Consider the following 140882-nt stretch of genomic DNA (forward strand, 5'->3'; position numbering starts at 1 on the left):
GATGGCTGGTGAGACTGGTGGAAGACCAGTGTGTACTTGGTTATGACACCAGGTGTGTTCCTCTGTGTGTGTGTGTTGTGTGACTATGAGAATCAGGCATATGTCATGAAATTTGTTAACTTTATGGCAGCATTACATGATAAATATAGAGGAAAAAAGCTGAAATACAGCAAGTGTGTGTATGTATGTGTATATAAATATAATAGTTAAGTCAAAATAAGTAGTTGCGAAATAGAATTTTTTTAGTGTTCATTGACTCAATGACCATTGGGACTCGGATGGCAGAGGGGAAGAAGCTGAGTGAGTGCGTTCAGGCTCCTGTTCCTCCCTCCCGACTGTGACAATGAGAGGAGGGCATGTCCTGGGTGATGGGGGTCCTGAATGATGAACGTCTTTCTGAGACACCGCTCCTTGAAGATGTCTTGAGGCTGGTACCCACGATTCTGCAACCAGCTTCGATCCTGTGCGGTTTTTAGTTGACAATCCAAATCTCCTCGGGCTCCTGACACAACATAGCTGTCCTGCCTTTATAGCTGCATCAATACACTGTGTCCTCAGAGAGAGCTTGAAATCGCTCACTCGCCCCAATTCTGACCCCTCTATGAGGGTTGGTTTGTGTTCCCTCGTCTTACCCTTCCTCAAGTCAACAATCAGCTGTTTGGTCTTTCCCTTCTGTCCGTGATTGAGTGTTGCATGAATGCATAATGTGTGTTGGCTTGCGTTCGTGGCTGTGTGTATGGTCTGTGTATGATGCTTTACTACTGTGCATTTGTCTGCTTAACGCAAGCTGGGTGTAAATGCGCATCCGTGTGTGTTTGATAAACACGAGAAATCTGAAGATACTGGAAATCCAATGTGTGGTCCTCGGCCCAAAGCGTCACACCTGTTTCCTCTTTTCCACAGATGCAGCCTGGCCCGCTGCGTTCCTCTGGCAGTCTTGTGTGTTTGATTCTGACTAACTCTGTTCAAGTGTGAGGGATGTGTCCATCTTCATGTACACCTGTCAGTCTCCAACTTTTAATGCCTATGTCACAAGATGCATGGATGACTGTATGTGATAACAGTGATCACGAGCACACACCTGGGTGATTCCGTGGTCACGATGTGCATGAACTGAGACAGTGTATCAGCGTTGGAACATCAAATGGCGCTGCGCAGGCCCATAGATCCATCACGACTCCAAATTGATCCAAATCCCTTACACACGCTAAAAGATCGGGCTTTTCTGTTTGGAAGGCAGGAGGATGGGAGGCGACGGTGGAGGTGTGCAAGGTGATAAAAGGCGCAGAGCGAGTGGATAGCCAGAGATTTCTCCAGGGTAGAAAGGACTGACACCAAAGGACATGCGTTTTAAGTCAGGGGTTCCCAACCCGGGGGTCCCGGTTAATGGTAAGGGTCCAAGGTTAGCGATTGGAGGAATGCGTGGGGCATTCTGTATGTTTGATTCTGCCTAACTCTGTGTTCGAGTCTGAGATGCATCTCGACCAAAGGAGGTGCGAGGTGCTCCTTCCCTCCGCAAGCCTGCAGGTCACCCTTGGGCAAGGTGTACCACCTGCTTTGCCCCCCCCCCCCCCCGATCGGGGTCACGTGAAGCCATAGAGCAGGTGGTGCAGATCACAAGTCCTGGTTACGCGGCCACTGGCGCCAGGCAGACAATCTCTGAAGAGTATTGATCATGGCCGGGGTCACCCGTCTGGTAAAGACACTACCCAGAAGAGGGCAATGGCAAACCACTTCTGTAGAAAAATTGGCCAGGACCAATCGTGGTCAAAAGACCATGAATACCCACGTCAGACGACCCAGCATGTGGTGAGTGAGCAGTGCACGGCAATAGAGTCTGATACATTAGGACTATCTGAGATAGATGGACGGAAGGTGTTACACAGTAGCGCAGTGGTCAGCACAATGCTTTACCAGTGACCACGCTGCCTGTGAGAAGAGTTTATACGTTCTCCCCATGACCACGTGGGTTTCCTCCGGGTGCTCTGGTTTCCTCCCACAGTCCAAAGATGTACAGGTTAGCAGGTTAATTGGTCATTGTGAATTGTCCTGTGATTAGGCGAGGGTTAAATTGGGGGATTGCTGGGCTTACCTCAATAGGTAAGTATGTTGAGCAATATGGGAGGGTTGGGGTAGACCGAGCTTAGAGCAGAGTACAGGTTGGCACAGCATTGTGGACCGAAGAGCCTGTACTGTGTGTGTGTGTGTGAGACAGCCTCTATGAGAATGGCTGAAGGTCGTGTGTGCAAGACCTCAAGAAATCGTGCAAGGAAGGTGTGAGGGGGTCAGGCTGCAACAGTGCGAAATAGACTCGCGTTTCAGAATGCACAGCAGGACTGCGCCAGAGCGAGACAGATTGTGAGTGTGTGAGAGATTGAGTCTGTGCAAGGGATGTGCACGCTATAGATTGTGTCAGAGAGCCAGAGTGTGTTCTCCGAAGTGACGACAGTTGATACTGAGCGGAGATGGTTTAGAGAAACGGGCGAATCAGGAAGGATCAGCAGCCATCTGTCACCAAGAAATGTGCATCTGTCACAGCAGAGAGTTTAATGTTTCCCAGAGAGATCTGATGTACTCAATCTGCTCAAAACAATAACAGATCTCACCGGGCTCTGACACAGTGAAGTTCCCTCCACACCATCAAATCACATACGACTGGGATCAGGCACAGAGAGAATCTCCCTCTACTCCTTCCCATCACACACTCCCGGATCAGACACAGAGTGAAGCTCCCTCCACACCGTCCCATCACACACTCCCGGGGTCAGACACAGAGTGAATCTCCCACCACACCGTCCCATCACACACTCCCGGGGTCAGACACAGAGTGAATCTCCCCCCACACCGTCCCATCACACACTCCTGGGGTCAGAAACAGAGTGAAACTCCCTCTACACTGTCCCATCACACACTCCCGGGGTCAGACACATTGTGAAGCTCCCTCCACACCGTCCCATCACACACTCCCGGGGTCAGATACAGAGTGAAACCCCTCCACACCGTCCCATCACACACTGCCGGGGTCAGACACAGAGTGAAGCTCCCTCCACACCATCCCATCACACACTCCCAGGGTCAGACACAGAGTGAAGCTCCCTCCACACCGTCCCATCACACACTCCCGGGGTCAGACACAGCGTGAAGCCTCCTCTCTCCCAACCATAGCCCTTTTGCGTTCTAGTTCCCCACCACTAGCTCACCACTTTTCTGTATTCTTGCCCCACCATGACTCCTCCCCCTGACACACACACTCACACTCTCCTCTCCCCTCTCTCATAGTCTCTCTGTCCCAATCACTGACTCCCTCTAACAATAGACAGTAGGGGCAGGAGTAGGCCGTTCGGCCCTTCTAGCCAGCACCGCCATTCACTGTGATCTTGGCTGATCATACCCAATCAGTACCCCGTTCCTGCCCTCTCCCCATATCCCTTGACCCCGCTATCTATAAGAGATCTATCTAACTCTCTCTTGAATGCATCCAGAGACTTGGCCTCCACTGCCTTCTGGGGCAGAGCATTTCACTCTCTGGGTGAAAAAGTTTTTCCACATTTCTGTTCTAAATGGCCTACCCCTTATTCTTAAACTGTGGCCTCTAGTTCTGGACTCACCCATCAGCGGGAACATGCTTCCTGCCTCCAGCGTGTCCAATCCCTTAATAATCTTATATGTTTCAATCAGATCCCCTCTCATCCTTCTAAATTCCAGTGTATACAAGCCCAGTCGCTCCAATCTTTCAACATATGACAGTCCCGCCATTCCGGGAATTAACCTTGTGAACCTGCACTGCACTCCCTCAATAGCAAGAATGTCCTTCCTCAAATTTGGAGACCAAAACTGCACACAATACTCCAGGTGGGGTCTCACCAGGGCCCTGTACAACTGCAGAAGGATGTAGAAGCTCCTACACTCAATTCCCCTTGTTATAAAAGCCAGCATGCCATTAGCTTTCTTCACTGCCTGCTGTACTTGCATGCTTGCTTTTATTGACTGATCTACAAGAACACCTAGATCTCGTTGTACTTTCCCTTTTCCTAACTTGACTCCATTTAGATAGTAACCTGCCTTCCTGTTCTTGCCACCAAAGTGGATAACCTCACATTTATCCACATTAAACTGCATCTGCAATACATTTGCCCACTCACCCAACCTGTCCAAGTCACCCTGCATTCTCATAACATCCTCCCGATATTTCACACTGCCACCCAGCTTTGTGTCATCGGCAAATTTGCTAATGTTACTTTTAATCCCTTCATCTAAATCACTTATGTATACTGTAAACAGCTGCAGTCCCAGCACTGAACCTTGCGGTACCCCACCGGTCACAGCCTGCCATTCCAAAAGGGACCCGTTAATCGCTACTCTTTGTTTCCTATCAGCCAGCCAATTTTCAATCCATGTCAGTACTCTGCCCCCAATACCATGTGCCCTAATTTTGCCCACTAATCTCCTATGTGGGACTTTATCAAAAGCTTTCTGGAAGTCCAGGTACACTACATCCATTGACTCTCCCTTGTCCATTTTCATAGTTACATCCTCAAAAAACTCCAGAAGATGTCAAGCATGATTTTCCCTTCATAAATCCATGCTGACTCGGACTGATCCTTCTACTGCTAACCAAATGTGTCGTAATTTCCTCTTTTATAGTTGACTCCAGCATCTTTCCCACCACTGACGTCAGGCTAACCGGTCTATAATTCCCTGTTTTCTCTCTCCCTCCTTTCTTGAAAAGTGGGACAACATTAGCCACCCTCCAATCAGCGGGAACTGTTCCTGAATCTATAGAACATTGGAAAATGATTACCAATGCGTCCACGATTTCTAGAGCCACCCTGGGATGCAGACTCAGGTCCCAGGGACTTATCAGCCTTCAGACTCAACAGTCTATCCAACACCGTTTCTTGCCTAATATAAATTTCCTTCAGTTCATCCTTAACCCTAGTTCCTTTGGCCACTGTTACATCTGGGAGATTGTTTGTGTCTTCCCTAGTGAAGACAGATCCAAAGTACCTGTTCAACTCGTCTGCCATTTCCTTGTTCCCCAAAATAAATTCACCCATTTCTGTCTTCAATGGCCCAATTTTGGTCTTAACTATTTTTTTGCTATTCACATACCTAAAGAATCTTTTACTATCCTCCTTTATATTCTTGGCTAGTTTATCTTCGTACCTCATTTTTTCTTGGCATATTGCCTTTTTTGTTATCTTCTGTTGCTCTTTAAAAGCTTCCCAGTCCTTTGGTTTCCCACTCATCTTTGCTATGTTATACTTCTTCTCTTTTATTTTTATACTGCCCTTTCCTTCCCTTGTCAGCCACGGCCGCCCCTTACTCCCCTTAGGATCTTTCTTCCTCTTTGGAATGAACCGATCCTGCACCTTCTGTATTATTCCCAGAAATACCTGCCATTGTTGTTCCACTGTCTTCCCTGCTGGGGTATTGTTCCATTGAACTTTGGCCAGCTCCTCCCTCATAGCTCCATAGCTCCCTTTGTTCAACTGTAATACTGACACATCCGATTTTCCCTTCTCCTTCTCAAATTGTAGGTTAAAACATATCATATTATGGTCACTACCTCCTAATGGTTCCTTTACCTCCAGGTCCCTGATCAAATCCGGTTCATTGCACAGCACTAAATCCAGAATTGCCTTCTCCCTGGTAGGCACACACTCCCCACCCCCCACCCCCTCGCTCGGTCCCTGATAATCTTCCCCCTCTCTCTGTCTCCGTCTCTGTCCCTCTCTCTCTGTATCCTTCTCTTTTTCTTTCTGGCTCTTTTTTCTCTCTCTGTCCCTCTGCCTCTGTGCATGTCATTCACCCTCTCTGCTCTGTCACTCTGGATGTCTGTGTCTCTCCTCCTCTGTCTCCTTCTCTCTCTGTCTCTGTGTGTCTGTCTCTCTATGTCTCTGTGTCTCTCCCCCTCTGTCTCTGTATCTCTGTCTCCTCTTTCTGTCTCTGTGTGTCTCTCTGTTTCTCTCTCTCCCTCTCTCTGTCTCTCTGTGTCTCTGTCTCTCTCTGTCTCTGTCTCCCTCTCTGTCTCTGTCTCTGTGTGTGTCTCTCTCTCTCTGTCTCTCTCTCTGTCTGTCTCTCTCTCCCTCTCTGTCTCACTGTGTGTGTCTCTCTCTCTGTGTCTCTGTCTCTCTCTCCCTCTCTCTCTCTGTCTCTATGTCTCTGTGTCTCTCCCCTGTCTCTGTATCTCTGTCTCCTTCTCTTTCTGTCTCTCTGTGTCTCTGTCTCTCTCCCTCTCTGTCTCTGTGTGTCTGTCTGTCTCTCTCTGTCTCTCTCCCTCTTTCTCTGTCTCTGTGTGTGTGTCTCTCTCTCTCTCTCTCTCTCTCTGTGTCTCTGTCTCTCTGTGTCTCTGTCTCTCTCTCTGTCTCTCTCCCTCTCTCTCTCTGTCTCTGTCTCTGTGTCTCTCCCCCTCTGTCTCTATATCTCTGTCTCCTTCTCTTTCTGTCTCTGTGTGTCCGTCTCTGTTTCTCTCTCTCCCTCTCTCTGTCTCTCTGTGTCTCTGTCTCTCTGAATGTCTCTCTCCCTCTTTCTCTCTCTGTGTGTCTTTCTCTCTCTCTCTCTCTCTCTCTCTCTCTCTCTGTGTCTGTCTCTCTGTCTCTGTCTCTCTCTCTCTCTCTCTCTCTCTCTCTCTCTCTCTCTCTCTCTCTCTCTCTCTCTCTCTCTCTCTCTCTCTCTGTCTCTCTGTGTCTCTGTCCCTCGCTCTCTCTCTCATCACATCCTCCACATCCACCTTCCTCCACCAGACAAGCTGTTTCACATCGCACAGAGCGCTCCCTGCCCCACATTTCTGCACAGTTCTGATAATCTCACAGCAAAATCAGGTACGCGGAGCGTGTGGCTGTGTGCGCGGGAGGAGGGGGGATGATGAAACCCACCAGATCCTGACCGAGGACAGGCTCAGCCCCTGGATTGAACTCTGCTTCCTCAAAGCCTCCGGAATTTGGCTCGCCAGAAATTCGGGAAATTAGGCGAACGCTTCGGTGAGACTGGCGGCGTTGTGAAGCTGAGCTGGAGGGGCGAACTCCCAAACTCTCAGGTGTCGATGAGGGGTTAGAGTTGCTTTTCTGGGGGGTTGCTGGCGGGACGTCCGGCTGAAGAAAAGCAGTGTACCCCACCTCCCCAGCCCTGTCATTCTGCCCCCTCCCCCCTCCCAGAGCACAGCCGGGAATCACGGTGGGGGTGGATGTCCTGTTCATGCAGGGAGGGAGGAGGTGGGAGAGGAAGGGGGCAGAGAGAGAGAGGGAGGAGAGGAGCAGATGATAGTAGAGAAAAGAGGGGAGGAGAGAGGGGGGAAAGGGGTAGTGAGATGTGGAGAGAAGGGAAGAGGGGAGGGAGTGCAAGTTGTCATCAGTCCTAATGCCTTTCCCCACCCCCTCTCCCCACACCCTCTCTCTCCCTTTTCTCTCTCTCTCTCCCTCCCCTCTTTCTCCCCACACCCTCCACCCCACCTCTCTCTCCCCACACTCTCCTCTCTCTCTCTCTTCCTACACCCCACCTCTCTCCACCCACCTCTCTCCCCACACCCCCTCACTCTCCCTACCCACCCCTCTCTCTCCACCCCATCTCTCTCCCCACACTCTCCCTACACCCCTTCTCTCTCCCCACACCCCCTCTCTCTCCACCCCACCTCTCTCCCCACCTACCCCTCTTTCTCCACCCCACCTCTCTCCCCACCTACCCCTCTTTCTCCACCCCACCTCACACCCCCTCTCTCTCCACACTCTCCCTACACCACCTCTCTCTCCACACCCCCTCTCTCCTCCCCACCTCTCTCTCCCCACACCCCCTCTCTCTCCCCACACCCCCTCTCTCTCCACCCCACCTCTCTCCCCACCTACCCTTTCTCCACCCCACCTCACACCCCCTCTCTCTCCACCCCCTCTCTCCCCACCCACCCCTCTCTCCACCCCCTCTCTCTCTCCACCCCCTCTCTCTCCACCCCCTCTCCCCTCCCTCCCTCTCTCCCCTCCCTCTATCTCTCACCAGACAGGCCAACCATGACCTTCAGCTGCTTGACCCTTCACCCTGGACGCTCCTACAACTCCCTGACCGACATCACCGACAAGTACAACATCGGGCAGCAGCTGCGAGCGTGAGTGTGACCCCTCACCCCTCACACTGACCCCTCCACTCTCACCCTCACCTCCTCATCTCATTGTGACCCCTCACCCCTCACACTGACCCCTCCACTCTCACCCTCACCTCCTCATCTCATTGTGACCCCTCACCCCTCACACTGACCCCTCCACTCTCACCCTCACCTCCTCATCTCATTGTGACCCCTCACCCCTCACACTGACCCCCACTCTCATCCTCACCTCCTCATCTCATTGTGACCCCTCACCCCTCACACTGACCCCTCCACTCTCACCCTCACCTCCTCATCTCATTGTGACCCCTCACCCCTCACACTGACCCCCACTCTCACCCTCACCTCCTCATCTCATTGTGACCTCTCACCCCTCACACTGACCACTCCACTCTCACCCTCACCTCCTCATCTCATTGTGACCCCTCACCCCTCACACTGACCCCTCCACTCTCACCCTCACTCCTCATCTCATTGTGACCCCTCACCCCTCACACTGACCCCTCCACTCTCACCCTCACCTCCTCATCTCATTGTGACCCCTCACCCCTCACACTGACCCCTCCACTCTCACCCTCACCTCCTCATCTCATTGTGACCCCTCACCCCTCACACTGACCCCCACTCTCATCCTCACCTCCTCATCTCATTGTGACCCCTCACCCCTCACACTGACCCCTCCACTCTCACCCTCACCTCCTCATCTCATTGTGACCCCTCACCCCTCACACTGACCCCCACTCTCACCCTCACCTTCTCATCTCATTGTGACCTCTCACCCCTCACACTGACCCCTCCACTCTCACCCTCACCTCCTCATCTCATTGTGACCCCTCACCCCTCACACTGACCCCTCCACTCTCACCCTCACTCCTCATCTCATTGTGACCCCTCACCCCTCACACTGACCCCTCCACTCTCATCCTCACCTCCTCATCTCATTGTGACCCCTCACCCCTCACACTGACCCCTCCACTCTCACCCTCACTCCTCATCTCATTGTGACCCCTCACCCCTCACACTGACCCCTCCACTCTCACCCTCACCTCCTCATCTCATTGTGACCCCTCACCCCTCACACTGACCCCTCCACTCTCATCCTCACCTCCTCATCTCATTGTGACCCCTCACCCCTCACACTGACCCCTCCACTCTCACCCTCACCTCCTCATCTCATTGTGACCTCTCACCCCTCACACTGTCCCCTCCACTCTCACCCTCACCTCCTCATCTCATTGTGACCTCTCACCCCTCACACTGACCCCTCCACTCTCACCCTCACCTCCTCATCTCATTGTGACCACTCATCCCTCACACTGACCCCTCCACTCTCACCCTCACCTCCTCATCTCATTGTGACCACTCATCCCTCACACTGACCCCTCCACTCTCATCCTCACCTCCTCATCTCATTGTGACCCCTCACCCCTCACACTGACCCCTCCACTCTCACCCTCACCTCCTCATCTCATTGTGACCACTCATCCCTCACACTGACCCCTCCACTCTCATCCTCACCTCCTCATCTCATTGTGACCACTCATCCCTCACACTGACCCCTCCACTCTCACCCTCACCTCCTCATCTCATTGTGACCACTCATCCCTCACACTGACCCCTCCACTCTCATCCTCAGCTCCTCATCTCATTGTGACCACTCATCCCTCACACTGACCCCTCCACTCTCATCCTCACCTCCTCATCTCATTGTGACCCCTCACCCCTCACACTGACCCCTCCACTCTCATCCTCACCTCCTCATCTCATTGTGACCACTCATCCCTCACCCCGACCCATTCACCTTGCACTCTGACCCCTCGACTCTTCACCTCGACTGTTCACCTCTCACCATTATCCGTAAGCCCCTGATTCTCCACCATGACTTCCCTCCGCAGCCTGTCACTCCCCTGGTGTAACTGTGAGTATGCGTCAGTCATCGTGACGACCCTGTTTGTGGGGACTGTGTGTGAGTCTGAGTGTCCATGTCCACTTATATGTCAGTGTCTGTGTCCGTGACTGTATGTGTGTGTCTTTGTGTGTTTCTCTGTGTGTGTCTGTGCCCGTATGTACATGTCTGTGTCTGAGTCCGTGCTGCCCGGTTCTGCTCACTACAACCGTCTACCCCACCCCCCACAGGAAGGAGTTCTGTGAGATATGCCTGGCCAAGGAGAGAGCCACGGACAAACTCTTCACCTGTAAGAAGTTCCGGAAAAGAGATGGCCGCAGAGTGAGGAGGGCAGCGAAGAACGAGATCGGCATCCTGAAGATGTGTGTGGGGAGATCCTGATTCTGTGTGATGGGACAGTGCGGCGGGAGCTTCACTCTGTGTCTGACCCCGGGAGTGTGTGATGGGACACAGTGGAGGGAGCTTCACTCTGTGTCTGACCCCGGGAGTGTGTGATGGGACGGTGTGGAGGGAGATTCACTCTGTGTCTGACCCCGGGAGTGTGTGATGGGACACAGTGGAGGGAGCTTCACTCTGTGTCTGACCCCGGGAGTGTGTGATGGGACGGTGTGGAGGGAGATTCACTCTGTGTCTGACCCCGGGAGTGTGTGATGGGACGGTGTGGAGGGAGATTCACTCTGTGTCTGACCCCGGGAGTGTGTGATGGGACGGTGTGGCGGGAGCTTCACCCTGTGTCTGACCCCGGGAGTGTGTGATGGGACGGTGTGGAGGGAGCTTCACCCTGTGTCTGACCCCGGGAGTGTGTGATGGGACGGTGTGGAGGGAGCTTCACCCTGTGTCTGACCCCGGGAGTGTGTGATGGGACGGTGTGAAGGGAGCTTCACCCTGTGTCTGACCCCGGGAGTGTGTGATGGGACGGTGTGGAGGGAGCTTCACCCTGTGTCTGACCCCGGGAGTGTGTGATGGGACGGTGTGGAGGGAGCTTCACTCTGTGTCTGACCCTGGGAGTGTGTGATGGGATGGTGTGGAGGGAGATTCACTCTGTGTCTGACCCCGGGAGTGTGTGATGGGACGGTGTGGCGGGAGCTTCACCCTGTGTCTGACCCCGGGAGTGTGTGATGGGACACAGTGGAGGGAGCTTCACTCTGTGTCTGACCCCGGGAGTGTGTGATGGGACGGTGTGGAGGGAGATTCACTCTGTGTCTGACCCCGGGAGTGTGTGATGGGACACAGTGGAGGGAGCTTCACTCTGTGTCTGACCCCGGGAGTGTGTGATGGGACGGTGTGGAGGGAGATTCACTCTGTGTCTGACCCCGGGAGTGTGTGATGGGACGGTGTGGAGGGAGATTCACTCTGTGTCTGACCCCGGGAGTGTGTGATGGGACGGTGTGGCGGGAGCTTCACCCTGTGTCTGACCCCGGGAGTGTGTGATGGGACGGTGTGGAGGGAGCTTCACCCTGTGTCTGACCCCGGGAGTGTGTGATGGGACGGTGTGGAGGGAGCTTCACCCTGTGTCTGACCCCGGGAGTGTGTGATGGGACGGTGTGAAGGGAGCTTCACCCTGTGTCTGACCCCGGGAGTGTGTGATGGGACGGTGTGGAGGGAGCTTCACCCTGTGTCTGACCCCGGGAGTGTGTGATGGGACGGTGTGGAGGGAGCTTCACTCTGTGTCTGACCCTGGGAGTGTGTGATGGGATGGTGTGGAGGGAGATTCACTCTGTGTCTGACCCCGGGAGTGTGTGATGGGACGGTGTGGCGGGAGCTTCACCCTGTGTCTGACCCCGGGAGTGTGTGATGGGACGGTGTGGAGGGAGCTTCACCCTGTGTCTGACCCCGGGAGTGTGTGATGGGACGGTGTGGAGGGAGCTTCACCCTGTGTCTGACCCCGGGAGTGTGTGATGGGACGGTGTGGAGGGAGCTTCACCCTGTGTCTGACCCCGGGAGTGTGTGATGGGACGGTGTGGAGGGAGCTTCACCCTGTGTCTGACCCCAGGAGTGTGTGATGGGACACAGTGGAGGGAGCTTCACTCTGTGTCTGACCCTGGGAGTGTGTGATGGGATGGTGTGGAGGGAGATTCACTCTGTGTCTGACCCCGGGAGTGTGTGATGGGACGGTGTGGAGGGAGCTTCACTCTGTCTGACCCCGGGAGTGTGTGATGGGATGGTGTGGAGGGAGATTCACTCTGTGTCTGACCCCAGGAGTGTGTGATTGGACGGTGTGGAGGGAGTTTCATTCTGTGTGTGACCCCGGGAGTGTGTGATTGGACGGTGTGGAGGGAGTTTCATTCTGTGTGTGACCCCAGGAGTGTGTGATTGGACGGTGTGGAGGGAGTTTCATTCTGTGTGTGACCCCGGGAGTGTGTGATGGGACGGTGTGGAGGGAGCTTCACCCTGTGTCTGACCCCGGGAGTGTGTGATGGGACGGTGTGGAGGGAGCTTCACCCTGTGTCTGACCCCGGGAGTGTGTGATGGGACGGTGTGGAGGGAGCTTCACCCTGTGTCTGACCCCGGGAGTGTGTGATGGGACGGTGTGGAGGGAGCTTCACCCTGTGTCTGACCCCGGGAGTGTGTGATGGGACACAGTGGAGGGAGCTTCACTCTGTGTCTGACCCTGGGAGTGTGTGATGGGATGGTGTGGAGGGAGATTCACTCTGTGTCTGACCCCGGGAGTGTGTGATTGGACGGTGTGGAGGGAGTTTCATTCTGTCTGACCCCGGGAGTGTGTGATGGGACGGTGTGGAGGGAGATTCACTCTGTGTCTGACCCCAGGAGTGAGTGATTGGACTGTGTTGAGGGAGTTTCACTCTGTGTCTGACCCTGGGAGTGTGTGATGGGATAGAGTGGAGGGAGCTTCACCCTGTGTCTGACCCTGGGAGTGTGTGATGGGACGGTGTGGACGGAGCTTCACTCGGTGTCTGACCCCGGGAGTGTGTGATGGGACGGTGTGGAGGGAGATTCACTCTGTGTCTGACGTCGGGAGTGTGTGATGGGTCGGTGTGGAGGGAGATTCACTCTGTGTCTGACGTCGGGAGTGTGTGATGGGTCGGTGTGGAGGGAGCTTCACTCTGTGTCTGACCCCGGGAGTGTGTGATGGGCCGGTGTGGAGGGAGATTCACTCTGTGTCTGACCCCGGGAGTGTGTGATGGGCCGGTGTGGAGGGAGATTCACTCGGTGTCTGACTAGAGGAGTGTGTGATGGGCCGGTGTGGAGGGAGATTCACTCGGTGTCTGACTAGAGGAGTGTGTGATGGGACAGTGTGGAGGGAGATTCACTCTGTGTCTGACCCCGGGAGTGTGTGAAGGGACAGTGTGGAGGGAGCTTCACTCTGTGTCTGACCCCGGGAGTGTGTGAACGGACGGTGTGGAGTTTCATTCTGTGTGTGACCCCGGGAGTATGTGATGGGACAGTGTGGAGGGAGCTTCACTCTGTGTCTGACCCCGGGAGTGTGTGATGGGACAGAGTGGAGGGAGCTTCACTCTGTCTGACCCCGGGTGTGTGTGATGGAACGGTGCGGAGGGAGATTCACTCTGTGTCTGACCCCGGGAGTGTGTGATGGGACAGTGTGGAGGGAGATTCACTCTGTGTCTGACCCCGGGTGTGTGTGATGGGACGGTGTGGAGGGAGCTTCACTCTGTGTCTGACCCCGGGTGTGTGTGATGGGACGGTGTGGAGGGAGATTCACTCTGTGTCTGTCCCCGGGAGTGTGTGATGGGACGGTGTGGAGGGAGCTTCACTCTGTCTGACCCCGGGAGTGTGTGATGGGATGGTGTGGAGGGAGATTCACTCTGTGTCTGACCCCAGGAGTGTGTGATTGGACGGTGTGGAGGGAGTTTCATTCTGTGTGTGACCCCGGGAGTGTGTGATTGGACGGTGTGGAGGGAGTTTCATTCTGTGTGTGACCCCGGGAGTGTGTGATGGGACGGTGTGGAGGGAGATTCACTCTGTGTCTGACCCCAGGAGTGTGTGATTGGACGGTGTTGAGGGAGTTTCACTCTGTGTCTGACCCTGGGAGTGTGTGATGGGATAGAGTGGAGGGAGCTTCACCCTGTGTCTGACCCTGGGAGTGTGTGATGGGACGGTGTGGACGGAGCTTCACTCGGTGTCTGACCCCGGGAGTGTGTGATGGGACGGTGTGGAGGGAGATTCACTCTGTGTCTGACGTCGGGAGTGTGTGATGGGTCGGTGTGGAGGGAGATTCACTCTGTGTCTGACGTCGGGAGTGTGTGATGGGTCGGTGTGGAGGGAGCTTCACTCTGTGTCTGACCCCGGGAGTGTGTGATGGGCCGGTGTGGAGGGAGATTCACTCTGTGTCTGACCCCGGGAGTGTGTGATGGGCCGGTGTGGAGGGAGATTCACTCGGTGTCTGACTAGAGGAGTGTGTGATGGGCCGGTGTGGAGGGAGATTCACTCGGTGTCTGACTAGAGGAGTGTGTGATGGGACAGTGTGGAGGGAGATTCACTCTGTGTCTGACCCCGGGAGTGTGTGAAGGGACAGTGTGGAGGGAGCTTCACTCTGTGTCTGACCCCGGGAGTGTGTGAACGGACGGTGTGGAGTTTCATTCTGTGTGTGACCCCGGGAGTATGTGATGGGACGGTGTGGAGGGAGCTTCACTCTGTGTCTGACCCCGGGAGTGTGTGATGGGACAGAGTGGAGGGAGCTTCACTCTGTCTGACCCCGGGTGTGTGTGATGGAACGGTGCGGAGGGAGATTCACTCTGTGTCTGACCCCGGGAGTGTGTGATGGGACAGTGTGGAGGGAGATTCACTCTGTGTCTGACCCCGGGTGTGTGTGATGGGACGGTGTGGAGGGAGCTTCACTCTGTGTCTGACCCCGGGTGTGTGTGATGGGACGGTGTGGAGGGAGATTCACTCTGTGTCTGTCCCCGGGAGTGTGTGATGGGACGGTGTGGAGGGAGCTTCACTCTGTCTGACCCCGGGAGTGTGTGATGGGATGGTGTGGAGGGAGATTCACTCTGTGTCTGACGTCGGGAGTGTGTGATGGGTCGGTGTGGAGGGAGCTTCACTCTGTGTCTGACCCCGGGAGTGTGTGATGGGACGGTGTGGAGGGAGCTTCACTCTGTCTGACCCCGGGAGTGTGTGATGGGATGGTGTGGAGGGAGATTCACTCTGTGTCTGACCCCAGGAGTGTGTGATTGGACGGTGTGGAGGGAGTTTCATTCTGTGTGTGACCCCGGGAGTGTGTGATTGGACGGTGTGGAGGGAGTTTCATTCTGTGTGTGACCCCAGGAGTGTGTGATTGGACGGTGTGGAGGGAGTTTCATTCTGTGTGTGACCCCGGGAGTGTGTGATGGGACGGTGTGGAGGGAGCTTCACCCTGTGTCTGACCCCGGGAGTGTGTGATGGGACGGTGTGGAGGGAGCTTCACCCTGTGTCTGACCCCGGGAGTGTGTGATGGGACGGTGTGGAGGGAGCTTCACCCTGTGTCTGACCCCGGGAGTGTGTGATGGGTCGGTGTGGAGGTAGCTTCACTCTGTGTCTGACCCCGGGAGTGTGTGATGGGCCGGTGTGGAGGGAGATTCACTCGGTGTCTGACTAGAGGAGTGTGTGATGGGCCGGTGTGGAGGGAGATTCACTCGGTGTCTGACTAGAGGAGTGTGTGATGGGACAGTGTGGAGGGAGATTCACTCTGTGTCTGACCCCGGGAGTGTGTGAAGGGACAGTGTGGAGGGAGCTTCACTCTGTGTCTGACCCCGGGAGTGTGTGAACGGACGGTGTGGAGTTTCATTCTGTGTGTGACCCCGGGAGTATGTGATGGGACGGTGTGGAGGGAGCTTCACTCTGTGTCTGACCCCGGGAGTGTGTGATGGGACAGAGTGGAGGGAGCTTCACTCTGTCTGACCCCGGGTGTGTGTGATGGAACGGTGCGGAGGGAGATTCACTCTGTGTCTGACCCCGGGAGTGTGTGATGGGACAGTGTGGAGGGAGATTCACTCTGTGTCTGACCCCGGGTGTGTGTGATGGGACGGTGTGGAGGGAGCTTCACTCTGTGTCTGACCCCGGGTGTGTGTGATGGGACGGTGTGGAGGGAGCTTCACTCTGTGTCTGACCCCGGGTGTGTGTGATGGGACGGTGTGGAGGGAGCTTCACTCTGTGTCTGACCCTGGGAGTGTGTGATGGGATGGTGTGGAGGGAGATTCACTCTGTGTCTGACCCCGGGAGTGTGTGATGGGACGGTGTGGCGGGAGCTTCACCCTGTGTCTGACCCCGGGAGTGTGTGATGGGACGGTGTGGAGGGAGCTTCACTCTGTGTCTGACCCCGGGAGTGTGTGATGGGACGGTGTGGAGGGAGCTTCACCCTGTGTCTGACCCCGGGAGTGTGTGATGGGACGGTGTGGAGGGAGCTTCACCCTGTGTCTGACCCCGGGAGTGTGTGATGGGACGGTGTGGAAGGAGCTTCACCCTGTGTCTGACCCCGGGAGTGTGTGATGGGACGGTGTGGAGGGAGCTTCACCCTGTGTCTGACCCCGGGAGTGTGTGATGGGACGGTGTGGAGGGAGCTTCACCCTGTGTCTGACCCCGGGAGTGTGTGATGGGACACAGTGGAGGGAGCTTCACTCTGTGTCTGACCCTGGGAGTGTGTGATGGGATGGTGTGGAGGGAGATTCACTCTGTGTCTGACCCCGGGAGTGTGTGATGGGACGGTGTGGAGGGAGCTTCACTCTGTCTGACCCCGGGAGTGTGTGATGGGATGGTGTGGAGGGAGATTCACTCTGTGTCTGACCCCAGGAGTGTGTGATTGGACGGTGTGGAGGGAGTTTCATTCTGTGTGTGACCCCGGGAGTGTGTGATTGGACGGTGTGGAGGGAGTTTCATTCTGTGTGTGACCCCAGGAGTGTGTGATTGGACGGTGTGGAGGGAGTTTCATTCTGTGTGTGACCCCGGGAGTGTGTGATGGGACGGTGTGGAGGGAGCTTCACCCTGTGTCTGACCCCGGGAGTGTGTGATGGGACGGTGTGGAGGGAGCTTCACCCTGTGTCTGACCCCGGGAGTGTGTGATGGGACGGTGTGGAGGGAGCTTCACCCTGTGTCTGACCCCGGGAGTGTGTGATGGGACGGTGTGGAGGGAGCTTCACCCTGTGTCTGACCCCGGGAGTGTGTGATGGGACGGTGTGGAGGGAGCTTCACCCTGTGTCTGACCCCGGGAGTGTGTGATGGGACACAGTGGAGGGAGCTTCACTCTGTGTCTGACCCTGGGAGTGTGTGATGGGATGGTGTGGAGGGAGATTCACTCTGTGTCTGACCCCGGGAGTGTGTGATGGGACGGTGTGGAGGGAGCTTCACTCTGTCTGACCCCGGGAGTGTGTGATGGGATGGTGTGGAGGGAGATTCACTCTGTGTCTGACCCCAGGAGTGTGTGATTGGACGGTGTGGAGGGAGTTTCATTCTGTGTGTGACCCCGGGAGTGTGTGATTGGACGGTGTGGAGGGAGTTTCATTCTGTGTGTGACCCCGGGAGTGTGTGATGGGACGGTGTGGAGGGAGATTCACTCTGTGTCTGACCCCAGGAGTGTGTGATTGGACGGTGTTGAGGGAGTTTCACTCTGTGTCTGACCCTGGGAGTGTGTGATGGGATAGAGTGGAGGGAGCTTCACCCTGTGTCTGACCCTGGGAGTGTGTGATGGGACGGTGTGGACGGAGCTTCACTCGGTGTCTGACCCCGGGAGTGTGTGATGGGACGGTGTGGAGGGAGATTCACTCTGTGTCTGACGTCGGGAGTGTGTGATGGGTCGGTGTGGAGGGAGATTCACTCTGTGTCTGACGTCGGGAGTGTGTGATGGGTCGGTGTGGAGGGAGCTTCACTCTGTGTCTGACCCCGGGAGTGTGTGATGGGCCGGTGTGGAGGGAGATTCACTCTGTGTCTGACCCCGGGAGTGTGTGATGGGCCGGTGTGGAGGGAGATTCACTCGGTGTCTGACTAGAGGAGTGTGTGATGGGCCGGTGTGGAGGGAGATTCACTCGGTGTCTGACTAGAGGAGTGTGTGATGGGACAGTGTGGAGGGAGATTCACTCTGTGTCTGACCCCGGGAGTGTGTGAAGGGACAGTGTGGAGGGAGCTTCACTCTGTGTCTGACCCCGGGAGTGTGTGAACGGACGGTGTGGAGTTTCATTCTGTGTGTGACCCCGGGAGTATGTGATGGGACGGTGTGGAGGGAGCTTCACTCTGTGTCTGACCCCGGGAGTGTGTGATGGGACAGAGTGGAGGGAGCTTCACTCTGTCTGACCCCGGGTGTGTGTGATGGAACGGTGCGGAGGGAGATTCACTCTGTGTCTGACCCCGGGAGTGTGTGATGGGACAGTGTGGAGGGAGATTCACTCTGTGTCTGACCCCGGGTGTGTGTGATGGGACGGTGTGGAGGGAGCTTCACTCTGTGTCTGACCCCGGGTGTGTGTGATGGGACGGTGTGGAGGGAGATTCACTCTGTGTCTGTCCCCGGGAGTGTGTGATGGGACGGTGTGGAGGGAGCTTCACTCTGTCTGACCCCGGGAGTGTGTGATGGGATGGTGTGGAGGGAGATTCACTCTGTGTCTGACCCCAGGAGTGTGTGATTGGACGGTGTGGAGGGAGTTTCATTCTGTGTGTGACCCCGGGAGTGTGTGATTGGACGGTGTGGAGGGAGTTTCATTCTGTGTGTGACCCCGGGAGTGTGTGATGGGACGGTGTGGAGGGAGATTCACTCTGTGTCTGACCCCAGGAGTGTGTGATTGGACGGTGTTGAGGGAGTTTCACTCTGTGTCTGACCCTGGGAGTGTGTGATGGGACGGTGTGGACGGAGCTTCACTCGGTGTCTGACCCCGGGAGTGTGTGATGGGACGGTGTGGAGGGAGATTCACTCTGTGTCTGACGTCGGGAGTGTGTGATGGGTCGGTGTGGAGGGAGATTCACTCTGTGTCTGACGTCGGGAGTGTGTGATGGGTCGGTGTGGAGGGAGCTTCACTCTGTGTCTGACCCCGGGAGTGTGTGATGGGCCGGTGTGGAGGGAGATTCACTCTGTGTCTGACCCCGGGAGTGTGTGATGGGCCGGTGTGGAGGGAGATTCACTCGGTGTCTGACTAGAGGAGTGTGTGATGGGCCGGTGTGGAGGGAGATTCACTCGGTGTCTGACTAGAGGAGTGTGTGATGGGACAGTGTGGAGGGAGATTCACTCTGTGTCTGACCCTGGGAGTGTGTGAAGGGACAGTGTGGAGGGAGCTTCACTCTGTGTCTGACCCCGGGAGTGTGTGAACGGACGGTGTGGAGTTTCACTCTGTGTCTGACGTCGGGAGTGTGTGATGGGACGGTGTGGAGGGAACTTCACTCTGTGTCTGACCCCGGGAGTGTGTGATGGGACGGTGTGGAGGGAGCTTCACTCTGTCTGACCCCGGGAGTGTGTGATGGGATGGTGTGGAGGGAGATTCACTCTGTGTCTGACCCCAGGAGTGTGTGATTGGACGGTGTGGAGGGAGTTTCATTCTGTGTGTGACCCCGGGAGTGTGTGATTGGACGGTGTGGAGGGAGTTTCATTCTGTGTGTGACCCCAGGAGTGTGTGATGGGATGCTGTGGAGGGAGATTCACTCTGTGTCTGTCCCCGGGAGTGTGTGATGGGACAGTGTGGAGGGAGATTCACTCTGTGTCTGACCCCGGGTGTGTGTGATGGGACGGTGTGGAGGGAGCTTCACTCTGTGTCTGACCCCGGGAGTGTGTGATGGGACGGTGTGGAGGGAGCTTCACTCAGTGTCTGACCCCGGGAGTGTGTGATGGGACACAGTGGAGGGAGATTCACTCTGTGTCTGACGTCGGGAGTGTGTGATGGGTCGGTGTGGGGGGAGATTCACTCTGTGTCTGACCCCGGGAGTGAGTGATGGGACAGTGTGGAGGGAGATTTACTCTGTGTCTGAGCCCGGGATTGTGTGATAGGACGGTGTGGAGGGAGTTTTACTGTGTCTGACCCCGGGAGTGTGTGATGGGACAGTGTGGAGGGAGCTTCACTCTGTGTCTGACCCCGGGAGTGAGTGATGGGACGGTGTGGAGGGAGATTCACTCTGTGTCTGACCCCGGGAGTGTGTGATGGGACAGTGTGGAGGGACAAGGCTCTGAACAGGAATGGTTAACCCCTTCATGGTCACATCCCTTCCAGAGTGAAGCACCCTAATGTCCTGCAGCTCATCGATACGTTTCAGACCCGGGACGAGTATTTCATCATCCAGGAACTGTGAGTTCAAAAGTAATGCCCTCCTCCCCCCCTCTGCACACCTCTGCCCTCCTCCTCCACCGGGACCACAGCCCTGCAGACCCCTCCCATTCTCATACCTATCCAAGCCTCTCTTTAAGTTTGAAATCGAGCCCGTGTGCCGCTCTTTCCACACTCGCTGAGTGAAGGTGTGCCCCCTCCACCCCTAACCCCTGACCTCCCGTTCTCGCCTCAGCCAGACTCCGCCGACTTCTTGATTCATCAGGGTGTCAACGTTTACCAGGATGAGGCAGGAGAGTGGGGTCGAGACGGGAAATAAATCAGCCAGGATCGAACGGTGGGGCAGAATGGCATTACTTTGCTCATGAGGATCCACAGGGTCTCTGCCGTGGGAGTAGGCAGAACGAGTCAGCAGAGAATAGATGGGTCCGAAGGTGCTTGTTTCTGTGCTGTCGTAATCTCCGATTCTCATTCTGTAAGGCTGGCCATGAACTTGTGTCAGACACACTCCCTTGCCGTCTCCAAGCCCTAACTGTGGACGCACCGCCCGCTCCCCCCCCACCGGTACCCGCCACACCTCGCGTGATCTGGCGATTCCCCCATGATCCTCCCCTTTTTACCAACACACAGAGCCACCGGGGGTGACCTCTTCGACTGGATCCTGGAGCAGGGCTCCTACACGGAGAGGCACGCCAGTGACGTTATCCGGCAGCTCCTGGAGATCGTGTCATACCTACACGGATTACGGATTGTTCACAGGAACATCAAGGTGAGATTATTCACTGTCCGGGTATCTGTATCCAACAGTGATGATCTGTACACTGATCGGTGTCTCTCAGTCCCTCTCTCAGGCGGAGATCTGTACACTGACCGGTGTCTCTCAGTCCCTCTCTCTCAGAGGGAGATCTGTACACTGATCGGTGTCTCTCAGTCCCTCTCTCTCAGGGGGAGATCTGTACACTGACCGGTGTCTCTCAGTCCCTCTCTCTCAGGGGGAGATCTGTACACTGATCGGTGTCTCTCAGTCCCTCTCTCTCAGGGAGAGATCTGTACACTGACCGGTGTCTCTCAGTCCCTCTCTCTCAGGGGGAGATCTGTACACTGACCGGTGTCTCTCAGTCCCTCTCTCTCAGGGGGAGATCTGTACACTGACCGGTGTCTCTCAGTCCCTCTCTCAGGGGGAGATCTGTACACTGACCGTTGTCTCTCAGTCCCTCTCTCTCCGGGGAGATCTGTACACTATCTGGTGTCTCTCAGTCCCTCTCTCTCAGAGGGAGATCTGTACACTGATCGGTGTCTCTCAGTCCCTCTCTCTCAGGCGGAGATCTGTACACTGACCGGTGTCTCTCAGTCCCTCTCTCAGGGGGAGATCTGTACACTGACCGTTGTCTCTCAGTCCCTCTCTCAGAGGGAGATCTGTACACTGATTGGTGTCTCTCAGTCCCTCTCTCTCCGGGGAGATCTGTACACTATCTGGTGTCTCTCAGTCCCTCTCTCTCAGGCGGAGATCTTTACACTGACCGGTGTCTCTCAGTCCCTCTCTCTCAGGGGAGATCTTTACACTGACCTGTGTCTCTCAGTCTCTCTCTAAGGGGGGTGGGGGGAGATCTGTACACTGTCCGGTGTCTCTCAGAGGGAGATCTGTACACTGATCGGTGTCTCTCAGTCCCTCTCTCTCAGGCGGAGATCTTTACACTGACCTGTGTCTCTCAGTCTCTCTCTAAGGGGGGTGGGGGGAGATCTGTACACTGTCCGGTGTCTCTCAGTCCCTCTCTCTCCGGGGAGATCTGTACACTATCTGGTGTCTCTCAGTCCCTCTCTCTCAGAGGGAGATCTGTACACTGATCGGTGTCTCTCAGTCCCTCTCTCTCAGGCGGAGATCTGTACACTGACCGGTGTCTCTCAGGGGGAGATCTGTACACTGACCGGTGTCTCTCAGTCCCTCTCTCTCAGGGGAGATCTTTACACTGACCGGTGTCTCTCAGTCCCTCTCTCTCAGGGGAGATCTTTACACTGACCTGTGTCTCTCAGTCTCTCTCTAAGGGGGGTGGGGGGAGATCTGTACCCTGACCGGTGTCTCTCAGTCCCTCTCTCTCAGGCGGAGATCTGTACACTGACCGGTGTCTCTCAGTCCCTCTCTCTCAGGGGAGATCTTTACACTGACCGGTGTCTCTCAGTCCCTCTCTCTCAGGGGAGATCTTTACACTGACCTGTGTCTCTCAGTCTCTCTCTAAGGGGGGTGGGGGGAGATCTGTACACTGTCCGGTGTCTCTCAGTCCCTCTCTCTCTGGGTGAGATATGTACACTGACCGGTGTCTCTCAGTCCCTCCCTCTCAGAGGGAGACCTGTACACTGTCCGGTGTCTCTCAGGGGGAGAGCTGTATCCTGGTCTGTCCCATCTCCCTGGGGGGTGTGAATATATTATTACTCTGACAGGCGTCCGGTGTGGTTGAACGAGGGCCGATAATCTTCTCTCTGTTCCAGCTGGAGAATGTGATGTATCACAGCACCAAGAACCCGTCGAAGGTTGTGATCGGTGACTTCCACCTCGCCTGCTTCGAGAGCAGCTCTCTCACTGACCCGTGTGGGACCCCGGAGTACCTGGGTGGGTGGATCTTGTGTAGGGGAGGCACCCACACTCACACTCTGTCCCTCTCTCTGTCTCACTCAGATTCTCACTATCTCTCACTCAGTCTCACTCTCTCTCTCTGTCTCTTTGTTACTCCCACTCTCTCTCTTTCTCACTCTCTGTCACTCTCTTTCTCACTTTCTCACTCTCACTCTCTCTGTCTGTTACTCTGTCACTCTGTCTCTCTCACTTTGTCAGTCTCTCACTCTCACTTGTCTCTCTCTCACTTCATCACTCTCTCTCTCTGTCTGACTCTCACTCTCACACTCTCTCTGTCTCTCTCTCACTCTCTCTCACTCTCACTCACTCTGTCTCTCTCTCACTCTCTCACACTCTCTCTCTCACTCACTCTCTCTCACTCTCTCACTCACTCTCACTCTCTCACTCTCTTTCTTTTACTTTCTGTCTGTTACTCTTTGTCTCTCTCTCTCACTTTGTCACTCTCACTTCGTCACTCTCTCTCTGACTCTCTCTCACTCTCACTCTCTCTCACTCTCTCTCTCTCTCTCACTCACTCTCACTCTCTCACTCTCACTCTCTCACTCTTTCTTTTACTCTCTGTCTGTTACTCTTTGTCTCTCTCTCTCTCACTTTGTCACTCTCACTTCGTCACTCTCTCTCTGACTCTCTCTCACTCTCACTCTCTCTTACTCTCTCTCTCTCTCTCTCTCTTTCTGTGTCTGTTACTCTGTCACTCTGTCTCTCTCACTGTCAGTCTCTCACTCTCACTTGTCTCTCTCTCACCGTCACTCTCTCTGTCTGACTCTCACTCTCACTCACTCTCTCTGTCTCTCTCTCACTCACTCTCTCTGTCTCTCTCTCACTCTCACTCTCTGTCACTCTCACTCACTCTCTCTGTCTCACTCTCACTCTCTCTCACTCTCTTACTCACTCTCTGTCTCTCTCTCACTCTCACTCACTCTCTCTGTCTCTCACTCTCTCTCTCTCTCTCTCTCTCTCTCACTCACACTCTCACTCTCTCACTCTCTTTCTCTTACTCTCTGTCTGTTACTCTTACTCTGTCTCTCTCACTTTGTCACTCTCACTTCGTCACTCTCTCTCTGACTCTCTCACTCTCACTCTCTCTGTCTCTCACTCTCTCTCTCTCTCTCTCTCAGTCACTCTCACTCTCACACAATAGGTTTCAAAGGTACATTTAATGTCAGGGAAATGTGTACAATATATATCATGAAATTCTTTTTCTTCGCAAACACCCACAAAAACAGAGGAGACCCAAAGAATGAATGAAGGTTAAACGTTAGAACCCCAAAGCCCCCCAGCTCCCCCTCCCACACACAGTCAGCAGGAAGGCATTAACCACTCCCCACCCCTACCAGCGCAAAAGCATCGGCACCCCCCACCAAGCACGCAAGCGTGCAGCAGAACATCAGTAAAGTCGCAGACTTGCAGCAGCCCAAAGACGACTCGTTCACCCGGGAATTGGTCATACCACAGGCTCTCTCTCTCCATGATAGAGGAAAAGGATGTGTCCCCTTTTCACAGCGAGAGGGGAGACTTAACATACCGCTGGCTGATTTATGATGCGTCGCTTTTTCCGAGCTCTGTACCAAGAGAGTCGGCATCTGAAAGGCTCTGGGCAAACCCCCGGCAGCTAAACCGCTGCTCCCGATGTTCCGTCTCCTCCCGCGACGCCTCGGCCTGGAAGCAGCCCGTCTCCGGAGCTGCGCGCCCTGCTCCCGCGAGGAACTGGAGTCGGAGTGTAACTCCAGGCCAGGGTCTTCCAAAGAACCTAGAAAAGGAAAAGAGAGGTTTTCAAAGTTAGAAATAGAGCTGTTTCCCAACATACCAGCAAAGGAGTCGCCCTTTAGCCCCACCTTGACTTCGCTCACACTTGCTCATGCACAATCTCTCACACACGGACATAATCTCTCACAGATTGCACTCTCCACCTGTCAACAGCATCACAAACATCTGTTCATACATACAATCTCGGGTGCAGTCTCTCTCAACACAAACACTCCCACAGTTACAATCAACACAGGGTCACAGTCGACACAGCAGACACAGTCACAATTGATACAGGCAGACACACAGATACAACCAACACAGGCAATCACACACAGTGTTACAGTCTATACAGGCAGACACACAGATACAACCAACACAGGCAATCACACACAGTGTTACAGTTGATACAGGCAGACACACAGAAACAACCAACACAGGCAATCACACACAGTGTTACAGTCGATACAGGCAGACACACAGATACAACCAACACAGGCAATCACACACAGTGTTACAGTCGATACAGGCAGACACACAGATACAACCAACACAGGCAATCACACACAGTGTTACAGTTGATACAGGCAGACACACAGATACAACCAACACAGGCAATCACACACAGTGTTACAGTCGATACAGGCAGACACACAGATATAATTGACACAGGCAGTCACACATAGTCACAGTCGAAACAGGCAGACGCACAGCCACACACTGCACGAACAGGCTGAGCAGGAATGCCTGAGTCTGGCATGAGAGCCCAGACCCCCAGGACTCCTGCCTGTGTTGTGTGGGAGAGGGTTCTGCTCCCTTCAGGAGCAACATCAGGAAGTAACTGCCCCCGTTACCACCCTGCGTCCCCCCCCAACCCACCCACCTCGCCCACCAACCCAGAAAGTTCACCATTCTCAAACCCAGGCTAACCTCCGTTTGCCTCCTTCCCCCGCGCTGACAGCTCCAGAGGTGGTGGCGCGTCAGCGGTACGGACGTCCCGTGGACTGCTGGGCAGTGGGCGTCATCATGTACATCCTGTGAGTATGTGGTTCAAGAGATCTCCGTTTTCCTGCCCTCTTCTCAATGAGGGTGCACCGACATCAAGGGGGGGCAACAGCGGGTGGGGTGAGCGACTCATTTCCTGACATGCCGAGGATGTACCTCCCCCTGCACACAGGGACAGTCTCTGCTTGCCCTGGGTGGGGTTGGTCGATGCATTCCACATCCGCCACATTACCTCTCAACCAATCTACGTGTCAGGAGTGAAACTGGACATTCCCCATTGACCTGAGTGGAGTAAGTCCGTGCATTCCACATCCTCCACATTACCTCTCCCCGATCTACAGGTCAGGAGTGAAACTGGACATTCCCCATTGACCCGGGTGGAGTAAGTCCGTGCATTCCACATCCGCCACATTACCTCTCCCCGATCTACAGGTCAGGAGTGAAACTGGACATTCCCCATTGACCCGGGTGGAGTAAGTCCGTGCATTCCACATCCTCCGCATTACCTCTCCCCGATCTACAGGTCAGGAGTGAAACTGGACATTCCCCATTGACCCGGGTGGAGTAAGTCCGTGCATTCCACATCCTCCGCATTACCTCTCCCCGATCTACAGGTCAGGAGTGAAACTGGACATTCCCCATTGACCCGGGTGGAGTAAGTCCGTGCATTCCACATCCTCCGCATTACCTCTCCCCGATCTACAGGTCAGGAGTGAAACCGGACATTTCCCATTGACCCGGGTGGAGTAAGTCCGTGCATTCCACATCCTCCGCATTACCTCTCCCCGATCTACAGGTCAGGAGTGAAACTGGACATTCCCCATTGACCCGGGTGGAGTAAGTCCGTGCATTCCACATCCTCCGCATTACCTCTCCCCGATCTACAGGTCAGGAGTGAAACTGGACATTCCCCATTGACCCGGGTGGAGTAAGTCCGTGCATTCCACATCCTCCGCATTACCTCTCCCCGATCTACAGGTCAGGAGTGAAACCGGACATTTCCCATTGACCCGGGTGGAGTAAGTCCGTGCATTCCACATCCTCCGCATTACCTCTCCCCGATCTACAGGTCAGGAGTGAAACTGGACATTCCCCATTGACCCGGGTGGAGTAAGTCCGTGCATTCCACATCCTCCGCATTACCTCTCCCCGATCTACAGGTCAGGAGTGAAACCGGACCTTATCCCCTTGCTGCCTCCCACAATTTTCTGTGGGCACTCGCTCCTCACCCTGCCTCTCTCAGCTCAGAGTTCCCTGCTCACTGTCCCTCCCACAGCACAGCAGTCCCTCACTGCCCCCATCCGCACTACTGAGGGACTGAGGGACGGGGTGTGTAATGAGGAAGTCCTGTTTATTGCCCCACTCCTCCCGTGGCTCCAGGCTGTCCGGGAACCCTCCCTTTTATGACGATTTGGACGACGAGGAGCACGACCGGGCGATATTCCGCAAGATCCTGGACGGAGACTTCGACTTTGATGCGCCGTACTGGGAGGACATTTCGGCAGCCGGTGAGAGAGAGGGGCGGGAGGACGCCGCGGTCGACCTCGGGGCGCACAGGCGGCGAGGGGTGGGCGGAGTCGGGGAAGCGGTGGGGCATGGGCACCTGTCAGTGGGAGGGGCTTACAACAAGAGGGGTGAGGAGGGAGGGAGGGAGGAGGGTGGTCTCTCTCTGTGTCTCCTCATTAACCCTCCAACGATCGGCCTTTCAGCCAAGGAACTGGTGTGCCAGCTGATGGAGGTGGACCAGGAGGTGAGGATCACTGCCACTCAGGCCCTGGACCACAACTGGTGAGTGTCTGCGGTGTCTGAACGTCGTCTTCCCCTCCCTCTCTCCGTACATCTGTCTGTGTTGGTCACGGCCTCTCTTCCTCCCCCTCCAACCCCATCACTCACTCACTCACACCCTCCCTCTCCCTCTCTCCGTACATCTGTCTGTGTTGGTCACGGCCTCTCTTCCTCCCCCTCCATCCCCCTCACTCACTCACTCACACCCTCCCTCACCCAGTCTACCCTCCCCCTCCCACCCTATCCCCCTCCATCCCCATCACTCACTCACTCACACCCTCCCTCTCCCTCTCTCCGTACATCTGTCTGTGTTGGTCACGGCCTCTCTTCCTCCCCCTCCATCCCCTTCACTCACTCACTCACACCCTCCCTCACCCAGTCTACCCTCCCCCTCCCACCCTATCCCCCTCCATCCCCATCACTCACTCACTCACACCCTCCCTCTCCCTCTCTCCGTACATCTGTCTGTGTTGGTGACGGCCTCTCTTCCTCCCCCTCCATCCCCTTCCCTCACTCACTCACACCCTCCCTCTCCCTCTCTCCGTACATCTGTCTGTGTTGGTCACGGCCTCTCTTCCTCCCCCTCCATCCCCATCACTCACTCACTCACACCCTCCCTCTCCCTCTCTCCGTACATCTGTCTGTGTTGGTCACGGCCTCTCTTCCTCCCCCTCCATCCCCCTCACTCACTCACTCACACCCTCCCTCTCCCTCTCTCCGTACATCTGTCTGTGTTGGTCACGGCCTCTCTTCCTCCCCCTCCATCCCCATCACTCACTCACTCACACCCTCCCTCTCCCTCTCTCCGTACATCTGTCTGTGTTGGTCACGGCCTCTCTTCCTCCCCCTCCATCCCCTTCCCTCACTCACTCACACCCTCCCTCTCCCTCTCTCCGTACATCTGTCTGTGTTGGTCACGGCCTCTCTTCCTCCCCCTCCATCCCCTTCACTCACTCACTCACACCCTCCCTCACCCAGTCTACCCTCCCCCTCCCACCCTATCCCCCTCCATCCCCATCACTCACTCACTCACACCCTCCCTCTCCCTCTCTCCGTACATCTGTCTGAATTGGTCACGGCCTCTCTTCCTCCCCCTCCATCCCCTTCACTCACTCACTCACACCCTCCCTCACCCAGTCTACCCTCCCCCTCCCACCCTATCCCCCTCCATCCCCATCACTCACTCACTCACACCCTCCCTCTCCCTCTCTCCGTACATCTGTCTGTGTTGGTCACGGCCTCTCTTCCTCCCCCTCCATCCCCTTCCCTCACTCACTCACACCCTCCCTCTCCCTCTCTCCGTACATCTGTCTGTGTTGGTCACGGCCTCTCTTCCTCCCCCTCCATCCCCCTCACTCACTCACTCACACCCTCCCTCTCCCTCTCTCCGTACATCTGTCTGTGTTGGTCACGGCCTCTCTTCCTCCCCCTCCATCCCCCTCACTCACTCACTCACACCCTCCCTCTCCCTCTCTCCGTACATCTGTCTGTGTTGGTCACGGCCTCTCTTCCTCCCCCTCCATCCCCTTCCCTCACTCACTCACACCCTCCCTCTCCCTCTCTCCGTACATCTGTCTGTGTTGGTGACGGCCTCTCTTCCTCCCCCTCCATCCCCCTCACTCACTCACTCACACCCTCCCTCTCCCTCTCTCCGTACATCTGTCTGTGTTGGTGACGGCCTCTCTTCCTCCCCCTCCATCCCCTTCACTCACTCACTCACACCCTCCCTCACCCAGTCTACCCTCCCCCTCCCACCCTATCCCCCTCCATCCCCATCACTCACTCACTCACACCCTCCCTCTCCCTCTCTCCGTACATCTGTCTGTGTTGGTCACGGCCTCTCTTCCTCCCCCTCCAACCCCATCACTCACTCACTCACACCCTCCCTCACCCAGTCTACCCTCCCCCTCCCACCCTATCCCCCTCCATCCCCATCACTCACTCACTCACACCCTCCCTCTCCCTCTCTCCGTACATCTGTCTGTGTTGGTCACGGCCTCTCTTCCTCCCCCTCCATCCCCATCACTCACTCACTCACACCCTCCCTCTCCCTCTCTCCGTACATCTGTCTGTGTTGGTCACGGCCTCTCTTCCTCCCCCTCCATCCCCATCACTCACTCACTCACACCCTCCCTCTCCCTCTCTCCGTACATCTGTCTGTGTTGGTCACGGCCTCTCTTCCTCCCCCTCCATCCCCTTCCCTCACTCACTCACACCCTCCCTCTCCCTCTCTCCGTACATCTGTCTGTGTTGGTCACGGCCTCTCTTCCTCCCCCTCCATCCCCCTCACTCACTCACTCACACCCTCCCTCTCCCTCTCTCCGTACATCTGTCTGTGTTGGTGACGGCCTCTCTTCCTCCCCCTCCATCCCCTTCACTCACTCACTCACACCCTCCCTCACCCAGTCTACCCTCCCCCTCCCACCCTATCCCCCTCCATCCCCATCACTCACTCACTCACACCCTCCCTCTCCCTCTCTCCGTACATCTGTCTGTGTTGGTGACGGCCTCTCTTCCTCCCCCTCCAACCCCATCACTCACTCACTCACACCCTCCCTCACCCAGTCTACCCTCCCCCTCCCACCCTATCCCCCTCCATCCCCATCACTCACTCACTCACACCCTCCCTCTCCCTCTCTCCGTACATCTGTCTGTGTTGGTGACGGCCTCTCTTCCTCCCCCTCCATCCCCTTCACTCACTCACTCACACCCTCCCTCTCCCTCTCTCCGTACATCTGTCTGAATTGGTCACGGCCTCTCTTCCTCCCCCTCCATCCCCATCACTCACTCACTCACACCCTCCCTCTCCCAGTCTACCCTCCCCCTCCCACCCTATCCCCATCACTCACTCACTCACACCCTCCCTCTCCCTCTCTCCGTACATCTGTCTGTGTTGGTCACGGCCTCTCTTCCTCCCCCTCCATCCCCCTCACTCACTCACTCACTCACACCCTCCCTCTCCCTCTCTCCGTACATCTGTCTGTGTTGGTGACGGCCTCTCTTCCTCCCCTCCATCCCCATCACTCACTCACTCACACCCTCCCTCTCCCTCTCTCCGTACATCTGTCTGTGTTGGTGACGGCCACTCTTCCTCCCCCTCCATCCCCTTCACTCACTCACTCACAGCCTCCCTCACCCAGTCTACCCTCCCCCTCCCACCCTATCCCCCTCCATCCCCATCACTCACTCACTCACAGCCTCCCTCACCCAGTCTACCCTCCCCCTCCCACCCTATCCCCCTCCATCCCCTTCACTCACTCACTCACACCCTCCCTCTCCCTCTCTCCGTACATCTGTCTGTGTTGGTGACGGCCTCTCTTCCTCCCCCTCCAACCCCATCACTCACTCACTCACACCCTCCCTCACCCAGTCTACCCTCCCCCTCCCACCCTATCCCCCTCCATCCCCATCACTCACTCACTCACACCCTCCCTCTCCCTCTCTCCGTACATCTGTCTGAATTGGTCACGGCTTCTCTTCCTCCCCCTCCATCCCCTTCACTCACTCACTCACACCCTCCCTCTCCCTCTCTCTGTACATCTGTCTGAATTGGTCACAGCCTCTCTTCCTCCCCCTCCAACCCCATCACTCACTCACTCACACCCTCCCTCTCCCTCTCTCCGTACATCTGTCTGAATTGGTCACGGCTTCTCTTCCTCCCCCTCCATCCCCTTCACTCACTCACTCACACCCTCCCTCTCCCTCTCTCCGTACATCTGTCTGAATTGGTCACGGCTTCTCTTCCTCCCCCTCCATCCCCTTCACTCACTCACTCACACCCTCCCTCTCCCTCTCTCCGTACATCTGTCTGAATTGGTCACAGCCTCTCTTCCTCCCCCTCCAACCCCATCACTCACTCACTCACACCCTCCCTCTCCCTCTCTCCGTACATCTGTCTGAATTGGTCACGGCTTCTCTTCCTCCCCCTCCATCCCCTTCACTCACTCACTCACACCCTCCCTCTCCCTCTCTCCGTACATCTGTCTGAATTGGTCACAGCCTCTCTTCCTCCCCCTCCAACCCCATCACTCACTCACTCACACCCTCCCTCTCCCTCTCTCCGTACATCTGTCTGAATTGGTCACGGCTTCTCTTCCTCCCCCTCCATCCCCTTCACTCACTCACTCACACCCTCCCTCTCCCTCTCTCCGTACATCTGTCTGAATTGGTCACGGCCTCTCTTCCTCCCCCTCCAACCCCATCACTCACTCGCACCCTCCCTCTCTCCCCTTCCTCTTCCACCCTATCCCCTTCACTCACTCACTCACACCCTCCCTCTCCCTCTCTCCGTACATCTGTCTGAATTGGTCACGGCCTCTCTTCCTCCCCCTCCATCCCCCTCACTCACTCACTCACACCCTCCCTCACCCAGTCTACCCTCCCCCTCCCACCCTATCCCCCTCCATCCCCATCACTCACTCACTCACACCCTCCCTCTCCCTCTCTCCGTACATCTGTCTGAATTGGTCACGGCTTCTCTTCCTCCCCCTCCATCCCCTTCACTCACTCACTCACACCCTCCCTCTCCCTCTCTCCGTACATCTGTCTGAATTGGTCACAGCCTCTCTTCCTCCCCCTCCAACCCCATCACTCACTCACTCACACCCTCCCTCTCCCTCTCTCCGTACATCTGTCTGAATTGGTCACGGCTTCTCTTCCTCCCCCTCCATCCCCTTCACTCACTCACTCACACCCTCCCTCTCCCTCTCTCCGTACATCTGTCTGAATTGGTCACGGCCTCTCTTCCTCCCCCTCCAACCCCATCACTCACTCGCACCCTCCCTCTCTCCCCTTCCTCTTCCACCCTATCCCCTTCACTCACTCACTCACACCCTCCCTCTCCCTCTCTCCGTACATCTGTCTGAATTGGTCACGGCCTCTCTTCCTCCCCCTCCATCCCCCTCACTCACTCACTCACACCCTCCCTCACCCAGTCTACCCTCCCCCTCCCACCCTATCCCCCTCCATCCCCATCACTCACTCACTCACACCCTCCCACTCTCCCCTCCCTCTTCCACCCTATCCCCTTCATTCACTCACACACACCCTCCCTCTCTCCCTCCCTGCCCTCTCCATCCCTCTCTCTCTCTCTCTCTCACACACACACACACACACACACACACACACACACCCCACCCTCCTCTCCCCCCTGCCCCTTCACCTTCCACTCCCTCTCCCCCTCCCTTTTACCCAGGTTGGCAATGCCTAATATGAGAAGGCATAATTTTAAGGAGACTGGAAGGAAGTATGAGGGGGAGATGTTAAAGGTAGGCTTTTACAGAGAGAGTGCCGGCTCTGTGTAACACACTGAAATCAGAGTATTATCTGAACGGTGGCCGATTAGGAAAAGGGGAGATGCAACGAGACCTGGGTGTCATTGTACACCAGCCATTGAAGGTGGGCATGCGGGTACAGCAGGCAGTGAAAAAAGCAAATGGTATGTTGGCACTCATAGTAAAAGGATTTGAGTACAGGAGCAGGGAGGTGTGCAGTTTTGGTCCCCTAATCTGAGGAAAGCCATTCTTGCGATGCGCTCTGTGCCGCGCTCCAGCCCAGATCGGCTCACTCCGATGGGTCGAACCTCACACTCCCCCGCACCGACTCCCGTCCCATTTGCTCGGTCCGACCCCATCTCCATCCCGAACAGGCCTGGACCTCGCCCTGAACTCCCCTCACTCTGTACAGCACCCGCACAGCTCAGCCCTCGCCTCCTCATTGCTTCCAGTGACAGCTCACCACAAAGCCCCGCGGGGGAAGTGTTATTAATAATCAAAGTTCCTGCTTTATGAACTGCCAGTCAGTTGTCACCCAAGCTTAGTAGCGACGCCTTACACCGGAAGGCACGACGAGGGTAAAGCGGAGGGAGGGGATAAATTGATCTTCGGAGTAGGTTAAAGGGTCAGCATAGCGCCATGGGCCGAAGGGCCTGTACCGTTCTGTGTTCTTGCTGTTGCAGGATCGCTGGGAACGCAGCTCTGGAGAAGAACCTGCAGCTCGGCGTCTGCACCCAAATTAAGAAAAACTTCGCCAAAGCCAAGTGGAAGGTCCGTATCAGCTGGTGGGTGGGGGACCCATCGTTCTCACCTGCTCAGTGCCCCAGATCACAGGCCCCGGCGGGCCGAGTCAAAGGTCGGCCCGACCCTTCGCTCCCTCAAAGCCCTCCATTGCTCTATCATTCCCATGCCTCGTCCTCCACCCTCAGCAGGTGGTTGTACACACCGATCCACGTGCGCGAACGAAAGTCCACATCTGACATTCACCACTGTAATTTCCTCCAGTCACCCGAACACTACGCCCCCGTCGTCCCCACCGCCGACCTTAGTCCCGGGCGGAATTGGTACTCGGGCTGGCATGTGGAAGGGAAAGGTTCGGAGGGGTAAGGACCAAGCCCAGATGGGACATCAGGATCAGCATGGGCTGAAGGGCCAGCATCCTCACTGCCGGGTGAAATGCCCATTTCCCTCCGTAGGTGCAGCCCCAGCCGGCAGTTCCTCCATCACTCCAGATCAACAGCATCTTCATTCTCTGTTGTGCCAGATTGCGCCATTGCTGCCTCCTGCTGGGGAGGTGGCATACTGCAGTTAACCTACTTCTTCACTCTCCCACCTCTTTCTTTTTTGGCCCTGGCGTTCTCAATTTGTGATGACAATTTTTTTTTGTGTGTGTTTATGATAAATTTTAGTAACAGTAGCTGAGACATCAGAAACTACAGATGCTGGGGTCCAGAGTAAAGAGCAAGCTGTCAGAGGAACACAGCAGGTTGAGCAGCTCCTGTGCACGGTGAGGGACAGTAGTCCTGCTCCCTCTCCTCTGCAGAGGCTGTTTGACCCACGGAGTTCCTGCAGCAGTTTGTTCTTTACTGTACACTTGCAATGATGTCTGGGATACAACCTGTGTTAAACACATGTCACGGGGGAGTGTGTGATGGGACGGTGGCGAGGGAGTTTCACTCTGTGTCTGACCCCAGCAGTGTGTGATGGGACGGTGTGGGGGGAGCTTCACTCTGTGTCTGACCCCGGGAGTGTGTGATGGGACGGTGTGGATGGAGATTCACTCTGTGTCTGACACCGGGAGTGTGTGATGTGACGGTGTGGAGGGAGTTTCACTCTGTGTCTGACCCCGGGAGGGTGTGATGGGACGGTGTGGATGGAGATTCACTCTGTGTCTGACCCCGGCAGTGTGTGATGAGACGGTGTGGAGGGAGATTCACTCTGTGTCTGACCCCGGCAGTGTGTGATGGGACGGTGTGGACGGAGATTCACTCTGTGTCTGACCCCGGGAGTGTGTGATGGGACGGTGTGGATGGAGATTCACTCTGTGTCTGACACCGGGAGTGTGTGATGTGACGGTGTGGAGGGAGTTTCACTCTGTGTCTGACCCCGGGAGGGTGTGATGGGACGGTGTGGATGGAGATTCACTCTGTGTCTGACCCCGGCAGTGTGTGATGAGACGGTGTGGAGGGAGATTCACTCTGTGTCTGACCCCGGCAGTGTGTGATGGGACGGTGTGGACGGAGATTCACTCTGTGTCTGACCCCGGCAGTGTGTGATGGGACGGTGTGGAGGGAGATTCACTCTGTGTCTGACCCCAGGAGTGTGTGATGGGACGGTGTGAAGGGAGATTCACTCTGTGTCTGACCCCAGGAGTGTGTGATGGGACGGTGTGGAGGGAGATTCACTCTGTGTCTGACCCCGGGAGTGTGCGATGGGACGGTGTGGAGGGAGATTCACTCTGTGTCTGACCCCAGGAGTGTGTGATGGGACGGTGTGGAGGGAGATTCACTCTGTGTCTGACCCCGGGAGTGTGTGATGGGACGGTGTGGCGGGAGTTTCCCTCTGTGTCTGACCCCGGGAGTGTGTGATGGGACGGTGTGGAGGGAGATTCACTCTGTGTCTGACCCCGGGAGTGTGCGATGGGACGGTGTGGAGGGAGATTCACTCTGTGTCTGACCCCAGGAGTGTGTGATGGGACGGTGTGGAGGGAGATTCACTCTGTGTCTGACCCCGGGAGTGTGTGATGGGACGGTGTGGCGGGAGTTTCCCTCTGTGTCTGACCCCGGGAGTGTGTGATGGGACGGTGGCGAGGGAGTTTCACTCTGTGTCTGACCCCGGCAGTGTGTGATGGGATGGTGTGAAGGGAGATTCACTCTGTGTCTGACCCCGGGAGTGTGTGATGGGACGGTGTGGACGGAGATTCACTCTGTGTCTGACCCCGGCAGTGTGTGATGGGACGGTGGAGGGAGATTCATTCTGTGTCTGACCCCGGGAGTGTGTGATGGGACTGTGTGGAGGGAGCTCACTCTGTGTCTGACCCCGGGAGTGTGTGATGGGACGTTGTGGAGGGAGATTCACTCTGTGTCTGACCCCGGGAGTGTGTGATGGGACAGTGTGGAGGGAGCTTCACTCTGTGTCTGACCCCAGGAGTGTGTGATGGGACGGTGTGGAGGGAGATTCACTCTGTGTCTGACCCCGGCAGCGTGTGATGGGACGTTGTGGAGGGAGATTCACTCTGTGTCTGACCCCGGGAGTGTGTGATGGGACAGTGTGGAGGGAGCTTCACTCTGTGTCTGACCCCAGGAGTGTGTGATGGGACGGTGTGGAGGGAGATTCACTCTGTGTCTGACCCCGGGAGTGTGCGATGGGACGGTGTGGAGGGAGATTCACTCTGTGTCTGACCCCAGGAGTGTGTGATGGGACTGTGTGGAGGGAGATTCACTCTGTGTCTGACCCCGGGAGTGTGTGATGGGACGGTGTGGCGGGAGTTTCCCTCTGTGTCTGACCCCGGGAGTGTGTGATGGGACGGTGTGGAGGGTGCTTCACTCTGTGTCTGACCCTGGGAGTGTGTGATGGGACAGTGTGGAGGGAGCTTCACTCTGTGTCTGACCCCGGGAGTGTGTGATGGGACGGTGTGGAGGGGGTTTCACTCTGTGTCTGACCCCGGGAGGGTGTGATGGGACGGTGTGGACGGAGATTCATTCTGTGTCTGACCCCGGGAGTGTGTGATGGGACGGTGTGGAGGGAGATTCACTCTGTGTCTGACCCCGGGAGTGTGTGATGGGATGGAGTACAGGGAAATTCACTCTGTGTCTGACCCCGGGAGTGTGTGATGGGATGGAGTACAGGGAAATTCACTCTGTGTCTGACCCTGGGAGTGTGTGATGGGAAGGTGTGGAGGGAGTTTCACTCTGTGTCTGACCCCGGGAGTGTGTGATGGGACGGTGTGGAGGGAGCTTCACTCAGTGTCTGACCCCGGGAGTGTGTGATGGGACGGAGTGGAGGGAGATTCACTCTGTGTCTGACCCCGGGAGTGTGTGATGGGATGGAGTACAGGGAAATTCACTCTGTGTCTGACCCCGGGAGTGTGTGATGGGACGGTGTGGAGGGAGTTTCACTCTGTGTCTGACCCCGGGAGTGAGTGATGGGACGGTGTGGAGGGAGCTTCACTCAGTGTCTGACCCCGGGAGTGTGTGATGGGACGGAGTGGAGGGAGATTCACTCTGTGTCTGACCCCGGGAGTGTGTGATGGGATGGAGTACAGGGAAATTCACTCTGTGTCTGACCCCGGGAGTGTGTGATGGGACGGTGTGGAGGGAGTTTCACTCTGTGTCTGACCCCGGGAGTGAGTGATGGGACGGTGTGGAGGGAGCTTCACTCAGTGTCTGACCCCGGGAGTGTGTGATGGGACGGAGTGGAGGGAGATTCACTCTGTGTCTGACCCCGGGAGTGTGTGATGGGATGGAGTACAGGGAAATTCACTCTGTGTTTGTCTCCCGTACAGAAGGCAATCCGTGCCACCACGATGATGCACCGTCTTCGAACTGCAGAGCAGAACCACCCGTCTGGCAGAGACTCTCCCCACCGGGACCCAGAGCAGGTCGACCAAGGGGTGCAGGGGACTCTGCAGACTCCCTCGCCCCCACCCTCACTGCAAGAACAGGGAGATCCCACACAGAGGGCAGACACTCAAGCAGAAAGGACGGTGCAAGGCGACTGAGCACCTGCGCAGGACAGGTTGGGTGGGGCAGGTGTAGTGAGAGAGTCAGGGCAAGGGAAGAGAGGGGTGGGCGTGTTAGTGGGGAGAGGGAGGGACAGGGGTTAGGAGGAAGAACGAGTTCGGGGAAGGAGAAAGTGAGGGAAGAGAGGATGAGAGTTAGGGTAAGGGAAGAGGTTGTGGGAAGGGGAGAGAGAGAGGAGAGGGGGTAAGAGTGTTTGTGGAAGGGGAAAGAGTGGGAGGAGATAAAGTTAGGGCAGTGGTTCCCAAAACTTTGAGGGTAAATGTCCTCTTGGCTCCGAGACCTCCCCAGCGTCCCTTCCCCCTTTCCAGCCAGAAAATAGACATCATAAAGAATTTTGAATCCCGGTGCACAGACAGAAGAAAAATGGGGAACGCAAATTCAAAGCAGCAACAAATAATTGCAAGAATTGTTGAAATCTATTTAAAGCAGAAATAAAATTCTATCTTTATTTAATTACAGTAAAAACAATTCTGGTGTGTACATTGGTCACCTACCTATTCACTCCTCCATTGGTGTTTCACACTTCAAAGAATTGGATGGGCTTGGTGCAGAGATCCCAGCTTCTCAGCGCCAGGGTGAACGTCACCCAAAGGTGAAATGTTAACGGGGAACGTGAGGGGAAACTTCTTCACTCAGAGGGTGGTGAGAGGGTGGAACGAGCTGCCGGCGCATGTCAGCCCGATTTCAATGTTTAAGGGAAGTTTGGATAGGTACCTGGATGGGAGTGGGATGGAGGTCGATGGGAGTAGGCTTGGCACGGACTAGATGGGCCAAACGGCCTGTTTCTCTGCTATGACTCTGAGTCCCAGATTCCCAAGTTCAGTAATTTGCAGTCTGTGTCATTGCTTTAGGAGACTGCACTGAAATCGGGCTCCACTAAATTTGACGTTGGAAAGACTATAAAGAACACCTCGACCCTTTTCCACAATGGAGAATAGTGTTCGGAGATTTATTTCGGGCAACCAAAAGTTTCGATATGATTCTTTTGAGCTTCGGCTTTTGAAATGAGATCAGTTCTTCCTCCACCCTTTTAGTTAATTCCTCATCACAAGTGTTCAGCAATGGATTAATTACCCAGTCTGGCACTTGGATTGAGAGAAGATCGTGAAATCTCTCGGACATGTTTTTATGCAGCTCAGCCAGACGGACATCGTATACCCGAAGATCACAATTTATAAATCTGTCTTCCAACTCGGAGAGGCTCGTAAGCTGGAAAAGGTTGGGACAGCCAACGTTGCACTTAACTCAAAGTTCGAAGTAAAATTTATTATCAAAGTTCATATATGTTTGGATATACAACCCCAAGGTTCATCTTTTGTGGGTGTACACAGCAAATCTATAGAATAGGAACTATAAAATGAAAGATCAAGTAAAGTGAGGAAGACAACAAACGTTGTAAATGTAAATAAACGGCAATAAATATCGAGAACGTGGGATGATCAAGAGTCCCTGAAAGTGGGATCAGTGGTTGTGGAGGCATCTCAATGGACGGGGCAAGCGAGTCCTGAAGAAGGATCTCTGCCCAAATATCGACTATCTATTCATTTCCATAGATGCTGCCTGACCTGCAGAGTTCCTATAATGGTTTCTGTGGGTTGATTTGATTACAGTTATCCCCTTTTATTTAAGAGCCTGATGGTGTTCTTGAACCTGGTGGTGTGAGTCCTGAGGGTCTTGTACCTTCTACCTGATGTCAGCAGTGGGATGACTTGGGTTAACTAAAAGCCTGGAGATGGCTGATTGGAGTTTGATAAGATTCACCTCACTGGTTTCATTAGACTTTGCAAATAATACCATCCTTACACAACCGGAGAAGAATGGTGTTCAGCATTGAACACCACCGTTCCACCCAGGCTCGACAAGAAGCTCAGAGACCTCGGCCTTCACCCTGTCCGATGTAGCTGGATCCTGGACTTCCCATCAGATCACCAGCAGGTGGTAAGAGTGGGCTCCCTCACCTCCACCCTCTGACTCTCAACCCAGGAGCCCCTCAGGGCTGTGTACTGAGTCCCTTCCTTTACTCCCTGTATACCCATGACTGTATCGCCACCCACAGCTCCAATCTGCTAATTAAATTTGCCCACAACGTGGCATTGATTGGCCTAATCTCAGCAATATGGAAGTGGCCTACAGGGAGGAAGCCATCTCTCTGATACAGCCGTGTCAGGAAAACAACCCCTTCATCAACGTCACAAAAACAAAGGAGCTGGTTGTGGATTACAGGAGGAATGGAGACGGGCTGACCCGTATTGACATCAATGGTGGAGAGGGTAAACTGCTTCAAGTTCCTCGTCAACCACATCACTGAGGACCTCACGTGGTCCGTACACACCAGCCGTGCGGTGAAAAAGGCACAACAGCGCCTCTTTCACCTCAGACGGTTCAGCAAGTTTGGTCTGGGCCCCCAAATCCCGAGAACTTTCTCCAGGGGCACAACTGAGAGCATCCCGACCGGCTGCATCACTGCCTGGTACGGGAGCTGTTCCTCCCTCAATCGCAGGACTCTGCAGAGAGTGGTGCGGACAGCCCAGCGCATCTGTAGTTCTGAACTTCCCACTGTTCAGGACACTTACAGGGACAAGTGTGTAAAAAGGGCCCGAAGGATCATTGGGGACCCGAGTCACCCCAACCACAATCTATTCCAGCTGCTCCCATCCGGGAAACGGTACCGCAGCATAAAAGCCAGGACCAACAGGCTCCAGGACAGCTTCTCCCACCAGGCCGTCAGACTGATGAACTCACACTGATTTGAGTGTACTCTATGTTACATTGACTGTTCTATTTATTATAAATTACTATGATTCCACACCACGTTTAGACAGAGACATAACAAAGGTTTTTACTCCCCATGCCTGTGAATGATGTAAGAAATACATCAATTCAATTCAAATAAGCAATGTTATGCCTAATATTCTTCAGTTGATTATTGAATGAAGCCTTCAGCTCTTTAAAGAACTTTATCACAGTTTGCAAAAATGCACAAAAGGCACTTTTGCCTTTGACAGCTATCTGACTTCCATGTGCAACAGCGAGCGTCCAACTGTTCGTCGTCCTCAACCTAAAAGCAGTTGAGAACTGGGACTTGATGTTATTCACCACTGTGATAACAGTATTTAGTGATTTGTGCAGCTGATCACTTAGGGTTTTTTTAGTCGAGATGATGTCTGTGAATTACGTGAGTCTGGAAATTAGGTTCGGTGCATCTTTTCTCAAGGAAGTAATGATGCACGCGGTGGTGTCCTGTCATTGATGGTGCCCCCTCTGTTGCACAGAATGTTGGTGAGCAGAACGTCCCTCTCTTTGCAAACCAGCTCGACAACCTGAATATTGATCCCTCATTCTGTTTCTGATCCCATTGCAAATAACAATTCCAAGAAGCAAAGATTTGTCAGCTGGTAAAGTTGACTCATCCAAGAGCACAGCAAATTCTGTTGTCCTAAGCACGTTGCACAACGCATCTGCCTTGTTCTCCGACATTTCATCTGTTCGTCTTTGGACAGAGCTGTCACTGAGTGGAATTGCTTTAATTACATGGTCTGGTACTCCCTTACCACTGGCAGAATCGGTTCTTCCCCAGTCATACGGGGCCTTCCAGATTTAGCAATGAGCAATGACACGTTGACTGAAGCACGCAAGCCATCGCTGTTTTGTTGTGAAGTGCTAGCAAACATGTTTTGAAGTGTTTTCCGTTTCTGGAAAGCTTTGAAAACGACTGAAAATAAGCCAAGTTCTTGTTGCTTTGCCAGAGCGAATTCTCTTCAAAAGTTCAATGGTTTCATTGCCTCATTTGGAAAAAAAAACCTTTTCATACATCAGACACATTGGCTGATGCTGGCATAATCTAGGTACACCACAGCAGATTCGATGGACTAAAAGGCCAAATTCTACACCTACACCTTATGGTCTCGTGGTCTTTTCTCTTTGGTCTACCTCGGCCATTTTCAATGTGCATCAACCACCACAGTCAATTGCCGATTGCTTAAGTTCGGCCAAAAGTGATGCAATCAATAAAGGGGAAAGTTACGACCTCATCAAAGCTGACTCTCTGCCTGAAGGTACGTATCTCGTTTGGGCCGTGAGCTAGAGAAACGGACAGATTCCGAACTTTACTCCATTGAAAAGCACACCCTAATTCACAGGAATTGTGTGATTAGAATATGGGAACTGTACTGACACTACTGCTGTAGCGAATGACAACGACGCGCAGATCAGGCCCAGAGATAATGTGATTTCTGCAGTCCACATTTCTCGTGATCTGCCCAATACAGAAATGTCACATGGCTTTTCAACAAATATAATGCATTTTGAGCTAAGTCTAGGAGAGCAGGGCTAGCAAAAATGATTACATGGTCATTGTCATTAATTATGAGGCACGCTTAAGTAATTCATTTCTTAATATGTCTTTAATCCCCTTACTGCCCTATTTGCAAATAAACAACCCCCCCCCAAACCAGCGATCCCCTTTATCTTTTTTTCATCCGTTACCTGCCATGTTGTATGACGTGGGTGATCACAGTCTTTCAATCACCATGATTGTTTTTGGCAAATTTTTCTACAGAAGTGGTTTGCCATTGCCCTCTTCTGGGCAGTGTCTTTACAAGACAGGTGACCCCGGCCATGATCAATACTCTTCAGAGATTGTCTGCCTGGTGTCAGTGGTCACATCACCAGGGCTTGTGATCTGCACCGGCTGCTCGTACGACCACCCACCACCTTCTCCCACGGCTTCTTTTACCCTGATCGGGGGTGGGGGGGGGCTAAGCAGGTGCTACACCTTGCCCAAGGGTGACCTGCAGGCTAGGGGAGGGAAGGGGCACCTCACACCTCCTTTGGTAGAGATGTATCTCCACCCTGTTACCCACTTTATCTTTACTGCTCCCTTAGAACTTTCACCAGAACCACTGAGTTTGGAGTAGAAACATAGAAAACCTACAGCATAATGGTCAGTACCTTAGAAACGACCTCCGGTTACCCACAGCCCTCTATTTTTCTAAGCTTGTACCTATCCAGGAGTCTCTTAAACGACCCTATCGTTTCTGCCCCCACCACCATCGTCGGCAGCCCATTCCACGCACTCACCACTCTGTGTGTAAAAAACTTTCCCCTGACATCTCTGTACCTATCTCCAAGCATCTTAAACCTGTGTCCTCTAGTACTCGCCATTTCAGCCCTGGGAAAAGCCTCTGACTATCCAATGCCTCTCATCACCTTGTACACCTCCATCAGGTCACCTCTCACCCTCCGTCACTCCAAGGAGAAAAGGCCGAGTTCACTCAACCTATTCTCAGACAGCACGCTCCCCAATCCAGGCAACATCCTTGTAAATCTCCTCTGCACCCTTTCAATGGCTTCCACATCCTTCCTGTAGTGAGGCAACCAGAACTGAGCACACTACTCCGTGGGGTCTGACCAGGGTCCGATATAGCTGTAACATTACCTCTCGGCTCCTAAACTCAATCCCATGATTGATGAAGGCCAATACACCATACACCTTCTTAACCACAGAGTCAACCTGCACAGCTGTTTTGAGTGTCCTATGGACTCGGACCCCAAGATCCCTCTGATCCTCCACACTGCCAAGAGTCTTACCATTAATACTATATTCTGCCATCATATTTGATCTACCGAAATGAACCACCTCACACTTATCTGCGTTGAACTCCATCTGCCACTTCTCAGCCCAGTTTTGCATCCTATTAATGTCCCACTGTAACCTCTGACAGCCCTCCACATTATCCACAACACATCCAACCTTTGTGTCATCAGCAAAATTACTAACCCATCCCTCCACCTCCTCATCCAGGTCATTTGTAAAAATCACGGAGAGTAGGGGTCCCAGAACAGATCTCTGAGGCACCCCACTGCTGTGAACCTCCATGTAGGTCTACAACCACTCTTTGCCTTCTGTGAGCAAGCCAGTTCTGGATCCACAAAGCAATGTCCTCTTGCATCCCATGCCTCCTTAATTTCTCAATAAGCCTTGCATGGGGGACCTTATCAAATGCCTTGCTGAAATCCATATACACTACATCTACTGCTCTTCCTTCATCAATGTGTTTAGTCAGATCCTCAAAAAATTCAATCAGGCTCGTAAGGCACAACCTGCCTTTGAAAAAGCCATGCTGACTACTCCTAATCATATTATGCCTCTCCAAATCTTCATAAAACCTGCCTTTCAGGATCTTCTCCATCAACTTACCAACCACTGAAGTAAGACTCACTGGTCTATAATTTCTTGAGCTATCTCTACATCCTTTCTTGAATAAAGGAACAACATCCACAGCCCTCCAATCCTCCGGAACCTCTCTTGTCCCCATTGATGATGCAACGACCATCGCCAGAGGCTCAGCAATCTCCTTCCTCGCCTCCCACAGTAGCCTGGGGTACATTTCATCCGGTCCCGGTGACTTATCCAACGTGATGCTTTCCAGGAGCTTCAGCACATCCTCTTTCTTAATATCTACATGCTCAAGCTTTTCAGTCTGCTGCAAGTCATCACTACAATCACCAAGATCCTTTTCCATAGTGAATACTGAAGCATTCATTAAGTACCTACGATATCTCCTCCAGTTCCTCTGTCACACTTGATTGGTCCTATTCTCTCACGTCTTATCCTCTTGCTCATCATGTACGTAGAATGCCTTGGGGTTTTCCTTAATCCTGTCCACCAAGGCCTTCTCATGGCCCTTTTTAGCTCTCCTAATTTCTTTCTTAAGTTCATAGAAACATAGAAAATAGGTGCAGGAGTAGGCCATTCGGCCCTTCGAGCCTGCACCGCCATTCAGTGTGATCATGGCTGATCATCCAACTCAGAACCCTGTACCTGCTTTCTCTCCATACCCCCTGATCCCTTTAGCCACAAGGGCCATATCTAACTTCCTCTTAAATATAGCCAATGAACCGGCCTCAACTGTTTCCTGTGGCAGAGAATTCCACAGATTCACCACTCTCTGTGTGAAGAAGTTTTTCCTCATCTCAGTCCTAAAAGGCTTCCCCATTATCCTTATACTGTGACCCCTCGTTCTGGACTTCCCCAACATTGGAAACAATCTTCCTGCATCTAGCCTGTCCAATCCCTTTAGAATTTTATACGTTTCAACAAGATCCCCCCTCAATCTTCTAAATTCCAGTGAGTATAAGCCTAGTCGATCCAGTCTTTCTTCATATGAAAGTCCTGCCATCCCAGGAATCAATCTTCTCTGTACTCCCTCTATGGCAAGAATGTCTTTCCTCAAATTAGGGGACCAAAACTGCACACAATATTCTAGGTGCGGTCTCACAAAGGCCTTGTACAACTGCAGTAGAACCTCCCTGCTCCTGTACTCAAATCCTTTTACTATGAATGCCAACATACCATTTGCCTTTTTCACTGCCTGCTGTACCTGCATGCCCACCTTCAATGACTGGTGTACAATGACACCCAGGTCTCGTTGCATCTCCCCTTTTCCTAATCGGCCACCGTTCAGATAATAATCTGTTTTCCTGTTCTTGCAACCAAAGTGGATAACCTCACATTTATCCACATTAAATTGCATCTGCCATGAATTTGCCCACTCACCTAACCTATCCAAGTCACCCTGCATCCTCTTAGCATCCTCCTCACAGCTAACACCACTGCCCAGCTTCGTGTCATCCGCAAACTTGGAGATGCTGCATTTAATTCCCTTGTCTAAATCATTAATATATATTGTAAACAACTGGGGTCCCAGCACCGAGCCTTGCGGTACCCCACTAGTCACTGCCTGCCATTCTGAAAAGGTCCCATTTACTCCCACTCTTTGCTTCCTGTCTGCCAACCAATTCTCTATCCACATCAATACCATACCCCCAATACCGTGTGCTTTAAGTTTGCACACTAATCTCCTGTGTGGGACCTTGTCAAAAGCCTTTTGAAAATCTAAATATACCACATCCACTGGCTCTCCCCTATCCACTCTACTAGTCGCATCTTCAAAAAATTCTATAAGATTCGTCAGACATGATTTTCCTTTCACAAATCCATGCTGACTTTGTCCAACGATTTCACTTCTTTCCAAATGTGCTGTTATCACATCTTTGATAATTGACTCTAGCATTTTCCCCACCATCGATGTCAGACTAACCGGTCTATAATTCCCTGGTTTCTCTCTCCCTCCTTTTTTAAAAAGTGGGGTTACATTAGCCACCCTGCAATCCTCAGGAACTAATCCAGAATCTAAGGAGTTTTGAAAAATTATCACTAATGCATCCACTATTTCTTGGGCTACTTCCTTAAGCACTCTGGGATGCAGACCATCTAGCCCTGGGGATTTATCTGCCTTTAATCTCTTCAATTTACCTAACACCACTTCCCTACTAACATGTATTTCCCTCAGTTCCTCCATCTCACTAGACCCTCGGTCCCTTACTATTTCTGGAAGATTATTTATGTCCTCCTTAGTGAAGATAGAACCAAAGTAGTTATTCAATTGGTCTGCCATATCTTTGTTCCCTATGATCAATTCACCTGTTTCTGACTGTAAGGGACCTACATTTGTCTTGACCAATCTTTTCCTTTTCACGTATCTATAAAAGCTTTTACAGTCAGTTTTTATGTTCCCTGCCAGCTTTCTCTCATAATCTTTTTTCCCTTTCCTAATCAAGCCCTTTGTCCTCCTCTGCTGGTCTCTGAATTTCTCCCAGTCCTCAGGTGTGCCGCTTTTTTTGGCTAATTTGTATGTTTCTTCTTTGGACTTGATACTATCCCTAATTTCCCTTGTCAGCCACGGGTGCACTACCTTCCCTGGTTTATTCTTTTGCCAAACTGGGATGAACAATTGTTCTATTTGATCTATGCGATCTTTAAATGCTTGCCATTGCATATCCACCGTCAACCCTTTAAGTATCATTTGCCAGTCTATCTTAGCTAATTAACGTCTCATACCTTCGAAGTTACCCTTCTTTAAGTTCAGAATCTTTGTTTCTGAATTAACTATGTCACTCTCCATCTTAATGAAGAATTCCACCATATTATGGTCTCTCTTACCCAAGGGGCTTCGCACGACAAGATTGCTAACTAACCCTTCCTCATTGCTCAATACCCAATCTAGAATGGCCTGCTCTCTAGTTGGTTCCTCGACATGGTGTTTCAGAAAACCATCCCGCATACATTCCAAGAAATCCTCTTCCTCAGCGCCCTTACCAACTTGGTTCACCCAATCTATATGTAGATTGAAGCCACCTATTATAACTACTGTTCCTTTATTGCACACATTTCTAATTTCCTGTTTAATGCCATCCCTAACCTCACTACTACTGTTAGGTGGCCTGTACACAACTCCCACTAGCGTCTTCTGCCCCTTAGTGTTATGCAGCTCTACCCATATCAATTCCACATCCTCCAGGCTAATGTCCTTCCTTTCTATTGCGTTAATCTCCTCACTAACCAGCAATGCTACCCCACCTCCTTTTCTTTCCTGTCTATCCCTCCTGAATATTGAATATCTCTGGATGTTGAGCTCCCATCCTTGGTCACCCTGGAGCCATGTCTCTGTGATCCTAACTATATCATATTCATTAATAACTATCTGCACATTCAATTCATCCACCTTGTTACAAATGCTCCTCGCAGTGACACACAAAGCCTTCAGGCTTGTTTATACAGCACTCTTAGTCCTTATACAATTATGTTGAAAAGTGGCCCTTTTTACCCTGGATTTGCCTGCCTGCCACTTTTACTTTTCACCTTACTACTTTTTGCTTCTACCCTCATTTTACACCCCTCTGTCTCTGTGCACTTGTTCCCATCCCCCTGCCACATTAGTTTAAAGCCTCCTGACCAGCAGTAGCAAACACTCCCCCTTCCTTCCTGCTAGCCTTATAATCTTCTAGATCTCTATCATTACCTAGTTTTTTGAACCTTTTGAAAGGTCTTCTTTTCTTCTTGACCAGATTTTCAACAGCCTTTGTACACCACAGTTCCTGTACCCTACCGTCCTCTCCCTGTCTCATTGGAACGTACCTATGCAGAACACTACACAAATATCCCCTGAACATTTGCCACATTCTTTCCGTACATTTCCCTGAGGCCATCTGTTCCCAATTTACGCTTTCAAGTTCCTGACTGATTGCCTCACATTTTCCACTTACTCCTTAAACACTTTCCTAACTTCCGATCCCTCTCCAATGCTATTGTAAAGGAGATAGAATTATGATCACTCTCTCCAAAATGCTCTCCCACTGAGAGACCTGACACCAGGCCAGGTTCATTTCCCAATACCAGATCAAGCCTCTCCTCTTGTAGGTTTATTTACATATTGTGTCCAGAATCCTTCCTGAACACACCTAACAAACTCCACCCCATCTAAACCCCTTGCTCTAGGGAGATGCCAATCGATATTTGGGGAATTAAAATCTCCCACCACAACCCTGTTATTATTACACCTTTCCAGAATCTGTCTCCCTATCTGCTCCTCGACGTCCCTGTTACTATTGAGTGGTCTACAAAAAAAAAACCAATAGAGATATTGACCCCTTCCTGTTCCTAACCTCCACCCACAGAGACCCTGTTGATAATCCCTCCATGTCTTCCTCCTTTTCTGCAACCGTGTCACTATCTCTGATCAACAGTGCCACGCCCCCACCTCTTTTGCCTCCCTCCCTGTCGTTTCTGAAACACCTAAAGCCTGGCACTCCAAGTAACATTCCTGCCCCTGAGCCATCCAAGTTTCTGTAATAACCACCACATCGAAGCTCCAAGTACTGATTCACACTCTCTCATCCACTTTGTTCATTATAGGAGAGAGTGGGGAGAACAGAGAGAGAAAGGGGTGTGGGGGAGAGGAGAAGGGAAAGAGGGGAGAAAGGGAGAGAAATGGGAGGAGAGAGGGGGAGGTTACTGTAGGCGAAAGAGGGGGAAGAGGGGCAAGAGTGGGGGAGAGGGGGTGTTAGGGAAAAAGTGGGGGAGGGGGAGGAGAGGAGAGTGGGGGAGGGGAGAGTGGGGGGAGGGGGAAGAGAGGAGATTGGGGGAGGGGAAGAGAGGAGAGTGGGGGAGAGGGAGGAGGGAGAGTGGGGGAGGGGAAGAGAGGAGAGAGTGGGGAAGAGAATTTGGGGGTGAGAGGGGAGGAGGGTGAAAGGGAAGGAGGAGGAGAGAGGAGGGATGAATGAAGAGCAAGTTAGGGGGAGCAAAGGGTGAAAGGGGAGAGGGGTATAAGGTAGAGTGGAAGGGCAGGAGAGGAGAGAAGAAAAGTGAGGAGAGGGGTAAAAGTGTAGGATGGGGTGGAGAGAGTTGGGGAGGAGGGGAGAATCTAGAGCTTTGACAGAGGGGGTTGAGGGGAGAGGGTAGATGTGTGAGTTGCTGGGGAGAAGGAGAGGAAGCGGGGGAATAGGGTGATGGGGGAGAGGGACAAGAGACAAAGAGCTGCTGAAGGAAGGGGTTAAACTGAGGGGCAGTGCTGTGGCTGGAACTGACAGGGTGAGGTGGAGGGAGACTGAGATGCCCTTCACGAAGGTTTTAGGCCACACTCTAATGCCCCAGCAGCTGCTGAGACAGGCTCTCCACCTTTGCCACCACAGCAAGTCCCAACCGCTCCCTCCCCATCAGCACCCCTCCCTTGTATCTTCATTCTCCCTGGAGGGGTAGGCAGATCGGACAGAGACGGGACTGTCCCTGCCCCCTTGCAGAGAGTGAGAAGTTAGGGGAAGGGGAAAGAGTTAGCAGAGGGGTAAAGAGTCAGTGATTCAGGAACAGCTTCTCCCCCTTTGACATCGGATTTCTGAATGGACATTGAACCCATGAACACTACCTCACTACTTTTTTTGCACTACTTATTCAATTTAACTTCTTAATATATATATTTACAGTTTTTATTTTGTATTACATAACAAATTGCACTGTGACATTCGCCGGTGATGTTAAACCTGGTTCAGATTCCGAATGGTCGGGCACAGGATAATGGAGGGTCGTTTACATCGGTTTTAGTAAATTGGTTTAGTATTGGTCACATGGACAGACATACAGTCAGAAGCCTGTCCTGCATACTGTTCATGCAGATCGAATCCTTACACAGTGCGTTGAGATAGAACAAGGTCAACCAAAGACAGAATGCAGAATAAAGTGTAACAGCTGCTGAGACAGTACAGTGACGCCAAATGATACGGGTCAAAGTCAAGATGAGGTAGATTGTGAGGCCGAGAATCTGTCTCACTGTACAAGAGGTCTGTTCAGGAGTCCGATAACGGGGGGGGGGGGTAAAAGCTGTCCTTGAGCCTGGTGGGACGTGCTCTTTCGGGCTTTTGCATCTTCTGTCCATGGGAGGGAGGGGGGGAGAAGAGGGAATGTTTGGGGCGGGTGAGATTTTTGATTACACCGGCTGCTTTACTGAGACAGCGAGGAGTTCAGGCAGAGTCCGTGGAGGGGGAGCTGGATTCCGTCGCACACCGAGCCGTGTCCACGACTCTTCGCCGTTTCTCGCGGTCGCCCCACGACGACAAGTGAAAACAGTGTCATGTGCGGGCAGGGCTGTTTAAACGGCATTTGACACGCTGACCATCAGCGGTTCAAAGCGTATTCACTACCAAAGTAGGTATACAGAATACAATGCTGAGATTCGCCTTCCCACGGAAATGAAGAAACGCCAAGGAACTCGTTCAAGAAAACATCAAACGCCAAATGCACGAAAAGAGAACAACTCGCGCAACGTCACGTAGAATACCAAACTTCAAACCAGGGATCACTAGGATTCAGTTTAGTTCAATCCAGTGTCAGGCCACTAGCCCTCTGCAGGCCCGCTATGTCAGTGGTCCCCAACCACCGGGCCACAAAGCATGTGCTCCCAGGCCGCAAGGAAGCGGTGTGATTTGGCGATATGAAACGACATGAGTCAGCTGCACCTTTCCTCATTCCCTGTCACGCCCGCGGTTGGAACTTGAACGCACGCGAGGTCATGACCCGCGTGTCGTGCAAGTCAGCGCGGGAAGAAGATCAACTCCTCGAGCTTGCGAGTGACGGCGGGCTGAGACGTATGTTTGACATGACATCTCTGCCGGCGTTCTGGATCAAAGTCAAGCCTGAATATCCTGAGATGGCCACGAAAGCACTGAAAACGTTGCCTCCATTTCCAACAGCATATCTCTGCGAAGCGGGATTTTCTGCAACGAAAACTAAACTGTGAAACAGACTGGACATAGGAACCCCCTTTGAGTATGGCTGTCCCCATCACCCCTCGATGGGACCGTCCTGTTGCAGGGAAACAAGCCTCGGGCTCCCACTGATTCAGTGATATCGGTGTGCTGCAATGATTTTATATGCTCATACGAGGAAAATATGCGCTGTGTGTTTAATATTAAATTTGTTAGACAAACCCTTTTAGAAATGAAATTGAGTGTATTAGCCACTTATAAGTGACTTAGTTAACTTATCACCTATATTCCGGTCGTGATTAACACCCCACCCCCCCACCAGTTGGTCAGTCCTCAAGAATATTGTGAATATCAAACCGCTCCGCGGTGCAAAAAAGGTTGGGGACCCCTGCACTATATGCCAAAGAGCCCCAGTCTGCGTCGATCACCCCCATCAAACCGTTACAAACTGCAACAAAAGGGTAACTGGAATCCAAAAGCACGTGCGACATGAACCTCAGAGTCCCCCAGAACAAGTCCAGGGCCGGTCAATGTGGATCCCAAGAATCCTGCAGCTAGCTAGAGGGAGAGGAAGGTCGGTCAGACGGCGCCAAACACCCGCCCGGCCTCCGCTCTCATTGACTTCGGCCTCCATCCATCGGGGAAAATGTAGAAAAATGAGTGGAGATTTGATGGGGATCAACAAGATTATGAGGTGTACAGACAGGGCAAACGCAGGCGGGCTTTTCCCCCTGAGGTCGGCAGGACTACAACGAGAGGTCAGGGGTTAAGGATGAAAGGTGAACATGAAGGGGAACTCCTTCACTCAGTGGGTCATGAGAACGAGCTGCCAGCAGAAGTAGTGCACGTGAGCTCGATTTCGACGTTAAGCAAAGTTTGGATAGATACATGGATGGTAGGGGTAGGGAGGCCTATGGTCCCGGTGAAGGTCAATAGGAGTAGGAGCCGGCAATTTATATGCTTTTGACATGGACTAGCTGAGCCACAGGGCCTGTTTCTGTGCTGTATGACTCTATGAAGTGAGGCGAGGCTGGAAATGATGAAGTGGTGGTCAGCCATACTGCTCGGGGGAGGTAACTGCTTTTGAGTCTGGAGGTCCTGGACACTCCCCGATGGGAGTAGGACGAACGGCCCATGGGCAGACGCTTTCCCTGTGGAAACCCACAACACCGCTGTTTACATGCCTGTAAGACAATGGGTTGGTTCCAATGGACTTGGTGACTCTTCACTTGGTTCGTTGAAGTCCAAGTGTAATGATCATTCAACCACAAATGAATATCCATCAATACACCCAACGAAAACAGGACAGGTGAAAAACACTGTACCAACAGTCATACACAGCACATAAACAGTAAGCATACAGTCACACAAAAAATATAATATATCCCAATTTCCTAATTGACAAGTCCTATAAATTAGGGGTCACCAACCTATTCTGAACCGCAGACTGGTTTAATATTGACAATATTCTTGCAGACCGGCCAACGGGGGGGCGGGGGGAGGTGCAGGCGTTAATCACGACTGGAATATAGGTGACAACAGAGAGACAGACAGACATATGTTATTGATCCCGAGGGAAATTGGGTTTCGTTACAGCCGCGCCAACTAAGAATAGTGAAGAAATATAGCAATATAAAACCACAAATAATTAAATAATAATGTTAATCATACTGTTACGTACCCAGTAACTGGGTCACTTACCAGCAAAGAGAGAGAGGTCATTGAAGTCTGATGGTACTATTTGTAACAGTACTTATTGATAAAAATACACAAAAATAATATCAATGCAAACATACAGATAATATACGTCGTCAATACTAAATCTAAAAGCGCGGGTATAATAATAATCAATAAGAAGTAGCTCTATCATTGTCTAGGGGATAATGTATTGTCCGATGGAAATATAAAAGTCACTCAAGTTCATTCAAGCTGCAGCTTTTTGGTTGGAGAGAAAGATGGAGGTTTAACTTGCCCATTCCTTTTATGATGTCAATCCTTCGAGAGTCGTTGGGGACTGATTTCCCCTTTGTGGTTAGCTAAAGCCCTGCTTCCGTGGTAAAGGCCCACCGATTCCGAGGCAAATGGAAAAGGACACACGTGGGCTTTTCCACTGGCTTTCGCTATTACGCTGTTACAGGAGTTCTAGCATTTCTTCTGGTGCATCTGAAGGGGTTGTTCCCCAGACCCTCTTTTATTCTGACTCACAGGGTCTCAGATGTCAATCAGGTTGGGATGATGCAATCCCTCCACCAACCCCCCCCCCCTCGGTTCATTGCCTGGGGGCTTCGATACAGGGTGTCTGACACTCCGAGGGAGGAGTTGTAAAGTTTGATGGCCACAGGTAGGAATGACTTCCTATGACGCTCAGTGTTACATCTCGGTGGAATGAGTCTCTGGCTGAATGTACTCCTGTGCCTAACCAGTACATTATGGAGTAGATGGGAGTCATTGTCCAAGATGGCATGCAACTTGGACAGCATCCTCTTTTCAGACACCACCGTCAGAGAGTCCAGTTCCACCCCCACAACATCACTGGCCTTACGAATGAGTTTGTTGATTCTGTTGGTGTCCACTACCCTCAGCCTGCTGCCCCAGCACACAACAGCAAAGATGATAGCACTGGCCACCACAGCCTCGTGGAACATCCTCAGCTCCGTCCAGCTAAGTCAACTATAAGTCACTTATGAGTGGCTAATACACTCAATTTCGTTTCTAAAAGGGTTATCTAACAAATTTAATATTAAACACACAGCGCATATTTTCCTCGCATGAATACAGTGATAAGTCAATTATAACTCACTTATAAGTCAATAGCATCATAACGTTTTAAGTAACATTTGGATATTAAACATGCAGTGCATGTTTTCCTTGTATGAACATATAAAATTATTGCAGCACACCAGTGTAAAGGTAAGGGCTGGAGGTCCCCGTACCGGGGTCACATGTCCTCCCGTGTACTTTAAGTCACCTCTAGATTACTTATAATACCTAATGCAATGTAAATGCTATGTAAATAGTTGTACTGTAATGATTAGGGAATAATGACAAGAAAAAAAGCCTGTACATGCCCAAACAACGAGTGCTGAAGAGCGAACTTCCGTTTTACTTTTCCGATCCCAATCCACGGATGGTTGAATCCGTGGATGCAGAGGGCCGACTGTATCTGAGGGAATATCCTGTACGTGGAGTGGGACAGAAAGGGTGTAAATGCAGAGAGCAGTTCAGGCTTATTAGGAACAGGGTAAGCAACATCAAGAAGAAATGCGGAGGGAACTCGAGTCCGTTCCTCCATCTTCAGTTTCTGTGTCGGACCAACCCGCTTGTCTCAGCTTGTGGGTCGGTCTTTTTAGTTGATAGGAATTGTACCTGTGTTTTGGAAAACCTTTTTGTGTTTTGTGTTCCGGGAATGGAGAAGTGATTGACAGTTCATGGGCTTAATTCTCTGGGATTTAGAAGAAAGGGGGGAATCTCATTGAAACCTGTTGAATGTTGATCGAGTGGATTTGGAGAGGGTGTTGGGGGAAGTTTAGTAACAGAGAGCACACCGTCTGTGCTGAACTGAGGCTGCGGCCTGCTCCGATTGCAGTGGTACCTGGCTTCACGTCTTCCGTAAAACTTCAGTTCTGAATGTTACTTGCTTACTTTTATCCTTCACCTGATTCATGTTTTTCTTCTCTCCCGCTGCACATTTTTAGCATTTCTTTATTTTTTAATGGGTTCTTTTGGGGTCTCTTCGTTTACTGGCTGCCTGTAAGGAGAGGAACCTCCCCACTCTCAGTCCACAATAGAGACCCATATCAGAATCAGGTTTATCATCACTCACGTTTGTCACGAAATTTGCCTATGTCTGTTGCAGCGGCAGTACAGTGCGACACATAAAATCACTGCAGTGCTGTGTAAACGTCTTTGGCTCCGAGCTACAGCTCATCATAAATCATGGGTTCCCAACCTTCTCTATGTCATGGACCCAGGTTGGGAGCCCCTGCCCCATCATTTAGGATTTGCCTCCCCAGGGAAAAGACCATTACCGTATATGTTAAACACTTCTTTAACATAGCCCTTCGTTCAGTTCTATTGTGGACCGAGAGTGGGAAGGGGACAGGGAGAGGGGAGTCATGATTGGGAAAAGGGGAAGAGAGACATTCGGTAATGATCAGCTACATCTGGGTGAGCTTGCACCGATGCCAACCCCATCTCTCCGTCCCTGGCAGTCCTTCCCTGCCACTTGTCCCACAGCACTCACCATTCCCAACATCCTTTGCTCCCGCCGGATTTACAGACTTGCTCTCCGCTCCCTGTTGACAAATGTGCGTGTGTGTGTCTATGACATTTTTCACAGTACTCTGGTCCTAGTCTCTCCCACAATTGGAAGCATCCTCTCCAGTGTACCCTTCCTCCATTAGTGTTGATATATCTTCTATCTCCACCAGCTTCGGTGTCTCTCCGGTGCTTTTGCTCGCGATACAATTTATTTTGTAATTTATGGTAATTTTATGGCCTTGCCCTGATGAACAATGAACTTCATGTCATCGCTCCAGTCTACATTAACGGAGACATAGTGGAGAGAGCGTCCGGTTTCAGGTTTCTGGGAATACACATCTCAGACGACCTTACACGGTCCACTAACACCACAACAATAGTTAAGAAAGCACAGCAACGCTTGTTCTTCCTCAGGACGCTGAAGAAAGCTGGTCCACCTGAACAGATGCTGGTGATCTTTTACCGCTGCACCACAGAGAGCACCTTAACATCCTGCGTCTCTGTGTGGCGTCTCACTTGTACAGCAGCTGATAGGAAAACACTTCAGCAGGTCGTCTCCAGCGCACAGAAGATCATCGGGACACAGCTCCCAGCCCTGGAGGACACCTACAGCTCACGCTGCCGAAGGAAAGCTGCAAACATCTGTAACACACATGCAATCATCTGTTTGAACGTCTTCCATCTGGCAGACGTAAAAATAAGATTTTCTATACCCGCATTTCCAGACTGAAAAATAGCTTTTTCCCCAGAGCTATAATTGCTCTGAACCAATCAATCAGGCACCATCCATAAATTTGTTACATTGCTACTTTTAATACTGGTTTTATGGCTGTCAGGCATCTGAGTTGCGCTTTTGTACCGCCAGACATTGATTGCACTGGCTGGTTACTAGATTTTGTTTATTGTTTGTTTATTTTATTTGTTGTCTTATAGCATTGCTTACGAGAGTGGGAAACTCATTTTCGCTGTATTGGTGCGCGACAAATTGCACCATGCAATGACAATAAAGATATTTCAATTTCAAAAGAACATTAACAAGGATGTTGTCGGGTCTTGAGGGCCTGAGTTAGGGGGAAAGGTTGAATAGGTCAGTACTTCATTCTCTAGAGCACAGGAGGATGAAGGGAGATTTGATAAAGTTACGGAGGGTATAGGTGGGTAAATGCAAAGCAGGCATTTACCACTGAGGTTGAGTGAAACTAGAACTAGATGTCCTGGATTAAAGGTGAAAGGTTTCAGAATCAGATTTAATATCACTGGCATATGTAATGAAATTTGTTATCTGGCAGCTGTATATTGCAATATTGAATTACAGTATATACACACAGTTTCAAGAAAAAGTTTGTGAACCCTTTGCAATCACCTGGTTTTCTGCATTAATTACTCATAAAATGTGGTCTGACCTTCATCTAAGGCACGATAGTAGCCAAAACAATTTGCCTAAAGGTATAATTACAAGTACTAAAGTATTAAAAATACAATCTGCCTAAAAGTACACAAACAATTTCATGTCTTTATTGTTTAACCGTTCATAGTCCAGGCTGGAAAAAGTATGCGGACCCTTGTATTTAATAACTGGTAGAACCTCCTTTAGCGGCAATAACCTCTACCAAATTCCAGCTGAACAGACTTGCACAACAAAGAGGAGGAATTTGAGACCATTCCTCCATACAAAACTGTTTCAGTTCATCAATATATCAGGGATACCTTCAGTTCATGCCACAGCATCTCGATTGGGTAAGGTCTACATTCCAACTTAGCCATTCCAAAACATGAATTTTCTTCTTTTTAAACCATTCTGTGGTTGATTTACTCTTGTATTTCAGATCTTTGTCTTGTTGCATCATCTAACAATGAATGTACAAGGGTATACGTGCTATCGTAGGGACAGAAATGTGGGCAGAGGGGATGGGGTGGCCCTGTTGGCAAGGAATGAGATTCAGTCCTTTGCAAGGGGGGCATAGAATCAGGAGAAGTGGAGTCTGTTTGGATAGAATTGAGGAACAGTAAGGGCAAAAGGACCCTAATGGGTGTTGTCTATAGGCCACCAACCAGTGCAAGTTGAATAGGGAATTAACATTGGCATGTGGCAAAGGTAATGTCGCAGTAGTTATGGGGGATTTCAACATGCAGGTGAATTGGGAGAATCAGGTTGGAGCTGGACCCCAGGATAGGGAGTTTGTAGAGTGCCTACGGGATGCATTCTTGGAACAGCTTGTACGAGAGCCGACCAGGGACAAGGCTATTCTGGATTTAGTGTTATGTAATGAACAGGATTTGATAAGCGATCTTGAAGTAAAGGAGCCATTAGGAGGTAGTGATCATAATATGATAAGTTTTTATCTGCAATTTGAGAAGGATAAGGGCAGCTCGGAGGTGTCAGTGTTGCAATTGAACAGGGGAAACTATGGAGCCATGAAGGAGGAGCTGACCAAAGTTAACTGGACGGATATCCTAGCAGAAAAGACAGTGGAACAGCAATGGCAGGTATTCTTGGGAATAATGCACAAGATGCAAAATCAGTTCATCCCCCGGAGAAGGAAGGATTCAAAGGGGGGAAAGGGGCCACAGTGGTTGACAAAGGAAGTCAGAGATTGCATAGCATTAAAAAAAAGGAAGTATGACAGAGCTAAGGTGAGTGGGAGGACAGATGATTGGGAAATTTTTAAGGAACAACAGAACTTAACTAAAAAGGCAATACGGGGAGAAAAAATGAGGTACGAACGCGAGCTAGCCAGGAATATAAAGGAGGATAGCAAAAGCTTTTTTAGGTATGTGAAGAGAAAGAAGATAGTTAAGAACAATGTTGGGCCCTTGAAGAATGAATTGGGTGAAATTGTTATGGGAAACAGAGAAATGGCAGAAGAATTTAATAAGTACTTTAGATCTGTCTTCACTAAGGAAGACACAAGCAATCTCCCAGATGTATGGAAGGGCCAAGGACACAGGGTAACAGAGGAAATGAAACAGATTGACATTAGGAAGGAAATGGTGATGAGTAGACTGATGGGACTGAAGGCTGACAAATCCCCAGGTCCAGATGGTCTGCATCCTAGGGTACTAAAGGAGGTGGCCCTGGAAATTGTGGATGCATTGATAATCATTTTCCAATGTTCCTTAGATTCAGGATCAGTTCCTGAGGATTGGAGAATGGCTAATGTTATCCCACTTTTTAAGAAAGGAGGGAGGGAGTAAACAGAGAACTATCATCCTGTCAACCTAGCATCAGTAGTGGGGAAGATGCTGGAGTCCATTATTAAAGATGAAATAATGGCATATCTAGATAGCAGTGATAGGATTGGGCAGAGCCAGCATGGACCTACCAAGGGTAAATCATGCTAGACTAATCTATTAGAGTTTTTTGAGGATGTAACCAGGAAGTTAGACGGGGGAGATCCAGTGGTTGTAGTGTACCTCGATTTTCAGAAGGCATTTGATAAGGCCCCACATAGGAGATTGGTGGGTAAAATCAGAGCTCGTGGCATTGAGGGAAGGCATTGACATGGATAGAAAACTGGTTGGCAGATAGAAAGCAAAGGGTAACGGTGAATGGGTGTTTCTCGGAATGGCAGGTGGTGACTAGTGGGGTGCCACAGGCGCGGTATTGGGACCACAGCTGTTTACGATTTACGTCAATGATTTAGATGAAGGCATTGAGAATAAAATCAGCAAGTTTGCTGATGATACTAAGCTGGGTGGCAGTGTGACGTGATGAGGACGTTAGGAGAATTCAGGGTGACTTGGATAGGCTGGGTGAGTGGGCAGATACTTGGCAGATGATGTTTAATGTGAATAAGTGTGAGGTTATCCACTTTGGGAGTAAGAACAGGAAGGCAGATTATTATCTGAACAGTGTAGAGTTAGGTAAGGGAGAAATACAAAGAGATCGAGGAGTCCTTGTTCATCAGTCACTGAAGGTGAATGAGCAAGTGCAGCAGGCAGTGAAGAAGGCTAATGGAATGTTGGCCTTTATTACAAAGGGAATTGAGTACAAGAGCAAGGAAATCCTCTTGCATTTGTACAGGGCCCTGGTGAGACCACACCTGGAGTATTGTGTACAGTTTTGGTCTCCAGGGTTAAGGAAGGACATCCTGGCTGTAGAGGAAGTGCAGCGTAGATTCACGAGGTTAATTCCTGGGATGTTAGGACTGTCTTACGCAGAGAGGTTAGAGAGACTGGGCTTGTACACGCTGGAATTAAGGAGATTGAGAGGGGATCTGATTGCAACATATAAGATTATTAAGGGATTGGACAAGGTAGAGGCAGGAAGTATGTTCCAGATGCTGGGAGAGTCCAGTACCAGAGGGCATGGTTTGAGAATAAGGGGTAGGTCATTTAGGACAGAGTTAAGGAAAAACTTCTTCTCCCAGAGAGTTGTGGGGGTCTGGAATGTACTGCGTCGGAAGGCAGTGGAGGCCAATTCTCTGGATGCTTTCAAGAAGGAGCTAGATAGGTATCTTATGGATAGGGGAATCAAGGGATATGGGGACAAGGCAGGAATCGGGTATTGATAGTAGATGATCAGCCATGATCTCAAAATGGCGGTGTAGGCTCGAAGAGCCGAATTGTCTATTGTCTATTCTATTAAGCTTCAGGTGACAGACTGCTACCCAGACATTCCTCTGTAAAACATTGATACAAATTTGAATTTATTGTTTTCTCAACAATTTCAAGCTGTCCAGGCAAAGCAGCCCCAAACCATGATGCTCCTCCCACCATGCTTCACAGTTGGGATCAGGTTTAATTTAATATTTGGTGTGCAATGACCTTTTTTTCTCCAAATGTAGTAGTGGCATTTCTGCCAAAAAGTTCAACTTTTGTCTCATCTGCCACTGAACATTGTCCCAGAAGTGTTGTGTGGAACATCCAGGAGGTCTTTTGCAAACTTGAGACATGCAGCAATGTTTATTTTTGGAGAGCAGTGGTTTCCTCTGTGGTGTCCTTCCAAGATCACCATTCTTGTTCGGTGTTTTTCTAAAAATGTACACACAAACAGAGACTTTAGCAAGTTCTGGATTTCTGCAGGTCTTTTGCTGTTACCCTTGGGTCAATTTTTACCTCCTTCAGCAGTGCGCGTTGTGCTCTTGGTGTGATCTTTGCAGGATGTCCATTCCTAAGGAGAGTAGGAACAGCACTGAATATCCAACATTTGTAGACAATATCTCTTACTGTGGACTGATGAACACTCAGGTATTTAGAAATGCTTTTGATGCTTCATGCATCTCTTCATCTTCTAAGGTCATCTGAAAGTTGTTATGATCATGGTGCACATAAACAGATCTTTCTTGAGAAGAGCAGACACTGTCAGTAACCTGACTTTGTGCGTCCTATTTTATAGGGCAGGGCACCTGTACAACTGACATGTGCAATCTTATTTCATTGATTCGAACACCAGTCTCCAGATAGCTTTTGCAAAAGGAATTACCCCGGAGAGCTTTTGACCCAGACTGTGATTGTTTTAATGGTGTACTTGGTACTGACGAGAAGAAGTACAATTGTCTGTGTGTTGTTAGTTCAGGCAGATTGTGCTTGTCTATTATTGGGGCTTGGATGAAAATCAGACCACATTTTGAGTAATTAATTCAGAAAACCAGGTGATTCCAAAGGTTTGCAAATATTTTCTTGCAACTGTGCATATACATATATTTTTTTAATTATTTGAAGTTATATAAGTAGTGCGAAAAGGTAGTGAGGAAGTTTTCATGGGTTCGATGCCCATTTAGAACTCTGATGGCAGAGGGGAAGCCATTCCTGAATCATTTGAGAGTGCATCATCAGGCTCCTGTACCTCCTGAATGATGGTAGCAATAAGAAGAGGGCATGTTTGTTAAGTTTTAAAGGGGACCCTGAGGAGCAAATTCGTTACTCAGAGGGTTGTGCCAGTGGAAATGGTTGGCACAGGTTCAATTGCAAAGTTTACAAGCCGTTTGGGTAAGTACTGGGACGGTTATGGAGGGCTATATGGGGGTAGGTAGAATAAGTTTGGCATGGTCTAAATGGGCTGACGGGCCTGTGGCTGTGCAGTAATGCTTTATACTCTATAGTGATAATAAACCAGATGAACTCATAATCTTGTAATCCACTTCTTTATTTTTTCAGCACTTTATTGCCTGCGCCGCCATCTTGCAGCAATGACTGGGAGCTTCTTCCTCCCGCCGCGTTCCCCCGCTCTCCTACCCCCGGGGGGGTACTTGGCACCGCGCAAGCGGCCGGACCGCAGCCCAGGCAGAACTTGCAAACAGTAAGAAGGGTTTCGGGATGAAAGATAAATTAGACTCTGCTTTTCTTCTGGGGGGGGGGGGGGGGGAGGCGAATAACGGTTCCCGGCCGACGTCACTTCCGCCACTGCGGCGCCATACGGTCCCAGTCGGCTGGCAGCGGCCTTCAAGCCCGGGGAGCGGGGGAGGGCAAGTTCCGGTGGTAAAGAGTAGAGGGCGGGCGAGAGAGGAGGAGCCAGAGGGAGCGGCTGCGGTGGAGGCGGAGGGAAGGTAAATGGAGGAGGAGGGCTGCAGGCCACCGCGAGGGGAGGAGGTGGAGGCCGCCATCTTGCGGAGGGGCGGGGCCTGAGAAGCGCCTCAGAGAGCCGGGCAAGGGGGGGCGGGAGCGGGAGCGTTGGTTAATGGGTGCCGGGAACGAGTTTAATTTGCCTCCTCGCCTCAGCCTTCCCGAGGGCGGTGAGTGGATTTTTTTTCCCGGCGTTATGCTGGGGGAGGAGGCTGCGGGAAGGTCAGGCGGCGTCTGCTTCCGGGGTCGGAGGGCGGGCCCCCGGCGCCATTTTGGTTTTGTTGAGTCAGGATCGCGAGTGGAAAGAGGGACGCCAAGAGAAAGAGAGAGAAAAGAGGGCCCGGAGCCCCCGCCGTACCGAGTGAGTGAGTGAGTGAGGGGAGAGGGAGGCCCGGAGCCTCGCTGCCCCGAGTGAGTAAGTGAGGGGAGAGGGAGGCCCGGAGCTCTGCCGTAACGAGTGAGGGGAAAGGGAGGCCCGGAGCCCCGCCGTCCCGAGTGAGTAAGTGAGGGGAGAGGGAGGCCCGGAGCTCTGCCGTAACGAGTGAGGGGAAAGGGAGGCCCGGAGCCCCGCCGTCCCGAGTGAGTAAGTGAGGGGAGAGGGAGGCCCGGAGCCTCGCTGCCCCGAGTGAGTAAGTGAGGGGAGAGGGAGGCCCGGAGCCTCGCTGCCCCGAGTGAGTAAGTGAGGGGAGAGGGAGGCCCGGAGCCTCGCTGCCCCGAGTGAGTAAGTGAGGGGAGAGGGAGGCCCGGAGCCTCGCTGCCCCGAGTGAGTAAGTGAGGGGAGAGGGAGGCCCGGAGCCTCGCTGCCCCGAGTGAGTAAGTGAGGGGAGAGGGAGGCCCGGAGCTCTGCCGTATCGAGTGAGGGGAGAGGGAGGCCCGGAGCCTCGCCGTCCCGAGTGAGTGGGTGAGGGGAAAGAAGATGTCGAGAACCCAGGGGATGGGGTGTTTGCGGTACTGAGGGGAGAAGGAACCCATTGGTACCGTGTGGGTGGTGGTAAGAGGGGAGGGTGATCGACTGGGAACGTAACTCAACAGTGCCGGTGGACTGGAGGGGTGGTGGTGGTGGGATATGTACTGAGATCAATCGTGTTGTAAGGACGGTAGAGAGAGTGTGTGTGTTTCGGGGTCAGTCCTGTAGTGCTGAGACATGAGGTTAGTGGGGAGGAAAGGATGCCGTGGTCTCCATTGCGTGTGGGGGTCGGACCCAACGAAGTCAGGCTTATTATCACTGACATATGTCTTGAAATTTGCTCTTTCACAGCAAGACATGAAGTTTAGCTACGAAAACTTAAATGGTGCAAAGGATGAATAACAAGGTTGTCTTCCTGAATTCATGGACCATTTAGAAGTGCAATGGCAAAGGAAAAGGATGTTCCTGAAATAGCCAGAGAGTGGTGAATCTGTGGAATTCATTGTCACAGACGGCTGTGGAGGGAGACCGAGTCATCGAGTATATTTAAAGAGGGGACTGATAGATTCTTGACTAATAAGGGTATCGAAGGTTATGAGGAGATGGTAGGAGAATGTAGTTGAAAAGAAAACAGTATCAGCCATAATCGAATGATGGCCCAAAGAGCCTAATTCTGTTTCTATGTCTTATGGAAATGAGTGTTGGGATTTTGCTGTGAGAAGGAATAGACTGTAGGTGGTCTAATAAGATAAAACAATAACACTTTTTTGATGGTTCATTGGGCTCATGGTAAGTTTGAGGAACTGTGGATGTGGGGATAAGCTGCAATATGCGCAGGAAATGTGCAAGCTCTGCATAGGCAGTGTGATCACAAGTGTTGACAGGTGTCACCTTGCCAGAGCCTGTGCCATCTAACTCCACCATGGAGTTGACGATGGAATGTTTCCTTCCAAACTATCCCGGTCTGGAAAAAGTCAGGAAGCTGTTCTGATCAAGGGCACTGTCCTTGAGAACAGAGCACAGTGTTGGCCTTCAGCTCCACAAACCGTTATTCTTTTCCTCCCCCCACTTTCTGCACACTTCCTAAAGTTCTCTTTAAACGCATCCACCCATCTCTGCCCAGCAATTTATGAGGGGTGTATGCAGAATTTTCACTGAGACGGTGGGAGTTTGTGTTTGGTTTGGGTGGTGGGGGAGTGAGAAGATGTTGGAATTTTCAATGGTTTGCAGGTTGCAAGTGAAAGAGCAATAACTTTCCAGAGCTGAAAAGGCCTGACTATCTAATAGCTTTGTGTGCTTACTGCAAGCGAAGCTGTTTCAACTATTGAAAACCTTTTGTAATAGGTCACTTGCTATTTGAGGGTGAAATGCCCCGATTTCCTGATGCAATCTTCCTGTATTTTACACTGTCCAGAATCTGAAAACAATGAGTGACTGTCATATGATCTCGGTGCAAAAGAAAAATCTTCTAAAGAAGCAAATTCTCTGGAAATTCCAAGTGCGCAACAAGTCAGGAGGGAGATTTAATGCTTCTTTGTCGTGTGTCTGGTTCATGAACTACAATGTTGAGTTTGCCGGGAAGCCTCTTGGCTAATCCCAGTTTGTTACTGAATTCAGAATCAGGTTTAATGTCACTGGCACATGTTATGAACTTTTAAGTTTACAATGCAATACATTAAAATAGAGAGAAATAAAACTGTGAATTGAGAATAAGGGATGTCCTGGGCGATGTGGGTCCTTTATGATAGACGCTGCCTTTTTGAGGCATCACTCCTTGAAGAGGTCCTAGATCAGTGGTTCCCAACCTTTTTTTGGCCATGCCCCACCTAATCACCTAATCTAAAATCCTGATGCCCTCTGTGGTGATATATAATTCTTATTATTCAAAAAGTGAACTCCTATTCACCTGGAGGAAGCCTAAAAGACCAATAACTTGGTTTAAACAAGCTTCCAAAGAGCATGGCATTCATGAAAGAGAAAAATAAAAGAACCAAAGGACTGTTAAAGTTCTGAGGAAGAAATTACTAAGAAATTGTAAAAAAAAAGAACATTAAGTGATATTAAAATAATAATAATAAATAAATGCCGATTCTTTTCTGCAGCATTCAAAGACAGATACACTGTTTAAAAGAGATGACACAATGTACACACCTTCACACCACCAAGAACCAAAAGCTACTGCAAAAAGCAGCATTGATGCGACCTCGTACGAGCTTCTTGCGCGTTTGGACTTGTTCATTTGTTCCTTCCTACATCAGTCAATTCATTAATTTAATTGTGAAAGCCATTTGATGGTTGTAATGATGGTGATACACTATATATACATATATACATACGCAATTACACATGTTACATACACACAAGTATTTTTATGTACGCATACTGTAACATGTAACTCGCACACACTCATACACAGACTTACTAGAAAAAATTCACTGTTAATAACTCATTCTCAAATTGCCCCCCATAAAAATCAAATTACCCCCCCCACGTTGGGAACCACTGTCCTAGATACTACGGAGGCTAGTGCGCGTGATGGAGCTAGCTATGTTCAGAATGAAAGTAAAAGTTGCATAGAACACAAGAATTCCAGAAGAGAGATGGCTGTAGCTAGTCAGAAGGGTTTGCTTCTGGGGCTGAGTGGCCTATTTTTGGTGCATCACTCTGTGGTGGGGCTGTCAACATTTATTGACCAGCATTTACTATGGATGCAGTGATGGATTGGACTTTGCTCATAGACTGTAAGATTAGCAGTAGCGTAGACTCATGCTGCCATAGTTTTGTCAAAGTGAGGTGCGGATGTGTCACCATATACTAACCTGAGATTAATTTTCTTTTTTTTAAAATTAGTTTTTTTATACATTTTCTACATCGCTACAGATAAAAAAAAACCCAGATCGAAATGAAGAGCATTAATACAGTACAAAAATAAACATACAATAATATAATACAAAAGAAAATAATTGAGAAAGCACCCAAATTGAAGATATGTAAAATTAGTATCCTCCCCAAGCCCCGCAACAAATAGAACTCCAGACCAACCACAACACAATATAGAGAATATAAATCAGGACAATCAAACCCCCAAAACTGTAAATACATTTAGCAACAGAAGATATTGATGCCTACTACCAAAAAAAAAGAGCTGAAAGCAAGGGACCGAAGAAAGAGATTAATTTTCTTGTAGGCATTTAGTCTGTTGTTTGCAAATATTCCCTTTTGAAGTTGGATAGGAAGCCTTTCCTAACAATTGTTTGTTCCTGTTCGTTCATTAAGTGCCGTGATGTGTGTGATCATGACCGTGGCTGTTGGCAAATTTTTCTACTGAAATGGTCTGCAATTGTCTTCTGGGCAGTGTCTTTACAAGACAGATGACTCCAGTCATTATCAATGCACTCCAGTGGCGTCAGCGGTTGCATACCCAGGATGTGATACATATTGGCTGCCGATACAACCACCTGCTCCCACGGCTTCATGTGTCCCTGATCGGGGGAACTCAGCAGGTGCTACCCTTGACAAGGGTGACCTGCAGGCTCACGGGAAGGAGGAGGGTCTTGCATTTCCTTTGGCTGAGATGTGTCTCCTCCTCCTGCCACTCAACCATTCCCTTTAATGTTCCCAATTCATCTGTTAAGATGCTACAGAGTAGTCACTTCTTTTTCTCAAGTGTTTATCACTAAATTTGGAAAGGATGCAGGTAAGGTTTATGTGAATGTTACTGGGACTGGAGGGCTTAGGTGCTCTGGAGAAACTGAATAGACCAGGGCTTTTCATCCTCTGGAGTTTTGGAACCTGAGTGTTCTTACAGAAAATTATAAAATCTCCAGGGAGCATAAATATGGTGAGTCGCCACAGTCTTTTCCCTGACATGGGGCATCTTCCCCCCGCCCCCGACCCGTGAAGCCATGGGAGCAGATGGTGGGTGGTTGTATGAGCAGCTGGTGCATATCATGGGTCCTGGTTATCACTGACGCCAGGCAGTCATTCTATGAAGAGTATTGATAATGGCTGGGATCACCCGTCTTATAAATGCACTGCCCAGAAGGCAATGGGAAACCACTTCTGTAGAAACATGCGCTAATAACAATCATGGTGGTGGGAAAACCTTGATTGCCCATGAAATGGCACATAGCAGTAATGGCAATGTTTTGAAGGTATTTAAACAAGTACATAGGGAATGGTTGGAAGGGTACGGTAAAAGACTGTTGGGATCAGTTGGTCACATGGAATAATTGGGCTCGTGTTCCCGTCCTCTGACACTGTGGGGACAGGAGGCCCGGTGGGCTAGTGGGAAGGAGCAAACTCTGGCTATTTCCAGCAGTTGAATAGAAGGTTGACATGCTAAAGCAGCCTTTGACCTTATTTCTCTAGAGAATTGTTACGGAAAACAATTGGGAGCTGTTTCTCACCTCCTGCTCTGCACTGGAGCTTATCTAACTGTCTCCTAATTGTAGCGTCTGTTGGGAGCATGTTCTCACCACCTGCTCTGCACTGGAGCTTTATCTAACTGTCTCCTAATTGTAGCGTCTGTTGGGAGCTGGTTCTCACCTCCTGCTCTGCACTGGACTTGTGTTTAACTGTCGTCCAGTTACTTGCAGCCTCTGGCTACTAATACAAAATCGAGTTTATGATTTGTTAGGCAGAGTGCCCTCCCCTCTCTTCTATTCCCCATTCTGGCCTCTTACCTCTTCTCACCCACCTATCCCCTCCCCTCCCCTTTCTCCCATGGTCTATTCTTTCCTGTCCTGTCAGATTCCTTCCTGTCCAGCACTTTACCTTTCCCACCTACCTGCAGTCACTTATCACCTAGTAAGCTTCACCTCCACCCCCAACCCATCTGTTTAGAGTCAGTGATTATTGTTCATACTTTGAGTTTATTCCTGGTTTGGTGGTGGTTACAGCCAAGGCTTTTGCTATGCCCTTTTTTTTGCTCTTTATCCCTGGGACGGTGGGACTGGCTTACAGACAGGGATTTGGGAGTGCACCCTTGTTGCTCTTTATCCTGGGCAACGGGACTTAATATAGAGATGAAACTGGGTCTGCCCACTGGTATCAGTAGCCTTTGCGGAGTTGAATCCCAAACTGCGGTGCTGTGTGTGTGTAGTTTGCACATTCTCCCTCGGACTGATTTTCTCCCCTTCCCCCTCAGCTACTCTAGTTTCCCCTCACATTGGTGGAGCTGGACACTTTAAATTTCTGCTAATGCAGGTGGTCCCCAACCCAGGGTCCACGAACCCTTGGGTTAACAGCACGGCTCTGTTGGATAGAAAATGTTGGGAACCCCTGACCTACTGCGTATGTTTGGCCGGGGGGAGAGGATGAGGTGTGATTGGTGTAAAGTGGGGCACTTGCTAGTTGGTGCCCAGTGGGCCCGGAAGGCTTGTTTCCTGTTTCTGTGTCAGGCCGGACTAATCAAGCCCAGAGGGAACGGGCAGGCAATGTGTGCAGCGGATACTAGCTCAGGCGACCAGGATTGATTGCCTTGCCCTCCCCCGTGGGCTGGCTGGTGCTGCGAGGCTCAGACCGCACTGCTGTGTCATGGATCGATCTGCAATGCAGGTGGTTGGGGCCTGCCCGCAGACTGAGCTGACAGCAGCTGCCGATGCTCTGATTAGTGCTCTTTGTATCGCTTCTGTGGGGAAACTCGTGGGGTTTACTGGCATTGCTTGTCGGTAACAGCCATCAGCAGCTGGCGGGATCCCTCTCCGTGAGCCCTGCGTTGCAGGTGTCTCGGCATTGACGGCATACTCTTCCAATGCAATGGCTCATCTGGAAGCTTAACAGTTCCCCTGAGAGTCCAAGCACTGGTCGTGTCTTGTAGGGAGGGGTGGTGTCACTGTTACTATCAGGGCCATTGGGGGGTGGGGTGGCCACCTGGGGACTTTGAGCCAAGGCCATCAACTGGATAGATTGCCATTGCCATGTGACAAATAGTGTTTTTACTGAGACCAGCAGGGGTCATCCTCGGGTAACAAACGGGTTCTGTCTTCAAATGTACAAAGGTCTTTCTCTGTGGTAACCAGGCATCAAATACATGTGGTTCCTGATGAGGAAGAATGACAAAGTTGGATGGTGAGGTGAGAAGTTAGTTCTGCCTTTCGTCGTAAAGAATGTAAGTCAGACCTGGTGATTTAAGATTATGGGAGCTTGCAACCTGGGATTGGCCTGCATTGCTAATTTGGCTGCTCTGTTCATTTGCTGGAAGCCTGAAGCTCTGCTTGCTTTTTTTCCACTTCCCAAAATCCAGTTTCAGCCTGAGTGTACCTTATCGTTCTGATTGACGTGGGTCAACCTCAACTTTAGGAAGTTGCGCCACAGTAACATGGCAGTTTGTATGACACCATTACGGCTCGGGACATCTCAGGTTGGAAGTTCAGCCTTGGTAACTGCTATGTCTTCCCCGTGGAATGTGCTGGTTTCATCAGGGTGCTCCAGTTTCCTGCCACTGGTTGATCATTGCAAATTGTCCTGTGATTAGGTTAGGGTTATATCGGGGTTGCTGGCTGGCGTAGCTCAAGTTAAATACAATTCATAAACACAAGATTCTGCAGAGCAACACAATGCTGGAGGAATTCGGCAGGTCAGGTGGCATCAATGGAAAGGAATAGAGTAAAATTTCAAAAATAATTTTACCGAAGTGCATGTATGTCACTCAGTGTTGCTTCATGAGCCTGACTAGGTGTCTGACCTCTGAGTGGATGAGCAGTTAGGGATAGGTGTGGTCCTTGTGGGAGAGTTTTACGTTGGAGTAGGACGAATTACGAGGGCATTAGGCAGGAGCTAAGAAGTGTTAATTGGGAACACTTACTCTGGATAGTTAACATCAGACATGTGGAGGGTATTTAAAGATAAATTGCAGAGTACAGGAAAGTTGTATTCCTGTTAAAAGGAAGAACGGATGGAAAGATGAGAGGCCTTGGATGTTCAAAGGGTTGATGAATTTAGTGTATAAAGAAGCTAGAAAAGAGCTAAAGGGAATTGGCAAAGCCAAGAGGGACCATGCAGAGTCCTTGACAAGTAGGATTAATGTAAATCCCAGAGCATTCTGTACATACAGCAAGAAGATTTCTAAACAGATGGTGGGACCACAAGGATGAAGAGGGAAGCATTTAATTGGGGAGAATGTGAGGTACTTCAGTATTTATCAAGGAAAAGGATATGGCGGACCAGAAGCCAGCACTAAGAGTATTAAAAAAAAAGGTTAGAGGTCAAGGAGAGAGAATTGTTGGGCTTCTTAAGGAGTATTAAGGTAGATATGTCCCCAGGGCCTGATGGGACTTGCCCCAGGATGTTGAAGGAAGGATGGATTGTTTGGCCCTTGACTAGTATCTTTGGGAGGCCCGAAATGTCAACCATGCTCTTTTCCATAGATTCTGCTGTCTGGCCTGCTGAAATATTCCTCCAGCAGTTTGTGTGTGTTGGCTGGATTTCCAGCATCTGCAGATTTTCTATTGTTTGTGGTAGTATCTTTGTGTCCAGGCGAGGTCCCAGAGGACTGGCAAGTAGTTAGCAAAAAGGAACCGACAAATCCTGGGAACTATAGACTAGTGAGTCTCATGTCCATTGTAGGGAAATTGCTGGAAGAATTCCGGGGGGTAGGATATATGAGCATTTGGAATCTCTTGGCCTAACTAGGGAGAGCCAGCATGGATGGCTTTGTCAGATCAACTTGAGATTTTTGTAAAGGTGATGAGAGAGATTGATGAGGGTAGGGCAATGGATGACCATATGGATTTTAGTAAGCTGTTTGTCATAGTCCCTCATGGGAGGCCAATCTGGAAGATGTACTGGGTCCGTGGTGCATTGGCTGTTTGGATTCCGAACTAGCTAGTACATAGAAGACAGAGGATAGTTGATCGAAGGGACTTAGTCGAGATGGAGATCTACACTTAGTGGTATTTGGCAGGGATCTGTGCTGGTACCTCTGCTGTTTGTGATGTAGATAAATGACCATGATGGAAATATAGATGGGTGGGTTAGTAAATTTGTGGATGGCCAAGTTGTGGATCGTGTAGAACACTGGCAAAGAATATAGCACGATATGGATCAGTTGCAGATATGGGCAGAGAAATGGCAGATGGAGTTCAACCCAGATAAATGTGAGGTGTTGCACCTCGGTCAGGGAAACGCAGGGAGACAGTACACTGTTAAAGGCAAGATCCTTAAGAGTTGCTGAGAAGAGGATTCTTGGGATCCAAGTTCATGGTTCCTTGAAAGAGGCTACACAGGTTGATAACATGGTTAATAATGTTTTTGGAATGTTTTCTTTTTAGTCAAAACCTTGAGTTCAAAAGTCAAGAGGTTGTGCTGCAACTTTTTAAAAAGAAAACCTCTGGTTAGGCCACATCTGGAGTGGCACACAGTTCTGGTCTCCTCACTGTAGGAAGGATGTTGAGGCTTTGCAGAGATTTTACCAGGATGCTGTCTGGTTTAGAGGGCCTGTGCTGTCACGAGAGGTTGGGTAAACTTGGGTTGTTATTACTGGAGCGTCAGAGGCTGAGGGGGGATCTGCTAGAGGCTTACCTGATTATGAGAAGCACAAATAGATTTCACAAGAGCATCTGTTTCCCAGGGTTGAAAATGCTAGAAGGTGGGTATTGTAAGTGAGATGGGTAGGTTTTTCACGCAGAGTTGCGGGTGGAATGCACTGCCTGGTATGGTGGTAGAGGCAGAAGCAGAGGCTTTTAAGAAATGTTTGAACATGCACATGAATGTAATGACGATGGAGGATGTGAACATGGTGTAGGTTGGAGGGATTAGTGTTTGGGTGATTTTTTTTGCTTTTCAGCTGGTTTGGCACAATGTTGCGGGCCAAGTGGCCTCTTCCTGTGTTCTGAATGCAACCCAGAGATTCATTTTCTTGTGGGCATCTACAATAAATCCAGAGCTGTAACAGAATCTCTGAAAGACTGCACTAATAGCTGTTCAACCAGAGAGCAAACTGAAAATACAAAGAAACGCAATTAAACAAACGAATAATAGGTATTGAGAACATTAGCTGAAGAGTCCATTGGTTGTGGGAATACTATGAACCTGCTGCCGTGAGTCCTGAGACGCCTGTACCACCTTCCTGACAGCAGGACTGTAAAGAGAGGCTGGGGTCCCTGATGATGGTTGCTGCTCTCCCGCAACAATGCTCCATGTAGATGTGCTCGTGGTACGGAAGGCTTTACCCGTGATGGACTGGCATGTATCCACGACCTTTTGTAGGCTTTTCCATTCAAGGGCATTGGTGTTTCTACACCAGTCTGTGATGCAGCCAGTCAATATATACTCCACTACACACCTATAGAGGATATGTCAAATTTTTCAGAGTCTTGCTGAATCTTCGCAAATTCCCAAGAAAGAAGCGGAGCTGCCATGCTTCCTTTGTAATTGCAGTTTCATGCTGGAACCAGGACAGGTCCTCCAAAATAATAACAGGAATTTAAAGATGTTAGAGGAACTCAGCAGACCAGGCAGCATCTATGGACAAAAAAGAAGTACAGTTGTCATTTTGGGCTGAAACCCTTTGACAGGACTGGCAAAGAAAAGCCAAGTAGATTTAAAAGGGGAGGGGAGAGAGGTGATAGGTGAAATCTAAAGGGGGAGGGATGAAGTAAAGAGCTGGGAAGTTGATTAGTGAAAGAGATAGAAGGGGGGAGAGAGTGTGGGAAATAGAGAAGGGGGTCTGGAGGGCCATTACGGAAGTCTGAGAAATTGACGTTCATGTCATCAGATTGGAGGATAGCCAAATGGAACATAAAGTGTTGTTCCTGCAACCTAAGTGTGGCCTCATCAAGCCAATAGAGGAGGCCTTGGATGGGCATACTGGAAGGGAAGTGGAATTAAAATGAGTGGCCACTGGGACATCCCACTTGTTCTGGCAGATGGAGTGTAGATGCTCAGCGAAGCGGTCTTCCAATCTATGACGGGTCTCACTGATGTACGGAAAGTCACACCGGGAGCATCAAACACTGTAAATGACCCCAACAGGTGAAGTGTCGCCTCATCTGGGAGGACTGTTTAGGCCCCTGAAAGTGGAGAGTGAGGTGGTGTAGGGGCAGGTGTAGCACTTGCAAGGGTAAGTGCCAAGAGGGAAGTAGTGGGGAGGGACGAATGGACAAGGGAGTCGTGTAGGGAGCGACTTTTTCATTGCCAACTGTAAAGTTTAGACTTTAACACTCCCCCTCCTATTCCAGCCTCACCCCTGAACTGAACGCTCTGCTCTCCATTCCCTCCGCACTAGTCCTAACCTTGCCATCAAACCCACAGGTAAGGGAGGGGCTGCAGTAGTCCGGTGTACTGATCTCTACCTTGCTAAACAATCAGACACCTCTGACAGGATCCAGCTAAGGAACACCAGGCCATCACCAACCTTATTAGCACTGAGGATCACCCATCCACTGCCACCAACCAAAGTTCCCACACTCTGCACCTTCTGTTTCTACCTCCTACCCAAGATCCACAAATCGCTTGTCCAGGTAGACCCACTGTTTCAGCTTGTTCATGCCCCACTGAATTCGTGTCAGCATACCTTGACTGTCTTACCCCCCCCCCCCCCCCCCCCGCCCGGTTCAGTCCCTTCCAACCTACATCCGCGACATCTCACACAAGCTTTTCAAGTTCCTAGCCCACATCATTTTATTTTTACTATGGATGCTCAGTCCCTAGACACCTCCATCCCCCATCTAGAAGGCCTCAAGCTCTCCATTTTTATTCCTGGACACCAGACCCAACCAGTTACCCTCCACCACCACTCTCCTCGCTCTCAGTAATTTCTCCTTTGGCTCCTCCCATTTACTTCACACAAAATGGGTCCCAGCTATGCCTGCCTGTATGTCAGCTACGTGGAATGGTCTGTTCCAAGCCTACACTGGTGAACGTTCGCACTTTTCCTACACTACGTCGACTGCATTGGTTTCACTTCATGCACCTGCGCAGAACTCGTCGACTTCATCAGCTTTGCCTCCAACTTCCACCTTGCCCTCAAATTCACCTGGTCCATTTCTGACACTTTCCTTTCTTGACCTCACTGTCTATATCTCTGGAGACAACTTATCCACCGATGTCTATTACAAACAAACAGACTCTCATCAAACAGACTACTCATCCCACCTTACTGTTAAAAATGCCATCCCCTTTTCCCAATTCCTCTGTCTCTGCCGCATCTGTTATCAGGATGAGGTTTTTCATTCTAGAACGAAGGAGATACTCTTTTTCAAAGAAAGGGACCTCCTTTCTCCTACCATCAACGCTGCCCTCAACTGCATCTCATCTATTTCAAGCATGTCTGCTTTTACCCCATCCTCCCGCCATTCTACCTGGGATAGGGTTCCTCTTGTCCTCACATTCTATCCTACCAGCCTCTGCGTCCAGCACACATTTCTCTGAGACTTCCACCACCAAGCACATCTAAACCCCCCTCCCCCCCCCCCCCCCCCACCAACTTCTGTTTTCTGGAGGGAGCGCTCCCTACGAGACTCCCTTCTCCCTCCTGGCACTTATTCTTACAAACAGAACAAGTTTGTTCTGCCCTGCCCCTACACCCCTTCCCTCACTAACATTCAGGGTCCTACACAGTCCTTCCAGGTGAGCCAACACTTCACCTGTGAGTCTGTTGGGATCATTTACTGTGTTCAGTGATGACATGAACATCAATTTCTCAAACTTTTGGTAATTACCCCTAACCCACACCCTTCTCTATTCCCACTCCCTTTTCCCCCTCTCGCCTCAGCTCCTTGCCTGCCCATCGCCTCCCTCTGGTGCTCCTCCCCCCTTTTTCTTTCTTCCATGGCCTTCTGTCTCTTTCACCAATCAACTTCTCAGCTCTTTTACTTAATCCCTCACCTTTTAAATTTACTGGACTTTTACTCCAGTCCTGCCAAAGGTGTTTGGCCCAAAACGTTGATATTTTTTGCATAGGTGCTGCCTGGTCTGCTGAGTTCCAACGGCATTTTGTGTGTGTCACTCGGAATTCCAGTATCTACAGATTTTCTCTTATTTGTGCTCTGATGAGGACTGGCTCATGCACCTAGTTTCCTTCTGAAGTCAATAATTAGCTCCCTGGTCTTGCCAACATTGAGTAAGAGGTGGTTGTTCAGCCAGATTTTCAGTCTACCTCCAAAATGCTGCTTCATCACAATTTTAGATCTGGCCAAGAACACTGGTGTCTTCGGCAAATGTAAATATGATGTTGGAGCTGTGCTTAGCCTCACAGTCATAAGTATAAAGCCTTGTGGTGCATCTGGAGATTGGGGAGAAGATGTTGCCAATCGGAGCCGACTGGGATCTACAAGTGATGAAATTGAAGATCCAATTGCACAAGGAGGTACTGAAACTAAGGTGTTTAAGCTTATTGATTGGCTGTGACCCGTTGCTCCGGTAAGGAGGCATGGGATCCAAGGGGAAATTGCTTTGTGGCTCCAGAACTGGCTTGCCCACAGAAGGCAAAGAGTGGTTGTAGACGGGTCATACTCTGCATGGCGTCGGTCACCAGTGGAATGCCTCTGAGACCCTTACCCTTCATGATGTTTATAAGTGACCTGGATGGGATAGGTTAGTAAATTTGCTGATGACACAAAGGTTAGAGGTGTTGTGGATAGTGTGGAGGGCTGTCAGAGGTTACAGCTGAGACGTGGCAGACGGAGTTCAACTCAGATAATTGTGAACTGGTTCATTGTGGTGGGTCAAATATGTTGACAGAATATAGTATTAATGGTAAGACTCTTGGCAGTGTGGAGGATCAGAGAGATCTTGGGGTTTGAGTCCATAGGATGCTCAAAGCAGCTGCGCAGGTTGACTCTGTGGTTAAGAAGGTGTATGATGTATTGGCCTTACATCAATCGTGAAATTGAATTTAGGAGCCGAGAAGTAATGTTGCAGCTATATAGGACCCTGGTCAGACCCACTTGGAGTAATGTGCTCAGTTCTGGTCGCCTCACTACTGGAAGGATGTGGAAGCCATGGAAAGGGTGCAGAGGAGATTTACAAGGACGTTGCCTGGATTGGGGAGCAAACATTATGGGAATAGGTTGAGTGAACTCGACCTTTTCTCCTTGGAGCGACGGAGGATGTGCGATGACCTGATAGAGGTGTATAAGATGATGAGAGGCAGTGATCATCGTGTGGATAGTCAGAGGCTTTTTCAGAGGATAGTCAGAGGACACAGGTTTAAGGTAGGTACAGAGGAGATGTCAGGAGTAAGTTTTTTACTCAGTGATGAGTGCATAGAGTGGGCTGCCGGCAATGGTGGTGGAGGCGGATACAATAGGGTCTTTTAAGAGACTTTTGGATAGGTACATGGAGCTTAGAAAAAGTGGGGTAGGGTAAGCCGTGTAATTTCTGAGGTGGGGACATGTTCGGCATAACTTTGTGGGCTGAAGGGCCTGTGTTGTGCTGTAGGTTTTCTATGTTTCCATGTTACACCTCCCTTAGTGGAGATGTATCTTCACCCTGGAAGCCAGTTTAATGATAAGTACCTCATAATTTAGGAAACCCTTATCAGGTCTCCTCTCAGCTTCACTTGTTCCAGAGAAAACGGACACAGCTTATTCAGACCTTTTCTGCACCCTCTCTAACTTAAACTGAGATACTTCACTCATACAGTGACTGAACTTGCACGCAATATTCAGAGTGCGGCATGGTCAGCATCTTGTGCCAATGCATTCGATCTCTTACACTCAGGCAAGCTGAAATCAAAATCAGGTTTATTATCACCGGCACGTGACGTGAAATTTGTCAACTTAGCAGCAGCAGTTCAGTGCAGTACCTAATATAGCAGAGGGAAAAAAAACAATAAAATTATGATAACTAAGTAAATCAGTATACTTGTATTGAATAGATTAAAAGTCATATGACTTCTCCGGAATACTGGTGTTGCCACTTTGGAGAATAGTGTACTTTCACCACTCCATCCCTAGGTTCTACAGCTCTCGGGGGGGGGGGGAGGTCACACCATTTATAGTCCGCACGCTCTCCGTTTTCTGCATATTTTCCTGCATTCTCGGGTATTTTATTTAGAGGTACAGTGCGGAGCAGCCCATCAACCCTCCCATGATTTGACCCTAGCCTAATTACGAGGCGATTACAAGAACAAAATAACCAGTATCAATGCCTACTGAGCATTGTGTCTTTGGATGTGGGAAGAAACTGGAGCACCCAGAGGAATGACTCCTTGGAGCAGGGGTTTACAGACCCCTTGATTGTATTAGTCCGTGGCTTAAGAAAGGTTAGGGATCCCTGCCTTAGAGGATGCTGGGGTTGAACTCCAAACGCAGCCCCGAGTGGTTAGCGCAACACTGTTAAAGCTGTGCTGGGGGTGGGCTGCATTCGAGGGAGTTTGGAGTGAATTATTGTTTGATTGTAGAGCCTCATTCAGTGGAGAGGTAACTAACATGTTTGTTAGTTGTACTAACAGGGTCTGAGCTGTGGTGCTGATTTGAAGCTAGTGGGCTGTGCCATGTCCACTAACTCCAGCCATCTGCCCACACGCATCTGACTTCCTTCTCCCTTGTCTGTTTCCCGCACAGATGTCCAGTTCTCCGCTTTCCAAGAAGCGCCGTGTGTCCGTGTCTGCCGCAGAACCAAAGCCTGCTTCCAACTGCTCCTCCATCAACTCTTTACGGAGTGAATCCCCGGCAACTCCTGCCAACGTGAGTGCTTCCCGGATGCACGGGAGGTTGAAGGCTAGTGGCATCCTCAGTTTCCTGAGTTTGGATTCTGGTAGCCTCTAGCTTGGGAGTGAAAGTTGGGTGGGGGAAAATGGGGGGTGTCCAGGTGGTATGTGGGCTTGGACTCCTTGATGGAGAGGGCAGCGGGTAACCAATATGTGAAGAGGAGGGCCATGAGCTCGCTACTACACTTGTACAAGGACAGTGCCTTTATGTAAACTATACAGGTTGGCAGATGGTAGAGACTGGGTCCAAACACACATCTCACATTGAACCTATTCATTAACTGAAGCCCATCCGAGGCAGCACAGTAACATTTATTGCCAACGCTGCTTTCACACTCTGGTGCTGGCTGCACATGGAGGCAGCCCATTGGCAGTTGTGACTCATTCCAAGGGTATGCCAGTGGTTTGGGTGGCCTCTGAATTCCACCCCTCCGTCCCCACCCTCCCCCTTGGTGTGCAGCTGACTGGGAACAGTTGATGAGATTGTGCAGGGAACAGGGAAAAAAGAGGGTAATGGGATAGTATACACTCAGTGGGCTGAGTATCCCACTCTCCGGTACAAAAGTCCAAAGATGTGCCCCTTTCCAGCAATAATAATTAATCAGATCTAAATATTCAGTCATTTCTCCTGATTTCTCCCACATTCTCAAGTTCTTTACAACATTACAGGCCATCATTTATTTAGTTTGCTCTAATATTGGAGGCCATTTGGCCCATCAAATCCAGGGTGGCCCCATTCCCCATCCACTCTCTGATTCTCCTTGTCACACACCCTGGATGGGGATGTTGTGATTTAGTGGCTGACCCACCCCCACCCTCCCCCATGTGGTTGGATTGCAGGAGGAAACTGGGGTACCTGGGATCTCACACAGGGAGCAGGTGCAAACTCCATTTGGGCAGACCGTGCCAGAAGTCAGGATCTGGAAAGCCGGGCCTTTCCCGAGAAAGGAGTGACTGCAGACAAGTGCACTATTGAATGAGGCCATCTGAATCCACACCAGCTCTTTGTGCAAACCATTCAGTGTCAGTCCCCGCCCCTTCAACCATCCATCTCGGCACCCTTTACATTGTGATTAGAATTTCCCCTAAATCTTCTTGAGCACAACGCTGTATTCCCCCTAGACACGGGTCACCTCTCGGTGCGCAGGTGATTATTTCCTCCTGTTTATAAACTTGAGGTGGGCCTTGGGCGCTGAATTGTTCCTCACAGAGTGACTCGGCACCTTTTGGAGGCAGGGAGAGGAAGTAATCCTGGGAGCCAGCTGGTTATTTGATCTTTGCCCTTATTTGGTATAAGTGACTCAATTTGGGATTATGAGTCATTCACCATTACAGCCAGTAAATTATGCATTACTCAGCCAGCAGGAAGTGAATTGTAGCGACCGAGGTTCCTCACCTTGCAGTGTTGTAGGTCGACCACTTTCCTTGACCAGTGCTTCAGCGTCTGGGTTGTCTGATCTTTGGGATAAAGGGGTGGGGAGGGATGTCTCTGTCACTGAGCAGAGAAGTCCTTGAGGTCCAGTCAGTCAGGAGTGCATTGTAGCTTTGAGGAGGGTTGCCACACGCAGGAGGATGGAGTGGGGGGGGGGGCAGAGAGGGCAGTTAGCAGAATGGAGTGTTTGCTTTTGGAGGATTGCTGTTGCCTGGGGTGTATTTTGGAGATTGAGTGACGGTACTTTATGTTACTGGCAATCCACTTTAACATCTGGGACTTTGCACTCCTAGGAAGTGTGTATCAGAAACCTTTGTCTGCCTGACCCTGGGAGTGTGTGATATGACGGTGTGGAGGGAGCTTCACTCTCTGTCTGATCTCAGCTGTATGGAATGGGACAGTATAGAGGGTGTCTGACCTCAAGAGTGTGTGATGGGAGTGTAGAGGGAGCTTCACTCTGTCTCTGACCCCAGGAGTGTGTGATGGGACAGTGCAGAAGGGGCTTTACTGCTTGCCCTGAGGCATCTCCAATGCTGATACTGACCTTGTTAATTGCAGGGTATGGCGAAGAATGGAAGTGATGCGGAAATTGACGAGGGACTGTACTCCAGACAACTGTAAGTGAGACCTCTGGGTATGTTTGGGGTGTTGGGGGGAGGCATGTGGGATGTGGTATGTGTCACGTGGGTGGATGCAAGGAGCTCTTTAACTGTGCCGTGCAAACCCATTATTTGCCTACTGTGTAAATACTTGTAGGTCCAAAAGCATTGCTGATGTATTGATCGGATTACACTCTAACATTGCTACCTTCCCTTCCAACATTCCAGTCGTCAGTGATGGGTTCTGGGCCTGCTTTAGGGAAGGGCCCCTACCCACCATTTCATTCAGCTGTACAGGTGATGTTGCCCTTCAAGACTGCTGACTTGTTCCTCTTCTTACAACATCTATGCCCTTCAGTAGCTTCATCAGGCCCACTTCTGTGTGCTCCTCTCAGAGGAGACTGGATTAACTCAGTGGCCTAATTCTGTCCCTATAATCTTACGATGTAAACATTCCTTAGCTATTATATTGCTAATTTAAGTCTTCCTAGCAGTGGAGCACAGAAACCATTGAGTCTGCTCCGCCATTCCATCATGGCTGATTTATACCACAGCATATCTCGATAAACAAATAAAATCCTCCTGTCAACCCCTTTCTCCCTGTAACCTTTGACACCCCCACCCCTTGCCAATCAAGAACCTATCAACCTCCACTTTAAATATTCCAAATTAGTTGGCAAAGAATTTCATAGATTCACCACACTATGGCTAAAGAAATTCCTCCTCATCTCTGTTCTAAAGGGACGTCCTTCTATTCTGAGGCTGTGCTCTCTGGTCCTAGGCTCCCCCACTATAGGAAACAACCTTGCCATGTAAACTCTATCTAGGTCTTTCAATAGGTTCAGTGAAGGTTGAACCCAGGTAGCTAGTGGCTGTACCGCTGTGTGACTGTTTCACAGTTTCCTGGGAATTCCCCCTACCTGAATGCCCTCCTATCCCAGGGAGAGTAGACCTTAATGTTCCTCAGTTTCCAGCCCTGGGACTGCTTGTAGGCGTCAAAGTCTTTTTCTCTGAAAGGGATGATGGGTTGTGTGACGCTTCTGTCACGCAGATCCTTTAACCTCCCTGCTTTTCCCTAGGCTCTTCCATGGATCTGGCCAGTCTTCATGGAGGCTTCAATGGCCATTCGTATTGTCCTCCCCTCTCTTTCCCTGTTCCTTCACAAAGTTTGGCCTACCTTCAGAGAAGATCATCTGTGTGTCCAGCAGATCTTTAAACAGCTCCTGCCCCTCTTGCCTCCCCCCTGCCCCCTCAGGGTGTGAGAAACCTAACGCTTGCACTGGCTTTGCAGGTACGTCCTCGGCCACGAGGCCATGAAGCGGATGCAGAACGCCAACATCCTCATCTCAGGCATGCGGGGTCTGGGCCTGGAGATTGCCAAGAACGTGATCCTGGGTGGGGTGAAGACCGTGACCATCCACGACCAGGGTGTGGCGCAGTGGGTAGACCTCTCCTCCCAGGTGAGCTGTGTCTCCTCCCCCTGCCCGCCTTCCCTACTGAGCAAGTGCAGGGAACATTTGTTGTCAAAGACAAATGTACAATGGAGAGCATCTTGACTGGTTGTAGCAGAACCTGCGAGGGACCAGTGAGGGTATCAGCAGTGAGTAGTTCACAAACAGCTAACGAACTTGTCCGTCCAGGAGAGAGTGGGTGGGATGGGGTGCATAGCAAGACTCTGCCGGCTGGCCTTGACAATGACCAGTAGACTCGCAATTACTGCAGGCACTAGAATCTGAGCAGAGGCAGTCTGCTGGGGGGGGGGTGGGATAGCAGGTTGAACAGCATCTACAGGAGGAAAAATGTCCGACTTGCATTCAGGAATCAACAAGAGATTCTTTCTATCCTGCAGTGCCACTCAACCTGAGGACCTCCAGTAGACAGGGAACTTTGAAGCCACGGGTAGTTTTGTTGATTTAAATGGTAGGCTCCGGAGTGGCGTTATCACCCCTCACCCTCCCTGCCCATAGCCAGCCCTCGCTCCTTCTCGAAATGGCTTTGGCAGCATTCTGTCTGCTGGGGCATACTGAACACAGTAGGTACAGTTGTAAGATGAGATGGCACAGACCGCTTTGTCCGGACTGTTAGCAACAGAGTGGCGACCTGACATAAGTTGAGAGCTGTAGATACGGAGGGTGGCCAGATTTGTTTTACCAAGAGTAGAAGTATCAAATACACACTGGTAGTGTGTATGGGGGAGGGGGGTTTGGAAAGGGATTTGCTTGTGTGTTGGCTTCTATGCTAAACATTACGGGCATTCCGTGTGGCGATTCTTGCAGGCTGCCCCAGCACGTCCTGAGACTGTGTTGGTTGTGTTACGAATTCCCGTAACTGGATCACTTACCAGCAAAGATAGAGAGGTCCGTTGAAGTCTGATGGTACTATTTTTAAAAGTATTTATTGATAAAGGGCACAAAAAGAAGATTATGCAAACATACAGATAATATACGTCGTCAATACTAAATCTAAGCGCGGGTATAATAATAACCAATAAGAAATAACTATCGTTGTCTAGGGGTTACTGTATTTTCCGATGGAAAGATAAGTCACTACAGTTGGTTCAAGCTGCAGCATTGTTGGGTTTAAAAGTGATGCGGTTTAAACTTGCCCCAGGTCTTTTAAGATGCCAATCCGTTGAGTCAGGGGAGCGGGCTTCCCCGTTGTTACCCCGTTGTTCCCCGTTGTTACCGTGGTTCCAGCCACGGAATCGAACGCACGTGGCTGCCTTCAGATGACTTCCTGCTGTTACGTGGTCGCTTAACGTTTCTTCTGGTGCGTCTAAGGGGCTGTTCCCCAGACCCTCTTTTATTCTGACTCACAGGGTCTCAGATGTCAATCAGGTTGAGATGATGCAATCTCTCCACCAACCTCCCCCTCGGTTCATTGCCTGGGGCTTCGATGCATCGCACAGGATGCAATACACAAGGCCGGCTCCAGGAGACAATAGCCGGTATCAATGGGTCCGCCTCTCGGAGGCCAGGACACATTCCACTCTTTGTGAACTCTGCATGTCTTTCTCTCATTTCCTGGGTCTCCTGGATGGACTCAATAGTGATCTTGCGATTCTCACAAAGGAGGGGGCTACCCCGCACCCTTCGGCCCCTCAGAGCTGTGGTACATTCATAACATTTGTTAATGCAAACGATGCCCGTTATTTCTGATGTATATTTGAAGTTTCTGAATCCATCAGGATTAGACTTGTCAGTTTTGTTGCAGCACTACAGTAGAATCAGTAAAAATTACGAACAAAAGCAACAGATAGTGTAAAAGACACAGAAAACTGATGGTGAAGGGGAAGAAGCTGTCCCTAAAACTGAGTGTGGGTCTTCCGGCTGCGTAAGGGTGTGGAAACAAGGGTCAGACGTAATGGTACTAAATGGCCTGGGGGGTGAGGGTCCTTAATTATGGAATGGCACCTTCCTGAGGCACCTTGAAGATGTCCTCAGTGGTAGCAGAGGAGTTGTACCCATGATGGAGCTGGCTGAATGGACGACCCTCTTGCGATCCTGTCTGTTGGAGCCTCTCTACCTGGCTCTGATCCAACAGTCGGAATGCTTTTCACATTCAATGCTCTGTAGAAATTTGGTGACAAGGTTTATACATTGATGTGAGAGGGTTGAAGTTTAAATGGGAGTTGCAAGACATTGAGTGTGGTGGGTCTCTGGAACATGCTTCTGGAGGCAGACCCAATGGCAATGCTAAAGAGACACTTAGAATAGGAGGATATACACCAGGAGGACACTGTACACATGTTATTAATGCAAATATCTAATCAGCCAAATGTGGCAGCATCTTAATGCATAAAAACAAGCAGATGTGGTCAAGAGGGTCGGTTATAGTTCAGACAGAACATCGGAATTGGGAAGAAATATGACCTAAGTGATTTTGACTGTGGAATAACTGTTGGTGCCAGACAGGGTGGTTTAAATATCCCAGAAACTGCTGATCTGGGATTTTCGTGGACAGCAGTCTAGAGTTTACAGAGAATGGTGCAAAAAACAACAATGCATCCAGTGGAAGGTGACAGTACCTCTTTTAACGGTGGTGTGCAGAACAGCATCTTTGAGTGCACAACATTTCAACCTTGAAGTCGATGGGCTACAGCAGAAGACCACATCGGGTTCCATTCCTGCGCCCAATAGAGTAGATTACATGCAGTCATACACTGGGTGTAGATTGTGGTCAGCACAGACATGATGGGCCAATGGGCCTGTTCCCTTGCAGTCAGAGGCATTGCAGAGGGTTTCACATGCTGGATGACACGCTTTTGAATTACAACTAACTGTCGTTCTCTCCCCACCCAGTTCTACTTGAGCGAAGCTGATCTCTCAAAGAACAGGGCTGAGGTTTCACAGCCCAAGCTGGCAGAGCTCAACACCTACGTGCCGGTGACAGCCTACACTGGAGACCTGACCGAGGAGTATCTGCAGCAGTTCCAGGTATGAGGGTTGTAGGGCGAGGCGCGGGTCCTACAAACAAAGCCCAATAGCACTTCACAGAAGGGAGCTTTCAGAAAAGGTAATTTGCCAAGTGGGTAATGTCTGAAATGCAATTTCCTGCCCACTTCTTTGTCCTGGGCACATGATCTCTGTTTGCTGACCTGAGGGTTCGCTGTAGTTTTTGTTTATTGTGGGAGGCTGTAATGGCTGATGTGAGGATGCTGTCTATGATGGCGGTGATGACCTGAGCTTTAAGGGTGCGGAAACACGGGTCAGTCAGCCTCGGCGGAGAGAGAAGCCGCGGTCAGTTTCAGCCCCCTCACCTTGTCTGTTTCTCTCGGCAGGTGGTGGTGCTCACCAACTCCAGCCTGGGTGAGCAGCTGCGGATTGGCGAGTACTGTCACAGCAAGGGGATCAAGTTCATTGTGGCTGACACAAAGGGCCTCTGCGGGTGAGTGACAGCAAGGTCAGGCTGCTCAGAGGGTACCTCCTGCTGAACAGGATCTCCCTCATCCACTGTGGGGTGGGGGGGGGGGAAGCTCACCACACTCTTCGCTCACTGTTGAGTGTCCTTTATGGAGTGAGCAACTGGAAGACCCCGTCACAGAGTCTATTTAAATAGAGATGCGTGTTATACATGTTCCACTACTACCCACCAGCAATCACTCTCCACAGTCCCATTATCACTTTTCTTGTCAGGTTTCAGCAATGGAATCTTTGTCCTTTTTTTTTGCCTCCAGCCAGTCTCCTCATTTCCCCCACATAACTTCATCTCCCCTTTTCTCCTATCTAATTTCCTCTGTCTCCTATGTCCTGCTGCCCTTTTCTCCAACTCCCCCCCCCCCCCCCCCCCCGTCTCTGTATCCCCCAGCTGGCCTCCAACTCACTGCTTCACCCCCTGGGCACCAGCTCACCTTCCCCTGGCACGTTGACCCTCCTCGCCCATCCACCCTTGTGGATGCTGCTTGTCTCACTGAGGTCCTCCATTTACCCTGCAGAGGCGGGCCATTTGGCCCATCACATCCATGCCAGCCCACTACACCTCCAGTTTCCCAGCCCTGGGTCTAGTCTGTACCTTTCCCTGCCTTCCCCATTCAAGTGCTCATTGGCTCTGCCTCTACCACCCCTGCAAGTAGAGCATTCCAGGTTTCAAACCCCCCCCCCCGGGGCAATGTTCCTCCTCTGATCCCCCCTATACAACCAACCCCTCCAAAGTTCAAAATGCTGGTAGAACACAGCAGGCTAGGCAGCATCTATAGGGAGAAGCACTGTCGACGTTTCGGGCCGAGACCCTTCGTCGACAGTGCTTCTCCCTATAGATGCTGCCTAGCCTGCTGTGTTCTACCAGCATTTTGTGTGTGTTGTTGTTTGAATTTCCAGCATCTGCAGATTTCCTCATGTTTGCCCTCCAAAGTTCAAAGCAGGTCCATTGCCAAAGTCACCATAGACTATCCTGAGACTCATTTTCTTGCAGACATTCACAGTAGAACAAGAAGTGCAATAGAAACAACCGATATGCAAGCACAACACAAACAAATAACAATACTCAGTGCAGCAGCTTTCCCACTTTTAAAAGCTCCTGTCATCGTCAGACACGGTGGACAAACACCAACACCGAGAACGTGAGTTATAAGGTCCCTGAAAGAGAGTCCGTAGGTTGCGCTCACTGGTCAATATGTTGAGGTGAGTTGAGTTATCCAGGCTGGTTCAGGAGTTCGCTTGAAAGGTAAAAGCTTCCTGAACCCGGTGATGTGGGACCTCCGGCTTGTCTACTACTTTCCCTATGGTAGTAGTGGGAAGACAGCATGTCCTGGGTGGTGGGGGTCCTCGATGATGGATGCTGCTTTCTTGTGACAGTGCCTTAATCCATCCCTTCCAGTTCAAGGCACACCTGCTATAGCGAATAGTTTCCCACCATCTAACCTGCCGATATCCTTTGTAACTCTGCACACCTTTATCACATCTCCCCTCAGCTCACTGTATCTTTCCATCCTAGGGAATTTCCTCTTTACTCTCTCCTCAACAATCGCCACCTTCCCATAGTGCAGTGAGCAGAACTGAACCTTGCTGTGGTTGAGGCTTGGCCAGCAGGCTTATAGTTTCTATCATAACCTCTTGATTTCGTACCTTCTAGTTCCTGCATTTCTGCAGGTTTGTGCCTCCATCTCCCTCTTGCTGTCGGAAGCATTCACAATGTTCTGATAGCTTTATCATCTCATCAGGATTATTGTTATTTAGTCAATTTGAAAAGTACATCTGTTATCGAAGTATGTGTGCAGAACCCTGAAATTCATCTTCCCCACAGACAGGTACAGAACAAGAAAACCATGGAATCCGTTGGAAAGACAGCAACACCCCCCCCCCCCCCCCCCCCAGTGCACAGCAAAACAAATTGAACTATCGGCAACAAAAAAATGAGGAAAAACAACCCAGAGCACAAGAAGCCAGGTGTTATTTGTTATCTGGAGGCAACCCAGATTCAAAATAGTAACCAAAAAAAGTGACCAGGAATACATAATGTGAACTACATAGTTCAATCCACAAATCACATCAATTAAACCTTGCCCAGGAACTCCAGCACCATCCTCTGACAGCATGGAGGAGGGTGGGGAGAGACTATTCAGATGCTGACGCCTTCCTCCAGCGGCAGTGAGTCAGAGGGAGAGACATCCTCACAGCATTCCCATCTTTTCCTAGTCAGTGCTATCATCCTCTTCCCAACTTTTCTGAAACCTCTTTTCTCGCCACTGTTACAGAATGTGAAAATTACCAACCTAGTCTATTCAATCAACTTGTCATTACTTGGCAGCCCCATGTCCCTATTTTTAGCGTTAGCTGGACCTTATCAACGATGCTTAGTTTCTTTATCCACGTGGATTTGTACTCCTGATCAACCTTGTTCTAATAGGTGGCATGGTAACATAGTGGTGAACCTAATGCTTTACAGTGCTAGTGATCGCTGATCTGGGTTTAATTCCCCATGCTGTTTGTGAGGAGTCTGTACGTATACAACATGATTCATCCCCTCAAGACCTGGGGTCTTGCCACCCTATCAGAAGGGAATGGCCCATTACTGCTCTGTAGAGCACAGACATGGCGTGCCTGGAAAAAGGAGGAGGAGCAGGAATCTGCTGGATCATTTCTCATTGCTGCCTGTATGCAGTTTGTACATTCTCCTCATGGCTACTCTGGGTGCTTCGGTTTCCTCCCACAGTCAAAGATGTGGTAGGTGTGCAGGTTAATTGGTCGTTGTGTATTGTCAGTGATTAGACTAGGGTTAAATAGGTGATTTGCTGGGCATGTGGCTCATTGGGCCAGAAAAGACTGTTCCATGCTCTGTCTCCAGATGAGCATCAATGTGGTGAACTGAATGGCCTGTTTCTGTGCTCTGTGACTAACTGTACTCTGCACAGTACAACTCAATCTGACTGTAGGCTACAGAGCTGTGACTTGAACCAGCTCTGTTACTAATAATGAAACCCTTGTTTCTTCTTCTCCCCAGGCAACTGTTCTGTGACTTTGGGGAGGAGATGATCGTGTTGGACACCAATGGTGAGCAGCCTCTGAGTGCCATGATCTCAATGATCACTAAGGTAGGCATCGAGTCCCCTTTGTTCAAATCTCCTCTCTGCCCTCCTGTCCATCACTGACGCCATTGCCCTGTGTTTCAGGACAATCCCGGGGTGGTGACCTGCCTGGACGAGGCCCGGCATGGGTTCCAGACAGGCGACTTTGTTACCTTCACCGAGATCCAGGGCATGCAGGAGCTGAACCAGTGTGACCCAGTGGAGATCAAAGTCCTAGGTCAGTGCACGCTCGACTGCTCCTCGCTCAGACGGCCACCTCCCCCTGAATTTAAAAGGACCAGCCAAGAAAACTGATAATCCACTATTCAGTTACTTAGAAATCCTGTTATTCTGGCTCCCATTTCTCACCTTCTAGAGCAAGGGTTCCGATCCTGGTGTCCACTGACCCCTTGCTGGATGGTATTGGTCCATGGCATGTAAAAGGTAGCTCCTGCTCTTGGGCCCTCATTTCTAACTCTTGCCCCTTTAAATCTCAGATTAGTGTAAATATCTCAGGCTCTTATGTAATACCTTAAAGTGGTTATTTCAATTAATTCCAGCTATTTGCAGTCTTAAGAGAGATTCTGCTGGAAATGGAGGAACTCAGCAGGTCAGGCATATCCTGATCAGAGAGTCAGGCAGTGTCCCTATGAAGGGTCTCGGCCCAAAATGTCGATTCCCCCCCCCCCATCACTGATGCTATCTGACCATCTGATTTCTTCAGTATTTTGTGTATAATTGCAGTCTTTAAGCTTTGTCCAGACTTATAAGATCATCATTTTCCAGTGCTCTTGGTGAGGTTAAATGGAAACTGCAGACGTAGTCACTGTTGCTGCAAAACTCTCAACGTCTCAATGTCCCCGACTCCTGGTGTGTTCGGAACCAAAACCCTCTTCTCCTAGTCCACAGCCCTATCCCACTTGCACTCTAGTGCCCACTTTTCATTTACTTTCTGGACCTCAAACCAGCCAGAAGCGGGGCCATTAATTATTGCAAGCTGCGTAATTAATACCTGGGGCATAACTGCACAGTACAGTTCCTTTGGCCCATGATGTGCCAACCTTTTAACCTCCTCTGCAATCAACCTAAATCTTCCCTCCTACACGGCCCTCCATTTTTCTATCATCCATGTATCTGTCATTCTTACTGCTGGTGTGTCAGAAGTCCGATACGAGGTGATTGTAAATGGTGGACCAGAGAGCTCGAGGCAATTTCAAGCACATAATTCATTGCTAGTGTGGCATTACGTTTCCAAGTGAAAAGATAAAATCAATACTGTTCTCAAATAAATCACTACCAACTATTGCTGAGGAGAAAGTCCCCATGCTTTAAGGAAAATGTTACCTGATGTGAAAATCCAGTGGTGGGGGAAGCTTGGGGCCAAATGGAAGGACATCATTTTAAAACAAATAAGAAGGATAAGAATGTGCCATCATTACCATTGCCACAGGTGGCAAAGTGAGACTTCAGAGGTTGATAGGTTCTTGATTAGTAAGAGCTTCAAAGGTTACGGGAAGAAGGCAGAAGAATGGGGTTGAGATCAAATGGTGGAGCAGACTTGATGGGCCTTGTGGTCTAACATTTGCCAGTCCAGAGAGCTGTTGTTAGGTTATGTAGTCATGCCTGCCTTATAGATTGACAGGCACTCTAAGGTCTTGTCCTCACACACCTGCAGGATGTTGCCGGCTAGGGTGTTGTTCATGCCCAGCACTAGCATGAGAAAGCGCTTGCCCCCTGTTAACACACTCTGTGGTAACTTCACCGTCTTCCTGTCTCGCCTCACAGGACCGTACACATTCAGCATCTGCGATACCTCTGGTTTCTCTGACTACGTCCGTGGTGGAATCGTCACTCAGGTCAAAATGGCCAAGAAGCTAAAATTTGTAAGTGCCTATCAATATTCCAACTGAAAATTTATGGTTGTGTTTTTATTGACTTGAGAGGCTGTTTGTCCAGCAGTTCCAATGGGAGCAACATCCATAGAGACATTGCTGCTTTGGAATGCAAGGGAAGCCCGCCGGGGGGTGGGGGAGAGCTGGGATGGGGGAACACAGACACACACCAATGCACACCCCTGGGTAAATTACCTTCTCCCTTGAGCAGCAGCAGCATCACCCCCTCTCATGCTTTTGAGCATGTAGGCACGCCAGGATTTAGGACTTGGAAAATACCCTCATAAATTTCCTGCATATCCGTATCGGACACCCATCTGAAATGTTTCACTGGTGTGTGATAGTCATACAGCAAGGAAACAAGTGCTGAAGAAAATGCCCCATCTGATCTGGTCCCATTTGGCCTATATCCCTCTAAACCCTTCCTATCCTACCTCTCCAGATGTCACTGTTATTATACCTGTCCTGAGCACTTCTGGCAACCTGTTCCACATGCAAAAGACCACATGGAGTCTGTTAGAAGAGCAGGTGATTTATTGAAAACGGTGTGCGCACCAGGAGTCCAACCAAAGCTGATCCACCTGGACGAGGACTCAGTAGAGCATTTACATTCTCAGTTGATAAGATTCCCAGTAAAACTATATTTTGAGAACATTGTGACTACAGAAAGATTTGATTAAACAACAGTCTAGGTCCCGATGACAAAGTAAAATGATTATCCACAGGTGTATGCTAGAACATAATTAGTCAAGTTACTGAACCTTGGGTGTTGCATTTAGTGTCCCTGCTTTAATCTGCTGTTCCCTGTTAACACAATCCACATCCCTATTTACTATGAAATCCCTGGTTTCCTTGGCTGCATAAGACGACCTCTGGCCCTCACATTATTGCTTCTGGTAGCCCATTCCATAGACACATCACCCTCTGCACGAAATACTGCTGTTTCGGTCTCTTTTAAACCTTTACCCCCCCCCCCCCCCCGCCACTTTAAACCTAAACCTTCTGGTTTGCATTCCTTTCCAGAGAGAGACAGTGCGTTTGCACTATCTGTACCCCTTGATATTCTGTCATCATCATGATGTAGGTGGTCATGATCCCGTGACCAATGCTTCAACAGAAACGGTTTTCCATTTTCCATTGCCACCTTCTGGGCAGTGTATTTGAGACAGGTGACCTCAGCCATTATCAAACCTTTTAGATATTGTCTGCCTGGCATCAGTGGTTGCATCACCGGGATTTGTGATGTGCTCGTACGACCATCCACCAAGTGGATGCTAAGCAGGTGCTACACGTTGCACAAGGGTGACCTGCAGGCTAGCGGAGGGGAGGAACACCTTACACCTTCTTTGGTAGAGACATATCTCCACCCCACTGCCTAAATTATTCGATATACCTCTGTAAAGATTAGTTTTATTTGTCACCTGTATATTAGAGCATACAGTGAAATGTCACAGTCCAAGGATGTGCTGAGGGGAAGCTTCGAGTAAAGTGGCTCCAGTGTAGCATGCCCATAACTTAACCCATACCTCTTTCGAATGGGGGAGTAAATGTGACCACCCAGAGACAACCCACCCTGTCACAGGGAGAACATGCACGCTCCTTTACAGTCCGCAGTGCTAACTCCAAAATCAGTCAGGGTCCAATTCTCACCACTGTAATACATCTACTGTATTATGTCTTCTACCTGTGACCTCGGTCAGCTACCCTCCAGGGTATAAAGTCCCAGCCCACCAAACTCCCCCGATACTCATAAATGATAGCCCTTTAATAGTACAACCTGAATAAACCTACCCCTCCTTAACATCTCAACCCCCCCATTGTGCATACATGTTCTCAAGGTATGCACAGGAGCAATGAAAAACTTGCAGCAGCTTCACGGGCACTAAACATTCAAAGAAAAACAAAGTCTTAGCGCATTCACAGTTAAGTCTCAGCACTTAACAGGTTGCACATGTACATAGCTAAGATGTTTTTTAGTAAGTACTGTACTAATTTTATGTATTGCACTGTACAGCTGCTGCAAAAAAATTCATGACATGAGTGATGATAAGGTTAAAGTTCATTTTTAATAAAGTATACAGCTTGAGAGAATTTCAAGTTGTATGCTTTAATAATAAAAATGAACCTTAACCTTATGATAAACCTGACTCTTATATGGGTCTCTATTGTGGACAGAGAGTGGGAAAGGTGCAAGGAGAGGGGAATCATAGATGGGGAAAAGGGGGGAGGGAGAGGGCAGGGAGCTGGAAGCAACAGACATTTTGTAATGATCAGTAAACTAAATGACCTTTACTGTTTTGGAGCTGGGTGTATCTGCCCCGTGCTCATCTCCCCATCCTGGCACTCCTTCTCTGCCACCTGCCTTACACCCCTCCCATGGCACACCACCCTGGGCATTCCCAACATCATTTGCAAACCCTCTCGCTGCTCCACAATACTGTGTAAATGTCTCGGGCATCCCAGCTATAAATATATGTGCCTAAGACTTTTGCACGATACTGTAGATTATACACAAAAGTTACAAGAAAGAACACAAAACAAGCAAGGATAATTTTAGGCAGAGTGATTAAAGTGTGGCTAAACTAGTGATTAGTGTTATGCAGGTTGGTTCCGGAACTGAATGGTTGAAAGGAAGTGGCATGGGACTTCAGGCTTCTGTCTCTCCTACCTGATGGTGGCTCAGGGCTGTTAAGATTTTCCCCTTGTGTTTAACAGCCTCCCTTCCACACCACCCGCTCCCCCAACTATGGCATAGGTCTTAACCACAAATGTATCAGATTAAAATCAGAGTGGAGTTAATGTAACATGGACAAGTACGTGTGTACAAGTGCCAGGAAAAACTTATTTGCAGCATGTCATAGGCACGCACAACTTTCACAAGGAAAGCACCAGTCCCAGCAATATTCTCTTCAATCTTTTCACCCCGTTTCCAGCTGAATAACTAACGTCCTATCTATAGCAAAGTCGCACAACCTCGACACAATATTTCAGCAATACCTTCATGAGCAGAGTTGAGGTTGAGCACTGACAGGTCGGCAATCTGCTGCAATTGATATATGGTCTGATTCTTCACCTTGTTTACTGTCTTCCCCTAGAAATCCCTCAAAGCCTCACTGGAAGCACCCGACATCCTGATCACAGACTTCGCCAAGTTCGAACATCCCCCACAGATGCACCTCGGCTTCCAGGCCCTGCACGAGTTTGTGAAGAAGAACTCTAACTTGCCCCGGCCTTGGCATCAGGTACAAGAGGGGACTCTGGGATTTGGCTGCAGCCATGGGGTAGAGGAGGAGTTCCCAGCCCCTCCCTCCTTGCTCTGAAGTGATGTATGCTCTTTGTGTGAGGGGATGGAGGGTTGTGTTCCTGTGTCTGTGATGATGACTAATCTGTTTTGTTTGTGATGAGTGAATTCCTCTGTTTTCAGCCTAATAACAGAAAAACGTTAGAACCCCAAAGCCTCCATCCCCCTCCCATGCATGAGCAGTAACAAAAGCATCAGGGCCCCCCCAACCCAACCATCATGCAAGCAAAACCAAGCTCCTGAAGATCATGATCTGTGCCCCTTTTAAAAACTACTGAGCATTCCAACACATCGCCATCTCAACAGGCTCTCCATCTCCCTAACCGGGAAGTGGGGGAGAGGTATCGCTCCTGCCACAGTGAGAGGGGAGCCCAATAGCTTGCTGTTTCAATGTTACAATCCTCATCGTCGCTTATTTGAGCTCCCCAGCTTGGAGCCAACAACTCAGCATCGAGTGAGAGAGAAAGTGAAGAGGCTCGCTGCCTTGATGTTTTGATCTCCCACAATGTTTCAGTCAGCAAGGAATCGGGTCACCCACAGGGCCGCATCCAAGCTGCTCCTGGAGATACTGGTGCAGCCCACTCAGCGAGTTCTGAAGAGCGAGAACCCACGGCCCATGTAGAATGTAACTTGAGCACAGCTGTAGATTATGGACTCCCAGAAAAGGGAAAAGAAAAGACATGAAAGAAGCTGGATGAACTGGAAGAAGTTGCCTGGTCTGCAGAAACCTCTGACGCCATCTTTAGCTCCTTCCCTATGTATTTGTCATGTGTGGAAGTTGTGGTAAGGCAAGGATAGCCTGGGGTACTATCAAGTGAGACTGCCTGAGACAGCTCTGCTTATTACAGACGAGATAGACTGGGGTGATTGGCAAATATCAAACAAGTGAGGCCTCTGTAGTGAGACTTTTCCAGAAACATAAGAATAATGGAAGAGTGTGAAACTCTTGTCTTTACTAACTTCAAAATATCAAAAACTGCCCACTTGAAATTTCGATCCACACACTTCTTTTGTGAGTGGGGATTGATCTTGCGAGTAAGGAATTCATGTACAATTTAAAGTATAATGATCACTATTGCCAATTCTGTATAAAAGTGGCAGTTTTTTTCTCTCAGAACTTGAGAAAGTCACAGTGTGGGTGACTGGGCCCATGCTGTTCTCCTTGTGCACAAGTAAAATGAAAAGAGTGTTTGAGTCATTAGAGTTTGTGTCTTCTGGGCCCAGACATTTTATTATCAGGTAGGATAGTTACTTTTGGGCCAGCTGGCTCGTATGGGGTACGTGGCCGAGTGCTAAAGAGCTGCACTGATCAGCTGGTTGGAACATTCACCGGTATCTCTTAACCTCTCAGTTCGGCAGTTTGAGGTATCCACCTGCTTTGGGCAGGCTTCAATTTTACCGGCTTCTAAGAACGAGGTTACCTGCCACAATGACAATTGTCCAGTAGCACTTGCGTCCACTGTGATGGGGTGCTTTGAGAGGCTGGCGATGAAACGAGTCAACTGCCTCAGATGTGACTTGGTTCTGCTTCAATTTGCTTACCAGCAAAACGGGTCCACAGCAGATACTATTTTGGCTATTCATTTAAACCTGGAACATCGGGACAGCAGAAATGCATGTGTCAGGATGCTCTTTAGCAACTATAGCTCTGCATTCAATTCAATCATCCCCTGAAAGCTGATTAATAAGCTTGAAGACTTTGGCCTCAATACCTCCTTGTGTAATTGGATCCACTATTTCCTCAGTTGCATACCCCAGTCAGTTCAGGTTGGCCATAGCCTCCATCAGCATAGGTGCACCACAAGGCTGTGTGTGTAGCCCACTGCTCTACTCGCTTTACACTTGTGACGTGTGGCTGAACACCATTACCATATTCAAGTTTGCTGCTGAAGAGCGAGAACGCACAGCCCATGTAGAATGTCGTTTGAGCACAGCTGAATCAAAGGTGAGACAGATCAGCATATAGGAGGGAGGCTGAGTGATGCCATGACAATAATCCCTGTAAGTCAGCATGGCTAAGCTGATTTGTGACTTCAGCAGGAGGAAACCGCAGGTCCGTGAGCCTGTCCTCATCAGGGGATCAGAGGTGGGGAAAATCGACAACTTTAAATACCCCAGTGTTATCGTTTCAGAGAATCAGTACTGGGCTCAGCACGTGAGTGCAATTATGAGAAAAACACGGCAGCACCTCTACTTCCTTGCAGAAGCTTGCAAATATTCAGCATGACATCTAAAACTGACAAATATATTTTCTGGTTGTATCATCGCCTGGTATGAAAATAACAATACCCTCAATTGAAAACTCCCACAAGGTAGTGGATACGGGCCGGTCCATCGTGGGTAAAGCCCTCCCCACCATTTAGCACGTTGATGTAAAACGCTGTCGCAGAAAAGCAACATCAATCATTGGGGGACCCCCACCCCACTACCCTGGCCATGCTCTCTGCTGCCATCAGAAAGAAGATACTCAGGAACAGTAATTACCCCTCAACTTGAACCAGAGAAAACTTCACTTTCAGAGACTGGTCGTCTCCTGTTCTCTATTTATTATTTATGTAGTATTTTTTCTCATTTTATTGGCGTGGTTTCTTGTCCTTTGCACATTTTGGCCATCCAGATTGGGTGTGATCTTTAATTGATCTGTTGTGTTTCTTGAATTTGCCGTGTCTGCCTGCAGAAGTTACTGGTATGCACTTTGTTAATCAATTTACAATGAAGCAGGCAGTGGGTTTGCTCAGGGTCGCCACGCATTCCGGTGCCAAGGTAACGTCAATATACTTGAGTGAACTGCTCCCTTCACCTGGTTGGAGCTACGCGGTACATGGTGGGACTCCGCAGATTGAAATAAAACAAGAGATGTAGGACGTGATGGTCTGAAGGTTCTGGCACAGGCACACAGGGTGGGAACAAAGGCATCTGATGTGCTAGCCTTCATTAGGACATTGAGTATAGGTCACTTAACAACTGTTCAGCTCATTTGTGAGATCACACAGTGTTGTTGGTAGTTCTGCTCGCCCAGTTTTATGAAGGATGGAGAGGATGCAGAAAGGATGATACGTACTGAGGGTCTTGATTAAATGTTCCCCAGAGTGGGGGACATCTGTGTAGGGTGCTAGTGAAGTGCAAAGGGCAGTGGATATGTGGGACAAACTGCCGAAGAGAGTGGTAGAAGCAGGAATCGTTAAAAAGACACTTGGACAGGTGTGTGGATAGAAATGATTTGGAGGGGAATTGGGTTTGATATCACTGGCATATGTCGGGAAATTTGTTATGCGGCTGAGGTACATAATGGAAGGTAAATCACAGAAGGAAGTGTGTCTGTATGTGCATTTGTGTGTGCATATAAATAAAAAAAAAGTGCAAAAAGAGAATAAGGTAATATTCATTCAAGGGCCAAACGTGAGCAAATTGGTCTCTCTCTTTGTAAGCCTGTTTAACTGACTGTATCATTACTGAACTGTATTAGATCACTGGCAAGAAGTGGCAAATATGCACATGTGTGGCCCGGGTGGTAGCTCCCATGTTAAGTAGGCCAGTATGTACCATTGCTAACATAACTTGGGTTTAAGCATACTGTTTCATTGCTCTGTGCAATATAACAGTCACCAGTCTAACCCTAAATAAGCTGCAGGTGCATGTATTCCTTCAGCATTTTGTGTGTATTACCAGTCTAATCCTTTTCATCCTCCGCTTCCCCTTCCCAACTCCTACCAGGGTGATGCTGATGAGCTGCTCAATCTGACTAAGGGAATAAACGAGAAGGTGCCGTCCTGCAGCCGCGTGAAGCTGAACGAGGCCCTAATCAGGAAGATGTCCTATGTGGCAGCGGGAGACCTGGCCCCCGTCAACGCCGTCATAGGTGGGGTGGCGGCACAGGAAGTGATGAAGGTACTTTGTGTGGAATATACATGTACAGTATATTATGTATGCCCATGGCATACGTGAACCAGCCCTGACTCCACCACCCCTCCCAATCCTGGGCATACATAACATGCAGTATTGATGCAGGGGAAAATCGCTTTTGCTGCGTTGTGTAAAGTGAAGTTATATATGGCAAAATAAAACTGCATGATTTCAGTGCAAGTTGAGGGAAATATTAGTCCAAGGTGATGCTAAGGGAAGAACCTGATGTCAGTGGGGCAGAAGTTAGTGAACCTTGAGGTGTGGGGAGGTTGAACCTGCTCGCCCTTTCCACCGCAGGTGGGGTGGAGGTGCGTCTCTACCTAAGGAGGTGTAAGGTGCTCCTTCTCTCTGTTAGCCAGCAGGTCACCCTTGGGCAAGATGTAGCAGCCACTGAGTCCCCCCGATCAGGTTCACGTGAAGACATGGGAGCAGATGGTGGATGGTCGTATGAGCAGTGGTCCATATCATGTCCACTGACACCAGGCAGACAATATCTGAAGAGTACTGATCATGGCCGGGGTCACCCGTCTTGTAAAAACACTGCCCAGAAGAAGGCAGTAGCATACCACTTCTGTAGGAAAATTTACCAAGAACAGTCATGGTGGTGAAAAGACCATGATTGCGCATGTGATACGACACGACACATAATGAACAGATGGTTATATTTGCCTGACTGTACCCTAAGAACCTAAGAGTTTGTCTGACTGTACCCTAAGAGTTTGTATGTTCTCCCTGTGACCACACAGTTCCCATTTTGCATTGCATGAATACTGCCTGGCTACATTGGGTGACATTCTGGTTCCTACGAAGATCAAACCAGAGAGAATGCGGAAGAAATTAACTGGCATTGCAGAGATTGCATAAGCTGTGGATGTTTTCTCTGGAGAGCTGGAAGCCCAAGGGTAACCTTCAGAAATTCATCAAAACATGAGATATAGGTAAGGTAGGCTGTCATAACATTTTGCCCAGGTTTGTCATCGTAATCATTACCTGCTGTGTCGTATGACGTGGGTAATCTTGGTCTCCTTGACTATGATTGTTCTCAGTGAATTTTCCTACAGAAGTGGTTTACCATTTCCTGCTATGCTGTGTCTTACAAGAGCTGCCAGAGGAAATGGTAACAGTGGGTATAATTCCTGCATTTAAACCACAGGTGAGCGGATGTATGGATAGGAAAGGGCTGGAGAGAGATGGGCCAAAGGCAGACAAGTGGGGTTAGTGTTCATGGACAGCTTTGTTGGCATGGAAAAGTTGGACTGAAGAGCCTGTGTCTGTTCCAGTTCCACCTGGACTGGACTGAACTATCAAACCCACACACGTTTAGGGTAATCAGTAGAGGGTTTCTGAAAATTGATTTTCTTCCCACCCCAAGGGAATCTGAGATCTAGAATTGATTCCGAGGGAGTGGCGGAGGCACAGATTCTCACAGTAACATCCTTGATGATCGCCTGAATGACCAGTGTCTAGACAAGGGAGGGCATGCTGGGAAATGAAGTTGATGCGGGCTGAAGAGGCATGTACGTGGGGAGGCTCGGGTCTTTTGATTCTTTCAGTACTGTACTGCCTGTTGCTGACTGCCTCCTCTATCTTCCCTCTTTGCAAATTCAGTCCTGCACTGGCAAGTTCACGCCCATCCAGCAGTGGCTGTACTTCGACTGCCTGGAGTCCCTGCCCGAGGACGACGAGCCCCAGCTCACCCCTGAAGACTGCAGCTTTGTAAGTCTGCCACATCGAAAGCGGGGTATCCAGTGCACATGTCAGCAGCTTCCCAGGGAGTGGTTTTGTGGCATCAGGTCCGTGTGGTTTTAGGCAAGGGTTGAATTATGTCATTGGTTTGTTCCAGTGGAACCTTTCCTGTAATGGGAGAGCGTGAAAGGACTCAGCAGTGTGGCCCGAGTCACATTTGAAGGTGTTGTATGAACATTGTTATCTCCCTCTCAGACTGGTCTGCTTACCTGAGGCACCCCATGTTCGAAAAGGATCCTCCCGCCCCTACACTTTACTCAGTTCTCACAGGCAGCATTTATCAAACTGGTTCCCAGACAAAATCAGTTCAGCCATTGCCTCACAACTGCAGTGACCCTGGGTTTGATCCTGGCCTCTGCCTCTGTCTGTGGATGCTTGCGTGTGGCTGTATGCATCGTAGAATCTGTGAGAACTAAAAAGGTTGGAATAAAAATCTATGGGGTGGGTGCGGCAGAGGGGGGAGGAATTTGTTAGTGTTTCAGGAGGAGATTGTGAACCAGGAACATACACTCTCTCTCTCTCTCTCCCTCCCCCCCCCCCCCCCCCCCCCCCCCCACACCACCACCTTGTGGCCTCAGTGGAACGGTGGTTGACATTGCCATCGCACAGCCCCAGGTTGGACCTACGACCCCAACCCTGGTGCATTCTCTGGCTTGGTCTCAGCCTCCTTAAAGTCCTGGCACCCTGTGCTCGCTTTGGCAGCACATATACTAAAATTGGAACGATACAGAGAATACTAGCATGGCCCCTGCGCAAGGGTGACACGTAAATTCGTGAAGTGTTCCATATAAAAAAAAGGTCCTGGCACCCTGTGATCAACATGTAGAATTGGTGCAGGGAGAGCAAACCAAATTGTCTGGCATGGATTCAATGGACCGAAGGGCCTCTTTTGCGCTGAATCTCTTACTGTGAATTGTTCATAGATTCCTATCATGTTCAATCATTCCTATTCTGCTTTATCTCCCTCTGTTCAGAGGAACTGCCGCTACGATGGGCAGATTGCAGTGTACGGTGCAGCCATGCAGGAACGACTGTCCAAGCTGAAATATTTCCTGGTAAGTGCTCAGACCCAGAATGCACGTGCTGAGGCTGTATAAGGTGTTGGTCAGACCACACATGGAGAGCTGTGAGCAGATTGGGTCCTTATCTAAGAAAGTGGATATTTGAGAGGGCCTAGAGGTTCATGAGAATGATTCTGCAAATGAAAGGATTAACATACGAGGAGTGTTTGGCTCTGGGCCTGTACTCACTGATGCTCAGGGGAACTCATTGAAACCTATTGAATATTGACAGAGTGAACATGGAGATGTTTCTTCTTATAATGGGGGGAATATAGAACCGGAGGGCAGAATTTCAGAATACAAGGATGACCCTTTAGAACAGAGATGAAGAGGAATTTCTTTAGCTAGTGGCAAATTCCCTCTAATTTGTAATGACCAGTGTGCACAAGAAGTCTTAAGACAGTGGTGCCATTACAGCATTTCGGAGTTAATTTCTGTAAGGAGACTCTATGCCCACGCCCTCCGATTTCCTCCCTCAATCTAAAGACGTTGGTCGTTATAAATTGTCCTGTGATTGGGTTTCTCCGGGGTTGCTGGTGTGCCGTGGCTCTTGGGATTGCAAGGGCCTACTCTGTGCTGTATCGCTAAGTAGAAATAAATCAGATAGACAGCCAGCACCTTTTCCCCGGGACAGAAACGGCGAATATGATTGGAGGAAAGTATAGAGGTAACATTAGGTAGTGATGGATGGTAGAAGCAGATACACTGGGGACATTTAATACCTATATGAACTGTGTATTGTTGTGTTCTACAAATGACCATGTAACAGTATCACTTCCCTGAGTCTTGCCCACTAGTGGAAACATCTCCCCATTGGGCTCCCCTCAGCATCTCCTCTATTCCAGATTCTTCTAAACTTACAACATAGATCCACCCTGAGAGAAGACATCCTTATCACCCAAATCTCTCCTGACGGTCCTCAATTGCCAGTGTTACATAGTCCTACCCAGTACAGTCTCACCATCTCCCCATTCCTCACAGCTGCTTTCACCCTCCCACTGTCCCTACCCTTATCCTGCAGATACTGGACTCGAGCGACAAGCATTTGCTGGAAGGAAGGGATTCTTGACGTTTTGGGTATTGGGATACCCAACATTTCCTTTCCACCACACATTCTGCTCAACCCAAAGAGCTCCAGTAGCTGATTAGTTGAGCCTCAGAGTCTTATATGTTTCAGTAAGGTCACCCTACATCAATGTAAACTCAAGCGTTCATCTAAATGTTTTAGCTTGCTGCCTGGTCTGACCCTTCACTCAATAGTAATCTCCTACTGGGTCTAAGACAGTTGGTCTAGTACATAGAGAGGAAGGGTTTAGAAGACTACGGGACTGACTTTGTTGGGCATGATTAGCAGGGATGAGTTGGACTGAATGGTCTGTGATGCAACATCCCTCCACACCGTCCCATCACACACTCCCGGGGTCAGACACAGAGTGAATCTCCCTCCACACCGTCCCATCACACACTTCCGGGGTCAGACACAGAGTGAATCTCCCTCCACACCGTCCCATCACACACTCCCGGGGTCAGATACAGAGTGAATCTCCCTCCACACCGTCCCATCACACACTTCCGGGGTCAGACACAGAGTGAATCTCCCTCTACACCGTCCCATCACACACTCTCGGGGTCAGACACAGAGTGAATCTCCCTCCACACCATCCCATCACACACTCCCGGGGTCAGACACAGAGTGAAGCTCCCTCTACACTGTCCCATCACAAACTCCCGGGGTCAGACACAGAGTGAAACTCCCTCCACACCTTCCCATCACACACTCCCGGGGTCAGACACAGAGTGAAACTCCCTCCACACCGCCCCATCACACACTCCCGGGGTCAGACACAGAGTGAAACTCCCTCCACACCGTCCCATCACGCACTCCCTGGGTTAAGGAAGTAGTGAGGGTGTTTTTTATAAACTGGAGAGCTGCCACCACATGGTGTTACATCACCTGTCAGCCCTACCCTCCCGTGACTGGTCTTCTGCGTCTGCGCAGGTGGGCGCCGGCGCCATAGGCTGCGAACTGCTGAAGAACTTTGCCATGATAGGCCTGGCCTGCGGTGAAGGGGGTGAACTCACCGTCACCGACATGGACACCATCGAGAAGTCTAACCTCAACCGCCAGTTCCTCTTCAGATCCTGGGATGTGACGGTAAGAGGGTGGTAGGGGAGAGGTGTGAGGGATGGTGCAAGGAAGCATCGTCCTCAGGTAGGAAGGGGGTAATGAGACTTGGATGGAGACAACGATCAAATCTTCATGGGGGGTGTTAAGGTGCCCTTATCCCCACTGTGATTGTGACCCAGGGCTGCTGTGAGCAGTAAGAGTTCTTGTCAGTTCATGGCAGGATTCTTTTCATACCTCAGATGGTATGCAGAATTTTTGTCTGGCACAGATGCCTACAGCCTTGTAACAGCCGGCAAATCGCTCCCACTGTTATCCCAAACGCTCATCTGTGTGTACGGACTGAACAGTCGGGCATTTGTAATCGGGCGTGGATCTGTGAGGGTGGGCTAGCCAATTGGCAAAAGTTTCTAGTCAGAAGCTTCTCCCAAACCGGTTGACCTTCGGTTCTGCTGAGGGCGTCGAAGTGAATGGAGTGCAGATTGGGCTCGAAGGGTAACGGGAAGGTTCAGTGGATGGGGGAAGAGGAACGTGGCACTAATACAGTCTTCTTTTCATCTCTCCTAGAAAATGAAGTCTGAGACGGCAGCTGCTGCCGTGAAGCAGATGAATCCGAACATTCGAGTCACAGCACACCAGAACCGCGTTGGACCTGACACTGAGAGGATCTATGACGATGACTTTTTCGAAGCTCTGGACGGTGTGGCCAATGCACTAGACAATGTCGATGCCCGTGAGTACCTCCTGTCTCTCTTGGCCACATTCCTGGTGCCCTTGCTTGTGAAGTCAACTTTAGAGCTAAGGGGAAGAGAAGTCATTCCCTTTTCAAGAATATCTCCTGCACAAAACCATCCCCCTCCCACCCTAGACTGTTTAACCCTATGTCTGCTTGCTGGCTCCCTGTGCAAGCTCAACTCGTAGACCACAGATAGCATCCAATTCAAATGCAGCTCTTTCCTTTGTGCAAACCGTCATGCCCTCTGATGTGGGGGTGGAGTGGGGGATACAACCAGCATAATCATGGACCCCACCCACCCTACATTCCTGTTAGGCAAAAAACACAGAAGTCAGAAAGCAGGTGCCACCAAGCTGAAGGGCAGCAGCTTGGCCCATTTGTTAGACTCTTGATCCTATGTTCCCACTCTAAAGGTCTCTCAATCTATCTGCCGCAATGTGACCAATGAGATATATTTGTTTTATCAGCACTGCTCTCTATAACCTTGTTAATGCCAATATCTAATCAGGACTTCAGTGCATAAAAATACGTAGGCAGGGTCAAGAGGTGGGAAGAAACGTGAGCCAAGTGAGTTTGACTGTGGAATGATTGTTGGTGCCAGTCGGGTGGTTTGAGTATCTCATGGACTGCTGCTGATCTGGGATTATCACACACAAGTCTCTAAACTCTAGAGCAGGGATTCCCAACCTGGTGGGCCAGTGGTAAGGCTCCATGGCATACAAAAGGATTCAGAGCCTCTGCTCTGGAGTCTGGAGTTTAAACAAAAAAAAATCCAGTGAGCTACAGTTCTGTGGGTGAAAGCGCCTTGTTAATGAGAGAGGTCAGAGGAGAATGGCCAGACTGGTTCAAGCCAGCAGAAACGTGACCGTAACTCAAATAACCATGTGTTACAACAGTGGTGAGCAGGAAACCGCCTCTGAATGCACAACACATCAGGCCTTGGGCTACAGCAGCAGAAGACCACAATGGGTCCACTCCTGTACCTAATAAAGTGGCCACTGTGTGTATATCCTTTTTCCTTTGTACTCCAGTGTAGGGAGCAACCTGTCTGCAACACACTTACACCGTACCTTAGTATATACATCAATAATAAACCACATCAGGCAAACTTCCCTTCCCAGACCCTTTGTCAAGGGGCCTCTTGAATCTCCTACTGCTCTGTTTGGGCAACTTGCAGATGAGGTTCCATGGTGGTCTATTAGTCCAAGTAAACTTTAAGCTGTGTGATGTTCAACTAAGGCAGGGTTCCGATCTTTTATATACTACGGACCCCCACATTTACCGAGGGGTCCATGGACTGCTGGTTGGCAACCCTGAACTAAGGGTCACTGCAACGTCAGAAACTCCGGGCTTATAGGTTACTTAACTGCTGTAACTTGCCCTGGTACGTACTGTAGGTGGCAAAGCCTGAGGGTTGTTGATGGGGAGGGGGGGCTTTCTTCTTAAGCCCTTCACAGCTGTTGCCAGATTCCTCTGTCGTGCGTCAGTCTTTCAGGTGACAGTCTTTCCTCTCTCAAGCATGAGGTCTCCAGAGCCTCTGGTGCTCTGTAGCACTGGGCTGTTACGGAATGGGGAGCTAGTCCCATGCCCAATCTTCTCTTTTGTAACCATGTTTCGGACCGTCCATTGTGGAGTTTGAGGGGGTGTGGAATAAAATTCAATTTATGTGAATATATGCTTGATGGGCTGAGAGGCCTTGTTCTGTGCTATATCAGTCTACAAAGTCATTAGGAGTTAAGTCTAAAGGATAGGTTCCCAACCTTTTTGATGCTATGGATACTTACCATTAACCAAGGAATCCCTGGTCTAGGGTGTAATCTCCCCACTCTTAAACTGACCTCCCACATCAGAATATAATGGGGCAGTGCAGAGGGAGCTTCACCTGGTATCTGGTCCCGGGAGTTTATGATGAGATGGTGCAGAACAAGGATTCCCAAACTTTTTTTAAGCCATAGACTAATACCATTAAGCAAGGTTTCTGTGGACCCCAGGTTGGGATTCCCTGAAGCAGAGGGGGCTTCATTCTATTTCTGACCCTGGGAGTGTGTAATGGGATTATGTAGAGGGAACTTCACTCTGTGTCTGACCCTGGGAGTGTGTAATGGGATTATGTAGAGGGAACTTCACTCAGTGTCTGACCCCAGGAATGTGTGATGGGATTATGTAGAGGGAGCTTCTCTCTGTGTCTGACCCTGGGAGTGTGTGGTGGGATGGAGCAGAAGGAGTTTCACTCTGCATTTCCCTGGGAATGTGTGATAGAATGGCTCAGAGGAAGCTGCAGTCTGCCTGGCCTCAGAAGTGTGTGATGGGATGGTGTACATGTCTCACCCATTCTGTGCTCCTTTCCCCCACACAGGAATGTACATGGACAGGAGATGTGTGTATTACCGCAAGCCCCTGTTGGAGTCAGGGACTCTAGGCACCAAGGGCAACGTCCAAGTGGTCATCCCTTTCCTCACTGAGTCTTACAGCTCCAGCCAAGACCCTCCAGAGAAATCCATCCCCATCTGCACCCTCAAGAACTTCCCGAACGCAATAGAGCACACTTTGCAGGTCAGTCCTGGCTGGCACTCAGGGGTAAACTGATGCCCACTGCCCTCCGGGGAGATGCCCAGAGTTGGGTGTCTGGGGTTGTCCGTCCTGTGATGTGACAGGTTGTCTTGCAGTGTCGCAATACATGGATGCGTTGCCTCTCAGCACCAGAGTTTTTAAATACTTAAGGGGAGCCTGAGTGGGAACTTCTTCACTCATGGGATGGTGCGAATGTAGAATGAGGTGCTAGCAAAACTATTGCACCATTTAAAAGAAATTCGGGTAGGTATGTGGAGGTGAGGGTTTTGGAGAGGTATAATTTCTTGTAATTGGATGGATGTAGGCAGAAGGTCAGACTGGCACGGGCTGGATGGGCTGGAGTGCTCTATGTCCTCCCCTCGTCTTCTGGCGCTCCAGAGAAGGTCAGGCTTGTAAGTTCTCTCCAAAGCCTCCACATCCTCCTTGTAAAAGGATGGCCACAACTGCACAGTTCTACAGGACAGATATTAGTAAGATTCAAAGAAGACAGAGAGAACTTACAAGATTGTTGCTGGGATTTAATTACCTCAGTTAAAGGGAAAAGTTGAATAGGTTAGGGCTTTATTCTCTGGAATGTAGTAGAATGAAGGGTGATTTCATTGAGGTATACAAAGTAATGAGGGATAGGTAGGGTAAGCGCAAGCAGGCTTTTCCCACTGAGGCTGCGTTGAGGTCACGTGTTAAAGGAGAAAGGTATGTTTGTGGGGGAGCTGGGTCGCTCGGGGCAGTCAGTGTGTACACGAGCTGCCAGTGGGCATAGTAGATGTGGGTTCACTTGGGACACTTAGGAGAAATTTGGATAGGTGTGGTCGCTGAAACTAGACAGAATAGTAGTTCAGCATGGACTGTGGGTCAGACAGCTTGTTTCTGTGCTGTTGTGTTCTACGACTGACTGATTATACCCACTACCAAGTGGGGCATAACAAAAGTTTTATTCAGCTACAACCTGTAATCAAAGTCGAGTGAAGACAAGTATGCCATAAATGTCAAAAGTAAATTAATTACCACAATACCAGAACCCTATCGTTACCATATACAACTCTGAGGTTAATTTTCTTGCGAGGGTCTACAGGGGGAGAAAGAAACAATAGAATTTTATGAAAAACTATATGAAGACTAACAAACAACCAATGTGCAAAAGACAAGCTGCAAATCAAAGAAATAATACTAAGATTGTGAGTTGTGTAAGTGAGTCTATAGATTGTAGAATTGGTTTAGGGTTGCGGTTGCATGTAGATGTCCATGCAGGTTCACTGTGGTGGTGCCAGAGAAACATTGCCTGAACTCTTTGGAGTTGGACCTAAGGCTAAGGACCTGAGTTAAAGGTGGGACCTCACATTTAAGAGGATTTTGGATAGGTATGTGGATAAGAGAGGAGGGTCCGGATGCAGGTAGGTGGCACTGATGCTCTGTGACAATGACATTATGATCCTGTGTCCTGCCTCTGTCTGTGTGGAGTTTTCACTCTCTCCCTGTGACTGTGTGGGTTTTCCCCCTAGGCATTCCCACATTGCAACAACGTGGAATCAGTGGGTTCATCAACTGCTGTAATTAGCCCCCAGGCTGGAGGTATGGTTTAGCGGGTAGCATCTTTTGATTTAGAAGTAATGGGCCCCTCTGGTCCAATGATCCTACGTTCCCCGATTACTCCCATGTGACCAATTAACCTACTAACCTATACATCTTTGGAAATGTGGGAGGAAACCAGAGCACCCGGAGAAAACCCACATGGTCACGGGAGGGTGTTATAAACTCCTTACATGGTGAGAATTGAACCCAGGTCACTAGCAATGTAATAACATAATGCTACCATGGGGGAGGAGGCTGGAGGTTAGGAACTGACAGATATGACTGGCTTAATGGTCACTATGAACTTCCGTGGGCTGTAGGACCTATTTCCATGTTGAATCTTATAGTCACACAGAACTAGGCCTTTCAGCCCACTGAGTTATGCTAACCACTTACACTGATCCCATTAATTCTTCCTCACATTCCTGTCAGATCCTTGCAGATCGTTCCCCTGATACTGGTTAACCTTCCAACCCTACATGTTGCTGGGTTGTGACTGGAAACCTGTGTGGGGGGGTGGAATGGGGGTGTGAGAAAGTGGGGATGGTTGCAGGGAGAATTTGCAAACTCCACACAATTGACAAGACCTGTCCCAATCAGATCAGTGACGGTCAAACAAGAAGTAATGAGATCAGACTCAAAGATTGGAACACTAAAGTCGTGAGGTAACACTTTTGCTTGCCTGACCTCTTCTCCATTCAGGATGGGGTTTCTTGGCTGCTCCTTGGCTCATAGACAGGTGAGCACAAGGGCAAGTGTTTCCTCTGAGCTGTATAGGTGGTGTCATTGGGGCTAAGATGGAGCCAAGTGCATTTGCTGGCGATTAGATGCAGATTTTTAAAATCTGGGTTGGCGTATGTTGGCCGGGGTGTCAGAGAAGAGGCACAGCCTTCTTGTCCATATCTTCTGCAAGTGAAGGGGGGTGGGGACGCCTCCCACACTGCAATCTTCCCTGTTGTCGTGACGGTTTGTGGAGAGGTCGGGTATCAATACCAGCTGAGCAGCGCACTCTCTCTAACCCTCGCCTCCCCTTGCTCCGCAGTGGGCTCGTGACGAATTCGAAGGGCTTTTCAAGCAGCCTGCGGAGAACGTCAATCAGTACATCCAGTAAGTTGATCTCTGCTCTCTCGAGGCGCGGGGAGAGTGGTTGGAGTGGGACATTTGGCATCTGCAGTTGTACTGAAACGGTCGTCCTGAAACCAAATGAATGGAGATCAGAGCTAGGCAGCAGCCCCAGTGCCACAGCTTCACTTTAATACAATACTGGAATATGTGTGCCTTCTCTGTCAATTGCCCAACCATCTAATTGCCTGCTTGTAGAGTGGTAGAGTGAGGCACCCCAAATTTATGCAAGTCCGTGTGGGGAAGGATCTTCCCCCTCAGCAGGAGATCAAGGTTTAACGGGGGGGGGGGGGGTGGCGGGGAGACCTGCAGGCAGTGACAATTTTGGGCAATGCCGCTGGAGTAGATCTGGTGGGTAATTGTAGACGGTGCGTGCTGTACGCTGGTGATGAAGGGAGTGAATGGGATAGAGAAAACTAGCAGATCATAGCACAGACCTGGGCTGAAGTTCCTGATTCTCTGTGACTCAAGAATTGGTGTTTCTCTTTGCTCCACTGCATATGACTAATTTTCTCTCTCTTTTCACCCCCCTCCCCCCGCAGGGATTCCAAATTCATGGAACGCACATTGAAGCTTCCGGGAGCTCAGCCCCTGGAGGTGTTGGAAGCTGCTTTCAAGAGCCTAGTGACGGAACGTCCCAAGTCCTGGGAGGACTGTGTGACCTGGGCCCGAAACCACTGGCAGATCCAGTACAACAATAACATCCGTCAGCTGCTACACAACTTTCCGCCTGACCAGGTGTGCTCCCCTCCCGTCCTGGATCTCCACTCCGAGGGGACAGGATTAGACAACTTAGTTCCACTTTTTTCCCCAAATTCCATTTTCTCAGCTTCTCCCCGAAACCCCCTTACCAATCCACCTCTGCCTCGGATGCACCCAATAACCATCTGTGTCAATGAATTCCACAGACTCAGTAAACTGTAAGCTGAAGAAATTCTTCATCTGTTCTAAATGGACTTCACTTAATTTTTAGCACCCTCCACTGATGGAAACATCCTCTCCATGTGCTCTGTACATGCCTTTCAGTATCTGGGAGGTTTCGAAGCGATTCCATCCATGTTTCTGCACTCTACCGAATCCAGGCCTAGGGATAGCAAATACACCCCATACATTCCTAAGATTGCTCTTGTGAACCCTCTGTGGACAGTCTGCATGGCCAGCACATCCTTGGACAGGCGGCCAAAGTTGCTCTTAGTATTCCAAATGAGGTCTGACATCACCTTATAAACCCTCAACAGTACATTCTTTCATATTCTAGATCTGAAATGAATGCTAATGAGGAATTTGCCTTGCTCCTGACTCAATCTGAGAGTACAGGTTAATCTTGATCGAGGATTTGCAAATTCCTTTGCACCACCTCTTTCTAGCTTCCCATTCTTATTCTGACATGTTAGTTCCCAACATTCTCTACTGCCACAATGAGGCTAAACTCGGAAGGGGCAACACCTCATTTTCTTCCTGCATGACCTCCAGTCAGATGGCATTAACATTGATATCTCTTAACTTCCAATAATCACTTTCCTCTTGTCTTTCCATTCCCCATTCTGACTCCCCTCTTCCCCTTCTCACCTGCACAGCAGCTTCCTCTGGTGTCCCTTCTCTTTCTCCTGTAAGATTCCTCTTTCACCTATCATCTCCCAGCCTCTTTCTTCATCGACCCTTCCCTTTCACCTGGTCTCACCTATCACCTGATAACTTGTGCTCCTCATCTCTCCAGTATCTGCATCTCCCCCCTTCTGTCCAGTCCGGATGAAGGGTCTCAGCTCGAAATGTTGGCTGCTTATTATAGATGCTGCCTGACCTGCTGAGTTGTATAGTGATAAAAAAGTACAAATTTGGGCCATCTAGTCTGTACCAAAGCATTTACACCCTATCCCTCCATACCCCTCCTATCCATGTACCTGTCCAGGCTTCTCTTAAGCAGCTCATTCCACACACTCTCAACCTTCTGAGTGAAGTTACCCATAAACGTTTTGCCTTTCACCCTTAATCCATGACCTCTAGTTGTAGTCCCACCCATCTTCAGTGCACAAAGCCTGCTTGCATTTACCTTATCTATATCCTTCAATTCTGTATCAAATCTCCTTTCAATTTCTCCATTCTGAGAAATAAAGTCCTAAAGCTCCTCCAGTATTTTATGTTGTCCCCTGGATTTTCAGCATCTTCGGAATCTCTTGTTACTGAATTCTCTCCCCATTTAGAAAATACTTTCCACCTTTCATTCTCTATACCAGAGTACATAACCTCATTGCGAACAAATTGATTCTGATGTCATTACATGAATCGTGCCTAACTCTGTCTTTTGTCCCACTCTCCCCAGGTCACGACTTCTGGCACTCCCTTCTGGTCCGGTCCTAAGAGGTGTCCTCACCCACTGGAGTTTGACATGCACAACGTAAGTGTTGGGGAGGGGGCACTGTTTAAAGCCGGCATCCGCATTCCCACCTCCCAAAGGGCAGGGCTGTCCTGTACCCCTTGTCTGATGTCTCCCAGCACTGAGAGTCACAGCTCACCTTTACCTTGAGTGCTGCTTTCAGAACACAACCACCTAGCAGCAGCTGTCAGGCCATTAAATCTCTGGAACGTCAACCTATCCCAGGCTTTGGCTCCAATTGATAGATCACTGCAAATTATCTATCGCTTTAACACTAATAATATCACCCCTGCAATTCTCTGGGGTAAGAGACTTCCATAAGACAGAAGCAGAATTCAGCCCATCAAACCTGATCCATCATTGTATCATAGCTGATTTATTATTCCTTTCAACTTCACTGTCCCGTCTTCTTCCTCTAATCCTTGACGGCATTACTAATCAAGAACCTATCAACCACTGCTTTAAATATACCCAGTGACTGTCTCTACAGCTGGTGAAGGGGTGAGATTTGAGTAAAAGTTGGAGACAAAATTCTTTTTTTGTACAGATTGAAAAGTCTGGATTTGGACAAGCTCATCATCACCCCATCAGAGATTCCTCTAGCAGGGTGCTCCTCTTGCATAAGGGGGGCATGGGGGGGGTACAATCCTCTCTCCTCTAATCCTTAACCTTGGTGTGTGTGAGAATGTGGCTCCCTCTTTGCACTCTCCTTTGCTGGTGGTTTTAGCCACTTCTCCGGAAGAGGCACCCCATCCCGGTATCCCAGATATAGTCTCTTTATCTGGGTGAGCGATGCTTCCATTTCAGCAGTGGGGGGGGGGGGGGGGGGTTTACAGATTTGAGTGCGTGGCCCTGACGCAAACTCGCAGGGCAGGCAGCTAGCACTTTCTAAAGTTTGCTTGTGTGTACGTGCACACATGTGGAACCAAAGACCAAAGAATTGATTGTGGACTTCAGAAAGAGTAAAATGAGGGAACACACACCAGTCCTCATAGAGCAATCAAGTGGAAAGAGTGAGCAGTTTCAAGTTCCTGAGTGGCAACATCTTTGAGGATCTATCCTGGTCCCAATACACCAGTGCAGTTACGAAAAAGGCATGGCAGTGGCCATATTCTGTTAGGATTTGGCAGAGCTTTGCTGTGTCACCAAACCCTCTTGCAAATTTCTATAAATGTACTATGGAGAGCATTCTAACTGGTTGCATCACTGTCTGGAATGGAGGGGCCACTGCCCAGCATCGAAATAAGCTACAGAAAGTTAGAAACTCAAGTCAGCTCTGTGATGAACGCTGGCCTCCCTCAACATCCAGGATATTCTCAAGGAGCACTGCCTTAAAAAGTCGGCATTCATCATCACTCAGGACATGCTCTCTTCTCAATGCTCTTCAGGAAGAAGATACAAAAGCCTGAAGGCACACACTCAACATTTCAGGAATAGCTTCTTCCCCTCTGCTTTCTGAATGGTTATTGAACCCATGAACACTACCTCACTACCTTTCATGCACTATTTATTTAAACACTGTATACTGTAATTTAGTTTTACAAGAAGTTTCACGATATGTGCCAATGATAATAAATCTAATTCTGCTCTTATCTTTGCTGAACACAATGCCAAATTAAAGCAAGTTCCTTCTGTCTGCACACGGTCCATATCCCTCCATTCACTGCATCTGTCCTTAAATGTCACTGCATTGGTTTCCATGATTACCCATTGTAGATTCCAGGTGTCTCTCTGTATCTCTGTGTGGAAGCTTCTTCCTCTCAATTTAACTGCGTGTCCCCTGGTATTTGATATTTCGCACACTGAGGAACTGACTGCATATCTCAAAAATTATAAACTTCAGTCAGAACCCCGAGCCACCACCACTGGGGGAAAAACAGCACAAGTTTACACAACCTCTCATGCTGATGAACCTCTTCTTCACCCTCTCCAAAGACCTCCACGTCTTTCTGGCGATGAAGCAGCCACATCTACATGCTTACCTCAAAATGCAGCCTCAAAGATTTGTACAGCTGCACTTGACTTCCTACCTCTCGTATTCCAGTGAAGGCAAGCTTGCCGTCTGCCTTTGTTACCACCTTGTGCAGATCCAAGTACATCAGGGCTGATAAGGGCTCTGCCATTAACTGTATACATTCGCCCTGCATTTGATCTCCAAAGTGCAGCACTTTGTCCAGATTAAACTCCATCTGCTGTTTCTCTGCCCATATCCCTGCTGTAACCTTCTCAGTCCACAACTCCATTCTCATAACACACCCAGGTACGTTTATCACCCAAGCCTTCATTGGCAGGAGATGTATGGATCCAGTATTAATGCATACCACCCCTCCCCATCCCATTTGCAGGCCCTCCACATGGATTATGTAATGGCTGCAGCGAACCTCTTCGCCCAGACCTATGGCATCAAGGGCTCCCGTGATGTGAGCAACTTGGCTGAGATACTGAAGTGCGTCAAGGTGCCGACTTTCACCCCTAAGTCCGGTGTCAAGATCCATGTCTCCGACCAGGACCTCCAGAACTCCAACGCTTCGGTTGGTGAGTGTTTATTCTTTACTTTTAGAGATACAGCGCAGACGCCACCCAGAACCCAGAATTTAACCCTAGCCTAATCACGGGACCATTTACAATGGCCAATTAACCTACCGTCTGGTAGGTATGCCTTTGGACTGTGGCAGGACACTGAAGCACCCTGGAGAAACTTGTGATTACAGGATAACATAAAGGCAGCAGGAGGAATTGATTCAGTAGGTTTCAGCAAGATTCCTCCTACCCCCCCCCCCCCCTAATTTCGAGGCTCCTGAGTGTGGTGAGGGGCCACTTCTTTCTGATTGGGTGGCAAGACCACAAGTTTAGAGGGGGTGGAGAAATTTTGGCGGTGTGAGAAAAACACAAATGTGGTCAATGGGAGGTTATGTCTCTGTACCATTAGACCATCTTGTTCTTTGTTGAGTTCTCTCACTCCTGAGCAAAATCCTAGATAATCTTTCAGAATCCATTGCCTTCCTGGACAGTATTCCTCCAAGTATCAGAGTTCAAAATAAACTTATGATTATATTACTTGCATGTCATTATGATTGGCAAAGGAGATAAGACTCTTCTCCCCTCCGCTAGCCTGCGGGTCACCCTTGGACAAGGTGTAGCACCTGCTTAGCCCCGATCAGAGTCCCATAAACCCATGGGAGCAGGTGGTGGACGGTCGTATGAGCAGCCGGTGCAGATCGCAAGTCCTTACACCAGGCAGACAAACTCTGAGGAGTGTTGATAATGGCTGGGGTCACCTGTCTCATAAAGACACTGCTCAGAAGGCAATGGCAAACCACTTCTGTAGAAAAATTTAGCAAGAACAATCACGGGCATGGAAAGACCATGATCACCCACGTCATATTACACGGCACATAATGTCATATACAAGATGTTTTCCCTTGTGGACATTCACATAACTACATTGACTGGCTCCCCTGAACAAGCCTGCTGTAGTTGTAACTTCCTGAGCGATAGATGCCAGATGATCGGTCTGTATTTTACTACTCATGTCTCAAGAGCAGTGCAGGAGAACTGGGTTCAGTCCCAACATCCGGTATTGGGACCTGAAGTGCATAGGGGGAGGAGGGCTGATGGATGCAGAGACTCTTACAAGATTGAAGCATCCAGGCGAGCTTATGGCTGGACAAGGCAGAGAAGGGTGGGCCCTGAGCTAGAAAATGGAATGGGTGTACATTCACTTTTAGCATGGACATAATGGGCCGAATGGCCTGTTTCTGGCTGTGGGGCGCTGTAACTGTATGTAGAGAGGTTGATTTCTAGGTCCAGTGGGTATACCGAGAGCGAGGGGACATGCTGACGAGATGGGTGATCGGTGTACATTGCTACTGTATTGGCAGGGTCCTTGTTCCCGTTACTGGTCCTGAGGAAAATCCTCTGGTAAAAAGGAGCTCTCGCTTCCCTGGCTTACTAGCTTGGTGTTTTATTGCAGATGACTCTCGTCTTGAGGAGCTGAAGACCACCCTTCCTTCCCTCGAGGCCCTGTCCACCTTCCGGATGTTTCCCATCGAGTTTGAAAAGGTACTGAACTGCACCTTCCCCAGCACTTGCCGCACTTGCTTGTGGTTTGGCTGAAAACACAGGCATGTGTAGTGCCTCACAACTCCAATGACTAGGCTTCAATTCCGCCCTCCACCAATCTGTGTGGACTTCTCAAGTTTTCTGTAAGACGTGGGAGCAGAGTAGGGCCATTCGGCCCTTCGAGTCCCTGCCAATCCATCGTGGCTGATTTATTATCTCTCTCAACCTCAATCCCTTGTCTTCTCCCCCATAACTGATACTTTTACTAATCAAGTACCTATTAAACTCTGCTTTAAATATACCCAATGACTTGACCTCTACAGCTGTCTGTAACAATGAATTTCACAGATTCACCACTCTCTGGTTAAAGAAATTCGCCCTCATCTCTGTTCTAAAGGGACGCCCTTCTACTCTGGGAGGGTGCCCTCTGGTTCACAGCACTCCCTCTATAGGAAACATCCTCTCCATGTCTACTCTGTCTAGGCCTTTCAATATTCCATATGCTTCAATGAGATTCTTCCTCTTCCCCACCCCACCCCTCCACCCCCACGTTCTTAACTCCGGCAAGTACAAGCCCAGGGCATCAAGCTCTCCTCATACATTAACCCTTTCATCCCTAGAATCATTCTTGTGAGCCACATCTGGACCTTTTACCCTTTACCACTCTCCCACTGCTCACAAATGTGATCTGACCAACCCCTTATATAAAGCTGCAGCACGTCCATTTTGTGACCATGTGGGTGCCTCCCTTGGTGCTCTAGTTTCCTCCCACTTCCCAACTACAGTGCCTGCCTATGAAAACTATACACCCCCCCCCCCCCCCCAGAAGTTTTCATGTTTTATTGTTTTACAACATTGAGTCACAGTGGATTTAATTTGGCTTTTTTGACACTGATCGACAGAAAAAGACACTTTTGTGTCAAAGTGAAAACAGATTTCTACAGAGTGATCTATATTAATTACAGGTATAAAAATAAAACACAATATTTTTAAGTATTCAGCCCCTTTAATATGACACACCAATTCTTCACAGAGCAGCCAATTGGTTTTAGAAGTCACATAATTGGTTAAATGGAAATCACCGCGCAGTCAAGGAGTTTCAATTGCTAGTAGTAAAAATACACCTGTATCTGGAAGGTCCGACTGCTGGTGAGTCAGTGTCCTGGCAAAAACTGCATCATGATGACAAAGGAACACCCCAAGCAACTCCACAAAAACGTTTATTGAAAATCACAAGTCCAGGGATGGATACAATAAAATCTCCAAGCCACCGAATATCCCTTGGAGTACAGTTAAGCCAGTCATCAAGAAATGGAGAGAATATGGCACAGCTGTAAATCTGCCCAGAGCAGGGTCTGGTGTGGGAGGCCACCTCAGTGGTTGAGATGGGAGTGACTGCATACAAAAACTTTTGCCAGAGAAAGCCAGTGTTGGGGAAAAACTCACGTGAAATCTCGGCTAGAGCTGGTCAGACTGTGAAGTCAGTTGCAAAAAGGTTCTATGGTATGACGAAAACACTAAACGCTATGTTTGGCATAAGCCAAACACAGCACATCATCAAAATCACACCATCACTACCGTGAAGCATAGGTGGTGGCTGCCTCATGCTGTGGGGATGCTTCACTGCAGCAGGTCCTGGAAGGCTTGTGAAGATAGGGGGTAAAATGAATGCAGCAAAGTACAGGGAAATCCTGAAGGAAAACCTGATGCAATCTGCAACAGAACTGCGACCTGGGAGGTTTGTTTTCCAGCAAGACAATGACTCTAAGCGTAAAGCCAAACCTACACAGCAATGGCTTTAAAACAGCAAGGTTAATATCCTGGAGTGGCCACGTCAGAGTTCAGACCACAATCCAATTGAGAGCTGGACTTGAAAAGAGCTGTTCACTCTCAATCCCCATGCAATCTGACAGAGCTCGAGCAGTTTTGTAAAGAAGAATGGGATAAAATTGCAGTGTCCAGATGTGCAAAGCTGATAGAGACCTATTCACACAGACTTGAGGCTGTAATTGCTGCCAAAGGTGCATCTACTAAACACTGATTGAAGGGTGTGAGTAATTATGCAATGTATTATTTTGTATTTAATAATTGCAATAAATTTAGATCAATTTCTAGAAATCTGCTTTCACTTTGACATGAAAGAGTCTTTTCTGTTGATCTGTGTCAAAAAAGCCAAATTAAATCCATTGTGATTCAATGCTGTGAAACAATAAAACATGAAAACTTACAAGGGAGTGAATACATTTTATAGGCATGCTATAAGCAAGATTCAAGAATGTCTTCCTCACTGCTGTCCGAATGCTAAACCAGTCACCTTGTGGTGCAGCCACATTCTTGGCTTTTAACTCCCCTTCTCTGTTATCAACACTTCATTTATTTCACAACAATCTCTGCACCACTCTGTTTTGCACTAGATGTTGTATTTGGAGCCAGCTTATTAGTACAGCGGAAAGACAACATTAATATGAATTCTGATAGTCTCCCCTCTGGCCCCTTTCTCCTGACAGGATGACGACACAAACTTCCACATGGATTTCATTGTGGCTGCTTCCAATCTCCGAGCTGAGAACTACGACATTCCGCCGGCTGACAGGCACAAGGTGGGTGGGGCGGAGCGGGGGAGTGAGCTGATGGTTATTGAGGGCAGGCTGATCCAGAAATTAGATCCACCGTCAATTAGAAGTTTGTCTTCCATTTCCTAAGCAAATTCTGAATCACTGTGGGTGGGGTGTTATTCTGGAATGACAGTCCATGTGTTGACCCGTGGGCTGGATCGGTTCTGCAGTATATAAATGAATGAAAGCTTAGGTGAATGGGCACCGTAGTGAGGTAAGGTTAGCGTAGTGTATTACACTCAGGGCTTCAGAGTTCAATCAGAATGGAACGGCACAAGTGATGCACATGAGCTCAATTTCAGTGTCTGAGAGAAATTTGGATACGTACATGGTTGGTAGATGTATGGAGAGCTATGGGAACTGCACTAGGACCATAAACCCGGTTTAAGAGCTTGCTTCTATTGTTTGCATGATTTGGAATTTTTTCTGTCTGGGTGTTAGTCTCTTTTTAATTTGGTTCTCTTGGGTTTCTTGCTTTGCTGCTGCCTCTAAGCAGACAAACCTTAATGTAGTATAATTAATAATGTGTACTTTAAGTCATTTGAGTAGGCAGTTTAAATGGCATGCACTAGATGGGCCAAAAAGGCCTGTTTCCATGTCTGTGCTGTACTTTTCTATGACTCTTGTGAACGTCCAGGGAATGCAGGGTCATGGACTGTGTACAAGCCAAAGGGTGTTCTCTGCTCTGTGAAGTGGGAAAGGGAGGATATCCGGTTGCAGCCCATCTCTGACCCTCTGCCCACTTTCTCTTCCCTCACCCTGCCATAGAGCAAGCTCATCGCTGGCAAGATCATCCCAGCCATTGCCACCACCACGGCGGCCGTGGTGGGACTGGTTTGCCTGGAACTCTACAAGATCGTCCTGGGCAAGAAGAAGCTGGAGTCCTTCAAGAACGGTTTCCTCAACCTGGCCCTGCCTTTCTTCGGCTTCTCCGAGCCAATTGCCGCACCAAAGCACACGGTAAGGTTGGCGAAAGAGCATCCATCCCTGTGCAGGGAGGGTGATGAGGTCACTCAGGCTCGGTGTGAAGGCAACACCCCTCCCACCCCCGATGTGATGGTGGCTGAAGTCTCCCGAGGGAGGGAGTGGGTGGTTTCATTGGAAAGGGTGGGACAGTCCCTTGTCATAGAGTTAGGGAGTCTTGGACCAGATGGCACAGTTTCAGAATAGAAAGGCATCCCTTTTAAACTGAGATGAGGAGGAAATTCTTTGGCCGAAGGGTAGCGAAATCTGGAATTCATTGCCAGAGATATTGTAGAGGCTGATGGGTTCTTGATTAGTAAGAATGTCATAGGTAACGGGGGAGAAGGCAGAAGAATGGGATTGAGAAGGAAAATCAATCAGCCATGATGAAATGACGGAACAGACTTGATGCCCCAAATTGCCTGATTCGGCTACTGTGTCTGATGGTCATCGTTCTCCTTGAACAGATCAGGTCACAGCAAAGGGAGGCCGGGGTGACTTTTGTCCTCTGATCTCCTGGGCCAGTTTACAGGCAGAAGGTGTGTTGTGTTACGGGGCCCAGATTGAGGAAGCTTTTGAGTCACAGAGTTTTGGGGTGGTGTGGCAGGACTTCTACAGGCATCCTTGTTGCAAAGTATCTGTCACAGATACACTGTGTATCTGTCCAGGGATACCCAGATCTCACCAGTTATTCTTTCTTGGCGCCCCCCCCCCCCCCCCACCCTTCCCTACAGTACTACGACAAAGAGTGGACGCTGTGGGACCGTTTTGAAGTGACAGGCATCAAGGGAAATGGAGAGGAAATGACCCTCAAGCAGTTTCTGGATTACTTCAAGGTAAGCACTGCTCTGTGTGTATTGGAGGGCTGGGATAGTTCTGGAGAAGCTCCCCAGCCCACCTCTTTCCCTCCCCAGTAACTCAACTCCAGTCAGGCTGATCACAACGTCTTGCTACTTGAGTGGAGTTCGCATGTTCTCCCTGTGATTTGTGAATTTCTTTCTGGGTCCCAACGTCCAAATGATGTGCTAATTTGTTTTAATCAGAGGCTGTAAATCTACCCCCATTTTTTTAAAAACCCCCCCACCCCCAATTTGGATTATGGGAGGTAACCAGAACCCGAGGAAATGCCACGCGATTCCACAGGGAGGAATTAAACTGACGTCCGGCGCCCCAAGCTGTGACAGCATCACATGCTACCCTGGTGCTGGCATGAAAACAGGGTGTTACAGCACAGAGAAAGTGTGTTGCGGGAGCCATGACGAGATTGATTGTGAGGTCACGAGGCAGTGCTGAGGAAGGCAGATGCAAAGTTTGCATTCATTTTGAGAATATAACATCAAGGGTGTAAGGCATTGGCCCAGTGTTCCCTCTTATTTGTAATGATCAGTGTGTGCAAAAATCTTGTGCTGTGCAATTTCTGCCCAATGACAACAACCTGTGCGCACTGAATAGTTTGAATAAAAACAACATAAACAAGCTGGTTCTAAAACCTACAGACAAATCAACACAAACTGCACATCATCAACACCATCCATATCAGAAACCGGAAAAGGAAATGTGTACAGTTGTGAAATACACTCAACTAGTAGCAAAAGACGTGTGCACGTGCACACCTTAGAAGGAACACGACATTGATCAGTCTGTAGTTGCAATATTGAGAAGTTTTGGGCTCTTATCTAAGCTGCTGAGTTCCAGGTCCCACCATCTGCAACCCCTCGTGTCTCCGGCTGGCCTGTTTTGTTAAAGCTGGCAGTAATGGATGAGCTGGCGTTTGAGACAGTTGAAAAGGGGTGACAGAATTCCACAATCTGAAGCAATTGACACTGAATGCACCACCCTGTTCTCTGAACTAGAGATCCCAAGTTACAGGTTGGGATTACTTACAGCATGGGGTTTGTGGGCTGGGAGAGGGAGAAGGTCTCATTCTCTTTCCGTCTCTTTCACTCACCAGAATGAGCACAAGCTGGAGATCACAATGCTGTCGCAGGGAGTCTCAATGCTCTATTCCTTCTTCATGCCTGCTGCCAAGCTTAAGGAGAGGATTGAGCAGCCGTAAGTATGGGCGTGCCAGCCAAGACTGTCCCTCCCCCTCCGCCCCTTCTCCCTGACTCTCTGGATTTAGCTACCACTGTCATTCTGAAGGATTCCAGTGCTCTCATCCCAGCTTTCCAGTGGGACAATTACAGCACACTTCCCTTCCTTACGGGACAGTCCTGTGAGCTCCTACTTCCCTCACAGCCTTCTACCCTCAATTACCCTTCTCTTCCCACCCCCCCTATTTCTGTCACAGCGTTTCTGGCGTCTAAGCTCCAGCTATTCTGTGTCTTGGACACCATCCTATTCCAATGCCTCAGTGTCTGCTCTGACTCGCCTCTTCTCTTCCCAAACCCCAGGATGACTGAGATCGTCACCAAAGTCTCCAAGAAGAAGATTGGCAAGCACGTGAAGGCGCTGGTCTTCGAGCTGTGCTGTAACGATGAGAACGACGAGGATGTGGAGGTCCCCTACGTGCGATACACCATGCGCTGATTGGGCTTCAGGGCAGGGATGGTCAGGGAGCTTTGCCGGGGCAAGGGTGGTGGGCTGGAATCCTGAGCATGAACCCTTCACACAGCTCCTGAGGTTGGTGGGTGTCCCTCTCCTCCCTTTTACTTCCCCGAAAGCCTGTTCTAATAGGGTTTAGCAACCTCTAGCTGTAAGCATGCCATACACTGTAGCTAAGGCCATTCCACACCATCCCCTCCTCCCTCCCCCAACACAACAACTGAATGCAGGACTTCATCTCCCTTGTCCAGCAGTCAACACTCCCTCCCCACGGCTCTGAGTTCACTCCCCTTTTTAATTTAACTGTTACAGGCACCGTTGAGTGCTGGGATGTGAGCCCTGTGGGGGAGAGAGAGAGACACTGTGCGCCATCCCCGCCCTATTGTCTTCAACCCATGCCAGGAAACTTTTGCCTCTCCCCTCGCCTGTCTTCCTCCCCCCTCCCCCCTTCTGTGTTTGTCAGGTTAGTGATGTCTGTAGTAAATTGGCCGTAGTTCTACCACGTGGATCTTGTTGGGGAGAGAGCGAGCGTGGGGGTGGGGGGAGGGAGAGTGTGGCCAGGGTGACCACATAATTGTGTGCATAGTTTGTGTGTGCGTGCGTGTAAATGCGTGCGTGAGAGAGTGAAACCTGTATTGGCTTTCCCGCTTACAACCCCATTGCCCCTGTATTTGTTCTGACAATGGGTATGGGGGGAATTAGTGTCACAGATTTCAGGACGTCGGCCAAGGGAAGGTCTTTACATTATCCAAGGTTGGTTTAAAATATTACCATGGAAACCATACACAGATTTTTGAGATTGCACTTAGTCTGTGGCTGAAATGAAATAAAATGGAGTTTAGTGAGTTTTTCTTTTTTTTAAACAAAACCAGCAAAATTTATTCACACAAAATACAAACATCAAATGAACAAATTCATATTAAAATGATTATTGCTGTCTCTAAAATAGTGAATTCCCTGGGATCCTGCCATTCCTGGAAGTCCCTCATGTTCCCTCCCCAGGGGCACAGGGCATGAATGTATCCCCTACCTGGCTCTAAATGGCCATCTTGGCTGGGCCCCGGAGCAAACCCACATACTGGGAGCACAGGACTAAACCTGAGGAGCCGCCCAGCTGCAACCACTCGTATTCCATGTCAGTGTGATACACTGCCTTCCAGCCTCAGAATGAACAAGTGGACGTGGTGTCAGTGAACCAGCTTAAAGACCCTCTGCTACACCTTCCAGCCAAGCACCCCAGTGTACAAGGAAAAGGAGCTTCCGCTATAGACCACCCCCACCACCGGGGAGATGTCCTTTAATCATTCTGACCCAGCACAGCAAGGTAGCGGCTCTCAGTGCAGTCCATCTTGCATCGTGCAAGCAGACCATTCTGTATGTACTGGCTGACCTGTATTAATCAGTGTCTGTAACCTGTCTTCTGATATGTCATTGCTGGGAGTCTACCAGAGTGTTTCAGATCATAAACTTACCTCTTGGGTGCTGGGGGGGGGAAGAGAGAGATGATGCTTCTTAACTCCTTTCTACACTTCTCACCCTAAACTCATGGGGTCAAACTTCTCTGCCCCTCATCATTTTGTCTACCAGCTGCCTCCATTCCAGGGAGAACAAGCCCAGCCTTTCCTCATAACAGAAATGCTCTGTCCCAGCCGTTGTTCTGCACCTGCTCCTGTATTGAGATGTCCAGAAATGTGCACAATACTCCAGCTGTGGGGCAGCACGTCGGACCTCTCCTGTCCGGTTCCTCCTCCAGCCCTTTTTGCCTGCCAGCTCATACTCCTTCCCTCCCAGCCCAAAATGTTAACTCTTCATTCCCCTTCATAGAAAACTGCCTGTCCTGCAAATTGTTTTAGGCTGGTGCGAAGGAAGACTTCTCAGAGATCCTTCAAGGGGAAGAAGGCAGTGGCAGTGATTCACAACTCTATCCTTCTCTCCTTCACATTGTGTGAGAGAGAAATCCGAATGATTTTCTCCACCATTGCAGTCTCCAGACGAGTGGATTCAAACCATCTCTGACCTGTTTGGACTGCTGACCGGTTGACAATGATTTGTCTGTCGTATCTGCTAATGACAGACGTGCATTTCCGATAATGTGAACTGCATGTAGAAACCTGTGCGGGGGGAGTTTTAAACTGGAAAGGCCGTCGCACTGGGACAGTACCACTCTCGACCTCGGAGGTCTGTGTCCAGTGATACAAGTAGTCATCACAACTGGAGTTTTCCTTGGTTGACCATGACTACTACTGTGTGTCCTCATTCTCTTTGCTGTCTGCGTGGTGTTGCAGAGCCATCTTATCCTGGCCATTGAATCTCACTCTCGTTCTCAACCACCCAGTCTGCTGGAGCAGGCTTCACATGCTAGCACAGATGTGTCCCTGTCTCACCAGGGTATGAGACCTGCCGGTCAAATCAATGTACTGTACTGCGGCCACTCTTGCACGCAGATTTGGAGCCACAGGTGAGAGCTGAGTGGCTGATGGAGACCAAAGGTGAGTGAGTTGCCCCAGAATGGACACGAAAATCCCCTTCAGAGGTGCTCCCCTCCCCAGGAGATTCACACTCCAGGTAAATCAGATTAAATATCAAATCACACAGTGAAATACATTGACCTGCAGTCTGAGGATTCTGCTGGGGGCAGCCTCACTCACTCCCAGCGCCAACGTAGAGTATCCATGCGTTCACAAACCCATACTCTGATTATACATCTTTGGAATGGGGAGGGAACTGGGGAATCCAGAGGGAACTCATAGTTCTGAGAACGTACAAACTCCTCACAGGCAGCAGCAGGAATTGAACCCCGATCTGCTGTCATCAGCTCTGTGAAGTGCTACGCTTCCATAAATCCTTTCTTGTGTGATTCAATATCATTGCACTACCTACAATGACATCTTTCAATATTTTGAGTCTGACATATGGTTCAATTGATGTCCCTACTTATCAGCAAAGTCACCTCTGAAGTTTTGAGCACTTCAGCCTGGGCTCATTTGTCATACGTAGAGATTCAGAGGAAATCTTTTCTATTTTAGATCACTTCAAAGCAACAAGATATGGAGTTGGTACACATGAAAAAGAAATAATGATTATATAGTGTCATGCATTTTGGTAGAAGGATTAAAGATGTAGACTTCTGAATGGAGTAAATTCAGAAATCAGAGGTGCGGATGGACTTGCGAAGCATAGATGTCATGCTGAGGCTTTGTAAGGGATTGGTAGACTGCACTTTGAAATTTTGTCAGCAGTATTTGGGCCCCTTTTCTGAGAGAATGTGCTGGCTTTGGAGAGGGTCCAGAGGAGGTTAGTGTGAATGATCCTTGGAATGAAAGGATTAATGTACGAGGAGTTTAGATGGTTCTGGAGTTTAGAAGAATTTGGGGGAAGGGGGAGGTCTCATTGAAATCTATTGAATATCAAAAGGCCTAGATAGTGGATGTGGAGAGGATCCACTATCCAGGCCTTCACTACACACACAGGCCATCGATCACAGGAAACACCTTCTCTGGACCTAGGACCAGAGAGCACAGCCTTCGAATAGTGAGACATCGAGGAGGGATTTCTCCAGCCAGAGGGAATTCATTGCCCCAGATGGCTGTGAAGGCCAGGTCATTGGGTAAATTTGAAGCAGAGGTTGATAGGTTTTTGATTAGTCAGGGGTCAAAGGTTATGAGAAGGCAGGAGAATGGGTTTGAGGGGGATAATAGATCAGCCATTATGAAGAGACCAGACTTGGTGGGCCAAATAGCCTAATTCTGCTCTTGTTTCTTTATAGCATTCGAACTGTCTGCATCACTGCCTGGTTGGGTGGGGGGGGGGCACTGCACAGGATTGGAAATAAGCTGCAGAAAGTTGTAAACTTGGGTACCAGCCTCCCGAACATCCAGGAGCAATGCCTCAAAAAGGTGGCGTCCGTCATTAAGGGCTCGCATCACTACCATCAGGGAGGAGGTACAGGAGCTTGAAGGCGCACACTACGTTTCAGGAACAGTTTTTTTCCCCTCCACCCTGAATGGACAATGAACTCATCAACACCACCTCACTGCTTTTGTAGTGCTCATTTAATATGTTAATATTTCTCACTGTAATTTGTAGTACATTTATGTATTGCACTGAACTGTCGCAAGCAAACAACAAATTTCATGACAAATATCAGTGATGATAAACCCAGTTCTGAGGAGGTTCAGGAGCTCCAAGTCCCACAGTACCAGGTACATCCCTTCAACCATTCAGTCCGTTGAACCATCCAGCACAACATGCCATGGGGCAGTAACACACAGTGGCCAACTTCGCACTACAATAGACATCTTGGTCTAATTTTACCCTCGTAAAAAAAATGTATACAAATTATACTCGGTGGTCACTTTATTAGTTACCTCCTGAACCGAGTAAAGTGGCTACTGAGTGAGTGTGTGTGTCCGTGGCCTTCTGCCGCTGCAGCCCATCCACTTCAAGGTTTGATGTGCTGTGCGTTCAGGGCTGCTCACTGTCACCTTGAACCAGCCTGACCTCTCCCATTAAGAAACTGTTTTTGCCCACCACGCAACTCCTGTACACTGGACACAAGATCTGCAGATGCTGGAAATACAAACAACACGCACAAAATGCTGGTGGAACGCAGCAGGCCAGGCAACATCTATAGGAAGAAGTACAGTCGACGTTTCGGGCCGAGACCCTTTGTCAGGACTAACTGAAAGAAAAGATAGAGATTGGATTTTTTTTCTGTTTTTTTCCACATCATTTTCTGTAAACTCTAAAGCAGGGGCTACCAACCTGGGGTCTCACTTAATGGAGTTGGTCCACAGCATTAAAAGGGTTAGGAACCCCAGCTCTAGTGACTGTAGTGTGAAAATCCCAGATCAGCAGGTTCTGAAATACTCAAACCACCCCCTCTGGCACCAACAATCAATCCGTGGCCAAAGATCACATTGCTTCCCCTGTATGTTTAGCCTGATCAACAATTGAACTTCTTGACCACGCCTGCATGCTTTTATGCACTGGGTTTTCTGCAGATGATTGGCTGATCAGATACTTGCATCTTCGTGGTGTACAGGTAAAACCTAATAATAACAGGATGAAAGGTTGGATCTCCTGGTGCCGCATCAACAACCCGGCACTCAATGTCAGCAAGACAAAAGAGCTGATTGTGGACTTCAGGAAGGGCAGACAGAGAGCACATACCAATCCTCACAGAGGGATCAGAAGTGGAGAGAGTGAGCAGCCTCAAGTTCCTGGGTGTCAAGATCTCTGAGGATCTAACCTGGTCCCAACATAGAAACATAGAAAATATGTGCAGGAGTAGGCCATTCGGCCCTTCGAGCCTGCACCGCCATTCAGTATGATCATGGCTGATCATCCAACTCAGAACCCTGTACCTGCTTTCTCTCCATACCCCCTGATCCCTTTAGCCACAAGGGCCATATCTAACTTCCTCTTAAATATAGCCAATGAACCGGCCTCAACTGTTTCTTGTGGCAGAGAACTCCACAGAATCACACTCTCTGTGTGAAGAAGTTTCTCCTCATCTCAGTCCTAAAAGGCTTCCCCTTTATCCTTATACTGTGACCCCTCGTTCTGGACTTCTGCAACATCGGAAACAATCTTCCTGCATCTAGCCTGTCCAATCCCTTCAGAATTTTATACGTTTCAATAAGATCCCCCCTCAATCTTCTAAATTCCAGTGAGTATAAGCCTAGTCGATCCAGTCTTTCTTCATATGAAAGTCCTGCCATCCCAGGAATCAATCTGGTGAACCTTCTCTGTATTCCCTCTATGGCAAGAATGTCTTTCCTCAGATTAGGGGACCAAACCTGCACACAATGTTCTAGGTGCGGTCTCACAAAGGCCTTTTACAACTGCAGTAGAACCTCCCTGCTCCTGTACTCAAATCCTTTTGCTATGAATGCCAACATACCATTTGCCTTTTTCACCGCCTGCTGTACCTGCATGCCCACCTTCAATGACTGGTGTACAATGACACCCAGGTCTCGTTGCATTTTCCTAATCGGCCACCGTTCAGATAATAATCTGTTTTCCTGTTCTTGCAACCAAAGTGGATAACCTCACATTTATCCACATTAAATTGCATCTGCCATGAATTTGCCCACTCACCTAACCTATCCAAGTCACCCTGCATCCTCTTAGCATCCTCCTCAAAGCTAACTCTGCCGCCCAGCTTCATGTCATCCGCAAACTTGGAGATGCTACATTTAATTCCCTTGTCTAAATCATTAATATATATTGTAAACAACTGGGGTCCCAGCACTGTCTTGCGGTACCCCACTAGTCACTGCCTGCCATTCTGAAAAGGTCCCGTTCACTCCCACTCTTTGCTTCCTGTTGGCCAACCAATTCTCTATCCACATCAATCAATATCATACCCCCTATCAAAGTAACTATAAAGAAGGCAAGACAGCAGCTATAGTTTGAAGTGATTTAGCATGTCAACGGATATACTCAAAAACTTCTATGGTTGTACCAGACAGAGCATTCTGACAGGCTGTGTTACTGTCTGGTATGGGGGGGCTACTGCACAGGACTAAAGGAAGCTGCAGAAGATGAATCTGCTCTGCACTCTCTCCAGCACAGTCTCCTGCACCCTGTGGGAAGTGCTGGACTTTAGGGGTCCAAAATAAAAGGACAGGACACCGTGTTTTTATTTCAAAAAACACCTTCTTCCCCCTCCACCAGCAGATTTCTGAATGGTCTATGAACACTACCTCACTATTTCTGCCTGTGTGTCTATCTACCTGTTCACCTATCTATATCTAACTATCACTCTATTTATCTTTCTTTCTGTCTGTCTCTTTGGCTAGCCATCTGTCTATGCCGGTTCACGAGTTGTTCAGCTGTTGGGTTCCTCCAGCATTTGTGTGCGTGTGTTGCTCTGGAATTTCTGCGTCGGCAAAATTCCCGCCGCTGCCTGTAAGGAGTTTGTACTTTCTCCCCGCGACCATGTGGGTTTCCTGCGGGTGCTCCGGTTTGCTGCCACAGTCCAAAGGTTAATTGGTCATTGTAAATTATATCAGGGGTTGCTGGGCATTGTGACTCAAAGGGGCAGAAGGGCCTGTGTCTCAATAAAAACATACGTACCCAATGTCTTGGCCTCTGGATGAAGTCACTAGGAGACAGAGAAGCTGGCAATATAGAAGTCTTTATTCAGCAAAACAAACAAGCATCAATACTCGAGACACTCTTGGGAGAAGAGGCCTCCTGACCCGATATCACATCACATTTTATCTGCAAAGGAATAAAGGTAACAGCAGGACAATTTCATCATCGCACTGTATCCACAAAGCCTCCTTTGAGTTGGGTGTAATTTTTCAAATACCCGGATCTTCCCACCAACACACCCACAATGAGTTTTCATAACTTCCGTCTCTCCAGCTTCTATTCATGCATATGCAGACATCTCAGGTGAATGGGTTTGCAATCAACCCCGTCTGTAGCACCATTGTTCAGAGTTGCATTTTAAACTGAATCTACAATCCACCTTCAGGTCTGAAGACTGGGGTTGCTGTTGAAATTAATTTTTCCTGTAGTCTAGAACTCCAGAATACGCCCTGACAACTGAGCACTCCCCCTGCATGGACGCTGGGTTCCTAATGTTTTGTGCATGTTTATAAAAACTACTGTAAGTTACAAATAAAAGCCAGCAGAAGAGGAATAATGAGAGGGTCACTCAGAAATCTGATGGTGGAGGGGAAGAGGCTGTTCCTGAAATGCTAAATGTGGGTCTTTGGGCTGCTTGTACTGCCTCCCTGTTGGTAGCAATGAGAAGAGGGCACGTCCTGGGTGGCAAGGGTCCTTAAAAATGGATGTTGCCTTTTGAGGCATTGCCCTTTGAAGATGTCCTCGATGGTGGGGAGGCTGGTGAGGCTCGATGATGGAGCTGGCTGTTTACAACTTCCTGCAGCTGTTTTCTTGCATACCAGGTGGTAATGGAGATCCTGGGCATTGTTCAACAGTCAGAAAGCTCTCCGTGGTACCTCTGTAGAAAATTGGAAGAGTCTCTGCTGAATAAAACTCCTCAAATTCCTAATGAGGAGGGTGAGGGCAGGCTCACCGAGCACATCCACAAAGCTCACCTCCAGCCACAACAATTTGGGATCTGCTATTTCTGGCAGACTTCCCCTTTAAAGGCAGCTTTAATTGTCCTCCGGCGGCCGGAAGGATGGGATCCTCCCCTTTAAAAGGCGGAGTCAGGACCAGGTACCGCCCATTACGCCTTCGTGTCGGCGGAACCCGCCGCCGCCGGCCCCCGCCCCTTTAAGGGCGGTGTTCCCGGAAGTGCAGCTTGTCTGGGAGTCACGGACGCGCGGGTAACATGTCACTCGAGTCTGGAGTCACAGGTGGGAACTGGAACGCGCACACTCCGCGGGCACGGCTCGGGAACTCGGGCACCCGGGCCGGAGGGAGGGGTTCTGGGTCCGGGCACCCGGGCCGGAGGGAGGGGTTCTGGGTCCGGGCACCCGGGCCGGAGGGAGCGGTTCTGGGTCCGGGCACCCGGGCCGGAGGGAGGGTTTCTGGGTCCGGGCACCCGGGCCGGAGGGAGGGGTTCTGGGTCCGGGCACCCGGGCCGGAGGGAGCGGTTCTGGGTCCGGGCACCCGGGCCGGAGGGAGCGGTTCTGGGTCCGGGCACCCGGGCCGGAGGGAGCGGTTCTGGGTCCGGGCACCCGGGCCGGAGGGAGGGGTTCTGGGTCCGGGCACCCGGGCCGGAGGGAGGGGTTCTGGGTCCGGGCACCCGGGCCGGAGGGAGGGGTTCTGGGTCCGGGCACCCGGGCCGGAGGGAGGGGTTCTGGGTCCGGGCACCCGGGCCGGAGGGAGGGGTTCTGGGTCCGGGCACCCGGGCCGGAGGGAGGGGTTCTGGGTCCGGGCACCCGGGCCGGAGGGAGCGGTTCTGGGTCCGGGCACCCGGGCCGGAGGGAGCGGTTCTGGGTCCGGGCACCCGGGCCGGAGGGAGCGGTTCTGGGTCCGGGCACCCGGGCCGGAGGGAGCGGTTCTGGGTCCGGGCACCCGGGCCGGAGGGAGCGGTTCTGGGTCCGGAGACGCCGGGGCGCGCAATCCCGAAACCGTGTTTACAGGAGCCGGCACCGTCTCGGACTCTCAGGAGAGGCGGTGGGGAAGGTCGGGAGCATCTGCCCCTCCCCGTCTGGCCCCTATATCCACATCCCCCCCCATCTCTGTGATCCGCTCCCTCCCTGTCGGGCCCCTATATTCCCTCCCCCCAATCTAGTGCCTGTGATCCCTTCCCTGCTCTACGCACTTCTCCAACTCGTGACCCCCGTCCCTCCCCATCTGGCCCCAAAACCACACCACTGACACCCAGCTCCGTCGCTATGACCCTCTCCTTCTCCTACACCCATCCCGTCTGGCCCCTACCTTCGTCTGTGATTCCCTCCACTGCCCTCCTACGTGACCCCCTCCCTCCCCTACGCCCCACCCCTTTAGGCCCTTATATACAGACCACTAAACCCCGTCACTGGAATCCCCACCCATCCCGTCTGTGTGATCCCCCCCTCTCTCTGTCTGGCCCCTGTATCCCAACCACCCTCCCCAACCCTGGAACCCGCACTACACCCCTCCCCATCTGTGAACCCCAGCCTCCACACCTCTCCCCATCTGCATCCCCTACACTACTTCTAGTTTCCATGACCTCCTCATTCCCCGTCTCTGTGAATCCCTCTCACCTACACCCTCTCCCCATATCTGTGATCCCCTCTCCCCTACATCTCAGCCCATCTCTGTAAACCCCCCCATCTCCCCGTTTATGTGCACCCTTGTCTCCCTGTCTCCGTGACTCCTCCCTCGTCTCCCTGTCTCCATGACCTCCCCGCCATCTCCCCGTCTCCGTGACCCCCCCCCCCAGTCGGCCCGTCTCTGTGAACCCCCCTCTCTCCCCTACACCCCTCCCTGTCTCTCCCTCTGACTAGTTGTTGCTGCCATTTCTTCAGCGACATGCCCAGGGCTGTGCTGGGACCTGCCTTGATCTGACTGGTGTCTCTGCTTGCTCACGTTTCATGTGCGCTGAGGTTCTGAGTAAAGGACTGTGTTCTTTTAATATACAAACCTCCTTCCTCTTTTCCCTGCCAGTGTCGGTCTCTTGTAATAGCGTCTCTCTCAGTTCCCTGTCCAGCACCAATTTCCTTAGAATCACAGAGCAAAGAAACAGGCCCTTTTGACCCATCTAGTCCATGCCAAACTATTATTCTGCCTCATCCCTTTGAGCCGCACTTGGACCATCTGCCCCCCCCCCCCCCATGTACTGATCCAGATTTCTCTTGAAAGTTATAATTTAACTCCCTTCTACCAGTTCCTTCCACAGTCACAACCATCGAGTGAAGAAGTTCCCTTTAAACTTTTCATCTACCCATGATCTCTCGTTCTAGTCTCACCCAACCTCAGTGGAAAAAGCCTGCTTGCATTTACCCTCTCTATAGTCCTCGTAATTTTGTATCCCTCATCGAATCAGTCCCTCGTGCTCCAGGGAGAAATGTTGTTTCTCTGATAGGAAAGTGCAAACCCCTCTCCATCTACAAGGACACTCCCCACTTACCTGGGCGGAGTTGGTCCATGCACTCTGCGTCCGCCACATTACCTCCTTCCCCGTCTACAGGTCAGGAGTGTGACGGGGCACTCCCCACTTGCCTGGGGGAGAGTGTGGCTCCAACAACTCTCGAGGGGCTCGATACTGTCCGACACACGGCAGCCCACCTGATACCACCCCACCCACAACCGTTCCCTCTCCCCACTACGTCTGCAGGACACACGGCAGCAAATCACCGAGACTCCTTCGTCAGCACTTTCCAGATCCAACACTTCTACTGCGAGGACGGGATGGGTGGGGAGCAGCACCCCCTGGAAGTTGCCATCCCACCCCACCCCGTCCTCGCAGTAGAAGTGTCCCGACACACTCCTGACGAGAGCCTTGTAGATGGAGAGGGGTTTGCACTTTCCTATCAGATTCATGATTTGATCAGCTGTACATCAAAACAGACCGTGAAACATGTCCAACACAACCCAGGGGTGTACTGGGGGGGGGGCAGCCTGCAAGGGTCTCCACACCCCCCCCTGTGCCCACACAACCAGCCCCCAATGTTCAGCAGAACAACGCAGCAAATGCAAAGACGGGCCAACTGGACTCTGATTCAGGAAAACTGCAGGTGGAATTTAACGCAGACTCGTGTGAGGAGTTGCACTTTGGGAGGACAAACCAGGGACTAGAGAGAGTAACAGTTTAGATGGGCTGAAAGGCCTGTTTCTGTGGGGTGCTTTTCTATGATAACAACAGGACAAACCCCTCTCCTCCCTCTCACCCACCCACTCCTGACCACCGTTTCTTTCCCACCACTGTGCCGAAATCCCCGGAACACCCCCCCTCGTAAAATTGCATACCTCAACGGTTCGAGAAGCGGCTCACTGTCAGCACCTCCTCAAGGGCAACTAGGAGGGGCCTGTGGAGCCTCCCCACCCTCCCCCCTTGAGGGGACGAGGAGGGTCGCGCGGGGAGCAACTCCCCTGCGGGATGGGGCGGCAGTCGATATTGCTGCTTGAAGCTCTGACCCCACCCCCGTCCTCTCTATAAATCCACAGCGTCCCAAGATCTGCTGGACCTGTTCTCCAAGTCGAAGGATGGCTCCGTTCGGATGATCCGAGTCCTCATCCAAGGAGGTACCACGTTCCGCACGGAATTTCCCCGTCTCCTCGCCCTGTTACCTGGCAAAGAGACCGGGGGACTGGTGCAAGGGGTCGGGGAGGGCTGGGGTGTTCACACAGAGGGGTGCCGGGGACGGAGAGGGTCTCAGAGATGAGGGTGGGGATCACAGAGCTTGGGAGGAGTGTAGAGGAGAAAGGGAGTCACGGAGAGGGAGGGGTGTAGGGGAGGGAGGGAGTCACGGAGAGGGAGGGAGTCACGGAGAGGGAGGGGTGTAGGGGAGGGAGGGAGTCACGGAGAGGAAGGAGTGTAGGGGAGGGAGGGAGTCACGGAGAGGGAGGGGTGTATGGGAGGGAGGGAGTCACGGAGAGGAAGGAGTGTAGGGGAGGGAGGGAGTCACGGAGAGGGAGGGAGTCACGGAGAGGAAGGAGTGTAGGGGAGGGAGGGAGTCACGGAGAGGGAGGGGTGTAGGGGAGGGAGGGAGTCACGGAGAGGGAGGGGTGTAGGGGAGGGAGGGAGTCACGGAGAGGGAGGGGTATAGGGGAGGGAGGGAGTCACGGAGAGGGAGGGGTGTAGGGGAGGGAGGGAGTCACGGAGAGGGAGGGGTGTAGGGGAGGGAGGGAGTCACGGAGAGGAAGGAGTGTAGGGGAGGGAGGGAGTCACGGAGAGGGAGGGGCGTAGGGGAGGGAGGGGGTTCACGGACACACAGAAATATCTTGGAGCAGGACATGTGCAGCATATTATAAATTCAAAGGCCAATGGGCCAAAAGGAGCTTCTGTCGTGAAGGATTTGGCCACCTCGTGAAGACGCCCTGGCTGCTGGGGAGGTCAGTGCCCGTGACGGAGGAGGCCGTGCTTACAGCTTTTCCCGGTCCTGTGGAGTGGAGCCTCCAGACCGTTGGAACCCTCTGCGGGTGGTTGGTTGTGTGTCAGGAAGTCTGTGCGGGAGAGTTTTGGAAGTGGAAAAGCCCTGGCTCTGGGGCAGTTCCACTCTCTCGACCTTGGAAGGGTCAGTGGTTCAAACGACCGGCTCAGACCTTGTTGCGGGGTCCCGTCAGGCCCTCGGTCCGCTGGCGCTGACTGCGCGTGCTAGGCCAGGCAGGTCCCTACCCTGCTGGGGTATGAGGCCGCTGGCTACCCTCACCCGGTCCAGCCGGCCTGTCAGACCCGTGCACCGGACGCAAGCGGCCCTGACCGCGGTACATCTGCAGAAACGAGTTTTCGATTCTTCAGTCACTGAATCTCCTCAAGCTCCAGCACAACATTGCGGTCTGAATGGCCTGTAGAGAGTGGTGGGTGTGGGGAACGTCCTGCCAGGGGTGGTGGTAGAGGCAGATACACTGGCGTTTAATAGACTTAGCTAGACACAGAGGTACTCGAAAAGTGGAGGGTTTGGCTGATCTTAGAGCAGTTGGCGAAAAGGTTAGCACAGCAATGTGGGCTGAAGGGCCTGTGCTGTCCTGTGATCTTCGGAGAGGTTTGCACCCAGGAGCTTGAAACTGCTCGCCCTTTCCCCGACGAGGACGGGTGTGCTCACCTGTCCTGGCCTTCCCGAGACCGGAATCCAGTCCCCGGTCTCACTGACGTCGAGACGCCACACGGGCAGCTGAACCGTCCCCGTCCCAGATTCCGGCAACGGTGGCATCGCCAGCCAGCTTATCGAAGGTGATTGCCTGGCCACGTGCCCGTGGGGGTAGAGAGAGCAGGGCAGTGGGAGAACCCTCGTTGAGGTGTCGATCGCCAGCAATACTTGATTCAGTTTTTGAGTTAATGGTAGTTCTTTCTTTTTTGCAATGCCCTGCTGCTACAGAACAACATATCCTCTTTCCGCTTGGCTGTTACACTGCTGCTGTTTAGACCAGCAATGAAGCATCTGTGGCCACGTTCAGGCCATCCTTCAGCATGTCAGCAGCTTCCTCTCGGTTTTCACTGCGGTCAGTCAGGCAGGTCCCGGACAGAGACTCGGGAACACGTCACGCTCCGATGAAGAAGGATTCTTCACTGCTGTTTCTGTCACAGTTTTGTTTGACCAGTCGGGGCTGTTAGCCCTGAGCTGAACCCCCGAACCTGGAGAAACGGTGGGCCACTCCTAGTCTGGCCTCTGCCCTTTGACCTGTTTGGCATGGGTGACCCTACCAAAGCATAAAGCCCTCACTCCGGCCAATGTAGCCCTCGAGGTACCCAAGGCTCACAAGCCTCCTCTTGGAGGTCACAACCAGTAGGTTGGTGATAACAAATTTAATTCTGATTGGTTAGTGGTAATATGCAGGATCCTGATTGGTCGGTGGTAATACGCAGGGTTCTGATTGGTCGGTGGTAGTAAGCAGGATTCTGATTCGCGTTAGTAATAATGATCAGGTGGGCACGGAGAGGAACTGTGCTTTCACCGCCTCGACGGAAGAGCAAGTGAACTTGCATCACCAGGTACCTGTGTGCTGACCTGCGAAGTTCCCCTGACCTGCCACGATCAGGGTCAGTGGAACGGTCCTTCCTCTCCCCCACCCCCCAACATTCTTATTCTGGCATCTCGTCCCCCTTCCTCTCCAGTCCTGAAGAAATGTCGACTCTTTATTCATTTCCACAGGCGCATGCAGAGTTCCTCCGGCATTTTGCATGTGTGTATGTTGCTCTGGATGACTCCGAGGCCGTGGGACGTGTGGAGGGAGAGCTGGTGCCCACCCCTCTCGGCGGTCCATCGCGGTCAGGCTGAGCAGTTGCCGAGCCGCCATAGGGGGGCGATGTCTGTGGAGTAGTCAGGGGTGGGGCTCTCATTGAGGGGCGGGGCTTGGGTTCGAGGGATGGTCAGGTGGAGGGGAGGTGTTCAGGGCAGGGTTGAGGGGCAGGGCTGGGGGTTTGGGGCTCTCCTCTAACGCTCCCTCCCCATTGCAGAGTCCCTGGTGCCCGGCTCGTCCAGCCCCAGCCGGGGCTCCTGGAGGGACGACTTCGAGGGGCTTCTGCAACCCGCCATGCGACAGGGTGCGGGTTACGTCCTGTACCGGCTGGACAGCCACAACGAGCTGGGGCCCGAGTGGGTGCTCTTCACCCTGATCCCCGAGTACACCAACGTGAGCGGGGGGGGGGGGACGGGGACGGGGGGGGGGGGGGAGGATGGGAGAGGGACAGGGACCGGGGGGAGGGTGGAGGATGGGAGAGGGACAGGGACCGGGGGGAGGGTGGAGGATGGGAGAGGGACAGGGACCGGGGGGAGGGTGGAGGATGGGAGAGGGACAGGGACCGGGGAGAGGGTGGAGGATGGGAGAGGGACAGGGACCGGGGGGAGGGTGGAGGATGGGAGAGGGACAGGGACCGGGGGAGGGAGGAGGGAGGATGGGAGAGGTACGGGGGGGGGGGGGGAGGGAGGATGAGAGAGGGACAGGGACCGGGGGGGAGGGGGGAGGATGGGAGAGGGACGGGGACAGAGAGGGGGGTTGGAGGAATGGAAATGGATCAGTGGGGGGGGGGGAGGGAGGATGGGAGAGGGACAGGGACCGGGGAGGAGGGAGGATGGGAGAGGGACAGGGAGGGGGGTCGGAGGGAGGATGGGAGAGGGAAGGGGACGGGGGGGGGGGTTGGAGGGAGGATGGGAGAGGGAATGAGACGGGAACACCAAGGTGAGCGGGGGAGGGGGGACGGGGGTGGTCGGAGGGAGGATGGGAGAGGGACAGGGACTGGGAGGGGGAGGGAGAATGGATGGGAGAGGGACAGGGACCGGGGTGGAGGGAGGATGGGAGAGGGACGGGGACTGGGGGGAGGGGGGAGGATGGGAGAGGGATGGGGGGAGGGGGGAGGATGGGAGAGGGACGGGGACAGGGAGGGGGGTCGGAGGGAGGATTGGAGAGGGACAGAGAGGAGGGAGGATGGCAGAGGGACGGGGACAGGGAGGGGGGGTCGGAGGGAGGATTGGAGAGGGAGGGGGACCTGGGGGGAGGGTCGGAGGGAAGGGGACCAGGAGGGGGTGGGAGGATTGGAGAGGGACGAGGACAGGGAGGGGGGTCGGAGGGAGGATGGGAGAGGGACGGGGAGGGGGGTCGGAGGGAGGATGGGAGGGACGGGGACAGGGACCGGGGTGGAGGGAGGAGGGAGGGTGGGAGAGGGACAGGGACCGGAGGGGAGGATGGGAGGGACGGGGACAGAGAGGGGGGTTGGAGGGAGGATGGGAGAGGGACGGGGGGGAGGGAGGAGGGAGGATGAGAGAGGGACAGGGACCGGGGGGAGGGGGGAGGATGGGAGAGGGACGGGGACAGAGAGGGGGGTTGGAGGGAGGATGGGAGAGGGACGGGGGGGGGAGGGAGGAGGATGGGAGAGGGATGGGGACAGAGAGGGGGGTTGGAGGAATGGAAGTGGATCAGTGGGGGGGGGGAGGAGAGAGGATGGGAGAGGGACAGGGACCGGGGGGGGGGAGGGAGGATGGGAGAGGGACAGGGACCGGAGGGGAGGGAGGAGGGAGGATGGGAGAGGGACGGGGACAGAGAGGGGGGTTGGAGGGAGGATTGGAGAGGGAGGGGGACCTGGGGGGAGGGTCGGAGGGAGGATGGGAGGGAAGGGGACCAGGAGGGGGTGGGAGGATTGGAGAGGGACGAGGACAGGGAGGGGGGTCGGGGAGGATGGGAGAGGGACGGGGAGGGGGGTCGGAGGGAAGATGGGAGAGGGACGGGGACGGGGATCGGTGGGGGAGGGAGGATGGGAGGGACGGGGACAGGGAGGGGGGTCGGAGGGAGGATGGGAGGGATGTGGACAGGGAGGGGGGGTCGGAGGGAGGATGGGAGGGATGGGGATAGGGAGGGGGGTCGGAGGGAGGATGGGAGGGACGGGGATAGGGAGGGGGGTCGGAGGGAGGATGGGAGGGACGGGGATAGGGAGGGGGAGGATGGGAGAGGGACAGGGACCAGGGTGGAGGGAGGAGGGAGGGTGGGAGAGGGACGGGGACAGGGAGTGGGGTCGGAGGGAGGATGGGAGAGGGAATAGGGATTGGTGGGGGGAGGGAGGATGGGAGAGGGACAGGGTGGGGGCAGAAGGGGTTCAGTGGGAAGGGAGGGAGTGGGCTCCACACTGACCCGGTCTCTCCCCCCTCTGCACCACAGTTGCACGATAAGATGCTATACGCCTCGAGCAAGTCCGCCCTGAAGAAGGGGTTCGGTGGGGGCCACATCAAGGAGGAGGTGCACGTTACCACACTGGTAAGACCCTGTACGGGAGGGGTCGGGGTGACTCCTGAATCTGTCCCTCCGCTCCTCCTTTCCGTCCTCCGATTATCCCTCTCTCTCTCCCCCCCCCTTCACTCTCATTCCCCCCCCTACCCACCACCCCAAAGCCCCCTCTCCCCTTGGCGTCAGGGATGGTGGGAAAGGTTGAGGCTGGGGAGGAGGAAGAGTAGGGGAGCACCGGGGGTGATAGGCAGCTGTGAGTGGGGAACGGAAGAGGGGAAGGGATACTCTTACCAAATATTCACGCTATCGGGCCGGAGGTTGCTCTCCCCCACCCCGAGGGCGGCCCCTTCCTACGACGGCCCTGCGGTCTCGCGCACAGTCAGGTCGCTCCGCTGAGGAGGTTCCCGAGGGCGAGGGGAGGTCGGCCGAGTTGGGGCTTCATTCCCTGGAGTGCAGGGGACAGGGGTGACCTTACAGAGGGGCACGGATGGGGTGAGGGTGCCCAGGCTTGACAGGCCCAGAGCCAGAGGGCACAGTTCAAAGGTGGGAGGGGAGGGTTTTCCACACAGAAGCTCCGGGGACGGGGAGGAAAACAGGCCAAGCGAGGACAAATGGAAGCGGCCTACGGGGAAATCCTGGGCCGTGTGCATCGGCTGGGCCCACGGAGGGGATCAGAGGAGGGGACGGCCTCTGTCTGTGTATCTCCCTCACTGTTCCTGTGCCTTCCCTCCGCCCCAGGACGAGGTGACCCTGGAGGGGTACAGCAAGTACCTGGTCTCGAAGGCGGCCCCCGCCCCGCTCACAGACGCCGAACAGGAGCTCCAAAATATTAAGATCAGTGAGGTGAGTGTGGGGTGGGGGGACTCCTTGGGATGAGGAGGGGTGGGAGGGGGTCGCAGAGACAGGGAGGGCTTGGGGAGGGGCGTAGGGGTGGGAAGGGTTCATGGACGCATGGAGAGGTGTAAGGGGGGAGGTTATCATATAGGGGAGGGAGGGGGTCACTGAGACAGGGAGGGGTCAGAGATGGGGAAAGAAGTGGGAGAGGTGTTTGGTCACGAAGGCCAGGAGGGGCACTGTGGGGTTTACTGAGGGGGGGGGGTCAGTGAGATGAGGGGCACTGTGGGGTTTACTGAGGAGGGGGTCAGTGGGATGGGGAGGGTCACTGTGGGGTTTACTGAGGAGGGGGTCAGTGATGGGGAGGGTCACTGTGGGGTTTACTGAGGAGGGGGTCAGTGAGATGGGGAGGGGCACTGTGGGGTTTACTGAGGAGGGGGTCAGTGGGATGGGGAGGGGCACTGTGGGGTTTACTGAGGGGGGGGGTCAGTGAGATGGGGAGGGTCACTGTGGGGTTTACTGAGGAGGGGGTCAGTGAGATGAGGGGCACTGTGGGGTTTACTGAGGAGGGGGTCAGTGAGATGGGGAGGGGCACTGTGGGGTTTACTGAGGGGGGGGGTCAGTGAGATGAGGGGCACTGTGGGGTTTACTGAGGGGGGGGTCAGTGAGATGGGGAGGGTCACTGTGGGGTTTACTGAGGAGGGGGTCAGTGAGATGGGGAGGGTCACTGTGGGGTTTACTGAGGGGGGGGGTCAGAGATGAGGGGCACTGTGGGGTTTACTGAGGAGGGGGTCAGTGAGATGGGGAGGGGCACTATGGGGTTTACTGAGCAGGGGGTCAGTGGGATGGGGAGGGGCACTGTGGGGTTTACTGAGGAGGGGGTCAGTGAGATGGGGAGGGTCACTGTGGGGTTTACTGAGGAGGGGGTCAGTGAGATGGGGAGGGTCACTGTGGGGTTTACTGAGGAGGGGGTCAGTGAGATGGGGAGGGGCACTGTGGGGTTTACTGAGGAGGGGGTCAGTGGGATGGGGAGGGGCACTGTGGGGTTTACTGAGGAGGGGGTCAGTGGGATGGGGAGGGTCACTGTGGGGTTTACTGAGGAGGGGGTCAGTGAGGGGGAGGGTCACTGTGGGGTTTACTGAGGAGTGGGTCAGTGAGATGGGGAGGGTCACTGTGGGGTTTACTGAGGAGGGGGTCAGTGAGATGGGCACTGTGGGGTTTACTGAGGAGGGGGTCAGTGGGATGGGGAGGGGCACTGTGGGGTTTACTGAGGAGGGGGTCAGTGGGATGGGGTGGGTCACTGTGGGGTTTACTGAGGAGGGGGTCAGTGATGGGGAGGGGCACTGTGGGATTTACTGAGGAGGGGGTCAGTGGGATGGGGAGGGGCACTGTGGGGTTTACTGAGGAGGGGGTCAGTGAGATGGGGAGGGGCACTGTGCGATTTACTGAGGAGGGGGTCAGTGAGATGGGAGGGGCACTGTGGGGTTTACTGAGGAGGGGGTCAGTGGGATGGGGAGGGGCACTGTGGGGTTTACTGAGCAGGGGGTCAGTGGGATGGGGAGGGGCACTGTGGGGTTTACTGAGGAGGGGGTCAGTGGGATGGGGAGGGGCTCTGTGGGGTTTACTGAGGAGGGGGTCAGTGAGATGGGGAGGGGCACTGTGGGGTTTACTGAGGAGGGGGTCAGTGGGATGGGGAGGGGCACTGTGGGGTTTACTGAGGAGGGGGTCAGTGGGATGGGGAGGGTCACTGTGGGGTTTACTGAGGAGGGGGTCAGTGAGGGGGAGGGTCACTGTTGGGTTTACTGAGGAGTGGGTCAGTGAGATGGGGAGGGTCACTGTGGGGTTTACTGAGGAGGGGGTCAGTGAGATGGGCACTGTGGGGTTTACTGAGGAGGGGGTCAGTGGGATGGGGAGGGGCACTGTGGGGTTTACTGAGGAGGGGGTCAGTGGGATGGGGAGGGTCACTGTGGGTTTACTGAGGAGGGCGTCAGTGATGGGGAGGGGCACTGTGGGATTTACTGAGGAGGGGGTCAGTGGGATGGGGAGGGGCACTGTGGGGTTTACTGAGGAGGGGGTCAGTGAGATGGGGAGGGGCACTGTGCGATTTACTGAGGAGGGGGTCAGTGAGATGGGGAGGGGCACTGTGGGGTTTACTGAGGAGGGGGTCAGTGGGATGGGGAGGGGCACTGTGGGGTTTACTGAGCAGGGGGTCAGTGGGATGGGGAGGGGCACTGTGGGGTTTACTGAGGAGGGGGTCAGTGGGATGGGGAGGGGCTCTGTGGGGTTTACTGAGGAGGGGGTCAGTGGGATGGGGAGGGGCTCTGTGGGGTTTACTGAGGAGGGGTCAGTGAGATGGGGAGGGGCACTGTGGGGTTTACTGAGGAGGGGGTCAGTGGGATGGGGAGGGGCACTGTGGGGTTTACTGAGGGGGGGGGTCAGTGAGATGAGGGGCACTGTGGGGTTTACTGAGGAGGGGGTCAGTGAGATGGGGAGGGTCACTGTGGGGTTTACTGAGGAGGGGGTCAGTGAGATGGGGAGGGTCACTGTGGGGTTTACTGAGGAGGGGGTCAGTGGGATGGGGAGGGGCACTGTGGGGTTTACTGAGGAGGGGGTCAGTGGGATGGGGAGGGGCACTGTGGGGTTTACTGAGGAGGGGGTCAGTGGGATGGGGAGGGTCACTGTGGGGTTTACTGAGGAGGGGGTCAGTGAGATGGGGAGGGTCACTGTGGGGTTTACTGAGGAGGGGGTCAGTGAGATGGGGAGGGTCACTGTGGGGTTTACTGAGGGGGGGGGTCAGAGATGAGGGGCACTGTGGGGTTTACTGAGGAGGGGGTCAGTGAGATGGGGAGGGGCACTATGGGGTTTACTGAGCAGGGGGTCAGTGGGATGGGGAGGGGCACTGTGGGGTTTACTGAGGAGGGGGTCAGTGAGATGGGGAGGGTCACTGTGGGGTTTACTGAGGAGGGGGTCAGTGAGATGGGGAGGGTCACTGTGGGGTTTACTGAGGAGGGGGTCAGTGAGATGGGGAGGGGCACTGTGGGGTTTACTGAGGAGGGGGTCAGTGGGATGGGGAGGGGCACTGTGGGGTTTTACTGAGGAGGGGGTCAGTGGGATGGGGAGGGTCACTGTGGGGTTTACTGAGGAGGGGGTCAGTGAGGGGGAGGGTCACTGTGGGGTTTACTGAGGAGTGGGTCAGTGAGATGGGGAGGGTCACTGTGGGGTTTACTGAGGAGGGGGTCAGTGAGATGGGCACTGTGGGGTTTACTGAGGAGGGGGTCAGTGGGATGGGGAGGGGCACTGTGGGGTTTACTGAGGAGGGGGTCAGTGGGATGGGGAGGGTCACTGTGGGGTTTACTGAGGAGGGGGTCAGTGATGGGGAGGGGCACTGTGGGATTTACTGAGGAGGGTGGGATGGGGAGGGGCACTGTGGGGTTTACTGAGGAGGGGGTCAGTGAGATGGGGAGGGGCACTGTGCGATTTACTGAGGAGGGGGTCAGTGAGATGGGGAGGGGCACTGTGGGGTTTACTGAGGAGGGGGTCAGTGGGATGGGGAGGGGCACTGTGGGGTTTACTGAGCAGGGGGTCAGTGGGATGGGGAGGGGCACTGTGGGGTTTACTGAGGAGGGGGTCAGTGGGATGGGGAGGGGCTCTGTGGGGTTTACTGAGGAGGGGGTCAGTGAGATGGGGAGGGGCACTGTGGGGTTTACTGAGGAGGGGGTCAGTGGGATGGGGAGGGGCACTGTGGGGTTTACTGAGGAGGGGGTCAGTGGGATGGGGTGGGGAGGGTCACTGTGGGGTTTACTGAGGAGGGGGTCAGTGAGGGGGAGGGTCACTGTGGGGTTTACTG

The 140882-nt window shown here is 51.0% G+C and overlaps 2 protein-coding genes and 1 non-coding gene across 4 annotated transcripts; all 3 read left to right on the top strand.

The window, feature by feature from the left end:
• Window positions 1-1157: 1157 nt before the first annotated feature.
• Window positions 1158-37353, top strand: LOC132380778 (caM kinase-like vesicle-associated protein). Its single transcript, XM_059949766.1, has 11 exons — window positions 1158-1272; window positions 7990-8095; window positions 10229-10362; window positions 20137-20209; window positions 20819-20957; window positions 22673-22793; window positions 25525-25600; window positions 26949-27076; window positions 27278-27356; window positions 33310-33397; window positions 37131-37353. Exons 1-11 carry the CDS (start codon window positions 1245-1247, stop codon window positions 37344-37346), a joined length of 1188 nt encoding a protein of 395 aa, XP_059805749.1. The 5' UTR covers window positions 1158-1244; the 3' UTR covers window positions 37347-37353.
• A 23738-nt stretch (window positions 37354-61091) lies between these two features.
• On the top strand, window positions 61092-120255 carry uba1 (ubiquitin-like modifier activating enzyme 1). Of its 2 annotated transcripts, none has more exons than XM_059949485.1 (26): window positions 61092-61214; window positions 76648-76770; window positions 78784-78842; window positions 80116-80284; window positions 83126-83260; window positions 83605-83711; window positions 86763-86853; window positions 86932-87064; window positions 88612-88709; window positions 91814-91960; window positions 95734-95907; window positions 97531-97638; window positions 98643-98723; window positions 100729-100884; window positions 101422-101587; window positions 103947-104143; window positions 106773-106837; window positions 107395-107590; window positions 109173-109247; window positions 111572-111761; window positions 113200-113288; window positions 115796-115888; window positions 116672-116863; window positions 117601-117702; window positions 118818-118918; window positions 119260-120255. In XM_059949485.1, exons 2-26 carry the CDS (start codon window positions 76648-76650, stop codon window positions 119393-119395), a joined length of 3183 nt encoding a protein of 1060 aa, XP_059805468.1. In that variant the 5' UTR covers window positions 61092-61214; the 3' UTR covers window positions 119396-120255. The 2 variants fall into 2 exon arrangements, with proteins under 2 accessions (XP_059805468.1, XP_059805467.1); XM_059949484.1 differs by lacking the exon at window positions 61092-61214 and adding an exon at window positions 61449-61591.
• On the top strand, window positions 98355-98461 carry LOC132380801 (U6 spliceosomal RNA). The gene has a single exon (XR_009507872.1). It is a non-coding gene; the product is annotated as a U6 spliceosomal RNA (small nuclear RNA).
• Window positions 120256-140882: the final 20627 nt, after the last annotated feature.

The sequence above is a fragment of the Hypanus sabinus genome, chromosome 24, assembly GCF_030144855.1.
Source record: "Hypanus sabinus isolate sHypSab1 chromosome 24, sHypSab1.hap1, whole genome shotgun sequence".
NCBI lineage: Eukaryota > Metazoa > Chordata > Chondrichthyes > Myliobatiformes > Dasyatidae > Hypanus > Hypanus sabinus.

Bases quoted from the DNA above. Each gene is read 5' to 3' on its own strand.
- LOC132380778 (XM_059949766.1), top strand. From the start codon at position 1,245: ATGGGAGGCGACGGTGGAGGTGTGCAAG. The intron at 20,958-22,672 runs GTGAGATTATTC...TCTCTGTTCCAG, and splicing joins TTGTTCACAGGAACATCAAG to CTGGAGAATGTGATGTATCA. The intron at 27,077-27,277 runs GTGAGAGAGAGG...TCGGCCTTTCAG, and splicing joins GGAGGACATTTCGGCAGCCG to CCAAGGAACTGGTGTGCCAG.
- uba1 (XM_059949485.1), top strand. From the start codon at position 76,648: ATGTCCAGTTCTCCGCTTTCCAAGAAGCGCCGTGTGTCCGTGTCTGCC. The intron at 76,771-78,783 runs GTGAGTGCTTCC...TGTTAATTGCAG, and splicing joins CCCCGGCAACTCCTGCCAAC to GGTATGGCGAAGAATGGAAG. The intron at 83,712-86,762 runs GTGAGTGACAGC...TCTTCTCCCCAG, and splicing joins GACACAAAGGGCCTCTGCGG to GCAACTGTTCTGTGACTTTG.